This window comes from Lethenteron reissneri, chromosome 40 (genome assembly GCF_015708825.2).
Source record: "Lethenteron reissneri isolate LAM-NWPU_2019-01 chromosome 40, ASM1570882v1, whole genome shotgun sequence".
Taxonomy (NCBI): domain Eukaryota; kingdom Metazoa; phylum Chordata; class Hyperoartia; order Petromyzontiformes; family Petromyzontidae; genus Lethenteron; species Lethenteron reissneri.
This window is the reverse complement of record NC_083818.1, coordinates 6,914,845-7,058,303: the sequence shown is the minus strand read 5'-3', so window position 1 is coordinate 7,058,303 and position 143,459 is coordinate 6,914,845. Positions and strand designations below refer to the sequence as shown.

Here is a 143,459-nt window from a genome sequence, read left to right as displayed (position 1 = left end):
AGCCAGTGGTGGAAATGTCACATTCCTATGACCGAGACAGGTACATCCACAGGACAAGCATTGTTGGCTGTTTCCTCCCAAAACGGTGCTCGGTTTAAGCCAGTGGTTCTCAACCGGGGTTACCTGGACCCCCTTGGGGGTACGTGGCAATGTCCCAGAAGGTAACATGAGGTGATTTATAAATGCATTAAATTATATCATCATACCCGTCAACCCCTTATCAGTGCCTACCTTATTACAGACCAATTCAGACCTTGTTGGTCGCCCACTTGACATCGACCCTTCGAGCGAACTTCTCCTGGACACGAGGCTCGTTGACTTTTCTAAGCAAATGTGTCCGATTACATTGGTTTGCATCCGTTGTATTTTTAAAATTGATTTCTTTTTTTGTCTTTTTTTACAGGACACTCTGAAAAATCTTGAGCGACAAATCTACGCGTTTGAGGGGAGCTACCTGGAGGACACGCAGGTGTATGGCAACATCGTGAGAGGATGGGACCGCTACCTCTCCAACCAGAGGCAAGCTAAACTAAACTATTAAGCTAAAGTACTTTTTATGTTACCAGTCAAGGCCCACTGAGCTATGTAACTCGTTTTCAGAAGCGACCTGGCCACAAATGATAGCTCAACGAAGTGGCTGATCACGTGGAAATTTGTAGCGGCCAAATCACTCTAAACACGTTGATTCTAAATGTGGAGGGAAAAGCTGGAGGACCCGGAGGAAAATCCACGTGACCACGGGGAGAGAGACATGCAAACTCTAAATATACAGGCTTCCGGGTCGGAATCGAGCCCACAGGCTCCTGCATACCAGGTGAGATGGTTAACATCGCGTCACCCAACAGGCGATGGCAGATGTAGCAGAGCCTGCGAACAGATGAATTCCACCCGTCCTGGTTTCGGTGTGCTCTCGTAATAATCGTAATAAAGGTTTAGTTTGAGTTAGCATGTCGTCGTAGTCCATGCAGATTGCAACTGACATTGTCTGAGGAGGCATAGACATGGGCTGGAAGGCAGCAGCCAACCGTTGCCTTGCCCTATGAACACACAACTCAAACCAATCACGAGTGTCATCATGGAGAATATAAATAACAAAGAAGATAAGCAGACAGTGTCCCTTCACGTAAAAAACAAGTATTTATTATATAACGCAAAAGCAACATGGCCTTCTTGGAGTGCATATTTCTCTATTTTGTTTATATTCTCAATGACTTGGATGATTATGTTGAGTTGTCTACTATACAATTTTGCGTTGAACTGTATATGTGTGCGTATATATATATATATTTAATATTTGCGAAGAAAATGGGTGTGGATGTTATTCAAACAAACGCATGACGTATGTATGCATGTTGAACTTCTTTCGCAGCGTACATAGACAATCATGATGATCGGAGGTGTGGCGGGAAGGACAACAAACTAGACACAAAAAGCAGTTATCAAGAAATGACTTTTCAATCTAGATTTAAAAGTGGAAAGCTCCAATGGCTTCCTAACATTGGAAGGAAGAGTGTTCCAGACGGCCGCAGAAGTGCATCTGAAAGCGCGCAACGCAGTGTGACGGTCTTTGTTCGATGGCTAGCTAAAAGCCGTCGCTGCGAGGATGGATGACCGGAGTTTGCGTGATGGTTTATGCTCCTTGTGCCGTGTGTTTAAAGAGATTGGTGTGTGCGCGTGCTTCGTTGTTTTTGTTGTGCCCCTGGCTCGCCGCACAGGGGTGGCTCTGGACCCGTCGAGAGGAAGAGCCGGAGGTTTAAAGAGGCAGAGAGATTGTTCAGCAAATCCTCCGTCACATCCTCAGCCGTGAGTTGATGTTCACCGTGTCTCAAAAAACATTTTAAAGTTACAGATATTCAAGATGGAGGTGGCCAGAGGATGGCTCAGGGAATTGTACACTGAGCCACCACTGTTGATTTAATGAGTTTGAGTCTGGGTTTCAACCATCCATGATTCAACCGGGTTCTTATGTTTTGGAGCACTCACTCAAATTAGCACATATTAAAAGAAAAAAAATACATTTGTTTTTATTCAATTAATTTGTCTAAATTCCAGGTCTGAGAAATTATTGGGTTGACTTTCGTGCATTTCTCTCAAGTGGGAAAGTGGTGCCTCCTACCAGGTCACTTATCGGGATCTCAGCAGTATTTACGTAAAGTTCGCTACTGTGGGCTCTTCCCTAACACTCGGGGACATGCACTGTTCTGTGAGATTTCTGAATGGATTCATTTGCCCCATTAACTATCTGACCACCTCTAAACATGCCCATTCAAATGTCAAGACTTGAGAGACCAGGATAAGTTTTATTTGCAGGAGTGGCATGCGTCACCAAAATGACAAAATACAAAATAATAAAGTCAAAACAATGAAAACTGCATCACGATGAGGAATTACAAATATTGCAAACATATTTTGTTTTTTTCGGTAAAGTCACGTTGGTAAAACAATCAATAAAATCAAATAAATGAAAACTAAATTAAATCACGACTTTCGGAGGCAACGCAAGCTTCCTTCATCAGGTGTAAAAAAGGGCCCAGCAATGAACTGTAGCGAGAGTTATTTTTTACACCTGATGAAGGACGCTTGTGTTGCCTCCGAAACGTCATGATTTAATTTAGTTGTTTTCATTTATTTTATTTTATTGATTTTTTACCTACGTGACTTTACCGAAAAAATCACAGAGTATGAATTGTTGCAGTCACGAAAGCTTCAAATCTAGAATTGCAAACATAATTCCTTGCAGTGCACAATGTAGTGGGCAGATTACCTCCAGAATAAACAAAGCACAAATTACAAAGCCCAAGCTTCAAACATTAACATTAAACATAAATATGCTGACTAATAGCACTCGTATATGTCAACAAAGTCAATCAAGTTTTAAAACGTGTATCGCGTCTGCTTTTTTCTACAGGCTGTGGGTGTAGTTGTGAACCAAGATGGAGCAGAGGAAGATAAGAGTGAGTGTTCGTTGTTCCTTGATCAGATCTGAAGGGTTTATTTTAAACCAAAGTCCCACTGTGGGACAGAGGTCACAACCGGGTACCCGATACCCGTACCCTACCCGATACCCGGCTACCCGTACCCGGCCAGGTACGGGTACGGGTACCTGTTTGCGACCCTAGTGCGGCCGGGTACGGGTACGGGTAGGCCGTGAGTCACTGGTGAGTCATCGTTTGTCACTCATTTCGGGTAAGGTACGAGTACGGGTAAGGAACGGGTACCCGTACCCAGCCGGGTACGGGTACGGGTACCCATTTGCGTCCCTGGTGCGGCCGGGTACGGGTAAGGAATCAAAACCCGTTTGCGACCTCTGCTGTGGGACGTGTCGACACGGTGGGCAGCAGAGGGCAGCACAGCCAAATCCATTGCTGTGGAGCAGGAGTGGGGAACCTTTTCTCTGCCAAGGGCCATTTGGATATTTAGAACATCATTCGCGGGCCATACAAAATTATCAACTTAATAAAAGAAGAAATATTAAAAAATACTTTTTTTAAAAACACGCTTTAATGAAATGTACCGTACTCATAATGGCAGAACTCCACGACTCCAGGAAGTGGCCGCAAAGCTTGCCATAACGTAAGGAGCCGTGGTGATTTACAGCCAACGTCAGATGGCTGGAACTGCTTCTCTTCGGTGAGGCGTGTGATGTTAGCTGGTATTGATGATGTTGCTACTCGCAACTGCTTTTCCAGGTTTCCTCCTAGATTTATTGAATTTCGAGTCCCGCCTGCGGTTGCCTTGGCGGCGCAGCGCGCCTTGAATTGCTGAGCAATGGAAGCAAGCGCGCCACTCTAGATGCAAATCCTGACCCTCATTCTCCTTGCCGCGCGCTTCAGCACCGACACGATCGCTTTCGTCTCTGCCGCAGAAGAGAAGCTCGAGAAGGAAGAGCGCCGGGAGGAGAAGGTGAAGCCCGCGCCGGTGGAGGAGGAAGCGGTGGCGGCGCGGGAGTGCGAGCCGGAGCCCGGTGAAGCCGAGGCCGCCAGCGACTCGCCCGCCAAGCCCACGGACGGCGGAGGCGGCGATGGCGGCCAGCCAGAGCAGCTCGCTCCAGCAGCAGCGGCAGCAGCGGCAGCCACTGCCCCGCACGGCAGCCACAAGAAGAGGAAGCACAAAGCACGGCACCGGTACGCCACTGGTGTGTCCGGTCTGATGCCACCGCTGTGTGCGACTGCTGTGCTGGCGCGGTACAGCCCCCCGCGAGAGTCGCACGGACGGCGCGGTGGTCACGCAGGTTGGCAAAACAGTCACGCGTAGGGCAACCCTCGCTTGTGTGTGTGTGTGTGGAGGGGAACGTGATGGATGAGCAAGAGTCATCCACAAACACTAATCGCATTTTCCCCCTTCGATTAGCACGGTTGGCTACGTATGGTGCGAAAGAAGTTCAACATACATATAGCTACGGGGTGATTCGAGTCGCATAAGAAAAACTGGTAGGTTTTTCTTGCATGAGAAACGAACACGTGAGGACATTGAAGGGCTCTAACTTGTTGCTTTCGCATTGTGTTGCAGATTTGAGTGGAAAATCAACAAGAAACCCCGAAGTGTAAGTACTGCGTTGTAAATAGTGTTTATAAAATGCATACATTATCAAATTTCATCATCATCATCGTCAGCTACGATCATTCCGCTGCTGGGTGAAGGCCTCCCCAAGCTGTGGACATCGCTCGTGATCTCACGGTGGATCACTCCTTCCAGTTCCCGGACACGAGCTCATTTTGTCACTCCGTCTCCGTGATGGACGTGCTGTTGGGGTGCGTTCCTTTCTCTGGCTGCCACTCTTGTTTCAACTGCTGGCCGTCGTCCCTTGGAGCGATATCTTGCCCGAGCACTCTAGATTTTTCTGAGCAGCCAATATGGTGTCTGACTTGCAAGTTTTTTTTTTTAATAATTGGATCAATATTAAAGGTGAAAGCTACGCATATCAACAAATACTGCAATGTCAAAAGGGCAAACGGGACAGATGAGCAGATAGACAAAATACATTCCTAACAACAAATTCCAAAGACCAACTTGTCAGATCTCAGGCTAAGAATCATTGAGCCTTATTTAGACTTGAATTGAAAACTGCCTGGAAATACCAACCGTTGTAAATAAATAAATGTGTCTGTAAATCCATCTGTGGGGAGCTCTGAATATTCCCTTTAATTGCCTGGTGGGCTTTCTATGGGTACTCTGGTTTCCTTCCACAAGCCCAACGCTCGCGGAACAAGTGTCATCGTGACGGCCTGTGTTCCACCGTGCATTTAAATGTAACACTGCATCCGGTGATTGAAGTCACCTAAACACACACACACGGGGTGAGGCAGGCAAGGAGAAGTCGTCACCCTCGACGATACTTCGCGAGTCGTTGCTGAACAGAACCCCCGTGCAGAGTGTGGGTGGTGCGAGGTGAAGAGGGATCAGTGGAATCGTATAGAGTGGGAGAGCCTTGGACCTGCCCATGGGTAGATCACTTAAGACGATGATAATGATGATGTTCACACCTCTGATTACTACTGTTCGCTATGAACGTTGTGAAAGAAGTTCTACATGATGATGATGATGTTTCTTATGCTGTCTTCACAGTAAAATGAAGGATTTCCAGCGAGCTGGGTGAAGCCGTTGAAGTGATCTCCGCCTCTACCCTTCGTGAAAAAGAGTTTGAACATTTCCCCTGTAGCTTCTGTTAATGATAACTTTAAACGGGAAAAAACAAGGAGCTCTCCCATGTGTTTTCTGGTTGTGCGTTTTGGGAGCGTCAGGAAGTGAATTCAGTTAGGGCTCATCGTGCCGATCAATGTTGCGGTACGGCCAGAAAAAACACGGGAGAACCAGAAATTCAAGTGAGTTTGAATGCTTGGTGAACATAAAGTTATTCCGCTGCGTAGGTTTTTGGGATTTTGCTTCCGTAGAGCTCTTCAATGCGTTGTCGCGGTGCACCGCATCTTTTTTTGGTCCGATGTCCGACGTTTCGCTCCACGCGCTAGGACGTCATTGTGCAGAACAACGCGCGGCACAACCCCCAAACACATCGGAGAGCTGCACGGCGCAACCACAAAAAACTCACAGTGGTTACAAAACAAAAACCTTGGTAAAGTGATAATCGTGAATAAGATGCAGCGATGAACCTCTCTGCAGAACATGCGCAAAGTTGCAGTCATAGCAAGGACATTGATTCCGTGCTGTGACGTGCAGCTTGAAAGCACAAAGAAGGGGCCTTAGTGTCTTCCCAGCAATATCTTGTCTGCAAATGTTTCTCACCTGAGTAAGAGTCGCTGCAAGGGTACTGAATGCTCTCTGATTTGTGATTAGGATTGTGCGCGTGGCACGATCTGAAAACACATAAGGGAACCATGCGGCACAACCACGAAATCCTACGCAACGATCGTAGCAGTATACCGAATGCTATCAAGCAAAAAGAACAGTAGTAATTTTCAAAAAAATTTTATTCAACAGTGGTGACTGATTGTGTCTCAATGTTTATATTATAGTGGATACTCAGAGGCCTTCATCCAGTAGTGCGTTTGATCATGACCAGGGGTGGGAAACCACGATAACAAGTTGAGACCTTTTTTTCGAATTTGCTAAATGCATGTGTCCTTAATAAATAACGTCTCAAATTTCGATTTAAAGCTTTGGTGACTGCAGGGATTCATCTTCTTGGTTCTTTCGGTAAAGTCACGTAGAAGGGAAATAATAAAATAATAAAATACAACATAATAAAATTATTCTCACGACGTTTCGGCCACAACGCAAGCAGCCGTCCTCAGGTGAAGAACAGGTCTGTCAGACGCTGTCTTTCCGACAGACCTGTTCTTCACCTGTGGACGGCTGCTTGCGTTGTGGTCGAAACGTCGTGAGAATTATTTTATTATGTTTTATTATTTTATTATTTCCCTTCTATGTTACTTTACCGAAAGAACCAAGAAGAAAAATAACGTCTCGTGAAGTGTCCCTTAAAGAGCCGCATCCGACTCCGGAGCCGCAGGTTTCCGACCCCTGATCGTGACCGATGATGATGGCGGTGATGCCCTTAGGGTGGAGTTGTGATGCAGTGGATAGCGAGTTGCTACGAGTTTGATTCCGTCTAACGTCGGTTGGCGAGTGATACATGAGCTGGACCTGAGAAACCCTACTCCCACTCCTCCACCAACATTGTTTTGACTGGCGTGGTGAAGTATGGTCAGACAAACTGCCACGACCAATCCACGTGTGGGGAGGCGTTTATCCAACAGTCGAATGACAAGGGCTGTAAGTCATCAAAAAAATGTTCCTCAATCTTAGCTATAATTCCAAACTTTACCCTTGAATACCACGTAAAGAAATCAACTTTAGTTCGCATAATCGTTTTGCTTTACCAGTTATAAATGTAGCAGTCTTATTTACTTTTTTGCCGTTTGTTTTTTATCGCAGTGTCCGGCAACAGTTTGTAGAAAAAAATTTAATGACAAGTGTGTTTAGTGTCGAGCTTTGTGTGCTTTCAACCAACGTTACGATCACGTGTCCTGTCAGCGCTTGTGACATCTCCGTTACAGACATGGCCATGCATTAACAGCGTGTTGTGGAGTCTCATCGACACGACACCAGTTGGAGAAAAATGTTTTTAAAGCTACCGCATTAATTACACGCAATAGATCTTTAACAAAATAAACTATTTGGTCATAAAAAACATTTCTCGATTGTCCTTCATTGACATCTCAATAGGTGCCGTGCAAAACTTACACACTTTTCAATCTCGACTCGTGTTTTCCCCCTGAAATGCGTGGTTGGCTTCCTCAGTTTTCCTCCACCATCCGAAGGCAAAAAATCTATATAATTTTTTTATGTATATATACATAAAGGCTTTTACGAACAATATGATTAATAATTTATTTTGGTTCAGGTCTGTTGGTACAATGTTAGTTTTTAATTAACATGCATTTGGCGTATTTGCCCACGTGACAACTTGATTTGATTGGCGCTGTCAGGTTATGGAGGGTTATCGTTAGAAATCGACATGACTTCGACACGATCTGACCCGAAAGAAACCGATGACGATTCCTTAATGGGAATAGCCAATGCAGGACCCTCCTGAAAAAAAGTATAGAGGCTCAGGGAGGTTTTCATGGGGAAACTGACTAATAATTTTACCATATTAAGCAATACCGATATGTATATTATACCATACTGTAAAAACGTTCCTTTATACTGCACTACAAGGTGTAGATGCTGCCATAGTGCAATGGTTAAGTAGAATGGACTTGCAATCCAGAGATCGCAGGTTCGATCTCCCAACGGTAGTTAAAATCACGGGGCGAGTTTCTAAGACCCTCTCTACCTCTATTCACCCAGCAGTATGAACACAGCACAATTCTGTCGATCAGGATTGTGCGTGGTGGGTTAAAGTCGAGGTCCTGCATGTATGTTGAACTTCTTACGCACCGTATGCGGCCAACCGTGCTAATCGGAGCTGCAGCCTCATCCAACACGTGTGGCCTGCGTGTAAGATTTGGCCACATCGAGCAGCAGTGGCGTTAACAAGTGCTGCATTGGCCGGGACACACCCTTACCTTTTACAGCTTTACAGGAAATTGTGCTTCGTACTTAAAAATGCAGATTTGAAGTCTTTAATCCAACAAAGTTTAGTGGCCAAGTTTGGCATTTCACCAGCACGGTTGCATGTTATTATTTCACTTACATAACTACACTTTGGCAAAGTCACAATGCCGTGATTTGCTCCGTGGGCAAATAACCGCGTTCCCACATTGGCTAATTCTCTGTGCTGCGTAAGCGGATTAGTAAGCAGCTTTGGCATCTTGGTGACGGTGGCGAAGAGAAGGTCGTAATCCCGTGGAGGAATTCGCTTGCACATCACTTCCAAATACAATTGTGAAATTCGAGATAAAAAAAAGATACTTTTATAAAAATTCACAATTTGCCAATTTTTGTGCGAACACTTGAATACGATAAGTTTATGACATCCTTTGAAACATCCACGCATTTAATTGGTATTCAGATTTCGATTTAAAGCTTTCGTGACTGCAGTGATTCATCTTCTTGGTTCTTTTGGTAAAGTCACGTAGAAGGGAAATAATAAAAATGTAACAATAAAATACAATTCTCACGACGTTTTGGACACAACGCAAGCAGCCGCAAGCAGCAGTTTCGGCTGCTTGCGTTGTGGCCGAAACGTGAGAATTGTATTTTATTATGTTTTATTTTTATTACTTCCCTTCTACGTGACTTTACCGAAAGAACCAAGAAGATGGTATTCAGATTTCAATGTTCCGTTCCTTCGAGAGCAGTGGCGTAGCTACATTATCAGCTCAGGGTGTGCGGCAATCGATCAGGCGGGGCCCCAATATTTGATTTGTCTCGCACGGACGCGCCAAGGCTATTGTAGATCACGGCTCCTCTTGCCGGATCACATCGTCGTTACGCTCACGGTCTGGAACATTGTAACGCTGTATGGGCGCTCCGTCTTCGCATAATGCAGCCACGACAGCTCTGTCGTGTGGCGGTTGTCAAGAGGGCCCCCAATTCGTTGCTTTGGCCACGCTAGGGGCTCCACGGTGGCGAGATGTGAAATACCTCGCCTCGTATACAGGGAGTTGTGGCTTCGATCCTGACCTTGACGCTTGTATGCTTGGAGTTTTCACGTTCTCCCCGTGGTCTTGTGGGTTTTTCTCCGGGTCCTTCCGTTTTCCCCCCTCCGCATTTTTAGAAACATGCGTCGTTTCGAGTATTTGGTTGTAATACTTATCCACACAATAAGCCACTTCGTTGAGAAATCACTTGTTACCAGGTCGCTTCAGAGAAAGAGCTATATAGCTCAGTGGGATTTTACCTGGTAAAACAAGACAACTAGTTTTAATAGTTACTGTTTTCTAGCCTTCCTCGATCCCTCGAGGGTTGGCAATGAGATGGACTTTGCTCGGCCACAGGGCCCAGTTTGTCGCTGGTAGTTCTCCAAATATGCAGCAGCAGCAGGCGTCAGGGTCGGGATCGAACCCAAGAGCTTCCAGCATGCCAGGCGAGGTAGTTAACACCTCGCCTCCGCAGCGAATACTGTATGTACAACACACCATGCACTCATGTTATGGAGCCATGGCAAGTGGAGGAGAGGTGATGAGGTGGCTTTGCCTTCCTCAGCAGGACTTTTTAAATGTGACATTGGTGCCACCACCACAGGACCGTCTGTATCAGTGTTCACTCATTTTCAGAGGGGAAGCACCTTCGCCCATAAGACATAGTCAGTGTGAGGACCGCCACACATTTAAAACCATTGGGGTTTGACAGCGGCACGATGATGATGATGGGGGAGTGTTTTCACGTGTTGTGTATTGTCAGTGGCCTTCGATGTCTCACGGGCCTTGCAAAGAAGAACACTGATCTGGAGGATGTCTCATGTCATCGTTGTGGACAGGAGCTCATGTTTCCGTATTTGCATATGGTTCAGGGTCCCGTTACAGACATTGCTTAGTCATTTCACACCGCTTTGTCAATCCTCTGCTGGACGGGGGCCCGCCCACACCGTGTCGGTCGTGAGGGCTGTTTGACCATACCTCGCCACGCTGCTCAGTAGAGCGGGTTCTAGATTTGAAGCTTTCGTGACTCCAAGGATTCATACTCTTAGTTCTTTCGGTAAAGTCACGTAGGTAAAAAATTAAATTGAAATTAATAAAAATTAAAATAATAAATCACGAAGTTTTGGAGGCAACACAAGTCTCCGTCACCAGGTGGGACCGTCACAGCCAGATTTGCTGCATCACCACTTGATGCATCACCACTTGATGCAGCAAATCTGGCTGTGACGGTCCCACCTGATGACGGAGACTTGTGTTGCCTCCGAAACGTCGTGATTTTTATTGTTTTATTTTTATTAATTTTAATTTCATTTTTTACCTACGTGACTTTACCGAAAGAACTAAGAGTATAGTAGAGCGGGTGCCAAGCACATGTCCGGATATCGCTTGCCACTAATTGTTAACCGTAGCCTGGAAATCAGAGTTAGTTCACCACACTGTGCGCTAACCACTGCGCCATCGCCCCTCCCTATTCACACCGTCGAAAGGAAAACTTAATCCAAACCCAAAATGTAACAGAAACAACCAAGTCCATCGCACTTCGCAAAGTTCTCGATATTACGCGACCGTTTTGACTCCGTTTTCTCGATGTTCTTCTCTACGCTTTGCAATTAAGGGACCAACATTCAGGCCTTGTGGGCAGTGTGACATTCAGGGGCTTGGCCAGTGGAGGGGGACAACCAAAATAGGAGCATTTTTTTACGAATTCGGTAAACAAACAAACAAATAAACTCTCCCCCCCCCCCCCGTGAACATTTCAAGAGCCGCAATGCACGCGGTGAACACGAGACGGCGGTTCTTATTAAATCCTTTATATTAAGTTCGCTTGCTTGCTTACGACCGTGCAAATCTTTCGGTCGTTTTTTAACCCACTTCCCGTGATCCAATCGAGCTGACATTTTCCACACAGACTCGTTGTGCGTGACAATTAATGTTCGTGAAATTTTTTTCCAAAATTGTACACTTTTTAGGACAAAAATATTATATTTAATTACCAATTGCTTAATGGTGCAATGCAATCATCTGACCCATAGGTGGCAGCCATCTCAAGCCAGAGGACGAGAGGACTCTAGCCGCCACGCATATAAAGGATTTATAGTGAAAACTTTGTTTTTACGGGTTATACTTGTTTTTTTTTTAAAACCGGTCACGAAGCGGTTCACTAAAGAGAGCCGCATGTGCCTCCGGAGCCGCAGGTTTTCAGACCTCTTGCCCGGGGCTGTGGGGGTCGGGGGGGTGGGGGAGACGTTATCGGTGGGTGCTGCCCAAGGCCGTAGCCATGGAGTCAACATTGGGTGGGACCAAATCTTCCAGGGGGTCTGGGCCCCCTCCCTCAGAAAAAAAAAATCAAAATTTGATAACGAATTTCTGCCATTTCCTGCCTAAAATATAACAAAAATTTCACGGACTTTTTATTTATTTTTCACAATAATGTGTAATAGTGTATTGTATTATATTGCTTTGTTTTTTTTCTTTTTGACCTTTACTTGTTTCATTGCACGTAATGAGAGATATTACGAATTAATAAAGTATAACCACAATCATATAAACATAAATCTATGTTATAGCAATATATTGGGGGGGACATTTTGAGCATATTTGAATCTTGGGGGATGTGTCCCCCCCAATATATATTATAATTACGGCCTTGGTGCTGCCTAACAGTGAGAGTGATTATAATCGGCTCCGAGTGGCATTTCTGACACACGTGCGGAGCGCAGCGTAAAACGTTGCGTTCCGCGCTTCCGCCAGGCTTGAGCTGCTATGAAAGAGCCACTTTGTAACATAATTCTGGGTTTGTGGGATGGGCTGGGGGGCGTGCAAAACCACAGCAACACGTGCTGCTGCTGCTGCTGCTGAGGCTGCTGTTGCCTCGTGGTGCTGCTGGCGTTGTTGTTTATTTTGTGTCAACTTCGGCAAGTGGCACGTCTGGAAGTGACCCGCAGTCGGTGAGTGAGAATATTTGCGGCTTTTGCGAGATGCTGTCAAGCGCGCTGCGCTGACCCCTAGACCCGAGTTCGATTCCCGCTCACGGTTCAACATCGGTGACGAATATCCCCAGCGGTTCTAGGCCTCCATCTAGGTCGACTCAACCTCAAATTAGTATCTGGTGCCGTGTGTAGTAAATATCGCTACCGGAGAGACAAAGGCGGCCGGGCGTGATGTTGGCCACCCACACCCTTCGTGTGGGCGCGTTGGCCTTCATAGGTGTTCGCTAACAGCACTTGCCCCAACAGTTCGTTAAGCCTATATGGGGGATCTCTGTCTTTGTGTTTAGGTGTGCCTGTGTGTGTGTGTGTACGGATGGATGTGTGCCTATCTGTCTTGCCTTCATCGGTGCTACTCGCTAACAGGACTTGCCCCGACGGTCTCTTAAGCCTATACGGGGGATCTTTGTCTTTGGTGATGTTGGGTTTTATAATTAATTAGTGTATCACTGGCAGAAGATGTCGAGGAGAGGACCAACTCGTGCTTAACAAAGGTAAGTGAGAGAATATTTTCAGCATCCATGTATCGCGTGGTGACGGTGGATGTGGCAGTGAGTGAATGAGCTTGCGTGTTGTATCTTTCGCTCTGTCACTTCACGATACATCTCAGAGCTCAGAGACAGACCCCTGTTCGCAGCTGCCCCTGTGCGGCCCGAGGTGACTCGGCACCTTGCCCGGTGCCACTAGGAGGCAATGATTGCTACGTGAACAATGTGTGGGTAATTGTATTATTATTTTGTTGCAAATTTAAACCGAGATTGGCATAGTGGTGGTGGTGATGGGGAGTGGGATTGTAGCTGTTAGCACAGAACTACAACCTGAGGTCCCTTCAATTGATCTCATACCATGTGTATCTTTTCCAAAGCTGGGTGGTTTGGAACATCAATCATAACTTAATACTTTACCAATTACAGACATAGTGTACGGGTTTGTGAAGTTATTTTTTCTTTTTGAACACACTTGCTGAGCACAGGCCCAAGGTCACGAAACGTCGAGCAGTCATCAACAAACGGCACGATCCTGCAGTGTGGTGGGTGAGTGTCGTTGTGACCTCGGGGAGCGGTTGTGTAGCGGTCAGCGCGCTTCGCTACGAACCCGGCCATCGCTAACGGTCAACACCGGTGACGATTATCTGAAACGTTCCTGGGGCGCCCCTAGATCGACTCAGCCTCAAGCGAGTACCTTATGCGGTATGTAAATATCGCCACTGGGGAAACAAAGGCGTTCGGGCGTGTTGCTGGCCACCCACCCCCTCGTGTGCCGTGCTGGCTTTTGTAAGTGCTCGCTAACAGCACTTGCCCCTACATTATGTTAAGGCTATACGGGTGATCTTTGTCTTTGGTCGTGGTGGTGGTGGTGATGATAGTGCTGGTGGTGGTGAACACTTGACAGCAGACCCTCTCAGATGCACCGACTACGTCAGCGATGAATTTAACACTGATAAGCCGAAGACATTTCGTCATACATTTATTGCACGCTGCTTAATTTGATGGTGATAACGTTTAGCGCTTTGCAATGTGCTCGGTGGCTGGTGCCCGCGGAGAGAGCTCGAGACAGTCGTTGGAGCAGAAGAACCAGTGCAGACTGAAGACCAGCTCGTTCACCACTCACTCACTCAGTCATTCACCACTCACTCACTCAGTCACTCAGTCACTCACTCAGTCACTCACCCACTCAGTCACTCACTCAGTCACTCAGTCACTCACCACTCACTCACCATACAGGTTACTCACCACTCACTCACTCAGTCACTCATCACTCACTCATTCACTCAGTCACTCACTCACTCAGTCACTCACCACTCACTCACCATACAGGTTACTCACCACTCACTCAGTCACTCACTCACTCAGTCACTCACTCAGTCACTCACTCACTCACTCAGTCACTCACTCACTCAGTCACTCACTCACCCACTCACTCACCTACTCACCTACTCACTCACCCACTCACTCACCTACTAAGAGTACCAGCTCGCTAGCCCTGGGACTACTACCCTGACTCGCTGCTCTTGTAAGAGCCGAGCAGGGCAAGCCAGGGGCGACCTCAGAGCAGCGAGGTCTGTGTCCTTGTGAGGGCCAGGCTCGTGTGGCTGAGGGTCGCACCTGACCCGAAGCTGGGCCAGGTGAGTTAGCCTCCACTAGGATGGTCTGGGTTAGAGGAGTGTAGTAGGAGCTAACGGGGAACGGTTAGCCGAGGGACACTGCCTCGGATAGAACCGGGTGAAGGGGCCCGTTACCCCTTCCAGTGTTCGGGCGCGCTACGTACCGTATAGTACCCATTTGTTAATAAATACGTGTTGCCTCCGTCAAACGTCTCCTGCGCTACTTACGCCGCTACAACTGGACGCTGTGTAAATCTTCATTGTCATTTATTGACGTGGTATGGGTTGTTGATAAGCAAGGGAGAGGTTGCATGTGTCAGTTAAGTGAGTGACAGATCACAGGTGTCGTGTTATACGTGTGTGAGTGTGTAAGTTGGTGAGGAAATGCGTGTTCATATGTATGCGTCTATCCGTTGCCTTTTGCTACAATTCAATTATAATTCTGCCATTGGTGTCGTGTCTCGCGACAAGAAGTTGCGTCCGTTCGGGACTTTCAGAGTGAGCAGTGCATCACGCCGCGTGGTAAAAAACAAACACATTCCTTGCGGAAGGAGCTGGTAGGAACGTTGGGTTGCTCGGTCAATGGCCTGCAGGGTCAACGGCGGCGTGGTGCATTCCGCAAATATGCCCGACTGTGAGGGCGGGCACAAGCCGGCGTGAGTAGGTTAAACGTTGAGTTTTATAAGGGCACCACGGGGTGACCAGCCCCTCCCCACCCTCCCCTCCCACCCCCCACCCAGCCCCACCCTCCCCACCCTACCCACCCAGCCCTTCCCCACCCTCCCTCCTCACCCAGCCCCTCCCTCCCCACCCAGCCCCTCCCTGCACGACGGACGGACACAATAATACCCTGTTACCGACAATCTTGCCCCCCCCCCCCCCCCCACAGAGACACGTTTGTCGTATTCCGATCGAACCGACGTTTTGAATTCTCAAAGCTGCGATTTAGCCAAATTTAATTGTGATCGGAGTTTATTTGCACGCGGTCACTGGTGACCGGGCTTAGACCATCGAACTCACTTACGCTTGAAAACCCGGTCTCATTACGGGCGGCTAAACCCCGAATTCGAAGCTAAGATCTCAGCAAGGCACCCAGCCACCTGAGTAATGTTTTTTTGTTAATTAACATTCAGGTCTTTATTTTGCAGGACGCAGATCATGGGGAAGGGACGCTGGCTTGGAGAAAGCCCAGGTTCAGAGGATGCTAAACTGCCCCGGTATGCCAGCATTAAGGTGAGGTTCCCGTCTCGTGAACGGGAGCGAGATGGACCGCTGCCGCATCGCCGGGGCCGTGAGAGATGATGACGGCTTCCCCAGACTCTCGTCGAGCTAGGGATATAGATCATGGCCGGTCTCGCTGCGTGAATGTGCAGTTTGTGGACGAGAAGTGGCATTAGCGGTGAGCACGCTGTGCCGCCGATCTTGGTGAATTAAGTTGTCATCACATCTACCCCTCCTTTTAAGGAACGAAACGGGAGGATTTGTCCACAAATCCGGCTGTCGCCTGATGAAGCCAGTTGTAATTACTGGCGAGACGTCGTACTCAGATTGTAAATGTCGTGGCTTTGCTCTCCAACACACCGGTGTGCTGTACTAGTGACGAATTGGCACGTTCTGCTTACGTGACAAACCTTACTAGTTCGCTGTGTCTGGTGATGGTGGGTTTAACGACACATTTATATATTTACGCGATCTAACCCATCAAAAACCTGCATTATGGATGATATTGGTCGCGAAAGCCTACGTGTTAAACCAGGTAAAGCTCACTGAGCTATACAGCTCTTTTTTTCAGAAGCGACCTGGCCACAATTGATAGCTCAACCAAGTGGCTTATCGCGTAGAAATTTAGAGCAGCCAAATTATCTTAACATATCTGAACCAGACCTGGGCATATCCGACCGAGGTCAACTCAGCATTAAATGAGTACTTGGCGCAATGTAAAAACGTCCGCACCTCCGATTATCATGGTTGATGGCTACGTACGGTGCAAAAGAAGTTCAACATGCATATATCGCCACTGGGGAGACAAAGGCGACCGGGCGCAGTGCTTGCCACACAGCCTCCTCGTGCACCGTGCCGGCCTCCACGGACGCTCGCTAACAGCACTTGCCCCAACAGCCTGTGCAGGCTACACAGGGGTGGGGGGATCTTTGTCTTTGGCAGGCGTTCCTGGCCAGCCTGTCACTGCTGTACTTCTGCAAGGCGCTCACGGCTGCCTACATGAAGGGCGCCATCACCAGCATCGAGCGGCGCTTCTCCCTGCCCAGTTCTCTCGCAGGCACCATCGATGGCGGCTTCGAGATGGGTGGGCTCCACACCACAGCAATAACAACAGCAATGGCTCACCGTCGCTTTTCCTCCTCCTCCTCTTGTTAAGGAGCGCAGACTTTCAGCGGTGTATTGTATGGGTCCATAGTTTGAGTTGCGTGGCCACAATCTCAATGCTGCGGCTTGCCTTTAATGTATATCTATGTACATGTAGCTATCTCTACGAGTCTCTCTGTGTATCTCTGTGAGTCTCAATGGGTTTACTGCTTGATCCATAGTTGGGTTGTATGGCCACAATTGTATTCCATTCATTACACATTGATTACACCCCCTCACGCCTCCGATCAAAACATACATCTAGCTTCTCCCAGAGAATATTTTCACCAATCTAAAACTAATCCACTTTATGTCACTAGGTAAGGCCCACTGAACTATATAGCTATTTTTAAAAAGTGACCTTGCCACAAATGATAGCTCAATAATGTGGCTTATCATCACGTGGAAATGTATAGCAGCCAAATACTCTTATCACATGTTGATTCTAAATGTGGAGGGGAAAATCGGAGGACCCGGAAAAAAATCCACGCGACCACAGGGAGATAGAGGGAGACACGCACACTCCAAATATACAGCAGGCGTCAGGGTCGGCATCGAACCCACGAGCTCCTGCATACCAGGTGAAGTAGTTAGCATCTGTAGTAGTAGGTTTTTACCCTTTAAACTGGTACAAAACTGACACCTTTATACAAGGCATCATGTTTGCAATAACCGCAACACAAGCAGGTGTGGACCAATCAACTTCAAGGACAGTGCATATCATTACCATTATCAGAGTTGTTTCTTTTTGTTTGCATTTTGACTGCTTGTGTTGCGGTTATTGCAAACATGATGCCTTGTATAAAGGTGTCAGTTTTGTACCAGTTTAAAGGGTAAAAACCTACTATATTTTGCCACTGGTAAAGGAGATGTCTCATAGAGTAGTTAACGTCTCGCCAACCGTGGCGCCTCTGACAACCATCATCTCTGACATGCAGGCCACCTGCTTATTGCTGGTGGATCTGGCGTCCGGCTTCCTGGGTCTCTTCCCAGCCAACCGGGCTGAACGTGACCGTTGTGCCCCCCCACGTGTGCAGGCAATCTCCTCGTGGTTCTCGTGGTGAGCTACTTGGGCTCCCGGCTTCACCGTCCGCGGCTCATCGCCGTCGGCGCCACCGTGATGGCAGCGGGCACGTTCGTCATGGCGCTGCCGCACTTCTTCATGGAGCCGTGAGTGTGGAAAATGCGATGATAACGGAAGAAGAAGATGAAGAATCATAAATGATGAAAAAAATTAACCCGTAAAAACAAAGTTTTTCACTATAAATCCTTTATATGCGTGGCGGCTAGAGTCATCTCGTCCTCTGGCTTGAGATGGCTGCCACCTATGGGTCAGATGATTGCCTGCCACCATTAAGCAATTGGTAATTAAATATAAAAAAAAATTCAAAAAAAGTGTAAAGTTATGGAAAAAACATTTTCACGAAAATAAATTGTCACGCACAACGAGTCTGTGTGCAAAATGTCAGCTCGATTGGATCACGGGAAGTGGGTTAAAAAACGACCGAAAGATTTGCACGGTCGTAAGCGCGCAAGCAAGCAAGCAAGTGAACTTAATATAAAGGATTAAAAATAATAATGAATGACGATAGTGTCCGGCTAGAAAAGCGTGAGTTTAAAACGAGATGGAAAAATGTCATCAAGAGCAATAAAAAAAAACCCATCAGCAAGTTGCTGAATAACTGCAACGTGGCCCTCTTTGCCCTGGGTCACCGTCCAAAGTAAACTCGAGCAAATGTGACCGACTGGCAGCAGCAGCAGCAGCAGTGATGCTGTGTGATAGGCAACTCAACGCACTCGTCAACAACACCGCCTTAAAATAATAAACACAAACATATATATACAGGAACTTACGATGGAGATGCGTTACGACGACCCCATCGTAAGTCGAAGATATCATAAGTTGAAAATGGCCTCGCCTACCCAGGAGTCTTAAAGAATGGTGATATGTTAGCAAAACAGAGCAATTTACAGTACCGTACTGTATAAACTATATACTGTATGTATTTATTAATTACAATACTGTATTGCACAGTAAAATGTAAAGTAAAAAAAACAAGGTAAAATCTTAGCCTACCTATATGAACTGCAATTTAATATAAAGTTTTTTCAGGAAACAATCCTATCTGCTATAAAATATTTTAACATGCATTGAACGTATCGTATCGTGGTAACCCTAAAATGAAATCGCTAAAGCTACGTATCATAGCGTAGTGTATAGTGTAATGTAGTGTATAGTAATCATGTAGTGTATAGTGTAGTGTGTAGTGTATAGTAGTGTATAGTGTAGTGTATAGTAATCATGTAGTGTATAGTGTAGTGTGTAGTGTATAGTAGTGTATAGTGTAGTGTATAGTAATCATGTAGTGTATAGCGTAGTGTATAGTAGTGTATAGTGTAGTGTATAGTAATCATGTAGTGTATAGTGTAGTGTATAGTAGTGTATAGTGTAATGAATAGTAATCATGTAGTGTATAGTGTAGTGTATAGTGTAGTGTATACATGCATTGAACGTATCGTAACGTATCATATTGTGCTGTACTCACCAAGATTCTGTCCGTCGTTGTTGGTGGCAACATTAACTTAGTTGTCGGAAGAGAAGGATGACGATGATAAAGTTTCAGTATCGTACCTCGTACGCCGCTGTGTTTTCCTGCCGCGTGAAATGTAAAATATTTAACAATTTTGTCATATCGATATCGCCATCGTAAGATCGAAATATCGTAAGTCGGACCATCATAAGTCGGGGACTACCTGTAATTGGCGATGTTTCGGTAGTCATGAGTTACGGCCTCATCGAGGACAATAGACGATCAATCACCACGTGAACCCTTCGGTCATCCTCGCAGCAGCGGGTGTTGGGCTAACCATCCGGTCACACCGCATCATGTGCCTCTGGAGGCCGTCTGGAACGCTCTTTCTTCAAGATATTAGGAAGCCACAGGAGCTATGCACTTTTAAATCATCTAGATTGCTGGTTGTTGTGTTTAGTTTGATGTCCCCCCCCCCCCCCCGCAACTTCGATTAACGTGGTTGGCTTCGTGCGGTGCAACAGAAGTTCAACATCAGAATCAGAACATTTATACTGGAGGAGGAATCCGAAGAGCTATAAAGTTCTTTTTCACAGATGTCCAGTCAGGGCGGGTAACGACGTTACAACAACAACAATACAAAAACATGACAGTCGTGCAAAGTACATCAACATACATACGGTTACGCTGTGTTTTTTTATTAGACCCCCACGGGGCAATTTTGTCACTGCGTTTCCTCGCCATCGTCGGCCAACCACCATACAACCCAGTGCCGGATGATCCTAGTAGCACAAGTAGCTACATAAGTAGCTACGGGCCCCGCACTTTCAAGGGCCCCGCGCTAAATGCTTTCAAGCTATCAATTCCGGTTCAGTTATTCTGCACTTGCTCTATTACTATAGTACTATACCGCCTTCGACTTTTACGAATGACTGGGTGTTTAAGGTAAGCGATTTGTCGTATTATCTGGCTGTATAGCAAATTAAAAAAATACAATGACTTTACTGTGCAAGTAAAAAAGTGTGTGTTTTAATATTTACGTATTTATTTATTTAGGGCCCCTTTAAAACATATGCTACAGGCCCCGCACTGCAGCCACCACCACCACACGACCACCACCACCACCACTGTCGTTGGCTCTGCTCTCCCAGGTACAATGAGCACGAGGCTCAAGGCCACGCGCAGGCGAACGGGACGACCGGAGCTCTGCCCGCGCATTGCCTGTCCCGGTCAGCGGCGGCGGCCGAGACTGGAGCGCCTCCAGCGGGTACGGTGAGCGCGGTTTGGGCTACGTACGTACGGCGCGAAAGAAGTTCAACGTGCAAGTACATCAAACACATTCCTGCGGAGGGAGCTGGTAGGAAGGTTGGGTTGCACGGTCAATGGCCAGGGTCAACGGCGGCGTGGTGTATTCCGCAAATATACCCGACTGTGAGGGCGGGCACAAGCCGGCGTGAGCAGGTTAAACGTTGAGTTTTATAAGGGCACCACGGGGTGACCAGCCCCTCCCCACCCAGCCCCACCCCTCCCACCCCCCACCCAGCCCCACCCTCCCCACCCAGCCCCTCCCCACCCTCCCCACCCAGCCCCTCCCCACCCAGCCCCACCTTCTCCACCCAGCCCCTCCTCACCCTCCCCTCCCCACCCAGTCCCTCCCTCCCCACCCAGCCCCTCCCTGCACGACGGACACAATAATCCCCTGTGGGCTGGTGTAACCAGGAGGTTCCTACCAGTATAAACGTGTGCCAGACCAGGGACCGCAGCGACCTATTTCAACAGGGGGTATGCGAGATAAGACTGTGACACCCCCCCCGCCTCCTTTCTTACTGAAATAACTATGGATGTTTTTAACTCGTAAGCAATACTATGTCGGCTATAACTGTATATATAAATAACTCAAACTACAATGGATACCCATGGTCATTTATATGCATTCATTAATCCCCCCCCCCACTTCACGCAAGAAGAATACACAAGTGCGGTCACCACATCCTCGCCTCTATTTAAGGAACGAAACAGGTGGGCTTCTCCACAAATCTGGCTGTCGCCTGATGAAGCTAGTTGTATTTACTGGCGAAACGTCGTACTCACATTGTAAATGTTGTGGCTTGGCTCTCCAACACACCGGTGTGCTCTACTAGTATACTACACTAAACACTACACTACTATACACTACACTATACACTACACTATACACTACACTACTATACACTACACTATACACTACACACTAGTGCTGTAAGAGTGACGAATTGGCCACGTTCTGTTGACGTGACAACCCTTACTAGTTGGCTGTGTCGGGTGGTGGTGGGTTTAACGACACATATATATATATTTACGCAATCTAAACAAAAAAACAACTTTTACACTATGAGACCTCCTTTACCAGTGGCAAAATATAGTAATAGGTTTTTACCGTTTCAACTGGTATAAAAATTAACCCGTAAAAACAAAGTTTTTCACTCTAAATCCTTTATATGCGTGGCGGCTAGAGTCATCTCGTCCTCTGGCTTGAGATGGCTGCCACCTATGGGTCAGATGATTGTCTGCCAGCATTAAGCAATTGGTAATTAAATATTTTTAAAAATTCCCTAAACAGTGTAAAATTTTGGAAAAAAATTTTCACGAAAATTAATTCTCACGCACAACGAGTCTGTGTGGAAAATGTCAGCTCTATTGGATCACGGGAAGTGGGTTAAAAAACGACCGAAAGATTTGCACGGTCGTAAGCAAGCAAGCAAGCACGCAAGCACGCAAGCAAGCGAACTTAATATAAAGGATTAAAAAAACTGACACCTTTATACAAGGCATCATGTTTGCAATAACCACAACACAAGCAGTCAAAATTAAAAAAAAGAGACAACTCTGATAATGATAATGATGTGCACTGTCCTTGAAGTTGATTTGTCCACACCCGAGACAGCGTTTCTAGTCTCCATTGGTGTTGGACCAGATGACGCCAAAAGGCGTACAACTCAAAAACAGCGCACTACAGAGTATTGAGAGCTCGGGGTAAGCATTTACACTATGAGACCTCCTTTACCAGTGACTCTACTATGAACTAGCGGTGACGGTAACTGCGGGGGGGGGGGGGGGGGCACGGCTGGGACGCCCTCCCCCAGTTCGGGGAATGAAACAGAACCCAGCGGTGACCCCCACGCCAGGGGTCTTCGTGACCCCCTTTCAGCGACATCCAGAGGTCGCAAACGGGTTTTGATTCCTTACCCGTACCCGACCGCACCAGGGTCGCAAACGGGTACCCGTACCCTACCCGATACCCGGCTACCCGTACCCGGCCGGGTATCGGGTAAGGTACGGGTATCGGGTACCCGATTGCGACCTCTGGGATAAAGCTACGTTGCAGGCGCGGGTGGGTTGATTCTAGGAACTTGAATTGTGAGAAGAGACAAGACGTTGGGAAATGAGTGACAAACAGTTACTCACCAGTGACTCACGGGCTACCCGTACCCGGCCGCACCAGGGTCGCAAACGGATACCCGTACCCGACCGGGTAAGGGTAGCCGGGTATCGGGTAGGGTACGGGTATCGGGTACCCGGTTGTGACCTCTGGGATGAAGCCATGTTGCAGGCGCGGGTGGGTTGATTCTAGGAACTTGAATTGTGAAAAGAGACACAAGACGTTGGGAAATGAGTGACAAACGGTGACTCACCAGTGATTCACGGCCTACCCGTACCCGGCCGCACCAGGGTCGCACCGGGTACGGGTAGCCGGGTATCGGGTAGGGTACGGGTATCGGGTACCCGGTTGCGACCTCTGCCGACGGCTCTCCGTGGGCGCCGTGCTCGCCAGCAGGCTGCGCGCAAGGCTCGGGCAGCCGGCTCTGGGTGCTGCTTCTTGCGGGAAACATCCTCCGCGGGGTGGGTGAGACGCCCGTCACCCCGCTCGGAGTCTCCTACCTGGACGACTTCACCCGCCGCGAGGATTCCGCCTTCTACCTGGGTGAGACGCGCACGGGGCACGCGCGTTGCACGGGGGGGCTTGGGGGGCAGGTGGAGCGCGTCACGGTGGCTGGGAGATGTTAACTACCTTGACTGAACGGGCGGTGGGGTGGTGGGGTGGTTGTGCGGTGGGTGGTTATGCGGTGGGGTGGTTGTGCGGTGGGTGGTTGTGTGGTGGGTGGTTGTGTGGTGGGTGGTTATGCGGTGGGTGGTTGTGTGGTGGGCTAGTTGTGTGGTGGGTGGTTGTGTGGTGGATGGTTGTGTGGTGGGCTAGTTGTGTGGTGGGTGGTTGTGCGGTGGGTGGTTGTGTGGTGGGTGGTTGTGTGGTGGGTGGTTATGCGGTGGGGTGGTTGTGTGGTGGGTGGTTGTGTGGTGGGCTAGTTGTGTGGTGGGTGGTTGTGTGGTGGGTGGTTGTGTGGTGGGTGGTTGTGTGGTGGGTGGTTGTGCGGTGGGTGGTTGTGCGGTGGGTGGTTGTGCGGTGGGTGGTTGTGCGGTGGGTGGTTGTGCGGTGGGTGGTTTGTGCGGTGGTGGTTGTGCGGTGGGGCGGTTGTGCGGTGGGGCGGTTGTGTGTGGGTGTTGTGTGGTGGGGCGGTTGTGTGGTGGGGCTGTTGTGTGGTGGGTGGTTGTGTGGTGGGTGGTTGTGTGGTGGGTGGTTGTGCGGTGGGTGGTTGTGCGGTGGGTGGTTGTGCGGTGGGTGGTTGTGCGGTGGGTGGTTGTGCGGTGGGTGGTTGTGCGGTGGGTGGTTGTGCGGTGGGGCGGTTGTGCGGTGGGGCGGTTGTGTGGTGGGTGGTTGTGTGGTGGGGCGGTTGTGTGGTGGGGCTGTTGTGTGGTGGGTGGTTGTGTGGTGGGTGGTTGTGTGGTGGGTGGTTGTGTGGTGGGTGGTTGTGTGGTGGTTGTGTGGTGGGTGGTTGTGTGGTGGGTGGTTGTGTAGTGTTTGTGTGGTGGGTGGTTGTGTGGTGGGTGGTTGTGTGGTGGTTGTGTGGTGGGTGGTTGTGTGGTGGGGTGGTTGTGTGGTGGGTGGTTGTGTGGTGGTTGTGTGATGGGTGGTTGTGTGATGGGTGGTTGTGTGGTGGGTGGTTGTGTAGTGGTTGTGTGGTGGGTGGTTGTGTGGTGGTTGTGTGGTGGGGTGGTTGTGTGGTGGGTGGTTGTGTGGTGGGGTGGTTGTGTGGTGGGTGGGTGGGTGGTTGTGTGGTGGTTGTGTGGTGGTTGTGTGATGGGTGGTTGTGTGGTGGGTGGTTGTGTAGTGTTTGTGTGGTGGGTGGTTGTGTGGTGGTTGTGTGGTGGTTGTGTGGTGGGTGTTGTGGTGGGTGGTTGTGTGGGTGGTTGTGTGGTGGTGTGGGGGGTGGGGGGGGTTGTGTGGTGGGTGGTTGTGTGGTTGTTGTGGGTGGTTGTGTGTGGTTGTTGGTGTGTGATGGTGGTTGTGTGGTGGTGGTTGTGTAGTGTTTGGTGGTGGGGTGGTTGGTGGTGGGTTTGTGTGTGGTGGTTGGGGGTGTGTTGTGTGGGTGGTTGTGGGTGGGTGGTTGTGGTGGGTGGTTGTGTGGGGGTGGTTGTGTGGTGGTTGTGTGGTGGTGTGGGGTGGTTGTGTGGTGGGTGGTTGTGTGGTGGTTGTGTGGTGGGTGGTTGTGTGGTGGGTGGTTGTGTGGTGGGTGGTTGTGTAGTGGTTGTGTGGTGGGTGGTTGTGTGGTGGGTGGTTGTGTGGTGGTTGTGTGGTGGGTGGTTGTGTGGTGGTTGTGTGGTGGGTGGTTGTGTGGTGGTTGTGTGGTGGTTGTGGGGTGGTTGTGTGGTGGGTGGTTGTGTGGTGGTTGTGTGGTGTGGTGGTTGTGTGGTGGGTGGTTGTGTGGTGGGTGGTTGTGTGGTCGGTGGTTGTGTGGTGGTTGTGTGGTGGGGTGGTTGTGTGGTGGGTGGTTGTGCAGTGGGGCATGGTTGTGCGAGGGGGAGCGGTAGTGTAGTGGTTATCTCGCTGCGTTACGAACCTGGTGACCCGAGTTCGATTCCCGCTCACGGCCAACACCAGTGGCGATTAACTGAACCAGTCCGGGGCCTCCCTTAGGTAGACTCAGCCTCAAATAAGCACCTGGTGCGGTGTTTAAAAACATCGCCACTGGGGAGACAAAGGCGGCCACCCACCCCCTCGTGCGCCATGCCGGACTTCATAGGTGCTACTCGCTAACATCACTTGCCCCAGCAGTCTGTTAAGGCTACACGGGGGGGGGAGACCTTTGTCTTTGTGTGGTGGGTGGTTGGTGGCTGCCGCTTGCAGGTTGTGTGCACACGATGGGGCTCGTGGGGCCGGTGCTGGGATTCCTGCTGGGATCGCTGTGCTCCAGACTCTTCGTCAACTTCCCAGGTCTGAGCACGCCCCCACCCTAGCCCCCCTCCCGCATCGGCAGGCCCCCAATAAGGGGCCGTCCATAAATGACGTCACGCACCTAGGGGGGAGGGGGTCAGACATTTGTGACGATGTGTGACGAGGGGGGAGGGTTGCGAAATTTGATGTCACATCAAAATGCGCAACTTTAAATAACTTTAGACAACACGTTATACTTATTTAACCTGACGAAGGACACTTGTGTTGCGCCCAAAACGTCGTGATTTGTTTTAATTTATACCTACGTGACTTTATCGAAAGAACGAAATAGTATTAATTAAATAGACTTTTTAATAAATGTTTTCTCCAACAACATCAGAGTGCAGCGCCACATTAAATACGCACTACAATGACAATAGTTTAAAGCGATTTGAAGCATGGTTTATTTGGGAGGGGGGGGCAGAGCTTTGTGACGTCATATTTGAGGGGGGGGTCTGACTTTTTGTGACGCCGTGTGACGAAGGCGGGGGGGGGGGTCAAAAATCTTCCAAAATCGCGTGACGTCATTTATGGACGGCCCCTAAGCGCACCAACGTTAATCCAACGACAACCAACCTTGGCCCAACGTTGCATGTTTGGTGGGTCTTTATTTGATAATCGATTTTTTAAAAATATATATTTTTTACTTTAACGGATCGCGCTTTTTTCATTCCTTAAATGTTTCATCCGGCGATAAAATATTAAAACAAATTACGCGAGGGAGCGATACCCATGACATTTTGTAAATGAAGATAATTTGATTAACACGGATCATATATTGCACAGTATATTATCAAGGTACCGCCATGTCACAGCACTTTTATATTCAAGCTAATTGAAACTGAGCATCGCTAATTATGACGTAAGGCCACGGCACCGATCACAGCAGCAGCGTATGCGGCGGCGCTGGCGGCGGGAGATGATGATGATTTAAACCTGGAACGCGCTGCCACGGAGTATTCGCTCGCTCGCGTTGAGCGAGAGAGAGAACGCCTCAGAGGTGTGAGCAGTAACTCCTGATGACGACCGCTTGTGTTGCGATGAAAACATCGTGATATTTTTCATTCATTTTATTAGATTGTTATTATTTTGTCTATCTACGTGACTTTACCGAAAGAACCATAGAATATGAATTCCTGCAGTCACGAAAGTTTTAAGTCAAATTTTCACAAAGGGATAGGGAAGGTAGCCAGCACAACCCCCCCCCCCAAGCTCTGCGATCCTCTACACAGGAACGCGTTGATGGCCAATTAACGAGGGTTTGTACACGTGGGAGGAAAAACCGGAACACCCAGAGAAAACCCACGCGTGCGAGGGCCAACGCTCTATCCTATACAGCAGAGGTCCCAACCGGGTACCCGATACCCGTACCCTACCTGATACCCGGCTACCCGTACCCGGCCGGGTACGGGTACCCGTTTGCGACCCTGGTGCGGCCGGGTACGGGTAGGCCGTGAGTCACTGGTGAGTAACCGTTTGTCACTAATTTCCCAACGTCTTGTCTCTTCTCACAATTCAAGTTCGTAGAATCAACCCACCCGCGCCTGCAACATGGCTTCATCCCAGAGGTGGCAATCAGGTACCTGATACCCCTACCCTACCCTACCCGGCCGGGTACGGGTAGGGTAGGGTACGGCCGGGTACGGGTACACGTTTGCGACCCTGGTCCGGCCGGGTACGGGTACGAGTAGACCGTGAGTCACTGGTGAGTCACCGTTTGTCACTCATTTCCCAACGTCTTGTCTCTTCTCACATTTCAAGTTCCTAGAATCAACCCACCCGCGCCTGCAACATGGCTTCATCCCAGAGGTCGCAATCAGGTACCCGATACCCGGGTACGGGGAGGGTACGGGCACGGCCGGGTACGGGGGCACGGCCAGGTACGGGTACCCGTTTGCAACCCTGGTGCGGCCGGGTACGGGTAAGGAATCAAAACCCGTTTGCAACCTCTGCCATACAGATAGAACAGGCGGAGTCCCCAATTATTGCCGTACAGCGACCTAGGCTACAGCACCACCTCCTAGCGATCCGCCATCCCTCGCTGCTGCCTCCACAGCGCTGGTTTAAAGGCAGCCCACGTGCGCAGTGGCGGTAGCCGCCACGCCGTCTCAGCTGGACGTGAAGCTCACGCCGGCGGACGCCGTGTTGTGCCCGCCGCACGCCTTGGTGCTGTCAGACTGGGTGTCCATGCAAGTGCAGGACAAGCGCTGGGTGGGTGCCTGGTGGCTCGGTTTCCTCGTCGCCGGCGCTCTCAGCCTGCTCGCCTCGCTGCCCTTCTGGGCTTTTCCGCGCAACCTCCCTCGGTGAGGACAGATACTCTTGAATCAAGATCGAAAACTCGGTCTCTCTGGAACTGCTCTTTGTGTGTGTGTGCGTGCATCAAGTATTCGCATCGACTGCCCCCGGTTTGTGCGGATGCGGTTTAGGATGAACCATGAGCTCTCCAAATGAATACAAAATTTATACATATATGTTGTATTTAACACGTAGGCTGTCGCGACAGATATCCATAATGCAGGTTTTTTTGGGTTAGATCGCGTAAATATATAAATGTGTCGTTAAACCCGCCACCACCCGACACAGCCAATTACAGCCAATTATTAAGGTTTATCTTCTTGGTTCTTTCGGTAAAGTCACCTGAGGACGGCTGCTTGCGTTGTGGCCGAAACGTCGTGAGAATTATTTTATAGTTTTATTTTTATTATTTTATTATTTCCATTCTACGTGACTTTACCGAAAGAACCAAGAAGATGAATCCCTGCAGTCACGAAAGCTTTAAATCGAAATTTAGTAAGGTTTGTCAAGTAAACATAACGTGCCAAATCGTTACTAGTACAGCACACCGGTGTGTTGGAGAGCCAAGCCACAACATTTTAAAGGTGTATTATGGATATTTTGTATCGTCTCAACGGAATTGAATGTAGACACATGACTATGCTGCATTGAACGCGTTCACGTAACGGCGTCTGCGGTGCTATCCGTGTGTCAACTGCCCTGTCCGCCGTTGTTTCGCGCAGTGAAAAGGAGCCGAGACGATCGTCGGAGATGTACTCGATGCCTGTCAAGGACATTCTGCTCACGTCAGGTGACCTCACTTGGGAGACACGTTCACCGCTCACTTGGGATTGTGCCACTGTGATCACAACTTGTGCGGGGCGGGGGGCACGGAACGTTGGTGCAGTGTTTGACTGGCAGACTGAATGAAAAGTAAAAAAAAATATTTTTTCTTTTTAAAAAAACTTTATTTTTTATTTTTTAAAAAAACTTTATTTTTTATTTTACCAAGTAAGGCCCCAACTGAGCTATGTAGCTCTTTTTCCGAAATGGCTCGGCCAACGAAGTGCCTTATCGCGTGGGCATTTCTAGCAGGAAAGTACCATAAACGCATGTTGATTCTAAATGTGGAGGGATAAAACAGGAGGACCTGGAGAAAAATCCACGCGACCACAGGGAAAGAGAAATGCAAACTCCAAATATACAGCAGCAGGCGTCAGGGTCCGTATCAAACCCACGACCTCCTGTATACCAGGCGAGGTAGTTAACATCTTGCCACCCCAGCACCAACGCTTGCAGGGCTGTCTGTACAGAACGAGCGGGTTTAACCCCTCCCGCGATCATCATCATCATCATTGCCTCCGTGGTACAGGAGACAAGGACGATTGTGCCACGGACTTCCCCAGGAGAGGGTCGCACAGCTCGACGCTATCGACGTCTCCCACGTCGCTCATCAGAGGTGCGTATAGTGGACTTCTTTCGCACCGTACTTAGCCAACCGTGCTAATCAGAGGTGCGGGGGGAAGGACAACAAATTAAACAAAAAAAGCAGTTCTAAAGAAATGAGTTTTCAATCGAGATGGTGATTTAAAAGTGCACAGCTGCAGTAGTCCAGTGGCTTCCTAATATCGGAAGGAAGAGCATTCCAGACGGCCGCAGAAGCGCATCTTAAAGCGCGCGATGCAGTGTGAGCGGTCTTTGTTCAACGGTTGGCCCAAAAGCCGCTCCTGCGAGGATGACCGGATAGTTCACGTGGTGATAGTTTACGCTTCTTGACGAGACTGTGACTCGTTACTACTCACAAACTCTAACCAGCAGCAACACCGGCAAGGAGGTTAACGGTGATAAGCAGTTCTAAAGAAATTATTTTTCAATCTAGATGATGATTTAACAATGCACAGCTCCGGTGGTTTTCTAACATCACAAAGCAGAGCGTTCCAGACGGCTGCACATCTGAAAGCCTGCGATGCAGTGACCGTCTTTGTTCGATGGTTATCCAAAAGCTGCTGCGAGGATGACCGGAGTTTGTGTGATGGTTTTCTTCGTGTCCCGCATTTATAGCGGTATGCAGTGGGACTCACTTAAAGGTAAATTTTCTTTAAAAATCTCTCCTCCGAAGCTCAAAAAGCACAAATGGCGAGCAAAGCAACGCGGACTCGTCGGTTGCTGCGTCTCTACGCTGCACGAGCAATCCCACAATGCGCCACACTGCACAGTAACCTCCGTGGCATTGCGCGTTACTGAATTGGCCTGCGATTTTCGTGCGGGCCGTGGTGTGTTTACCTTTATTTTACATTGCTGTATAAAAAATTGTAAAATATATATTACACAAATATACAAGTAAATATGTTTTGCATGAGTTTGTCTCTGCACAGGGTGCTGTGTCCGCCACTGACTGACGCGGTGGTGTCTGTGTGCAGGGATTGCCGTGTCTCTGCACGGGGTGCTGTGTCCGCCACTGACTGACGCGGTGGTGTCTGTGTGCAGGGATTGCCGTGTCTCTGCACGGGGTGCTGTGTCCGCCACTGGCTAACGCGGTGGTGTCTGTGTGCAGGGATTGCCGTGTCTCTGCACGGGGTGCTGTGTCCGCCACTGACTAACGCGGTGGTGTCTGTGTGCAGGGATTGCCGTGTCTCTGCACATGGTGCTGTGTCCGCCACTGGCTAACGCGGTGGTGTCTGTGTGCAGGGATCGCCGTGTCTCTGCACGGGGTGCTGTGTCCGCCACTGACTAACGCGGTAGTGTCTGTGTGCAGGGATTGCCGTGTCTCTGCACGGGGTGCTTTGCCAACCGCTCGTTGTGGCTCTACTCGTTTCCCAAGTGCTCCAGGTCATGTCGCTGGTCGGGTTCGTGACGTTTAAGCCCAAGTTCATGGAGGAGCAGTTTGGCAAAACGGCGGCCGAGGCGAACATGTTCATGGGTACCTCTGATTCCCGCACCTCCTGTTAACACGGTTGGCTACGTACGGCGCGAAAGAAGTTAAATGTGCATACGTACATGGATGGGCACGCCAGCCTGCTGGGTGGCGACACGCACAGGCACGCGGCCGCTGGTGACACATGGAGTACGCCAACGGTCACACGGATAATGTAATAATGATAAATAATAAACTCGGTTTTCTCTATAGCCCTATTCGCACGGGCCTCAAAGCGCTTCACATAAAGCTGGAGAAAGCCTGTTGTAAAGACAGTTTAAAAAATTGTAACAGACACCGATGCCCTCGTGGACCGAGAGAAGGGCATTCAGCAATCGCGGTGCTTGGCTGTAAACAAAAATCTCCGTCTCTAATAGAACAAAGTCTCGTCTCTTGACAAGCACTAGCAACGATGGAAACGGGCAGCAGGGCTCGAGTCTTGTGAATGATGGCTGGGAGCCAGAGGTCACAACCGGGTACCCGATACCCGTACCCTACCCGATACCCGGCTACCCGTACCCGGCTGGGTAGCCGTTTGCGACCCTGGTGCGGCCGGGTACGGGTACGGGTAAGGAATCAAAACCCGTTTGCGACCTCTGCTTGGAGCCTTGTCTGGTAGAGGGACACAACCGGCAGGTTCACCAGAGTTTGGTGCTGAAGGCCAACCCCGTGTCAAAATGATAGAATGAAGAGGCGGATGAGAGCAGGACAGAGTTCTTTGGGAGAAGCGTCATGCCGAGAGAATGATAACGCTCTGTAATCGGTGTGTATTGCCAACCACGAAATGTACGTTGAAAAAGAAATCCCGTTTGCAAACAGGATACCATATTTGGAAGGATGTACAGATGTTATCCATCCTATTGATTTTTCCGAACTTTCACTCGGACAAGCGACCGCCTTTCTCAAATACCTGCGCAGGTTTTTGCGGCAGTGCCATAGACGGCTTTCGGCCTGTGCCGCGCACCGCTCGGCACTGCGTTCGGTGTTTTTGGCTTTGCTCGACAATTGGGAGCTTCCCCGGGAAGTGAAAGTGAACTTTTCCATAATACAGGTTTTTTTTGGGTTAGATCGCGTAAATAATATAAATGTGTCGTTAAACCCGCCACCACCCGACACAGCCAATTATTAAGGTTTCTCACGTAAACAGAACGTGCCAATTCGTCACGAGTACAGCACACCGGTGTGTTGGAGAGCCAATGCACAACATTTACCATCTGAGTACGACGTTTCGCCAGTAATTACAACCATCTTCATCAGGCGACAGCCAGATTTGTAGAGAAGTCCACCTGTTTCGTTCCTTATATAAAGGCGTAGATGTGGTGACCCCACTTGTGTGTTTTTCTTGCTCAAAGTGGGGGTGCGGGGGATTAACAAATCAACGTTCATAATGCGTGCCCATTGATCTTGTACTGTGCCCCCCCTCCCACTGCACAGGGGCGGTGAACGTACCCTCGGTGGCGCTGGGCATGTTCGGGGGTGGCCTGCTGATGCGCTGCCTGGCCCTGGGACCCCTGGGGGCCGCTCGCCTCTCCCTGGCGTCCGGCTCGGTGGCCTGGGCCCTCACGCTCGCCTTCTACGCGCTGCGCTGCGACGGCCCCAGCGTCGTCGGCCTGACCCACGCGTAGGCCCCCCCCCCCGCACGGACGGACGGCTTAGCGCCACGCGCACCCCTCGCGTGACGCGGCTGCGTGGGTATCAAGGAACGCGATGTGGATTTTTGGGAACGCCGTGTAGATATTACGGAACCGCCGCGTGGAAGTTACAGATTTCCGTGTGAAGATTCGGGAATGCCGTGTGGAGGTTACAGATCGCCGTGTGAAGATTCGGGAATGCCGTGTGGATATTGGGGAATGCCGTCGGGAGGGGCACCTACGTATCTCTGACTCCCGCAGGCCGCTGCTGGCTAGCCACGCGGGAGCGCGGGTCACCGGCTGCCCCGGCGCGTGCGAGTGCCGTGGGGACGCGTGGGAGCCCGTGTGCGGCTGGGACGGCCTCACCTACCTCTCGCCGTGCCTGGCCGGGTGTAACGCCACCGTCGGCGGCACCTCCACCCAGGGCGGAACGGCGCCGGTGAGCGCGTGCGTACGTGCAGTACGTCATGGTGGACACGCACGCACGCGTGCACGTGTGCGTATGTACAGTCTGTTCTCCTATAAGGCAGTAGTAGTCGTGTTCCTGAAGAACATATTCTTAGGTTTTTTCGGTAAAGTCACGTAGGTAAAAAAAATAATAATAAAAGTAAAATAAAATAATTTTTATTATTATTTAATTTTATTATATTACTTTATTTTCTTTTTCTTTTATTTTACTTTTATTAATTTTTTTTTTACCTACGTGACTTTACCGAAAAAACCTAAGAATATGAATCCTTGCAGTCACGAAAGCTTAAAATCTAGAATTCCTGAAGAACGTTGTGTTATGGAAAAATCGCGTTATAATAAATAAATGATATATAATATAGGGTAAAGCACAGTTCGTGATAACACCTGAGATGCGTACGCAGGCTGAACAAAGACTGAGGCGTGTAGGTAGCATCTGGAAGCATCCAGCAGCATCCCGCCTTTTGCGCTGCTGTGCCGAGGCAGCCGTACAACCGCTTATTCCTACTCACGCGATGTAGTTCTGTTCATTCGATCGCGTTGTATCATGCCTGTCAACCCATAGTGTTTACCCGTTTTATTGGACAGGGAAAGTGAGTTTTCAGGTCCATACGGCATACGGCCGTTTCAATACGGGCAAAAAAAAAATCATAATTTGTGTCTATTTGTTTGTGTTTCTCGATTCTGATGGGACTTTGTAGGATGAACGTTGAGATGTATAAGGGGCACGGGATGACCAATAAGGTCTGAATTGGTCTGTAACAAGGTAGGGCACTGATAAGGGGTTGACAGGTGTGGTTATACTCTTGGTTCTTTCGGTTAAGTCACATAGAAGGGAAATAATAAAATTAAAAATATATTTGTATTATTTCCCTCACGTAGAAGGGAAATAAAAAAATAAAATAAAATATTCTTTCCCTTCTACGTGACTTTACCGAAAGAACCAAGAATATGAATCCCTGCAGTCACGAAAGCTTTAAATCAGGTATGGTTCTATCCAGGTTGGATCCGCGTTATTAACAAATGTGTTTTCCCTAAATACATTCATCGCGTTGTGTCCAAGTCGTTTAATTTTTCTCAGAAGCAAACGAAAATACGTGCGGTCCATTCCAAATTTGCGTGATTCTCTTTTTTTTTCCACGTGAGTTGTGGCGAAACCTGTGGATCTGGAGGAAGGGAGCACTTCGTACATCCGAGTTGCGTGTACCCCGCTGGTAGGTATTCACGGACTGCGTGTGTGTTGGTGGCATCGGAGGACGGGCCACGCTTGGGCTGTGCGCTCGCACCGCCTCTTGCGACCGCAGCTTCCACCTGTTCCTGGGCGTCACGGTGGCGTCGTCGTTCATCTACGCTCTGGGCTCCACGCCGGCCTACTTCGTATTTCTCCGGTGCGGGATCCGTGCGGCACTTCTAGTGTAGCCGCGGGTTGTAGCCGGGCGGCGGCGGCGGTGGCGCACGCCTGGAATCCAGCACAGTGGAGGCAAGGGGTTGGTAGGACCGCCGCACAAACGTTGTGCGACTGCCTTCCCTGTGGGTGTCAAGGAGGAGGCGTACCCTGGCCTGCCAGGAGAAGGCGCTACAGCAGAAATGTAGACCCCCCCCCCCCCACGTGTTTCCATCTGTGTGGGATAGAGCGTTGCTCCCTCGCACGTGTGGGTTTTCTCCGGGTGCTCCAGATTCCATCCACATGTAAGCACTCATCAATTGGCCGATTATACGTCAATATCAGGATCTTTATTTAGATTGAAGGAATCCAATGAGCTATGAAGCTCTTTTTCACAGATGTCCAGTAATATATAGAGGACCGCAGAGCTTGGGCGGTGCCAGCTGATCGCCTGGCTTTCTTCCTGCGGTCCCTCATGGCTCCAAGTACTCTCTCGCTTCTTGAGTGAGCGAATACTGTGCGGCACATTATACGTTGAAATTATCATTTATTATTATTATTAAAGGGGGGAGCATACGGGGAGGGGGGGGAATAGGAATAGCAGGATTTCCATGATGAATTTCAGATTTGATATCCAGTCGAGTCAAGATCTTTGGGGGATGCGAACTGAATTTCAGAGGTGTTTTCTGTGGAATGAGTTCGGTAGATGGTCGTTCACTCAATGACCCGTTGTTTTAAGTTTGAATTCGCAGTGGATTATGATGATGAAGATTTTTTTATCTCGATTGATCGAAACGCGGCTTTGCGACTTTTATTGTAGACCACCTCGGAACGCCGCTGCATAAAAGCCACGTTGTGCCGTCTATCGTTTTCTCAGGAGCGTGAGTAGCGAGCTGAAGTCGTTTGCACTGGGGCTGCAGACCATGGTTACACGTACCTTGGGTGAGTGGCACCTTCACCATCGTCCTGCAACCACATCACACTGAAGTGACCCTCATCGGTATAGAAGCTGCATTATATCCCACGTGATAAGCCACTTCGTTGGGGTATTATTCGTGGCCAGGTCACTTCTGCGAAAGAAGCCGACGGCTCAGAGGGCTTTACCTGGTAAGATAAAAAAACAAGTTTTATTTGTTATTTTGTTGTGATTTGTTTACCTTTCCCATACCTCGCACGCCTATAGTGTTTTTGTATCGTTTGTTTGTGTCACGTTGTGACCCGGTGCCCCTACTGGGCATCTGTCAAAAAAGAGCTTTGAAGGTTATTGGATTCCTCCAGTATAAATAAATATCCACAATACAGATTTTTTGGGGTTAGATCAGGTAAATATATAAATGTGTCGTTAAACCCGCCACCACCCGACACAGCCAATTAGTAAGGTTTGTCACGTCAACAGAACGTGCCAATTCGTTACTAGTACAGCACATCCGTGTGTTGGAGAGCCAATGCACAATATTTACAATCTTGAGTACGACGTTTCGCCAGTAATTACAACCATCTTCATCAGGCGACAGCCAGATTTGTAGAGAAGTCCACCTGTTTCGTTCCTTATATAAAGGCGTAGATGTGGTGACCCCACTTGTGTGTTTTTCTTGCTCAAAGTGGGGGTGCGGGGGATTAACAAATCAACGTTCATAATGCGTGCCCATTGATCTTGTACTGTGCCCCCCCTCCCACTGCACAGGGGCGGTGAACGTACCCTCGGTGGCGCTGGGCATGTTCGGGGGTGGCCTGCTGATGCGCTGCCTGGCCCTGGGACCCCTGGGGGCCGCTCGCCTCTCCCTGGCGTCCGGCTCGGTGGCCTGGGCCCTCACGCTCGCCTTCTACGCGCTGCGCTGCGACGGCCCCAGCGTCGTCGGCCTGACCCACGCGTAGGCCCCCCCCCCCCGCACGGACGGACGGCTTAGCGCCACGCGCACCCCTCGCGTGACGCGGCTGCGTGGGTATCAAGGAACGCGATGTGGATTTTTGGGAACGCCGTGTAGATATTACGGAACCGCCGCGTGGAAGTTACAGATTTCCGTGTGAAGATTCGGGAATGCCGTGTGGAGGTTACAGATCGCCGTGTGAAGATTCGGGAATGCCGTGTGGATATTGGGGAATGCCGTCGGGAGGGGCACCTACGTATCTCTGACTCCCGCAGGCCGCTGCTGGCTAGCCACGCGGGAGCGCGGGTCACCGGCTGCCCCGGCGCGTGCGAGTGCCGTGGGGACGCGTGGGAGCCCGTGTGCGGCTGGGACGGCCTCACCTACCTCTCGCCGTGCCTGGCCGGGTGTAACGCCACCGTCGGCGGCACCTCCACCCAGGGCGGAACGGCGCCGGTGAGCGCGTGCGTACGTGCAGTACGTCATGGTGGACACGCACGCACGCGTGCACGTGTGCGTATGTACAGTCTGTTCTCCTATAAGGCAGTAGTAGTCGTGTTCCTGAAGAACATATTCTTAGGTTTTTTCGGTAAAGTCACGTAGGTAAAAAAAATAATAATAAAAGTAAAATAAAATAATTTTTATTATTATTTAATTTTATTATATTACTTTATTTTCTTTTTCTTTTATTTTACTTTTATTAATTTTTTTTTTACCTACGTGACTTTACCGAAAAAACCTAAGAATATGAATCCTTGCAGTCACGAAAGCTTAAAATCTAGAATTCCTGAAGAACGTTGTGTTATGGAAAAATCGCGTTATAATAAATAAATGATATATAATATAGGGTAAAGCACAGTTCGTGATAACACCTGAGATGCGTACGCAGGCTGAACAAAGACTGAGGCGTGTAGGTAGCATCTGGAAGCATCCAGCAGCATCCCGCCTTTTGCGCTGCTGTGCCGAGGCAGCCGTACAACCGCTTATTCCTACTCACGCGATGTAGTTCTGTTCATTCGATCGCGTTGTATCATGCCTGTCAACCCATAGTGTTTACCCGTTTTATTGGACAGGGAAAGTGAGTTTTCAGGTCCATACGGCATACGGCCGTTTCAATACGGGCAAAAAAAAAATCATAATTTGTGTCTATTTGTTTGTGTTTCTCGATTCTGATGGGACTTTGTAGGATGAACGTTGAGATGTATAAGGGGCACGGGATGACCAATAAGGTCTGAATTGGTCTGTAACAAGGTAGGGCACTGATAAGGGGTTGACAGGTGTGGTTATACTCTTGGTTCTTTCGGTTAAGTCACATAGAAGGGAAATAATAAAATAAAAAATATATTTGTATTATTTCCCTCACGTAGAAGGGAAATAAAAAAATAAAATAAAATATTCTTTCCCTTCTACGTGACTTTACCGAAAGAACCAAGAATATGAATCCCTGCAGTCACGAAAGCTTTAAATCAGGTATGGTTCTATCCAGGTTGGATCCGCGTTATTAACAAATGTGTTTTCCCTAAATACATTCATCGCGTTGTGTCCAAGTCGTTTAATTTTTCTCAGAAGCAAACGAAAATACGTGCGGTCCATTCCAAATTTGCGTGATTCTCTTTTTTTTTCCACGTGAGTTGTGGCGAAACCTGTGGATCTGGAGGAAGGGAGCACTTCGTACATCCGAGTTGCGTGTACCCCGCTGGTAGGTATTCACGGACTGCGTGTGTGTTGGTGGCATCGGAGGACGGGCCACGCTTGGGCTGTGCGCTCGCACCGCCTCTTGCGACCGCAGCTTCCACCTGTTCCTGGGCGTCACGGTGGCGTCGTCGTTCATCTACGCTCTGGGCTCCACGCCGGCCTACTTCGTATTTCTCCGGTGCGGGATCCGTGCGGCACTTCTAGTGTAGCCGCGGGTTGTAGCCGGGCGGCGGCGGCGGTGGCGCACGCCTGGAATCCAGCACAGTGGAGGCAAGGGGTTGGTAGGACCGCCGCACAAACGTTGTGCGACTGCCTTCCCTGTGGGTGTCAAGGAGGAGGCGTACCCTGGCCTGCCAGGAGAAGGCGCTACAGCAGAAATGTAGACCCCCCCCCCCCCCACGTGTTTCCATCTGTGTGGGATAGAGCGTTGCTCCCTCGCACGTGTGGGTTTTCTCCGGGTGCTCCAGATTCCATCCACATGTAAGCACTCATCAATTGGCCGATTATACGTCAATATCAGGATCTTTATTTAGATTGAAGGAATCCAATGAGCTATGAAGCTCTTTTTCACAGATGTCCAGTAATATATAGAGGACCGCAGAGCTTGGGCGGTGCCAGCTGATCGCCTGGCTTTCTTCCTGCGGTCCCTCATGGCTCCAAGTACTCTCTCGCTTCTTGAGTGAGCGAATACTGTGCGGCACATTATACGTTGAAATTATCATTTATTATTATTATTAAAGGGGGGAGCATACGGGGAGGGGGGGGAATAGGAATAGCAGGATTTCCATGATGAATTTCAGATTTGATATCCAGTCGAGTCAAGATCTTTGGGGGATGCGAACTGAATTTCAGAGGTGTTTTCTGTGGAATGAGTTCGGTAGATGGTCGTTCACTCAATGACCCGTTGTTTTAAGTTTGAATTCGCAGTGGATTATGATGATGAAGATTTTTTTATCTCGATTGATCGAAACGCGGCTTTGCGACTTTTATTGTAGACCACCTCGGAACGCCGCTGCATAAAAGCCACGTTGTGCCGTCTATCGTTTTCTCAGGAGCGTGAGTAGCGAGCTGAAGTCGTTTGCACTGGGGCTGCAGACCATGGTTACACGTACCTTGGGTGAGTGGCACCTTCACCATCGTCCTGCAACCACATCACACTGAAGTGACCCTCATCGGTATAGAAGCTGCATTATATCCCACGTGATAAGCCACTTCGTTGGGGTATTATTCGTGGCCAGGTCACTTCTGCGAAAGAAGCCGACGGCTCAGAGGGCTTTACCTGGTAAGATAAAAAAACAAGTTTTATTTGTTATTTTGTTGTGATTTGTTTACCTTTCCCATACCTCGCACGCCTATAGTGTTTTTGTATCGTTTGTTTGTGTCACGTTGTGACCCGGTGCCCCTACTGGGCATCTGTCAAAAAAGAGCTTTGAAGGTTATTGGATTCCTCCAGTATAAATAAATATCCACAATACAGATTTTTTGGGGTTAGATCAGGTAAATATATAAATGTGTCGTTAAACCCGCCACCACCCGACACAGCCAATTAGTAAGGTTTGTCACGTCAACAGAACGTGCCAATTCGTTACTAGTACAGCACATCCGTGTGTTGGAGAGCCAATGCACAATATTTACAATCTTGAGTACGACGTTTCGCCAGTAATTGCAACTAGCTTCATCAGGCGACAGCCAGATTTGTGGAGTCATGTTTCGTTCCATAAATAGAGGAGTAGATGTGATGACAACACTTGTGTGTTCTTCTTGCGCGAAGTGGGGAGGGGGGGGGGATAACGTCGTACTCAGATTGTAATCGTTGTGGCTTGGCTCTCCAACACACCGGTGTGCTGTACTCGTGACGAATTGGCCACGTTCTGTTTACGTGACAAACCTTACTAGTTGGCTGTGTCGGGTGATGGCGGGTTTAACGACACATTTCTATATTTACGCGACCTAACCCAAAAAAAACACCCGTATTACGGATGATATTGGTTGCAAAAGCCTACGAGTTAAATAAATAAACAACCTATATTATGATTACCCTCGTCCTGCAGCCACATCACCCTGAATGCCCCCTAATCTACATCGAAGCTCAGGAGCTTAAGAGGCTTTCAGGCTGGTCAGCACTTCGATTGGAGGTCATCTGATGGTAGACCACCAGTGGTTGCCAAGCGTTGGAGGCATGAGCCCACGAGGTTGTGGCCAGGAGATGATCTCTGCTGAGCAGAGGTCGCAACCGGGTACCCGATACCCGTACCCTACCCGATACCCGGCTACTCGTACCCGGCCGGGTACGGGTAGCCATTTGCGACCCTGGTGCGGCCGGGTACGGGTACGGGTAGACCGTGAGTCACTGGTGAGTAACTGTTTGTCACTCATTTCCCAACGTCTTGTCTCTTCTCACAATTCAAGTTCCTAGAATCAACTCACCCGCGCCTGCAACATGGCTTCATCCCAGAGGTCGCAATCAGGTACCCGATACCCGTACCTTACTCGTACCCGGCCGGGTACGGGTAGGGTACGGGTACGGCCGGGTACGGGTACCCGTTTGCGACCCTGGTGCGGCCGGGTACGGGTACGGGTAAGGAATCAAACCCCGTTTGCGACCTCTGCTGCTGAGTCGTCACCCCCTCGTGTGCGTGGTGGGTTTTAGAAAGGTTCTCAGCTTTCCGCCCACAACGAAGCCAAATTCTCGTTAACGGTATTCACGGTCAAACATCCCAATATAGCAGGACCTTTCTGAAAATGTTGAGACTCAGTGAGGCTTTCCTGGCTAAATCTCATTATTTTTAACAGTGAGTTTGACACACGCGATTTGTCGACTCACCTGGGATCGGGGGAATGGTGATGAATCATTGTATCGCTATTGACAAAACATCGATTTCCTACCCACACTATGTATGTATGTTGAACTTCTTTCGCACCGTACGTAGCCAACCGTACTAATCGGAGGCACTTTGCAAAGCATGCGACGTTAAGAATCCTTATAGTTGACAAATCACTGGGGATGTTTACGCCGCTAACCGCTGCGTGCGTGCGTGCGACCTTTGGCGTTTGGCTTCTCTCCGATGCTGCTCAGCCGGAATCCCCGCGCCGATCCTCTACGGGGTCGCCATCGACTCCTCGTGCACCAAGTGGGGGCTCGGCACGTGTGGTTCCAGCGGCGTGTGCCAGTTCTACGACACGGACGCCTTCCGGTGAGGAAGCCCCGCACGCTGCCAGCAACTCGGGAGAAAGCAGCAGCGGTAGCAGTAGTTAGCGTGCAGCAGAGGTCGCAACCGGGTACCCGATACCCGTACCCTACCCGATACCCGGCTACCCGTACCGGTACGGGTACCCGTTTGCGACCCTGGTGCGGCCGGGTACGGGTACGGGTACGGCCGGGTACAGGTATGGGTACCCGTTTGCGACCCTGGTGCGGCCGGGTACGGGTAAGGAATCAAAACCCGTTTGCGACCTCTGGCGTGCCGTGTTATGAACCTCTCAATCTGGGTTCAGGTCCCCGGCTAAGGTCTTGAGTATTATCTTGATTGCTTAGATTTAGATTAATTTGCTGCTGTACATTTCCACATGATAAGCCACTTCGTTGAGCTATCATTTGTGGCCAGGTCGCTTCTAAAAGAGAAGCTAATAGCTCAATGGGCTTTATCTGGTAAGATAAAAAATCTTTAGTTAAATTTGCATATTTTTTAAAGTCATTTATTTATACTTTGCACACCTATCTGTTTTTCGAATTGTTTGTTGTTTTAACGTTATGACCGCCCCTACTGGACATCTGTAAAAAAGGGATTTATAGCTCATCGGATTCCTCCAATATAAATAATCTGATTCCGATTATCTCTTGATTGAGACAAATGAGTCTATCTCGGTCTCCTGATTGAACAAAATAAACATTTCAAATCAAACTAAACTTAAAGAAACATTATACTCCAGTATTATACACTAGTTTATTTTCATGCTATACTTATGTTACTAAAATAATGATATATTACTATTTTATGCTATTTTTGCAATGTTAACATTTGTACAAATAAAGCGTTTATTTACTTTTTTTTTTTACTCTGGCACGGGAAATTATGTTCGATGTGCTGGTGGTGGTGATGTTGTGATTGCGACGGATGATGATGATGATGATGCCGGCGATTTTGATAACGACGATGGCGTTTTTGTGTCTTAGGTGGATTTACCTGACTCTCACGTGCGTACTGCGTGCCGTGTCCCTTGCTCTGTTCGCTGTTGGATGCGGCCTCCTACAGCAGCAGCCCAACCGATGGAGCCTGCCCTAAGGAGCACCCAGATCTACAACACAAAGCCAGACTCGCTCACGCCATGGTTACTATTCCCCCGTGAACTTCACGCGTTGAATCCGTAACCCATGGTTGAGGACTCGGTCTACTGACTGTTTTGTCCCATGCGATTGTGTTCAAACATCACGCTGCAGGTCACAACAACACACACAACCATTCACCATACTGCAGGTCACAACAACACACTCACAACCACTCACTACACAGCAGGGCACAACAACACACACAACCACTCACCATACTGCAGGTCACAACAACACTCACCACACACAACCACTCACCACACCACAGGACTCAACAGCACACGCACTCACTCACCACACTGCAGGTCACAACAACACACACACAACCACTCACCACACAGCAGATCACAACAACACACACACAACAACTCACCACACTGCAGGTCACAACAACACTCACCACACACAACCACTCACCACACAGCAGGTCACAACAACACACACTCACCACACTGCTGGTCACAACAACACCCCCACTCACTCATCACACTGCAGGTCACAACAACAAAGTAAAAACAAAGATCCCCCGTATAGCCTTAATAGACTGTTGGGGCAAGTGTTGTGAGCGAGCGCCTATGAAGGCTGGCATTGTGGCACACGAGGGGGTCGGTGGCCAGCACCACGCCCGGCCGCCTTTGTCTCCCCAGTGGCGATGCTTACACACCGCACCGGGCACTGATTTGAAGCTGAGTCGACCTAGGGGATAATCGTCACCGGTGTCGACCGTTAGCGAGAATCGAACCAGCGAGCTGACCGCTACACTACCGCTCCCTGAGGTCACAACGACACTCACCCACCACACTGCAGGTCACGTTCGTATAACTTTGGCTCAAATCAATAGACATGTTAACTCTTACACTATCACAACTTTGTATCGTGCCGTTTGTTGATGACTGCTCGATGTTTCGTGACCTTGGGCCTGTGCTCAGTAAGTGTGTTCAAAAATAAAAAAACCACAGACCCATACGCTATGTCTGTTATTGGTAAAGTATTAAGTTATGATTGATGTTCCAAACCACTCAGCTCTGGAGGAGAGACACATGGTATGAGGTCAATTGAAGGGACCCCAGGTTGTAGTTCTGTGATATCCGCTTCCGCGGGCTGTTGATTCAAATACTCTATTGTTATAAATCACGCGAAAATGAATATTGAGTGTATGGGAACGTATTACTGGACATTGCTAGGAGCATACACATCATTTGAAAGGTATTGCCAAATCAGTGGAGTATTGACAGTATTACTACGACTGCAGGACAGTAATTATAATGTGGCAAACGGGGCAATTGTGAAACAAATGAGACTGAAAGAGAGATGCAATGTGTAATTTAGTAAAAATTTGTGATTCCCAATTTTTTTTTCGTGTTTAGTGGAGTCTGGGTCAGTGGAACTGCGAGAAAAGTAACCATGGCAACCGCCATGCACGCATGTCAATCAAATAATCGATACAATGCCATAGCTGTTAACCCATACGGTTTACCCCGTATTATTGTACAGGAAAATTTAGTTTTCAGGTCCATACCAAGAAGGTCTGAATTGGTCTGTAATAAGGTAGGGCACTGATAAGGGGTTGACAGGTATGATTAATTATAGACAGAGACCCATCGAGATCCATAGAGATGGATAGAGACCTATAGATACATAGATACCCACAGAGACCCACATAGATACAGAGACCCATAGATAGAGCAAAGCTGTCAACCCATACGATTTATCCCGTATTCTTGTACAGGAAAATTGAGTTGTTCACGTTCATACTGCGTACAGCCGTTTCAATACGGGTAACAATAACAACAACATTGTCTATTTGTGTTTCTCCCTTGTAATGGGACTTTGTAGTTTGGTTTAGCCATGTTTGTTTGTTGTAGTACGGAGTAAGACTGATGGCCTTAATCTAAGTTGTCTTATGGTTGTTGTTGTTTGACTTGCATCCCACTGGTATTATTGCACACAGCGTTGTTGTACGGTGTTTTTTTCTGCAATATTTTGCTGTCTTTTCTTGGATTTTCTGTTTGCACTTAGTCACATATTCACTTTAAGATGTTTTTTTGTTCATGTTTTTGTTTTTTTGTTTGTTGCGGTTGCACCCGATTCAAGAGCCGAATGGCTCACAGGGCTATACCTAATACATGAACTTGAACTTAAAGGATGAACGTTGAGATGTATAAGGGCACGGGGTGATGATAGGCAGCACTGATAATGGGTTGACAGGTATGCGATCGGTATCACCTATCGATTAAAATCGATGTTTCCACGCACTCACGATTGTCGCTAACAAATCGTGCGTGCGCCAGTATTTTATTCACAACTGATGCAAGTTCTACACACGCGCGTTTAAATATGAGCATTTTTTATTCAAGGGGAGAAAAAATTAATTGATTCGGAGCATATAGGGGAATACAACATAGACACGTACCGAATCGAATTATTGGATCTGTAAATACCGAACTAGATTTGAATAGGCAGGACAGAACCGATTAATGTTTAAGGTGATTATTTATTGCGAGACGTAGTAACGTGGCAAGTAACCACCAGGGTAGTTAACGAGCCCTTAAACAATCGTGAAGTTTTAAAGTAATAATCTCTTAACAACGACAATGACGCTGACGATTCACTTACATCGATTATAGTAATCGATTACTAGCATGCGATACAGTCGACAACTCTACGTGCCAATTCCATGCTAACGTCACACACGGGCAAATGGAATGAAACCCAAAATAAAAATCTAAAATAGCACGAACTAGACAGGAATCGTTTAAAATAAAAAATTATCGATTCATATATTTAAAAAAATTACGGTGAATCGCATCGCGTGGCTGGATCGATCCACGATTAACCAGGAATCGGAATCGGTCATCAGCTGGTCTTGGTACAGTGCCGAGGGTGCTGCTTTTCATGTCCTCTCCCGCTCCTCTCTCTCCTTTCCTCTCCTTCTCTTCGCCATCACAGAGAAGAGTCTTCCCACCATCATCATCACCACCTCCTCCTACTACGCAGACGGTGATCCACGCAGCTGTTATCAATCGAGGGCGTTCGGCAATTTGCGGGAGATTCTGCGCGGCCCTCCCGGGTGACACGGAGGCCCGGGAGTAAATCTGTGGGTTGTGGCACAAATCAAGAGGCAAAGATCCCCCGGGTAGCCTTCGAGGAACTGTTGGGGCAAGTGCTGTTAGAGGGTAGGTGTCTGCGAAGGTCGGCACGGCACACGAGAGGGTCGGGGTGGGTAACCACAATCACGCCCGGCCCCAACTTTGTCTCGCTCGTGGGGATGTTTACGCGTCGCGCCAGATACTCAATTGAGGCCGAGTCTACCTAGGGGCGGAGGAGCGGTTTATAGGATCGTCAGCGGTGTTGGCCGTGAGCGAGAATCGAACTCGGGGTCCGTCAGGTTCGTAGCGTAGCGAGCGCGCTAACCGTTGCGCCACCGCTCCCAATAGAGAGGACATCGTGATTATTGATTTAAAGTTTTCGTGACTGCAGGGATTCATCTTCTTGGTTCTTTCGGTAAAGTCACGTATAAGGGAAATAATAAAATAATAAAAATTTAACATTAAAATACAATTCGTATGTTTAATTAAAATAATAAAATAAATATAATAAAACAATAAAATCCAATTCTTATTATGTTTATTTTTTATTATTGCCCTTCTACGTGAATTTACCGAAAGAACCAAAGATTACGGATCCCGTGAGTCCAGACAGACGTCTGACCTGCGTTTGCATCATTTTAGTGGCTCCAATTTATTTGTGGGCAATAATAGTGAATTACGTGATGTTTTATTTTATACCAACGTGACTTTACCGAAAGAACCAAAGAGTACGTGATAACCGTTTGAAATGTGTGTGCGTTATCAAGTAATTTACCCTTTTGAGTTAAAGCTTTCGTGACTGCAGGGACTCATATAGAAGGGAAATAATAAAACATATAAAACAATACAATTCTCACGACCTTTAGACTGCAACACAAGCAATCATCATGAGGTGTGAAATCCACAGCAAGAAAATTTGAAGGAAAAAAACGCCACTTTAAAAAAAATTTCTTGCTGTGGATTTCACACCGGATGATGATTGCTTGTGTTGCAGTCGAAACGTCGTGAGCATTTTATTGTTTTTTATGTCTTATTATTTCCCTTCTACGCGACTTTACCGAAAGAACCAAGAATATTATATAATTTACCCTTATTAGCTATATAAATAAGTCTGTATAACTGTAACTTTTCGAGGTTACGTGGTGTCAATGTCTGCTCTGGCCAATGGACTAAGGCGGAGATAGACAGACGTAGAGGCATGGGCACACAAGCAGAAACAAAGACGTGGAAACATCAAAGACACCGAGACAATATTAGGAAGACACGTACGCATGGAAAGATGTTGACATATAGACAGATACAGATACAATTCAGATACATTCATGAAGCCTTTCACAGCAACACGGAGAGTATACATACACAGTGACACAAAGAGAGATTGCCTTGAGAGAGACGTGGAGAAATAAAATATTTCCCCAAACTACGGTACGCCACGGTGTTTCTTTAACCTATAATTGAAATTGGGCCATCGATACCAAGACGAATGAAAAGCTTGTTTCATTTTTTTTAAACATTTACTTTAAAATATTTGACACTTAATCACTTCTGTCGAACCAACGTTGCATTTTGTGGGACTATTTGCAGTTGTCTCTTTCGTGCTTGTTACTTTCTAAATCTTCTTGGTTCTTTCGGTAAAGTCACGTAGAAGGGAAATAATAAAATGATAAAAATAAAATATAATAAAATAAAAATTCTCACGACGTTTCGGCCACAACACAAGCAGCCGTCCTCAGGTGAAGAAACAGATCTGTCGGAAAGACAGCGTCCCAATGAACATCGCCAAACTTGGCAGCGTATATTTAAGCTGGGTCGGGGGAGGAGAGCGCCTTGACAAAGGAGTTTACATATCAACACCGGAATTAAGCATATTGATGGAAAATGCAGATATGGGATTAGTCACTCCTTGTGGAATGTGTAGGTGGTGGGGGGGTCTCAAAGTCATATTATGCTAGTGTATTATGTAGGATGAGCAGTGATAAAGGGAGGAAGTAGGATTAGCAGTAATAAAGGGGGGGACATTTTAATCGTAAGGAGCTGCAGCAGCCAAACCACCGCGTATCAAGTTCGTGCATTGTGTGGGCAACAGAAAAGGAGAAGTTTGTCTTAAAACGTGCAATTTTTTGGTTAAATGTTGCCTCTCCTTTTTATGACAGGCGAATAAAGACAAACCCAGGTGACCTTGCAGAACATCACAAGGGCTACAGATCGATTCCTTCCACCCAACCGGCGCAGCATCTTGAACAATCCTCTCTTCCTCAGCTACCATTTACCACCGTGACAATGGCCACCATCGGTGAGCTGTTGGCCCCAAACGTCCCGGAGCTGAGCCTCTTTGAGCGACTGCTGAACCACGGCCTCTTCCTGGGCGCCGTGTTCCAGCTGCTGTGCATTCTGGCCGTCGTAATGCTGCCTGATAAGGCGGCGGCGGCGACGGCGGAGCAGGGACATGCCCCGCCGGGCTCCTCAACTCCTGCTGAGGCTGAGCCACCTCGCGCGAGCCGCCACCTCCAGGGCAAGAAGCTGAAGAAGGAGAGCAAAAAAAAGAAGTAGTCAAGCCGGACTGTGCCGAAAGATGCCGTCGTCACATAGTTCTGACGCAATTAGATTTTTGGTAACTCGCACAAGCGTCCTAGTGCAGGGGTCGGCAAACAGCAACGGGAGGAGATGTTTTTGTTTGTTTCGAATTCGGTAATAAAAACTCAACGTGTCAAACTCTTAGGTTTTTTCGGTAAAGTCGCGTGACTTTACCGAAAAAACCTAAGAGTATGAATCCTTGCAGTCACAAAAGCTTCAAATCTAGAATGAATATGTCAAGTCCCGCAATGCACGAGACTACGAGACGCGGTCCTTAATAAATAACGTCATGAAGCGATCCTTAAAGAGAGCCGCATGCGGCTGCAGAGCGACGGGTTGCCGGTCCCTGTCCTAGTGCAAGTTTGTCATGAAAGCACCCGTAACATTAGGATGTACATTTCGTATTTGCACCTGTCCTATAGTACAAGGTTGTCACGAGGTGCTATGTTTCTTAAAATAGGAGTCTGCAGAGTGGGGAAGGTGTGATTGTGCGATGTTGCATTACCCATTCGTAGATAATTTCCGAGTTATTTTCGAATTTGTCAAATTTGGAACGTGACACCAGTGTACATGGCCTCCTGTTTCCAAAAATGTCACGGAATCCTTGAATTCCACTGTAAAGCGTGCAGTGCGTATATTTGTTTTAACGCTCCCGCAGTATGAACCGGGGTTGTCGCTGGGCTCTTACCGTGAACCCCTGCAACAGGTGGGAAAGGTGCTATCAATTCTAGATTTGAAGTTTTCGTGACTGCAAGGGTCCATACTCTTTGGTTTTTTCGGTAAAGTCACGTAGGTAAAAAATTAAATAAAAATAAATAAAATCACTTGATACAGTAATTTTGCTGTGACGGTGCCACCTGAAGACGGAAGCTTGTGTTGCCTCCGAAACGTGATTTAATTTATTATATTTTTACCTACGTGACTTTACCGAAAAAAAAAAGAGTATGTGCTATCAATTATTCAAGCAATCGATTTATCTGCAGATTATCGGTGGGAGTACTCGACTAATTGGACAACGCAAAAATAGTTGTCTGGGAAAATAAGTCTCATTTCTGCTGCCATGTGCTGCTGAATGGGAGGTAATGAACAGGGCTTGGCATCGGCACTGTCCAGCTTGGTGGTGGCTTGTGGTGGGGGGGGGGGGGTTCCCTCCTTCGGGAGGCAGAGACTCCCAAAACCCCTCTACGCTGAGATGGGTAGCCAGGAAATGGAATTACAGCAAGTGGGTTCATGAACGTTTCTGTGTGCAGCTTTGAGTGTTATCCCCTTCTACGTGTGCATTTTTCATTACATATACTGCATCACATTTAAAGATTATCATTAATTAGTTTATTATTTGTATGTCTTAGTTTATTTGCCGACGGTTTTATGCTTTTGCAAATGTTAATTTCTAAACCATTTTTGGTTAATTTCAATAGTTTTGTATTGCACTCTTTTGTATTGCTGTGCTTGCCTGCATGACGACGGTCTCCCTTGATAAGGATACTGTTTGTCTAACTGGGTTCTTGCCTGGTTATAATTATTTTCCTACTACAGTGAATTATTACACTACATAGCTCTCCGATGTGTCATTGGGTTGTATGGCGTGTTGTTAAGCATGACGTCTGACGTTTAATTCCATGTGCTGGGATCTTCAGGAATTATCGAGTTCCTGAGGAGCAAATTAGAAAGCTATACGGCACAATGAAAAAAACCTACTGCACCCTTGTGAAAAGGGTTGTTTTGTGATCACCCAAACTCCACAAGCGATCCGTATAAAAAGCCTCCTTTGAATTCATCGGTGCAGTTTGGTTTGTGGCGATTGATTCATCATCATGCTTAGCCATGATCTAACCACTGCTGGATGGATGAAGGCTTCCTCGTGGTCTTGCGGTGTGACAGTCCCCAGCTAGCTCTTACACACGAGCTAATTTCATCTCCAGTGCGGAGGACGTTTTCTTGGGTGTGTTCACTCTATTGGCTGCCACTTGTGTTAGCCACCAGTGTTGTTAGCCTTGACCAACAGCAATCATCCCGTCCGGCAACGCGTCCTGTTCAAGCAGGTTATTTAGTAACATTTTTTTAATAAGTGCTGTGGTATTCATTTGAAAATAAACGGTACTGCGTATTGCATGATCTTTAACCAGGATGCTTCCATAACAGACTTGTTTAGGAGGGTTTCTAATATTATTCTTAGGAGTAGAATAAAATATACAATGACAGATCTGTTTGGGCTGGCCCTTGTCATGGAATAGATGCACGTGTCAGTAGGTATACAACACTGCATTGGTTAATATCCATTCTTCCACTCATGATACAAGCATAGACATGTGTGTTAAAGAACTGATGTTTTATACGAAGTATATGTAAGAATACTTAAAAATTTGCCTAATGAAGCCAGCTAAATTTTACTAACAAAACAGGAGAAAATAAAAGTGAGATTAAAACCTGAACACGATTATCATTGATGGCTGAAATTATTCTCAACTTGAATCATGGCAAGTCCATCAGATCACTGGAGATGGTTTGTTTTATTTCCTAATTGGTCGAGGATATCCATTTCAAGATGGTGCAAATACAGTGTGCACTTATGGGACTCTTTAAGATTTTTTTAAATTAATTTCAAATTTTCACAAGACGCAAGCCTTTTCGTTTCAAATGCCCACGTAGTCTTCTCCGTGTTGCAAGGCTCGTTGGAAGCTGACATTATGTCCTCAACCGCCCCCAAAAAAAAACAATTGTCATGATGTCTCGTTGAACGGCTTCTCGCATTGGCAAGAATCTAACTTACGGAGTAGGATTTTCAGGGTCATGAATACACCAGTTGTGACTGTCAGCCAGCGCTACGCTTGAAAACGTGCCAGATACTGAGCCCTTTGTGTAGGGAAAGCTGCTGATGTGTTTAAAGCAAACGCAAGCAGAGAGAAGACCTCTCAATGAGTTGGATAGGAGTTAATAAAATTGACAACGGGGTGTCTGAAAAAACTATCTTCCGTGATTAAATAATAAAGTTTTACAGCTGTTTGAACTGCATGGTTGAAATGTTGGCAACATATTGCTTTTAGTTATAACAATATAACTGTAACAGAACAGTCCATGGAAACATGCTTACATGAAAATGCCGAGTGCAATGTACTGTACGTTGAATATTTAATTTTACTGTACACTTAACTTTGTGTTTCTTCCACTAGGTGTCAGACGAGTACCCTGCCAACAAAAATTGGGTCCTTAAGAGAGATAGCAAAATGTGTAATTTTTGGATGTGGACTTTGAAAGTATTATCCGTGTAAAATGAGAATTACAGAGATTGGTGAAACCGCTCCCAGGGTCATAGGTCCATTTTTCGCAGATATCGTAGTTTTGAGAATACTGCATGCATCGATATGGCGTGACATTGGCAGGCCGGGCGTGTCTGCCAACGTCAAGTTGGGGCGCCATGGCGAGATGTTAACTACCTCGCCTGGTATACAGGAGGTCGTGGGTCCGATCCCGACCCTGACGCCTGCTGCTGTATATTTTGACTTTGCATGTTCTCTCCGTGGTCGTGTGGATTTATCTCCTGGTCCTCCGGTCTTTTCCTCCACATTTAGAAACATGGATTTAGAATATTCGGCTGCTATACATTTCCACATGCTAAGCCACTTTATTGGACTATCATTTGTGGCCAAGTTGCTTCTGAAAAAGAGCTATATAGCTCAGCGGGCCTTACCTGGTACCGAAAGAACTAAGAATATAAAGTTAAAGTAGTTTATAAAATAGTTTATAGTCTGGAAAAATTAACAACTTGTCGAGGCACCTTTGTAGTTCAGCCCACTGATCTATATGGCCTAATGAGCTATATGGTCCAATGAGCTATATGGCCCAATGAGCTATATCACTATATGGCCCACTGATCTATATGGCCCAATGAGCTATATGGCCTACTGAACTATATGGCTATTTTCGTCATGCGCATCTCACAATGCGTACGTATCGTGTGCGACGAGCGTAGCCACTTGGAGGAGTGTGTATCGAGTGCCACTAAGGTTATGCGTTGAGACCCGTTTCACGCAAGACATAAACGTGTGTAAAAACTGCACAGCCTTTGTCAAGGCGCTCTTCTTGCACCTCCAACCCAGTTTATATATACGCTCCAAGCTTGGCAGTGTTTCATTCTTCACCTGAAGACGGCTGCTTGCGTTGTAGCCGAAACGTCGTGAGAGAATTATTTTATGTTTTACTTTTAGTATTTTATTACTTCCCTTCTACGTGACTTTACCGAAAGAACCAAGAAGATACACAGCCATTGTTCTATAGGCAGAAAAAACCCATACAGCATTTCCTGCAAAAGTGCGCTGTGCTCCTGTTGTCTGAGGTCACCAACAACATAAATGTGAGCACACGTGACCCACTGAGCAAATGCTGATGAGTCATAATTATGACAACACCCGCTCCAACGTGTATTACTGCATAACTGCTCATGTTACTTTGTGACATTTGTTCAAATGATGGTGACCTAAGACAAGATGACCACTGTATTTTTTTTTATAATTAGAACTGCTGATGCTTGTATATATAATGCACAAGGGCTGCGTGCTTATTACACATTTTTGCGTCTAATTTTAAACTCGTGGTTTTCCAGCGGGCACAATTATTCTATTACTACGGTTTTTTTTAAATCATTTACAAATTTGTTGTGGACGTTGAGATACACAACAGCAGAAGACGATGCTTTTCCATAGCGACTCGTATTTACAAACGAAGAAACATGTTACGTTGGTCAGCTAGTAAAGTTACAAACTGCATTATGAAGGCTATTGAAACTCCTCGTGTGAGCATTGATCGCAAGTGTAGCAGTCTTCAGAAATTTATTGACCTAGCAGAAGCCATTGTGATATACAGCTCTTTTTTTCAAGGGCGTCTGAAAGTCCACGTGTGAGTCAGAGGGTAATGCACTGCAAAGTGTACGCACCTTCAGTCGTGCTACTATCCCATTGGGAACCCTCAGCAAAATATATTTTTTGGAGACCCCCCCCAATTTCGTTCTATAAATCCCCGTGTGAGATGATGGAAGAGATGTAGGCAAGAGATGTAGTGAAATGGTAGATATATAGACAAAAGGTCGAGGTGTAGTGAGTGGAGAGAGTAGATAACCATGGGACATTCTTGATTTGAAGCTTGCGCGACTGCAGGAATCCATACTCTTTGGTTCTTTCGGTAAAGTCACGTAGGTAGAAAATAAAATAAATCACGACGTTTCGGGCGCAACACAAGCGTCCGTCATCAGGTGGGATAGCTTTTTTTAATATCTACGTGACTTCACATGGGACATGTCATGAAATAAGAACTGTAGAAAAGAGGCAAATAGTTTAGAGGTACGATGCAAACAAGATAGGAATTATACTCTACCGAAAGAACCAAAGAATATGGATCCTTGCAGTCACGAAAACTTCAAATCTAGAAGATAGAAATTAATCATTGTAATTTTTGTAAAATATTTTTTTCCCCACTTTATTTGGATCTTAACTCTACCTGATATTTAATGCACCCACGTTTTTTTCACGAATCCAGGGCCGGCCCCTGCATTAGACTCATCTGGCTGCGAGACGGCGATCCACCGAACTGATCATTTGCCCAGTATTAACATGCAACGCTCCTCGGCCAACGTTGGCATGTGGTTGGAACCGTTGGACCAACATTGGCCCAACTTTGACCCAACGTTCCATGCTTACTGGGTGGCTGTTAGTGTATCAGGTGTCTCGCAATGGGACCTTCCATGACAATTATGTTTCCAAGGTGGAATATAGCCACCACAGAATTCACCTGAGCTGACACCGATTGACTACTCTGTATTATTGATTCTTTTGGTAAAGTCACGTAGGAGGGAAATAATAAAAATAAAACAATACAATTCTCACGATGTTTCGATTGCAACACAAGCAATCATCATCAGGTGTGAAAACCACAGCAAGAAAAACGTCGTGAGAATTTTATTGTTTTATTTTTATTATTTTATAATTTCCCTTCTACGTTACTTTACCGAAAGAACCAAGAATATGAATCCCTGCAGTCACGAAAGCTTTAAAACGAAATTTGACTACTTTGTGTCGATGCGGAAGCTCGTAAACACTTTACAATTAACGCTGAAACCTTTTGTACATTAGCGGTGACCCTAACAGGTGGAGGGTGAGATGGGGACATAACAACTATTGTAAAGATGACCTAGTCTGGTCAAAATAATAAAAAGTTGTGTCACTTTTAGGGATTTTCCCTCGTGAAGACCAGCAATATTAACTCAAAACTGGAGGCAAAACGGACAACTGTATTTGCAAATATGCAAATTCAGTTTGCACTGATATCTACCCCACACACAGACAAATTGATGTGAAAAAGCGTCGGGTAATCCAGGCGTATGAATTATTTTTCTAAACATGTTTTTTGTAAGAAATCCCTGCAGAAATAACTTATCTGGTAGCTCTCCCCATGAACATCCCTTAACGCCGCTAGTGGCAGAACAAGAGTCATGACCCTGTAGTAATAGGTTTTTACCCTTTCAACTGGTACAAAAACTGACACCTTTATACAAGGCATCATGTTTGCAATAACCACAACACAAGCAGTCAAAATGCAAACAAAAAGAAACAACTCTGATGATGATAATGATATGCACTGTCCTTGAAGTTGATTGGTCCACACCCGAGACAGCTTTTCTTAGAGCCTAGTCTCACATGGGTTGGACCAGTGCGCCTTTTGGCGTCATCTGGTCCAACCCATGTGAGACTAGGCTCTAAGGAAAGCTGTCTCGGGTGTGGACCAATCAACTTCAAGGACAGTGCACATTATCAGAGTTATGTTTTTTGTTTGCATTATGACTGCAGGTATTGTGGTCTATGCAAACATGACTCCTTGTAAAAAGGTGTCAGTTTTGTTGCCAGATAGAAGGGTAAAAAACCAATTAACCTATTACTATATTTTGCCACTGGTAAAGGAGGTCTCATAGTGTATAAGTCATGACCCTATTTTGTACGAATGCATTCCAACCTAACCTAAAAATGCTGCTGGTAATGCACACCGCTAACATATCTTGCTGTGCTAAACACAACGTGTCCCTTCGATTCCAACACGAGGGACACACACACACGTGTTGTGTTCAGAGGTGAGGCTATTGTGGCTCGTGCGAGGGCGACAGCGCAATTACGTGCCAACGTTGGCCCAATATTGGCACTTTTTCCTGGCATGGCTAACTGGGGTCGCGGCAGCACTGGCCTGCACAGAGGTCTCCTGCTCTTCTTCTTCACGTAGAAGGGAAATAATAAAATAATAAAACATAAAATAACATTCTCACGAAGTTTCGGCCACAATACAAGCGCTCCATTGGAGCGCTGTCTTTCCGACAGACCTGTTTCTTCACCTGAGGACGGCTGCTTGCGTTGTGGACGAAACGTCGTGAGAATTGTATTTTATTCTTATTATTTTATTATTTCCCTTCTACGTGACTTTACCGAAAGAACCAAGAAGATGAATCCCTGCAGTCACGAAAGTTTTAAATCGAAATTTACAGGCATGCTGTTGGAGGCAGTGTTATTTTAGCTCCACAATACAGCTGGGATGTGCAATCATTTAAGTAATTGTTTAGTCTACAATTATCGGTTTGATCACGGTATTCGACTTATCGACCACAGGGAAATAGTTGGAGGGGGGGAAGTCCCACTTCTGTCCACACGTGTGCCGCTGGACGGGAGGCTAAAGGCGACGATCGATGATGCCATCTGCATCGTCAGACACGTCACAAGGTAAACTCTACCCCTTCTTTGCAACTCTTTTTTTCAACGACGGTGGCCTTACAATCATACATACAGTGTTTGTGATCTCGAAATAAATTGCTCCACGAAAATCATTGTTAGCATCTGACACCCCCACCCATTCACCACCTGGCTGGTACCGATAATCCATTTTTAGGCCAATGGTAGTCGGGTTACGGCTGTCCCCTTGTTCTATACTCGGACTAAGCCAAGGGCCGTCCATAAATGACGTCACGCACCGGGGGGGGGGTCAGACATTTGTGACGAGGGGGGGGGGGGTGAGAAATGTGACGTCACATCAGAATGCGTAAATTTTAATAACACGTTCTACTTAATTAAATCGACTTTTTAATAAATGTTTTCTCCTACAACATCAGAGTGCAGCGCCACATTAAATACGCACTACAATGACAATAGTTTAAAGCGATATGAAGCATGTTTTATTTTCAAAATGGAAATATGGTTTTGGGGGGGGGGCAGAGCTTTGTGACGTCATATTTGAGGGGGGGGGTCTGACTTTTTGTGACGTCGTGTCAGAGCCGGCCCAGCCACTAAGCGACCCTTGCAATTGCAAAGGGCCCCGTGGCCAGCAGAGGGCCCCCTAGAGTCACTGCTAGTTAGTGGGTGAAAAAAATCATACATCAAAGGGGCCTCCAACCAAATTTTGCTTAGGGCCCCCAAAGGTCTAGGGCCGGTTCTGCCGTGTGACAAAGGGGGGGGGGGGGGGGGGGGGAGTCAAAAATCGTCCAAAATCGCGTGACGTCATTTATGGACGGCCCCTAAGCGGACATGAAGTCTCTTTCATATATCTGCCCCTCCACGTAAAAAAAAATCAAATACAAGTATTTCTTTGGCAACCAATCGTCCACACAAACTTCTGGGAGTGCTGAAATCCAGGGGCATTGATTCAGTACAAGCAAACCCCTGGACCAGTTTCAACATGCAAGTTCTCGTCAGCAGAGTACGGCTTTTGCTTGAATCGGTACGATTGAACCTGCCAGACGTTATAGGCAAGAACTCTTCATCTCGATATCCGTCTGCCCAGTAAACGTAGACTGTCGGTGCAGCCAACGTTGGTCCAACGTTTCCAGCCACGTCTTCTTGGTTCTTTCGGTAAAGTCACGTAGAAGGGAGATAATAAAATAATATAAATAAAACATAATTAAATAATTCTCACGACGTTTCGGCCACAACGCAAGCAGCAGTCCTCATGTGAAGAGGACGGCTGCTTGCGTTGTGGCCGAAACGTCGTGAGAATTATTTTATTATGTTTTATTTTTATTATTTTATTATCTCCCTTCTACGTGACTTTACCGAAAGAACCAAGAAGATGAATCCCTGCAGTCACGAAAGCTTTAAATCGAAATTCCAACCACGTGTCAATGTTTGGCCGAACATTGGGCATAATCACCGGGGTACTTAACCGTTCAAAGTTGGTCGTACTTTATAGTCTATTACTGGTAGGAACCTCCTGGTTACACCAGCCCACAGGGGATTATTGTGTCCGTCCGTCCGTCGTGAATCCAAAAATGGGAGGGGTGGGGCTGGGTGGGGAGGGGAGGGGCTGGGTGGGGATGGGGCTGGTCACCCCGTGGTGCCCTTATAAAACTCAACGTTTAACCTACTCACGCCGGCTTGTGCCCGCCCTCACAGTCGGGCATATTTGCGGAATACACCACGCCGCCGTTGACCCTGGCCATTGACCGAGCAACCCAACGTTCCTACCAGCTCCCTCCGCAGGAATGTGTTAAGGTGTCTACACTTCCCGTGTATTTTGTTGCGGTAGCAAAGCGCATTGTGATCATTTGAAAACTTGGCCACGTAAAGTTGGGCCCCGTTGTGTAGGAGGGGGTCTCTTTGTGCGCTGAGCAAAGGCAAACATTTTTTTTTTGCAACAACTAGCGAATTGCATCACGCGCGTTTATGGGTAACGTGTGGAAATTGGCCTTTGGGCACAGTCCAACGCTGAGCTTTCACATTTAACACTGCGGTGAAGCTTCCTTTGTGCCTCCCAAACGAGCCGAAGCGGTCAGCCCGATCAACTTCTCCTTATAGCCACCCGCTAAGGACGTGGCCACGGTAAGCTGATCGTCGCACGCTTTCTATAACCGATTAGCACGGGGTTGGCTACGTACGGTGCGAAAGAAGTTAAACGCATTGTACATACAATCGCATACCTGTCAACCCGTGTTCTTGTACGGGGAAATTGAGTTTTCAGGTCCAAATATATTTGTGTTTGTTTGTGTTTCTCCCTTGTGATGGGACTTCTGGTTAGGATGAACGTTGAGTTTAATAAGGGACACGGGATGACCAATAAGATCTGAATTAGTCTGTAATAAGGTAGGGCACTGATAAGGGGTTGACAGGCATGTAGTGGTGAGTGTACTAGTGGTGAGTGTAGTGGTGAGTGTACTAATGAGTGTACTAGTGAGTGTACTAGTGGTAAGTGTAGTGGTGAGTGTACTAGTGATGAGTGTACTAGTGGTGAGTGTAGTGGTGAGTGTACTCGTGGTGAGTGTACTAGTAGTGAGTGTACTAGTGGTGAGTGTACAAGTGGTGAGTGTAGTGGTGAGTGTACTAGTGGTGAGTGTACTCGTGGGGAGTGTCTATTTGTGTGTTTCTCCCTTGTGATGGGACTTTGTAGGATGAACGTTGAGATGTATAAGGGACACGGGGTGACCAATAAGGTCTGAATTGGTCTGTAATAAGAGAGGCAGCACTGACAAGGGGTTGACAGGTATGACATCGGCCCTTCATTTCAGCCCGAACAATCTGCAGTAACATTGCTCGGCAACGCCACATCCGTCTCCTCGCCTTATTTTGTCCAGCATGATGAAGTCCTTACGCTGTTCTCATTCATGCAAAGAGATATACAGTATCCCGAATACAATATAATATTAGGGATAGGTGTACCATGTAATCTAGTGGTAGTGCCTTATGCCGGTAATCCCAACGGGTTCCGGAAAATATCGAGTGAGAAATTATAATATTCATCATTACCGTTATCAACAATACATTATCTTGTTATATATCCAGCACTACGCAATGACGTCGTGTTTGTAATCACCATAATGATGGCCAGCTAACGTGGCATCATCACAACCAGCACCACCAACCAATACGTGATCTTTATCATAATGTATTCCTATACCCACCATAAACATCATCCTCATTATGAGTCTTATATCATTACCTCATCTATAACCAATACATCTTTAACACAATCGCCGTCACGATTGCTGTACGTCCATCGGCATCATCATAGTAATCGAATCTTGACTTAAAGCTTTCGTGACTGCAGGAATTCATATTCTTTGGGTCTTTCGGTAAAGTCACGTAGATAGGTTCAAATGAATGATTTTGTATCCTATCTTAATCAAGGCCGTAGCCATGGAGTCAACATTGGGGGGGGGGGGACCAAATCTTCCAGGGTGTCTGGGGGTCCCAACCCAGAAAAATATCTACATTTGAAAACTAATTTCCTGCCTAAAACATAAAAAAATTCACTAACACATGGGATGGACTTTTTCTTTATTTTTTACAATGATGTCTAATAGTGTATTGTATTACATTGCTCTGTTTTTACTTTTAAGTTTTTCTTGTTTCGTTCTATGTAATGGCAGTGATTAGGGTTTAATAAAGTACAACCATAACCACAATCATATAACCAGAAATCTATGCATTGATTTATATGAAGACAAGTCCAGATATTGTGGCCAAAGTTTAGCAAAATGTAGTTTTTATTTACATAGCAATTATTTTTTATAGCAATATATTGGGTGGGGACATTTTGAGCATGTCCCCCCCAATATATATTATAATTACGGCCTTGATGTAATTAATAATTTGAACCTATCTACGTGATTTTACCGAAAGACCCAAAGAACATCATAGTAATCGATTCAATGCCACTCATTACAGTAATGCAAATTGGCCAAACATCTCAATGTAGGACTCCTCAAATGTGTTCTTTATTTGGTGTTGCGTGTCTTCCCTTGCTTGTCCGGATCTTTATTCTCTGTATATATGTTGAAGTTCAACATATATTCGACCCAGGGTGGTGGGAGGCCCTCATCCAGCAGTGGATTGAGCAGGGGCTCCACCTGGTACACAAGTTGTTCTGGTCTGCTCTTGTAAGGCGCTTCCAAATCCAATTCATGTTTAAACGCCGTATAAATGTTGAACTTCTTTCACGCCGTACGTAACCAACCAGCAAGTGCAGTCTTGTTCAAATACCGATGGTGATGCTACTCTTGCTTGCACGAAGTTACGTCAAATTACTCCCCACTACAATATAAATGATCAGAAACTCATACGTTTATTCCCCCCCCCCCCCCAATTTACTCTTAAAGTAGATCCTAAATATTCTTAGGTTTTTTCGGTAAAGTCACCTACGTGACTTTACCGAAAAAACCTAAGAATATACTGGTTATATACAAGGACTGTTTTCTTGGAATTTCTCTCACTTGATACAGCTATCGTGCTGTGACGGTTCCACCTGAAGATTGAAGCTTGTGTTGCCTCTGAAACGTCGTGATTTTTATTTTACTTTTATTTTATTTTACTTTTATTAATTGTCATTTTTTACCTACGTGACTTTACCGAAAAAACCTAAGAATATGAATCCTTGCAGTCACGAAAGCTTCAAATCTAGATCCTAAATGCCCAATTGTTTAAATGTATCCCGTCCTAGGGCTTCTGTCCGAACCGTCACACTTCCCCGCAGTGGCCGTGGGTACGCGGTCGGGCACATGGCCTCAAAGTGCACCTAGCCTGGCACAGGCACTGTGATACCGTCACTGCCTCCTCTGTGAACAAGTGCAGTCTTGTTCAATTGACGAGGGTGATGCCTCTTCTTGGTTCTTTCGGTAAAGTCACGTAGAAGGGAAATAATAAAATAATAAAAATAAAACATAATAAAATAATTCTCACGACGTTTCGGCCACAACGCAAGCAGCCGTCCTCAGGTGAAGACCAGGTCTGTCGGGGAGACAGCGTCTGAATGAAACACCACCACGCTTGGAGCGTATATTTAAGCTGAGTTGGAAGGGGGGAAGGGCGCCTTGACAAAATAATTTGCATATCAATAGGAATTTAGCATATTTATGGGAAATACAGATATGTGATTAGTACTACTTGTGAAATGCGTAGGAGGTGTGCGGGGGGTTTCAAAGTCATATTATGCCCGTGCATTATGCAGGATTAGCAGCATCAAAGGGAGGGTGATGCCATTCTCGCTTGCATGAAGTGTGCATTAAATCATTTCCACACACAGTATATACATTATCTGAAACTCAGATTACACTTTCATCCTTTCCCCTAAATTATTCTTGAAAATCCCAATTGTTTTTTACACGCGTTTATTGGTGTTGTCAAATCTTGTAACTCAATTTTAACCCACTTCCCAATGTGGTATCGACTGCAAACTTGGTATACTTATGTCATACTGATGACAATACTATATTCTATCAAAAAATAAACAAAAAAACATTTAAACGATCTTTTTACACACTTTCTATTAACTCATTCTGTCTGTTGTTGTCATATCCTCAAATCTTGCAACTCAATTTTAACCCACTTCCCAATGTGATATCGACTGCAAACTTGGTATACTTGTGTCATACTGATGACAATACTATATTCCATCACAAAAAGTAAACAAAAAACATTTAAACGATATTTTAACACGCTTTCTATGAACTCACTATGTCTGTTGTTGTATCCTCAAATCTTGTAACTAAATTTTAACCCACTCCCCAATGTGTTATAGACTGCAAACTTGGTATACTTATGTCATGCTGATGACAATACCATATTCTATCATAAAAAAAATATTTTTAAACAATCTTTTTACACGCTATTAACTCACTCTGTTGTTGTTGTCATATCCTCAAATCTTGCAACTCAATTTTAACCCACTTCCCAATGCGTTATCGACTGCAAACCTGGTATACTTATGTCATGCTGATGACAATACCATATTCTATCATAAAAAATAAAATAAAGTATTTTTAAACCATCATTTTTACATGTCATGTTCCGGCTTGGCTCTAATTGTCCACGCTCAACTGACGTTGGCTGTAGTTCACCGCGGCCCCTTACTTCGCGGCGACCTGCGGGGCCACTTCCTGGAGTACCACCATTACTCACTCGCTACATTTCATTGAAGCGTGGTTTACATTTGTCTTTTTTTATATTATTTATAAACACATGAGGCTGCTTGCTGTGGCCATTTGGGCCGGCTCTCTTCCCCGCAGTGGCCGTGGGTACGCGGCAGGGGTCACAGTCCCCGTACTATAGCAGCAGCAGCGGTAGCATTGGTGCCATTCGCGCGCGAACTGCGCCCTGCGTCGTCACTCCGCCTCACGACGACAACAAAACTCGCAGCGTCTCCTCTTGTCACACACACACAAAGTCGCGCAGACACCGGTTTTCCCTCAGAAACATCACCCTCCCCCCAACAGATGGCGGAGAGAGACGGCGGCGAGGGCTCGGCGAGGCGAGCGGGCGAGGCGCGGCGCGGCCTGAGGGAACGCGCCGAGTCGCAGTGCGAGGCCGGGACGCCCAGTCCAGCCGCGTCCAGACACGTCCCCGCGGCGTGGTGAGCACACACACGCACACACGTGTGTCTCAGTGTCTGTGTCTCTGTGTGTCTCAGTGTGTCTCAGTGTGTGTCTGTGTGTGTGTGTCTCTGTGTGTGAGTGTGCCTGTGAGTGTCTGCGTGGCGTCCAGACACGTCCCCGCGGCGTGGTGAGCACACACACGCACACACACGTGTGTCTCAGTGTCTGTGTCTCTGTGTGTCTCAGTGTGTCTCAGTGTGTGTCTGTGTGTGTGTGTCTCTGTGTGTGAGTGTGCCTGTGAGTGTCTGCGTGGCGTCCAGACACGTCCCCGCGGCGTGGTGAGCACACACACGCACACACGTGTGTCTCAGTGTCTGTGTCTCTGTGTGTCTCAGTGTGTGTCTGTGTGTGTGTGTCTCTGTGTGTGAGTGTGCCTGTGAGTGTCTGCGTGGCGTCCAGACACGTCCCCGCGGCGTGGTGAGCACACACACGCACACACACGTGTGTCTCAGTGTCTGTGTCTCTGTGTGTCTCAGTGTGTGTCTGTGTGTGTGTGTCTCTGTGTGTGAGTGTGCCTGTGAGTGTCTGCGTGGCGTCCAGACACGTCCCCGCGGCGTGGTGAGCACACACACGCACACACGTGTGTCTCAGTGTCTGTGTCTCTGTGTGTCTCAGTGTGTGTCTGTGTGTGTGTGTCTCTGTGTGTGAGTGTGCCTGTGAGTGTCTGCGTGGCGTCCAGACACGTCCCCGCGGCGTGGTGAGCACACACACGCACACACACGTGTGTCTCAGTGTCTGTGTCTCTGTGTGTCTCTGTGTGTCTCAGTGTGTCTCAGTGTGTGTCTGTGTGTGTGTCTCTGTGTGTGAGTGTGCCTGTGAGTGTCTGCGTGGCGTCCAGACACGTCCCCGCGGCGTGGTGAGCACACACACACACACACGTGTGTCTCTGTGTGTGTCTCTGTCTGTCTGTCTCAGTGTGTGTCTCAGTGTGTGTGTCTCAGTGTTGGTGTGTCTGTGTGTGTCTCAGTGTGTGTGTCTGTGTGTGTCTATCTCAGTGTGTCTGTGTGGCGTCCAGGCACATCCCCGCGGCGTGGTGAGCACACACAACACACACACACGTGTGTCTCGGTGTGTGTGTCTGTGTGTCTCAGTGTGTCTCTGTGAGTGTGTCTGTGTGTCTCAGTGTGTCTCAGTGTGTGTGTGTCTGTGTGTGTCTCAGTGTGTCTGTGTCTGCGTGGCGTCCAGACACGTACCCGCGGCGTGGTGAGCACACACACGCACACACACGTGTGTCTCAGTGTCTGTGTCTCTGTGTGTCTCAGTGTGTGTCTGTGTGTGTGTGTCTCTGTGTGTGAGTGTGCCTGTGAGTGTCTGCGTGGCGTCCAGACACGTCCCCGCGGCGTGGTGAGCACACACACACGCACACACGTGTGTCTCAGTGTCTGTGTCTCTGTGTGTCTCAGTGTGTCTCAGTGTGTGTCTGTGTGTGTGTGTCTCTGTGTGTGAGTGTGCCTGTGAGTGTCTGCGTGGCGTCCAGACACGTCCCCGCGGCGTGGTGAGCACACACACGCACACACACGTGTGTCTCAGTGTCTGTGTCTCTGTGTGTCTCTGTGTGTCTCAGTGTGTCTCAGTGTGTGTCTGTGTGTGTGTCTCTGTGTGTGAGTGTGCCTGTGAGTGTCTGCGTGGCGTCCAGACACGTCCCCGCGGCGTGGTGAGCACACACACACACACACGTGTGTCTCTGTGTGTGTCTCTGTCTGTCTGTCTCAGTGTGTGTCTCAGTGTGTGTGTCTCAGTGTGTGTGTCTGTGTGTGTCTCAGTGTGTGTGTCTGTGTGTGTCTATCTCAGTGTGTCTGTGTGGCGTCCAGGCACATCCCCGCGGCGTGGTGAGCACACACAACACACACACACGTGTGTCTCGGTGTGTGTGTCTGTGTGTCTCAGTGTGTCTCTGTGAGTGTGTCTGTGTGTCTCAGTGTGTCTCAGTGTGTGTGTGTCTGTGTGTGTCTCAGTGTGTCTGTGTCTGCGTGGCGTCCAGACACGTACCCGCGGCGTGGTGAGCACACACAACACACACACACGTGTGTCTCAGTGTGTGTGTCTGTGTGTCTCAGTGTGTCTCTGTGAGTGTGTCTGTGTGTGTCTGTGTGTGTCTGTCTCAGTGTGTCTGTGTGGCGTACAGACACGTCCCCGCGGCGTGGTGAGCACACACAACACACACACGTGTGTCTCAGTGTGTGTGTGTCTGTGTGTGTCTCTGTGTGTGTGTGTCTCTGTGTGTGTGTGTCTGTGTGGCGTACAGACACGTCCCCGCGGCGTGGTGAGCACACACAACACACACACGTGTGTCTCAGTGAGTGTCTCTGTGTGTCTCAGTGTGTGTCTCAGTGAGTGTCTGTGTGTGTCTCAGTGTGTGTCTGTCTCTGTCTGTCTCAGTGTGTGTGTCTCTGTGTGTGTGTCTGTGTGGCGTACAGACACGTCCCCGCGGCGTGGTGAGCACACACACACACACGTGTGTCTCAGTGTGTGTGTCTGTGTGTCTCAGTGTGTCTGTGTGTGTCTCAGTGTGTGTGTGTCTGTGAGTGTCTGTGTGGCGTACAGACACGTCCCCGCGGCGTGGTGAGCACACACACACACACGTGTGTCTGTGTGTCTCAGTGTGTCTCTGTGAGTGTGTGTGTCTCAGTGTGTCTGTGAGTGCGTGGCGTCCAGACATCCCCGCGGCGTGGTGAGCACACACAACACACACACGTGTCTCTGTGTGTCTCAGTGTGTGTCTGTCTGTCTCAGTGTGTGTGTGTGTCTCAGTGTGTGTGTCTCAGTGTGTCTGTGTCTGCGTGGCGTCCAGGCACATCCCCGCGGCGTGGTGAGCACACACAACACACACACGTGTGTCTCAGTGTGTCTGTCTGTGTGTGTGTCTCAGTGTGTCTGTGTGTGTCTCTGTCTCAGTGTGTCTCAGTGTCTGTGTGTGTGTCTCAGTGTGTGTGAGTGTGTCTGTGAGTGTCTGCGTGGCGTCCAGGCACATCCCCGCGGCGTGGTGAGCACACACACACACACACGTGTGTCTCAGTGTCTGTCTCAGTGTGTCTGTCTCTGTGTGTGTCTCAGTGTGTGTGTCTGTGTGTGTCTATCTCAGTGTGTCTGCGTGGCGTCCAGGCACATCCCCGCGGCGTGGTGAGCACACACACACACACGTGTGTCTCAGTGTCTGTCCCAGTGTGTCTGTCTCTGTGTGTGTCTCAGTGTGTGTGTCTGTGTGTGTCTATCTCAGTGTGTCTGTGGCGTCCAGACACGTACCCGCGCGTGGTGAGCACACACACACGTGTGTCTGTATCTCTGTGTGTCTCAGTGTGTGTGTCTCAGTGTGTCTATCTCAGTGTGTCTGTCTGTGTGTGTCTCTGTGAGTGTGTCTGTGTGTGTCTATCTCAGTGTGTCTGTGTGGCGTCCAGACACATCCCCGCGGCGTGGTGAGCACACACACACACGTGTCTCAGTGTGTGTCTCTGTGTGTTTGTGTGTGTCGCAGTGTGTCTGTCTGTGTGTGTGTCAGTGTGTCTGAGTGTGTCTCAGTGTGTGTCTCAGTGTGTCTGTGTGTGTCTCAGTGTGTCTGTCTCAGTGTGTCTCAGTGTGTGTGTGTGTGTGTCTCAGTGTGTCTCTGTGTGTCTCAGTGTCTCTGAGTGTCTGTGTCTGTCTGAGTGTCTCTGTGTCTGTCTGTCTCTGTGTGTCTGTCTCTGAGTGTCTGCGTGGCGTCCAGGAACATCTCTGCAGCGTGGTGAGTGCGCGTGTCTGTGTGTGTCTGTGTGTGTCTCCGTGTGTGTCTGTCTCAGTGTGTCTCCGTGTGTCTCAGTGTGTCTGAGTGTCTGTGTGTGTCTATCTCTGAGTGTCTGCGTGGCATCAGACACATCTCCGCAGCGTGGTGAGCACACGCACGTGTCTGTGTGTCTGTGTCTGTCTCAGTGTGTCTGCGTGTTTGAGTGTGTCTGTGTGTCTGTCTCAGTGTGTCTGTCCCTCTGAGTGCCTCCGAGTGTGTCTGTGTGTGTCTGTGTGTGTCTGTCTCTGAGTGTCTGTGTGTCTGTCTCTCTGGGCGTCTTTGTCTGCTAGGCACCATACACATCCCTGCGGCGTGGTGAATACTGTACACACGTGTCTGTGTGTCTGTCTCTGTGTGTCTACGTATTTGTGTCTCTTTGTGTCTGTGTGGCACCAGACACATTCCCGAGGCGTGGCGAATACACGCCTGTGTGTGTGTATCTGTATGTTTATGTCTGTGATTGTGTCCTTGTGTCTGCCAGTCATCTCAGTCAACCCATAGCACCTGGGCCCTGTCCCTTGACCTGACAGCAGCAGCGAGCCTTTGACACGCCACATCGCCTCAAAGTGCACCTAGCCTGGCACGGCACTGTAATGTGATGACGGCTTTTTAGTTGTTGTGTTTGTGAGTGTTTGTTTACGTGTGTCCTTGTGCCTGGGTGCTTGTCTATCTGCATCTTTGTGTCTGTCTTTGTATTCCCTGTGTTTTTGTGACTGTGTCACACAACGTTTAGCACGCTGCGCTACGATCCCGACGAACAGAGTTCAATTCCAGCTCACGGTGACGATTATTTGAACCGATCCTTGGCCTTCCCTAGGTCGACTCAGTCTCAAATGAGTACCAGGTGCGGAGTGTAGTAAACATCGCCACTGGGGACAAAGGCGGCCGAGCGTGGTGTTGGCCACCCACCCCCTCGTGTGCCACGCCGGCCTTCATAGGTGCTCGCTAACAGCACTTGTCCCAAGTCTCTGAAGACTTTATAGGGGATCTGTGTTTGTGTGTCTGTATATGTGCATCGCTGTATCTGTGTGTCTGCTGAGCGGTCAGACAGAGCCGCGTGTTGAATCTACACACGCGTCTACCTAGTTATTGGTATCTGTGGATATTTATTTTCCGGGTTGCGTGAATGCCCGTGTCATATTAGAACATTACCTATACATTACCTATACCTGTCAACCCCTTATCAGTGCTGCCTATCTTATTACAGACCAATTCAGACCGTATTGGTCACCCCGTGCCCCTTATCAATCTCAACGTCATCTTACAAAGTCCCACAATTTTTTTGCCGGTATTGAAACGGCTGTACGCAGTATGGACCTGAACAACTCAATTTCCCTGTACAAGAATACGGGTAGACCGTATGGGTTGACGGGTACGCATTACCTATTCATGCCTGTGTGCGTGTGGTCTATGGGGAGCTGTAGTGTAGTGGTTAGCGGACTTTCCCTACGAACGCAGTGACTCTATTCCCGCTCGCAGCCAACATCGGTGACGAATATCTCTGGTCCTGGGCCTCTCCTACCTTGACTCGGCCTTTTGCGGTGTGTGAACATTATGAATGGGAAGAGAAAGGCGGTCAGGCGTGGTACAGGCCACACCACCCCCTAGTGCACCCTATCCGTCTTAATTAGCTATTCCACTAACAGCACTTGGCCCAACAATCTTTATGACTACACAGGGGATCTTTGTGTGTGCATACCTGTCAACCCCTTATCAGTGCCCTACCTTATTACAGACCAATTCAGACTTTATTGGTCACCACGTGCACTTATAAATCTCCACGTTCATCTCAGATAGTCCCAACACAAGGGAGAAGCACAAACAAATAAACAAAATAAATGTTGCCCGTATTGAAACGGCTATAAGCCATATGGACCTAAAAACAAAATGTATTTGTACAAGAATACGGTGCAAACCGTATTAGGTTGACATATGTGTGTGTGAATCTGTATGTATATCTGCATATTTTTGTTGCTTGTGTGTGTGTACAATGTTTGTCGTTGCTTTGAGGACTTGCCACAACAGTCTGTGTGAATAATCTGTGGATCTATGTTTGTCCTTGTGATTGTTATGTTGCAGTCTTTGATACTCTGTGACACAGATAACTTATTTGTAATCGTCCTGTTTACTTTCCAACCATGTGGTTGGTTGATACCCCTCCCCCCAACTCACATTGTTGCAAGAATGTGTAGAATTTGACGTAGAAGTGCAGCTAATTCAAGATTAGATCGTTTAAGCCAGCATAAAGTATGTTGGATGCTTGGATTTTTTGGCTCACTGCGCCATGAACCCAGTGACCTAAGTTCGATTCCTGGTCACGGCTAACATTGGGGGTGAGTGATAGCCAAACTGAACCTGGGTCACCATCTTCACTGACCCGCGTTGACCAACATGGTGAAGTATGGTCAAACATCCCCGGGTGGTGGTGCACCCCTATAATCCAGCACTGTGGAGGTGGATCAGGCAAATGTTGGGAAACGTCCTTCCCGTAGGTATTGAGGTGTTATACCCTTGTTTGCTAGGGGATGACAGTACAGCAAGTGTGGACTAATCTCCATCTGTATTGTCTTTCACATGCATTGGTTTTCTCCAAGTGCTCCATTTTCTTCCCACCTGTATAAAAACTCGTTCATTGGATGAACGTGTAGTAGGTTCAACTGAGTCGTAGATGTACTCTTGGAGGCAACACATTTATTTAACACCAACACACGGAGTAACTGCCCCTTAACAGAATAACAACCTGTGGTGGTGACCACCAGGCTAACTACACTAATTACAACGTCACTAGCTACAACGGACCGGACCACAGCTTGGGTCCAGGTCCACGTGTTGGAGACTCTGTAGGACGCAGACGAAGGTTTCTTCAAGATGAACAACAGCGCCAGTCCCTCTGGGGGACCCGGCTTATATCGTCTGCGGCGTGGCTGGCTCCGCCCTTAGCCACGACCACCTTCCAGAATCCTCGAGCAGGATCTGGCCCCCGACCACGTGACCACCCCTAGCCCCTTTGTAGACTTAACCGGTCACGTGTCCTCTCGGGTCAACCGGAGTGCCATGGCCTTTAGTAACCCCGTTTCTTTGGCCGATACTCCCACACCCTATCCTGTAGGGGCCGGCACTGCACGCCGAGCGTGGTGCCATCCAGCGCTGTCAATCAGCGCCCACCGAGCCCCTCTAGAGCCAGCATTACACAGTTACATCCCGCGATGTTACTACAAAAGCATCTGAATATATAGAGGACCACTGAGTGTGGGAAATCGTTTGTACCGGCCTTTGAGTAATTATCTTCCAGAGCGAGTGATAACTCGCGTTCTAAGTAGGTAATGTTATATACCATTCTACAGTATATGATAACCATCATGTTGTGGGCAGTCCTTTTTGTCTGACCCCCGGAGCTATATAGCTGGGTTTTTCCAAAGAGGAAGGATAAATAAGATTATTCAAATTGCTTTATTTTTATTTATAAATATTGAGCAATGCACCATTAAAAAAAAAGTTCCCCCTCTTCAACAGCCACTTTCTGTGTTGTGTTCTGTGATGTATGCGTTTTGATTGTATGGAGTCTGTCACGTTTAGCTTATTTCACGGTAACATGCCAATTGTAACTTGTTACCAGATGGAATTTGTCACCTGTAGCTTATTTAATCATGGAACGTATTCGCCGTGTATGAAATGCATTTAATCAACAAAATATGAAAAGACGTAGAAGTTTGTTTTTTACAGTTCACGAGTAGAATAATTTATTTTACGAACCAATATTTTTTTAATTTGTCCTATCAATATCCAAACTTAATTATTATTCAAAATTAACGGCACTTATTCGGATAAAAAAACGAGTGGACTGGATACCCAGTATACTGTTTCGAGGCGTAATTGCGAGCAGGTTACGTTTTTTGGGAGAGTGGAGCGTGACTCGGAGGCACCGTCTCTCCTGGTTGCACGGGGATTGGGAGCTCATGTTGGATGGCTTAGGTGATATAACCCACTTACCCACGCAGGATGCGCACATCTTGTTCCGTAGGGAGTCAGATGGATTCACATTTGGGAATCGGGGTGTGTCCTGAAAAAGAAAAATTCTGGCTAACCCACACACACATTTTTTAAGATAACATGCTAGATCCGTTGCAACACGTTACACTCCACCTTTTTTATTGTTTCCTCTTCACACAGATGGCTGCACAATAACATGTCCACTTAATTTGCCTACTGAACAAAACCCTGCTCTGTCAGCAATGAGCTTTGAACTATTGTGGGATTTACCATTTCTCAGGATACCTCTCAATTGAGCTAGTAATTTGTAACCTGTTTAAACTGACTTCGCAAATATGGCCGTGAGAATAATACTTGTAGTTTACAGCTCTTTGTAAATCTACTGGCTGGTGAAGGCCTCCCTGAGCCAAACGAGTTGTGGGTGTCGTTTGATGATTATTTGTCATGCTCCGGTCAATGCGGGTTTTTTAAGTGGCAGGGAGCTTCCCATGACCACTTTAGATGACACTCATGACCCATGTCGGACATAGTTGGGAATTGTGCTATGTACCCAGGTCGCTGGGGACATAGGACAGTGCGCTAACCTCTTTGCCACTTCTTAACCTGAGTGCTATGCATATTTTTATTCGTGAGGGAGGAGTGTAGGATTATCGTTATTAGACTTTCGTTCAACTTTATGGCCTTTGTATCTTTCCCATCTCACCACGGTGGCGAGTTGTTAACTACCTCGCCTGGTATACAGGATGTCGTGGGTTCAATCCCAACCCTGACGCCTGTATATTTGGAGTTTGCGTGTCTCTCTCTCCCCGTGGGCATGTAGATTTTTCTCCAGGTACTTTGCTTTTTCCTTCCGCATTTAGAGTATTTGGCTGTAATACATTTCCACGTGATAAGCCACTTCATTGAGCTATCATTTGTGGCCAGGTCGCCTCTGGAAAGAGCTTTGTAGCTCAGTGGGCCTTACCTGGTAAAATAAGTTTTAAAAATAATTTTAGCCGACGAGTTTTAGCTGACTGCTACGATCAGAGCTTCTGGGTGCGTCAGCTAAGTCCCATTGTTGTGTCAGGGCAAGAATGAAGCTGATTGTAATTATCAGCGAAACGTCGTACTACTCAAATTTTAAAATGCTGTTGATTCTGTCTTCAGCACACCGGTGGGCTAAAGAAGTCAATTAATTTGTCCTTTGAAAACGTGACCCATTTTTACTGTTTGGCCGTGTCGCGTGGTGGAGGGTTACGACACATTTATAAATAACGCGATCTGACCCAAAAACCTATATTATGAATAATATTGGTCGCGAAAGCCTACGTGTTAAATTGAACAACAGTCATTTTGAGATCTTTGTCAGTCCACTGCTTGGTGAAGGCCTGGCCACGTGGCAGTGTTGTTTGTGAGAGTTGTGTGACCACACTCTTACTTCACAACGCTTTGTCGGTGCGGCTTGCTGAAGAAGCTGACGCCCAGGACTGCTTCAAGTCTCCCTTGCCGCTGATGTTAGCCGTGACCAGGAATCTAACTCGGGGTTTCCTCGTTCAAAGTTCAGCATGCTCATCATTGCATGACCGCTCCCACCATTTATTCCCTTATTAAAGGTTTTTTTATTGTAGCATAGCTGTGCTTGATTGTGCAATTGGGTGTTCGTTTCAGGTGTATAAAACTGGGTGATTTGAATGCATTTGTGTGCTTACTATTTGTAATATATTTCTACTTTTTTCCCTTTGCTCCTACCCCATCTATTGGATGTGTTTGTGGCAGTGTGTCCAGGTAAGCCACCCTCCCCATTCACAGTTTGGTGAAGCGACGCCTCGTCTTTAGTGACACCTCGCATTGTCCAAAGAGAGTCGTTTTGCCGAACAAGACTCCTAGGCCATTGAACGTAAAATGTCATTATGTGAGAAGCAGACTTCCAGTCTGTTAATTAGAACATTCTAAACACACTTCCAGTAAAGTGTGTATTCAAAGCGACCCTCCTATTCGTCCATTGTGCATTTCATACGTACTCCCATTGTGTTTATTATTGTATATTTGTTTCTCTCCATTATACTTGCTTCTTCTCTTCGCTAGATGGTAGGGGCATGCATAAAATAGATTTCCATGCTTCCCTGATAAATACCTTAGAATATTTTGTCACGTTATTCTTAATCTCACGATAAGTGCATGGAAAATAACGTGCAAAATAATGTTTTGTACATGTCTGTAATGGATTCAACGTCACCCCTGCAGCCGCTAGAGATGCTACCGTTCACAATAACAAAAGGGAGGATTGAATCATGCGACAAGAGTGCACAAAGCAAACTTGCTGCTCTGCTGACAGGCTGGCAAGTACTGTATTTAAATATCAGATGAAGTGGTATTCGCTGTGCTGCCCCATGCGCCGTGTGCTTTGCTGGATGGCATGACAACAGCAGTGGTTTCTCGATGTGGTTGTGACAAAAATGGTCCCGGTAATTGTCCTGCACATTCAGTAGCGCATAGTTATCACATCTGTCGTGGCAACGATTGGCACTGTCTATTAAAAAGTTTTGCTTTTATTTGATGAATATTTTTAGGATTTGCAAGTAGGTGCACGTTAACACCGTGGTGTTTGACCTGTTAGCTTTCCTGCAGTAATGCAATTTTCGTATGAGTGTGATTCCACAGCAAAACATATTGGTCCGATTATCCTATCCAAGCGCAGTAGCACGGATATCAGGAGAGGATTAATTTCCATGGGTAACTAAGGATAATAACGGTATGTAACACAATTTTTGTTCCTGGGTAGTAAGTGTTATTTCGTAATTGCTTATGCCTAAAAGGTATAGAAAATGGCTATTATTCATCACAAACTTTGCTTTTGTAACCAGGACAGTGATATTTAGAAATTTACCTATTTTTAATGAGAAAACGGGCAAATTTGTGTATTTTCGTTCAGATAAAGTCAGAAAGAAACAATATATGAATCAAAATCAACATGTATTTATACTAAAGTAATACAAAAATTACTTCAAAAGATTTAGAAGTGAGTAGTTTTTCGAGATTTACGATTATAATGTAAATCACTTTCATGAATCAGCCCCCAAATGTAGTCTCCTATCATGTTCTCGTTATACTGTCCTTGGTAGCGGCGTTCAAAGTCCAGTATATCCTGGTGGACGCGCTCGCCTTGCTCCTCCAAGTACGCTCCCATGTTTTTGAATTTATCAAGTTGAGCATCAAGGATACGGATTTTGAGGGACATCCTACAGCCTATTGTGCCATAGTTTTTCACCAGAGTCTCAACCAGCTCCACATAGTTTTAGACCTTGTGATTTCCCAGAAAGCCACGAACCACTGGGACAAAGCTGTTGTAAGCCGCTTTCTCCTTACTCGTGAGCTTCTTGGGGAATTCATTGCACTCCAGGTTCTTCTTTATCTGTGGTCTGACAAAGACACCGGCTTTGACCTTTGCCTCAGACAGCTTAGGGAAGAAGTCTTGAAGGTAATTGAAGGCTGCCAACTCCTTATCTACAGCTCTGACAAATTGTTTCATAAGGCCCAATTTGAGGTGCAGTGGTGGCATCAGCACCTTCCGGGGGTCCACCAGTGGCTCCCACTTGACGTTGTTTCTCCCCACAGAGAACTCAGTCCGATGTGGCCAGTCCCACCTGTGGTAGTGCGCCTTGGTGTCTAAATCTTTTGTAGTCATTTTTGTGTTACTTTAGTATAAATACATGTTAATATTGATTCATATGTTTTTTTCTGACTTTATGTGAACGAAAACACACAAATTCGCCCGTTTTCTCATTGAAAATAGGTACATTTCAAAATATCATTGTCCTGGTCACAAAAACAAAGTTTGTGGGGAATAATAGCCATTTTCTGTACTTATGAGGCATAAGCAATTAGGAAATAACACTTACTACCCAGGAGGAATAAGTAAATAAATATAATCTTTGCTTCTTTTGGTAATGGCACGTAGAAAAATAATAATAATAATTTAAAAAGTGAATAAAAATAAATTAAAATAATAATAAAAACACTCATGTAGACTGTAGCCTGGTTCTTAATCGGAGTGAGTGTACTGGCAGTCTATAATGTAGACTGTAGCCTGGTTATTAAGCTGGTGAGTGTACTGGCAGTCTAAAATGTAGACTGTAGCAATGGTTAAGCTGGGTGAGTGTACTGGCAGTCTATAATGTAGACTGTAGCCTGGTTCTTAAGCTGGTGAGTGTACTGGCAGTCTATAATGTATACTTATTGGTTCTTTCGGTAATAAAAATATAAAAATAGAGTCTACATTAGTGTTTTTTAGTTTATGATTATTTTTATTCACTTTATTTTTTATTATAATTTTTCAATCTACGTGACTTTACCGAAAGAACCAAATAATATGAATTCCTGCAGTCACGAAAGTTTTAAGTAAAGAAATAAACATTTGTTACACAGTGTAAGATGCGGCAATAGTCCCCCCCTCACCCCTGCCTACAATGCCATAGGCAACAGGAATTCCACTGAGTTGCACAATAAATGGTAAGCGTTCTTTACATAGCTCACGCGGAAGTAATCATCGTTGCTTTTCGGCAAAGGTGGGGAACCTTCCTGAGAAGCAAATAGTAAAAGTAATATAATTATTTAAAGCTGACATTTACAGGGGACTGAATGTCCTGACAGAAAAACAGTGTTGTTTCCAGGACAAAAATATGCCTCTCTGGTACCCGATTAGTGCAGCTAAGATGCTTGCAGTGACCGATAATTGTCATTTTGCGTGCTGTTTTGCAACGTTAGGCTTCACGCGAAGTGAAGTCTCGGGCCGTGTAGAGTGGAGTCGCGGGCCTTGTAAAATTAAGTCTGCTTGAAGTTTGAAAGAGCTTGTGTTTGTTCTCCCTTCAGGCGCTCTCGTTCGCTGCACGGACCCTGCCCTGCCACACGCTTTGGCCCCAAGGCGTGCATGATGAAAAACCCCACTGCCATTATGTGAGTGTCCTGGACAGCTCCAAACACACACACACACATACAAGACAAACAAGACAAAGATCTCCCATATCGCCTTAACAGAACATTAGGGCAAATGCTGTTAGCGAGCACCTATGAGGGCTGGCACGGCACACAAGGGGGTGGGTGACCGGCACCACTCCCATACGCCTTGATTTTCCTGGTGTGGTGATGTTTACACACCACACCAGGTACTCATTTGAGGCTGAGTCGACCTAGGGGAGTCCTCGGACCGGTTAAAAAATTCACCACTGTTTTTGGTAGTGAGCGGGAATCGAACTCGGGTGCTGGGTTCGTAGTGCAGTGCGTTAACCGCTACACTCTCGCTCCCCACAAACATACAAAGACACACACCATTCTCCTATGCCACAACTAGAGCACACTGCATGGGATGGGTTTGTTACAAATGAATATAGGTCAGTCTGTTATGCATTATGACAGAAACCCACGATGCCCAACACTTTTCTTGTTTGTTTTTGTTTTTGCCTGATTTTCAGCCATAAGTCACGATAACTCTCATAAAGATGTTCCGATACGAATTCACTTGTAGTGTAAAGCTGTTTTGCCATTAGGGACCTACCTGACAGAAAACCAGCCAAATGTATCAAAAGGTTTTCCCAAAAGTAGCAGACACATCCAAGAGAAAAAAAGACTGTTTGCAAATATACAATCGCATTTTGCCCTGACAGCTACCGGTTGGCTTCCAGAATGCCAGTTAAATACTTTTTTGTACAAACGCATGTTAGGAAGCTTTATATAAAACATGCATGTGCATGATTTTTCTGAACTTACTTTAATTTTGTGGTAATTAAATGGGAACCGTACACGGCGTTTTATGCTTCTAATGGGTCTTCGCTGTAGTATTGCCTGATACATTATTGATAGAGCAGGGAACATTTAAATTAGTAAATGATAACTGAAAAACTCCTGACGTTTTCTCACGTTTATAAGATCAGCCTTCCTCCTCATTCTCCACTCATTCCTGTCCTGGGTCATCTCCACATCCACTCAGCAGTCCTTAATATCCTGGTTCACTACTTTGAATCGCCTCTCCCTCTGGGCCTGTCTTGTCGGTCTCCACCCTGGTACTTCGATGTCCGTCACCTTCCTTCTGTTGTTGTGGTTTCCATCTCTTCTCATCAAGTGTCCTAGCCATCCGAGTCAACTTTTCTTGCGTCAGGTGAAGCCAATGGGCACCACGAATGCTGCTCGGGCAATAAATCCCCGCTGTTGTGTTACTACGTGAGTTGCCTCCTGGTGGAATCGTACCTGATTGGGATCATTTGCATATGACTTTGTGGTTGTGAACATTATTGGGCTGTGAGAAAAGCCTCTTATTGCGATATGAAATGCTCCATTTCACTCTGTAGTGCGGGCTAATATCCCGTGACCGTTTGTTGAAGTGCGCCGTGAGTGGGCAGGGCTGCGATACAACACAATACAATGTTGATTTATGTAACGTCTAAATGCGACTGCATCTCGAGATGCTGCACAGAAATGGTGTCCATATTTTTTTCATAGTGAGCGGGAGAGAGAGAGAGGCAGTCATACGCAGAGGTCAACGGGAAGTCCTTGAGCCTGGGTTTGAACTGCGGTAGGGAGTTGACAGCACAGGAGGCTGGGGGAACAGGCGTTACAAACCATGGTGGGTGGGGGGGGGCAATGGAGGAGAATGCGCGACCTATGAATGTTGTGTCGTGCAAGTGTTTTGCTTTGACACAACATGGCTTTTGACAGTTTTGTCAATAAGCAACAGAACAATTTTTTAAAATGTATTTTCATAGAATGTACAGTTCTTTGTCAATCTGCTGCTCGATGTGAAGGCCTCCCACATGCAGCGTTGGTCATGGTGGCTTTGTGACTCAACTTGGTTCAGATGTCACTTGCCGCTGATGTTAACTTGGTCTGCTGAGTAGTCGACTGTGATCAAAAAAATAAATTCATTGATTCGGCACTAATCCTGACACACGGAATTAGATGCGTGTTTCATGACCTCAGAATCAATAGTGGTAATAGACGTGATGCCTCCTTATCTCCCATAGTATTCAAAGGGCTCAAAGACCAAGCATCGAGGATTCCTGCAGTTGAATGTTATAACTCCAGAAGCTTATAGAACAAGAATAAGGTTTCTATAGGATTACTAAGGATTTATGGTGTTAATGTGCATGGCCTTATTTCCTTAGCTTCCCTACTCATCTTCTTGGTTCTTTCGGTAAAGCCTTCTCGACAGACCTGTTCTCCACCTGAAGACGCTGCTTGCGTTGTGGCCGAAATGTCGTGAGAATTATTTTATTATGTTTTATTTTTATTAGTTTCCTTCTACGTGACTTTACCGAAAGAACCAAGACGATGAATACCTGCAGTCACGAAAGCTTTAAATCGAAATTTCCCTACTCATATTGACTCTGTTTTAGCTCTGATGAAAAAAAGGTCGGTGTGAGCCAATTTGATTCTTTCAAGTAAATCCGCAGAATGCTCTTCCACACACAAACATTAGGCAATGCTTCTCTTTCGTTGTCTCGGCTTCGACGGCTGTGTAAAAAAGACAAAGATCCCCCGTATAGCCTTAACAGACTGTTGGGGCAAGTGCTGTTCACGAGCACCTATGAAGGCCGGCACGGCATGCGAGGGGGTGGGTGGCCAACACCACGCCCGGCCGCCTTTGTCTCCTCAGTGACGACGTTTACACACCGCACCAGGTACTCTTTTGAGTCTGAGTCGACCTAGGAGAGGCCCAGGACCGGTTTAGATAATCGTCACTGGTGTTGGTCATGAGCGGGAATCGAACCCAGGTTGCCAGGTTCGTAGCGCAGCGCGTTAATCGCACACACATACACACCACCATTCTAGGGACACACACACCACCATTCTAGGGAATGGTGGTGTGTGTAACTCCCATTCGTCGATGCTGTCGACTCCATGCCCAGTGTTCAAGTCCAGGCTCAAGATCTTCTTCTTTTCCTCTGCCTATGACTGACTGCCTCTTTCTCTGTACAAAATCAAAAATGTCCACTATTTCCACACGGTGTCTTGACATGTGTTGTCGCATGTGGAGGCTATATAATACTCTTTGTTTTTTTCGGTAAAGTCACGTAGGTAAAAAAATAAAATAAATGAAAACAACTAAATTAAATCACGACGTTTCGGGCGCAACACAAGCGTCCTTCTTCAGGTGGGGACAACGTAGCGAAAGCACAACCGCTTAAGTGTGTCTGTATATAAATCTATATTGTATCGGAAACTTAGATATGTACTCGAGTGTGGTGCTAGCCTTATGCTGGCAGTGCTAATCAGATAAAGTGTGAGCTGGTGATTACAACGCCACCTTAAGTAAGGTGACGTTTGCGTCCATGTAACTTCACAAATAAATGTTTGCTTAAGCCCATGGAGGCCACGGTTTGCATGATGTAAGAGTTGCTTTAGGTTAACCTGTCATAGATAATTGTAAGAGTGTGACAGAACACTGTGGTCGTGGCAGCACCTCCTGTGTAAAGTGACATCACAGCTATCCAAAGCACTGGGTTATTTTGATGATGCCAGAGAGCAGTGGGACAGCAGCGCTGTGTAATAATGCAGCGTGTGGTGTCGAATTGACTGACATTGACAGGAGGGTCTGCTGGGTGCAATGTGTTGGGCAGAAGTTGGTGTGAGTAGCTTGTGATGTTTACAAATAGATCGGAGTTTGTAAACATTCATAAGGATGTTGAAGGGCAGATGTCCTGAATCGGCTGCATACCTGCCACAACACCGATAGAACAGACGCGTACGTGTAGCAGGGTCAGTTTCTCTCCCTTCACTTTACTTTCAAATGTTATACAAAAACAACCTTAAACCACCCTTGACAGCTCGCACAGTTTGTACAGTGGACAGTTCACGATTTAAATGAACAAATTTGCTTTTGTGTGCAGTCCTCGAGAGTATTATATTACATTATAACTTCTAAACTTGTAAATCCTAAATACCGCAAATGACTTCTTTCAATTATCAATTAAGCGAAAGCTCAATTCGGGACCCTGCGAGATTTCATTCTGGTAAACATGCCACACACTGTTGCAAGGGAGACATGGTGAGGTGTCGCCACTCTAAGAGTTCTGCGTTCAATTTGAAACTGCAACAATGTGGGGTGGTACCATCTATTTCTGCGCTCACCCCACAAACTCCCAAACATGTTTGTGCCGAATTTTAACGATTTTGTTGCCAAACACCGCTTTACCCAGTGGTATCGCTTCAGCACTGGGAGATGCCTGTTAGCCATTAGGGATCTGATGATTCATGTGACTCTGTGAATGGTCTCGATTCCGCGATTTGATTCGAGGATCTGTTATTTTCTGTTGTGTGAATTTGACCCTCTCGTTTGCGTGCGTCTCATTTGTGTTGTCCGTCTTATTGGTACTTGGTGTATTGTCTGCATGTACGTATGTATGTTGAACTTCTTTCGTACGGTACTTAGCCAACCGTGCTAATTGGAGGTGCAGGGGAAGGACAAACTAACATACAAAAAGCAGTTTTAAAGAAATAAGTTATCTCTTTAAATAAATTCGTTCTCTCTTTTCGACATTTCTTTTTGCCCCATCAGTAGTTCGATGCATGCATCATAATAAGCCTCAAGAATCAATACAAACAAAAAGGAATGGGAGAGAATAAAAAAAACAGTCCAAATGGAACAAAAGACAATATAAATGATGGAATACAATCGCAACCCTGAATCGTTACTTCATCAAATAGTAGGCTGCAAGGCGGTGGGGGAAGGGAGGGACTACAGATGATCACTTTTAACAAACCTAACTGTCATACAGTTGATGTAATGAGACATACTTTGCATGCGTGTAGGATAGCAACTTATTTACTCTTAAGGAAGTGGCCTTAGTGTCAACTCATCAACAATAAAAACGGTTGAAAGATTCACAGCCTATGACCTAATCGCCCACCCTGAATGCTCCCACTCTCATCGGTTCTCAGATGCTTGAGCGGCGTTAAGCCTCCTTTTCATTACTCTGATCGGAGACTGTTTGGGGATGCCATGTGTTGTAGGTTTGGGTTGTGAAATGGTCAGGAGATGCCAGTGTAGCTATTGAGCCCTAAATTAATCTGTGCAGAACTTTTGAGTGCTACGTCCTTGTATGCCTGGTAGGGTTTCTCCGGGAGATTTTGAGGGCCACTGTGTGAATAAAAATAGATAGTAATGCCAATTGTTTATTCAAGAAAAAGCCTCACTGAGTCTCAAATGTAGATTAAAAACGAATTACTTCAGAACTGTTGTCCTTCCCCCGCATCTCCGATTAGCATGGTTAGCTACGTATGGTGTGAAATAAGTTCAACATACATACATTCTTCATCAGATGGGTACTGCAATTTGGTGTTTGGCTTAGTATGAGAGTGAACCGGTGAACGCAGAGAAAACTCACAACCAGTGGGGCTTTGAAATAATCGACCTGGCCACCCATGCTACATTTTGCAGCTTACTTTGAGGAAGCCAGAGAGAAACGTGGAGAAAACGCTCAACACATACCCAGGAGATGACACTCAAAACTCTGCACAGCTGGATTAAAACATCTATTGCTTCTGTTTTACATTTCCTGGCCCACGCTTACAACATCCATCAATCCCAGGCAGTCCCCATCTAAGTACTAACCAGGCTCAAACCTGCTTTAGCTCCCGAGATTGACATGAGGTCAGGCACGCGTTCAGGGTGACTTGTTTGGAGGTAAGATGCGGCTTGTTTGTAGGTAAGATGTGGCCAGGCAGTTGTGTTTGAATGGGGCCTGTTGAGTGTAATGAGTCAAGCTCCCAGAGGTGGTCGTAATTTAAGTTCTGTATGTAGGGCTATTCCTCCTGACCCATAGAGTGACCATGGAAATGATGGACCGATATTCGAGGGAGGGGAAGTAAACTGCTGTGATTGATTCCTTACTGACCAAGAGTTGGTCTGGCTGTAGTTCACTGTGAGTTCCTAGTGTTTAAACAGGTGGAAACCCATGCGTAGAATTATGTGCGTGTGCGATAATCATGCATTTTCGTATGCAAACGATAAACTGTCGCGTTTAGTGTCGCGGAGCAAACAAAACTGAAACCAAGACCGAGCAAACCGACAATGTCTGGAACCCGAGTTGTGATGCCGAGTCTTGGGGGTTGACAATCGATATTGGGGGAATCGTGATGGTGAATCATTTTGTGCACCCGTTCCGTTTGTTCCAGTGTCAGCTGTAACAGTGGAGAGACGCTGTACGTGGGGATGTGGGTTAAAAAAAATAGATCTGAGTCATCTGAGCCAGGGTTTTGAACGGGTGAGTTTTACATATTACTCATCTGCCTCGCGTCCTTTCCCCTCGGCTACAGCTCCGCCGCACAGTCAAACTAGGTCACCGGTTAGCACGGTTGGCAACATACATACATACATAGAAACCTCATATCCTATACCCTCGGATACAGCTCCTCCACACCGTGAAACTAAGCCTCTTCGTGTCCTATCCACTCGGCCTAAATATTTGATGTTTTGGAAGAATTTGAAATCCTCACCTTATTTTAATCTAATGTATGAGTCACCAGTCCACACGTCCTGTGACAGCATTAGCTCACTGTTTTGATGATGTCATAGCGCACTACGCTATGGAACTTGGTGACCTGCGTTCAATACCCATCCACAGCTAAATGGTAGCAAGTGATAGCTTCACAGGACCTGGGCTCACCACTTAACCATCCCGCACTGATCCGCGTGGTGAAGTATGGTCAAATGACCACCACGACTGACATGGCATGGGGAAGCCTTCATCCAGTTGCGAGTTTTTAAAGGGCTGTAAATTAACGACTAAATGATCAATTATTGCATGTGGCTTTGTGTGTAGCAACTCATAAGTCCATGTCCAGGTCTGAAAGCCAGACCACAGCCTCAGGGGAGGCTGAATGGATGATGTCTCCAACACCACCACGACTGACATGGCATGGGGAATGGATGATGTCTCCAATGCCGCCGCCGAATTTAGCCGAGGTTCACAACTGATTCACAATGTGGTTCACAGTCTGACCGTGATTTCCAGCCGCATACCACTGGGCTTCCTCTTATTTCTCCACTTGAATAGGAAATTTGGCCGGCCACATCTGGCAGTAATCACCAGCACCATCAGCCATGTTCGGTCCGCTGCTGGTCAAAGGCCTCTGCCATCTCTCACAAATCCTGTGGTATGGTAAACCACCTCGCGCCTGCACGTAAACTGATTTCATCACTCCTTCTCCTGAGGGGGACATCCTCACATTTCTTGAATGCCCCTCCGCTATTATCCTTGACCCGAGTTCGGCGACCTGCGACTCCACACCGCATGCGGCGGCTCTTTGGCTTCCCCCTTGCGGCTCTTTTGCTGCCCCCCCTTTGCGGACAGACGTTTTTTTCTTTAACAAACGTACATCTTCAACATAATTTAGCGTGAAGATAATTGATTAAATATGGCAATGAATGGGCCACTGTGGAATGTCCCGGTGACCACAAAATGTGCAAAAATTTAATAAATGCAGTTTATTCATCACCAATTTCGTTTACGTCAGAATTTGCCATTTGCTGTATACCTACTGCTGTGTTTGTGTACAAGTCGCTCTGTGTGTGATGCGGCTCTAGAACTATTTTGGTCAAAGACAACAACAAATGGCTTTTGGTTTGAAAGATTGCCGATCCCTGTCTTTGGCCATGTGACATGATTGTAATGATCATATTCAAAGAGGTAAATTCGCGAGATATATGTTGATCTGACGGCACCATTGTAACGGATTCGGATTTAAGAGCTTACAGTTTTTGGGGGTTTTTTTTGCTTGGGAATTTAGCACGATTTGCTCACGTGGGTTTTTCCCTCTTTGTGCCCTGTGTTAGCCAATGTATTTGCTCAGTAGCTTTAGCAGAAGGCGGGGTATTGACTTTTTGGGGGGTGTTTGGACATTTTACACTGTTTATTGTGGCTTGAAGTAGTCGGAATAATTTGCATAAATGAAGTTATTTTGAGTTTAATTCACGATGTAACACGATTTTTGTTCCTGGGTAGTCAGTGTTGTTTCCTAATTGCTTATGCCTCAAACGTACAGAAAATGTCTATTATTCCCCACACACTTTGCTTTTGTGACCAGGACTTTATGTGAAGGAAGGACACAAATGCACACCACGTTTTCTCATTGAAAATAGGTACATTTAAAAATATCACTGTCATTGAAAATAGGTCACAGGAGCAAAGTTTGTGGGGAATAATAGCCATTTTCTGTACTTTTGAGGCATAAGCAATTAGGAAACAACACTTACTACCCAGAAATTTTTTTTGTTACACAGTGATATATTAAGAGTAGTTTAAAGCCCTTTGTCAATGCACTGCTGGATGAAGGCCCTCCCACATGCTCACTGTAGGTCATGTGATTTGTTTGTCATTATGTTACCACACACTGATTAGAGCGTGCTGATGAAGGAGGTTGACTGTATAAGCTTCATGCTCTGACTGCTGAGCCACCGAGCCTCCTCTAAATACGTGGTCTCAATACACGACCTGACTTAATTACAGGTCTGTGTCTCCTGACCTCACACAAATGTGGGTCAGTTCTTGGTCAGTCGCCCTAAGGTGGTGCTAGAAACTCCACATTCCTATGTGGCGCCACGGTGGCGAACTGTTGACTACTTTTCTTACCTCCGATTAGCACGGGCGGCTATGTACGGTCTGAAAGATATGCAGCATACATACACAAGTATACGGGAGGTCGTGGGTTTGATCTCGGCTCTTGACACCTGTATATTTGGAGTTTGCATGTTCTCCCCGTGGGTTGCGTGGATTTTTCTCTGGGTTCTCCGGTTTTTTCCTTCGCGTTTGGCGAGTTTTATGTGAACTGGTCTTGGGCTCCCCACTTCGGGGAAAAAACGCGTCCTGACCAGCTTGGTGAAGTGTGGTCGAATAACGTCCACGGCCAACATGGCATGGGGAGATCTTCAGCCGGAGTTGGATTGACTCCGAACAGTTTGGCCATATTCACGACACTGGTCATGAGTATGGGCAGTCCTCAGGACCAGTTTATGTATCACTTACTACTGATCTTAGCCGTGGCTGGCAACTAAACTGGTTCTTGGAGCAGTATTACTAACCGCTATGACGTTTTAAAAGATCTTGAGACAACAAAAAGCGGTATACAGCACAGTGCCTGCATTCACTATTCTGGATAACACCCCTCTCCCCGCCCTCTGCTGCTATCAGTGTTGGGAGGGCACGCTGACATGTGTGTGTAGTAGCAGTAGGTGGTGCGATGGTTACTGCATTGTGCACTAAACCCAGCGACCCGAGTTCAATTCCCGGCCATAGCTACCGTCAGCGAAAAGTGATATATGGGCCCTATCTTGGACTCTCCATGGATAGAAGGTGAAGAGTGTACACCTTAGCACACTGAGAGGCAAAGGTAGCCTGGCGTGAAGCTGGCCACACCATCCCTCGTGTGCCACGCCAGCCTTAATTGGTGCTTTTTAACACCACTTTCCCCAAGAGTCTTTTAAAGGCTATATACAAAGAGGTAGGGGAGGACGGTTGTCTTTGCATTTGAGTGTGTATTGTTAAACCGTGCCATTATGTTTATTTTAATTAGATTACCGAAAGACAGTACAATTCCAGATCAGCTGATCTGCTCTCAGCCACTCACATTGGGACTTTGCACCCAGTCATGCAAATGAAAAGTGGGTTGTTACCAAAGGTGGCCAGCCAGTTGCGACCTGGTGTCCGATTGGCTGCCTGTGTGCTATAAGCAATGTGGTTTCGCAAGCAGAGTCAACAGAGTTGGACTGGCATGAGACTGGCTGCAGGGCTGATATGAGTTTTGTAGGGCTGGCGTGATAGTGATTAGAGATGCAGACTTGGTGTGAGTGCAGTCCTTGCTCAGTCAGTTATGTAATTTTTTGGTGCGGTTAATATGTTTTACTGTATGATGCTGTCAGTTTGAAGATTTTTTGTTTGTTAAATAGTTCAACCTAAAACATCACCCATGTTGTGCTTGGGTTACGACCGGCAAATGTAGCCCTCGGCATGAATATCTTAAGAGAATTTTGAATTTGGAGGCAACGCACAAGCCAGCGCAATAGTTTCTGTAAATTGACGGCTGTGTAGTTGTCGCGGTGAAGTTCAATTGACGGAACCTTGTGGTGGCCTTTGGTTCACTGTGCCAGAAAAAGTATAAGGTATGTTGATGAGGAAGCGGAGCAGCGTGGGTGTCCGTGTGGGTGGGACGTGAGCCGGCGTTACGATCACCTGGAGCCGGCAATCTTCATGAGTGCCTTCACCTCGCCGTCGTGAGATGCCGCCCACATCACTTCGCTGAGGAAGCACCGACTCACACCTGGAAGCTCTTTGGAACTCTCTCGCCTTGGTTCTTCGGACGCTGCAGTAGTTTTTCTAGAGCCACCGTCATGAAGGTGACCGTCTCCTGCCGGGCAGCCATGGACAGCATGATCGCGCAGTGGAGAAGGTATCCAGCCCCTGACACACACACACACCTCATTGTATGTGTGTGTGTGTGTGGGGAGCGGTAGTGCAATGGTGAGCGCGCTGCGCTACACTGCGCTACGAATCCGGCGAGCTGAATTCGATTCCTGCTTATGCCCAATATTGGTGACAAATATCTGAACTGATCCTGGGCCTCCCCCAGGTTGACTCAGCCTGAAATGAGTACCTGATGTGGTGTGTAAAGACATCGCCATTGAGGAGACAAAGGTGATCAGGTGTGGTGCTGGCCACCCACCCCTTCGTCTATTGTGCCAGTCTTCATAGGTGCTCTCTAACAGCACATGCCCCAACAGTCTGTGAAGGGTATAGTGGGGGATCTTTGTTTTTGAATATGCTGTAGGAAGTGTAGTGGTAGGCGCACTGGGCAGCTAACCTGGTAACCCCAATTCGATTTCTGCTCATGGCCAATATTGGTGACGAATATCTGAACTGGTCCTGGGCCTCCCCTCGGTTGACTCGGCCTTAAATGATTCCCTCCAGCAGTGTGTAACGATAGCACTAATGAGACGAAGGTGGCCGGGCGTGGTGCTGGCCGCTCATCCCCTCGTGGCGCCGTCTTGGCCTTAATTGGTGTCTCGCTCACAGCACTTGCCCCAACAGTCTGTTAAGGCTATATGGGGGGATCTTTGTCTTTGTGAGTATCAGTTATGGGCAGCGGTGGTAGGGTTGTGATAAGTGTATTGCACTGTGAACCGAGGCGAGGTGATCTTGATTCCGAACCATGGCTAACAACAGTGGTGTATATTAAAGCTGGTCCTTGGCCTCCCGTAGGTTGACTCAGCCTTAAATGAGTACCTGGTGCAATGTGTGAATCGTCGTCACTGAAAAATCAATGCGGCCGGGCATGGTGCCAGCTCCACCACCCCCCTAGTACTCCCGGCTAGATTTAATAGTTTCTCGCTTTCGAAACGTAACAAGAGTACAATAAAAGTAATTTGGATTAGATCACGTAAATATAAATGTGTTGTTAACCCACCACCACCCAACACAGACAAATTAGTAAGGTTTGTCACGTAAACAAAACATTCCAATTCGTGAGTACTTCAGCACACCGGTGTGGTGGAGAGTAAACCCGTAACATTTACAATTTGAGTACGACGTTCAGGTGGTAATTTTCAACCAGCTTCTTAGGGTGATTGTGCAGGAATTGTGAGAAAAATCCTCCAGTTTCCGATCTTAATTAGAGCGAGCATTTGACACAATGGGAGCCAAAGTGGTGGTGAAGGGTTGAGGCGCTCCCAAACCTTCGAGCGATGTGCAATGGCACGGTGGACCCGCGGAGGATTGGAGGAAGACTTGTATGATACATTGATACATTCTACCCACGAGCAAATGTGTGCGTGTGTGATTTTATGGACCTATTCCAACTTGTGGTCTCATCATAATTATTGAATAGTGGAGGATGCTTTGTATGGGCAATCTGTAGGCTGACGTTTCAGGAATTTTGCCTTCAGATTAGAGAGGAGCAAGAAGGACCAAATTTCCCAAAACTTCATCCTTTTCTATATTTATTTTCTGTTATTAGAGAAACGTGAATGAAAGGGTGGCGGCTGATGTGGCTTGGGGTTGTGCCTGTGTACCTCTGGCAAACGGCAGTGCCTTAATTGTTCATCATACAAAACCCACGACGACTCCCCGCCCCCTCCCCCCTGTGTTCGTTCATATCTCCCGTCATAAATAGATAATGAATACTCGTGAATAGATAATGGTCACTGTCAGGTGGACTTCGAGGAAAAGACGCCGCATTAACGTATTCACCGCATTACCGAGTCACATTTCTTTTGTGCGCATCACGCTTGCTTACCCCGGGAGGCCTCGTGGAGTCTCAAGGCTCTCTTTTTTTCAGGAGGGTCCTACCGCATCTTGACGGTCACGAGCGATGTTGCCACTGGAGCGTGCAATCCCAACGGAGTAATTTGTAGCTATTTTTTTTCAGCGTTCCGATGTTTTGGCCAATATCAGTTGCATTGTATATTTATTGTAGCTGTGGGAGGAAACCAAGGAGCCTGGAGGCAACCCATGCAGAACAGGGGGAGAACTTGCAAACTCCACACAGAAAAGGTTCCCGAGTTGGGAATCAAACCTAAGTCCTTCTTGCTGTCAGGCACAGGTGTTACCCAAGAAGTGCCACCCTGACACGTAATATATAGCCATTGTGTGTGAGTGATGTACGTGATCATGATGTTCTAGAATGATTAGAAAGTTAAACTTTGGTACAAATATAGGCGAGTATATTTTATAGTCAGAAATTTGGGCTTGCAAAAATGATGGCCCAGATATTTATTGATTGGTCTAACCCATAGTGTCCTATTTTGAATCTTGACACAACATATTTAAATGAATTGTATGAGGCGTTGACTTTTTTGCCTGTTCTGTTAACTGGCATTCATCTACAGGTGAAACGGACAAAATGTGGAAAATGAACAGAGGTTTTCGTCTTTTTTGAAAGCAGGTTAAAGCCCAATTTGTTTTAGAAAGGGACACAGATTAATTATGTTACTTATGGCCGGATTATTGTTTTTTCTTGTTGTTGTACTTACTCAGTAGTTTATGGATGTTTTTAATGTGAGTTGAAATAGCGCATGTGGGCACGAGCGAGTTAGCGCACAGTTACCATCTGCCCACGTGGGAATGTGTGGCGTGCATTTAAACCTTTTGGCCATGCCCTTTAAAACCTCTGCTGATCAACAACAAAAACAAATGATAAGTGGTGACGCAACATTTCACAAGGAAGACCCAGTTTAGGGCATATTAAGTACAGATATCCCTTGATTTACGAAAGGGATGCGTTCTTCAAAAAAACACTGAAAACAAACATTTGATAAATAAGAATGACTTCATTTAATACAACAAAATTTGGAATGTGTTACAGTTATTCGAACAATATTCCTAACCTAAAAATTTCCACATATTACTTTTCACGAAAAAAAACCCAATTGAATAATAATTTATTTAAAACAGATATAATTGACCTTTTCAGGGAGGTCACCGAAAGATGTGCACGTTGGAATGAGTTGAAAGGTGATGTGGAGGCGTTCCTGCTGCACTGTAGGGATACCTTGATCCTGTCACGGATGGATGATGACTCAGCCTCCCAGGTGCTTCTCGTTTGATCTCGTGGCGCGTGGCCGTAGTGAAATTTACATAATTTGTCAATTGCATGGACACAAAATTTAGTGAACTGAAATGTTCGTAAATCGAGGAATACCTGTATGTAATGATGCATCGATTCCAATTGATTCTTACGCTGCCGATACACGCATCAAATTGTGCTTGTGATCACGGATGATTTCCGATTCTTGCAAACGATACGGAAATGATACGTTGTATTGAGGCTTCCAGGACCTCCGATTAGCATGTTTGGCTGCGTACGGTGCGAGATAAGTTCCAACACACATACATACAACGGCCAATTTTCCTCATCTTCACCATAACAAGTGGCGTTTACCGCTAAGTGATGGTGATGTCACCATGGCTTTAGCGCCACTTACAGGCCACGCCTGTCGCTCGCATGTAGGCAAGCCGCGCGCTTGTTCACAAACACCTACGTGACTTTACCGGAAGAACTAAGAGTATGAATCCTTGCAGTCACGAAAGCTTCAAATCTAACATGCACCTCTATACCATCGCACGGTGCACGCAGACCCGTAACAACAATTCAATCAAACAATCTACACAGTGCCATATTAGAGCTTGTAAAAAGACACGGTACCGAATGTCCCAATAAGATCACTTAGAGCAATGTTGCTACGTAACTGCTTCATCTTAAAAAAAAAAAGTGCCAAGAAAAGTTTTGGCTTCTTGTATAGAGCCAAGTTGTTCTCCGTGGCGGAGCGGAAGTGGTGGTGGTTAGCTTACTGCGCTATGAACCCGCTGACCTGAGTTTGATCCCCAGCCACAACTAACATCAGTGGCGAGTGATATCTGAACCGGTCCTGCCCCCCCCACCCCTCGTACAAAAAACCACGCTAACCAGGATGGTGAAATAAGGTAAAACAAAGGTTTTGACATATCCTGGGGGAGGTATTCATCCAGCAGTAGCTTGACACAGTGCTGAAATTGTACTCTTGTGGGTTGGTGAAGGGGGTGAAACCCACGAACGGTTCAGATAACACTCGCCACTGATGATAGCCGAGAACAGGGATTGAACGCTGCTCATTTCAGAGTGCAGTTGCTTGATCCGCTGCGACACCGCTTCACCCCGTGTGATGTTATAGCACGCAGTGTCGTTACGGCCGCGTTGTGTGAACGTCAGAGCGTTCGAGCGGACATTGAGAACGCTGCCTCCCCTCGACTTTCTTGCACGCACGCTGTGGTCGTGGCACCATACAGATTCTCGCTGTGGTGGCACCATACAGTGACGCGGCACCGCGTCAACCCCGTGTCAACCCCGTGTCATGCTAGCACGCGGCGTTGTTACGGCCTGAGTTGTGTAAACGTGGGAGCGTACGAGCAAACACTGAGAACGCTGCCCTCCCCTCGACTCTCTTGCACGCACGCTGTGATCGTGGCACCACACAGATGCACGGGTGAGGCATCCGTACAGCCTCAACACTGAATCAGAATGCACCCCAGCACGTGGAGGGGAATGTGGAAGCTTCTAACTGCCTTTCAACTGGGAGCTGAGAGGTTAATTAGCAGCTTGTTAACGCTTTCTATCAATGGCTGAAAGCTTTCGCTCTCTGTATTCATCTGTCCGTAACGGGGTGTTTCAATAACTCTCTTTTGTTTATGAAATGTAGGCAGAGGCAAAGGCTAAAACCTGCATTACGAATTAAACTTTAGTATAAAGTTGTGTTATTATGTACTTACCCAATGGAAACACTGGTCAAAAAAGGAGTGCACAAAGCTTGGCAAGACGGTTGCCCAAATATTTGGCAAGAAAAATGGCTAAAATAATTTATCTTGCCCGCCAAGGCGATGATTTTACACGTTTTAGCTTTTGCCTCCCGTGTGACGTCATCTCATGTGCTATCACGTGCTTCGTGATGTCATCTTGTGAGGGTTTTTGACCTTTCGTTATTACCCCTAATTACATACCACCGAGGACTATTGGATATTGGAAAAACAGAATGCATATTTAATCATTATATTTCTCCTTTTTTTAATAATTGACAAGAATATTTAAAATGCTACCTTGCCATGCATTTTTTTTATTTTGACCAATAAAAAGCGGCACCCATTGTTTTTTCGAAAGACTGCAGCTGCCTTTAAGAATGCATTATCCCCGAATGGTGACATTTCAACATCTCGCTGAGTGGTGGGATAGGCGGGGGGGGGGGAAATTATTTTAAGCCTACTTGCGATGCGATATGAATATTGGGAACTTTGATTGTTTTTTGCCTATCGAATTAAAATGATGAGCTCTTTGCAGGAGATCACCAGTTGTCAGGAATTTACACCATTGGCTCAAGGCCATCTGTGCTTATAGTATGGGCCCATGTTTGTTTCAACAGAGGCATTTTCACGTTTGGCTTTCAACCCAAATTTGTGCACCAACATATCACTGCCAATGTTGTTTCACTGCATGCCAGAAATAGCAGAAATTCAGACGGAGGCCACGCGATGTGTCACAATGAGCAGGGTTCACACAGCAAGCAATTGCTCTCGACGTATGACATTACAATTACTAAGTTTTTTTAATATAGCGTCCTCAAGGTGTCGTGCGGAAGCAGTGGTCATGTTCATCTTCTAGAGATGAACCAGTCATAGGCAGAGGGTTAGAGGTGCTTCACTTTGCTCTGCACACTTAAGAGTAATGTGTTTGTGTCGTCGCAAGTTTGGAAATGGTTTTAATTAAACGTGGCACCAAATAAAGAGAGGGTCCTTGCCAATGAAATCTGGCAGTTCACCAGCATTGATTCCATCAAGCCTGACTACTGATGATGAGACACTGTGTGCCAAAACCAGTCCAGAGGTTTCCACTGAACCATTGCTGCTGAAATTATGCACTCCCAGAAGGCTGATGTTTTGTTATAAAAAAAAAAGTAGACAGAGACACGGGCTTAAACAAACCTGCGTCGCAGTCACCCGAGTGTCCAGTTCCTGATTAAGCATGCAGGTGGGGCTTCAGGACGAGCTTCTTGGGTGGACGATGCTACAAAACAACGTTGTTGTTGCCTTACAGTAAACCGGAGGTTATTTTAAGACATTTATAATTACAGAGTAGGCACGTAATTTTCTTCCCCATGACAATTTGATGAATTAGTCACGATTTGGGGTTGCGATTCGGTTTAAGAATAGATTTTTTCATTCTTGTTTTTAGCGTCTAGTTTATGTCTCTTGTATATTGTGCCTGCCTTTGCTCTGTCCACACATTAGCTTAAATGTAACATTACCATATCACTTACATACACATTTTATATATGCCTCACGCGTGATTTTACGCATGTATCACAAGCATATGATTCAGTTCTAGATTGTAATCGAATCAATACTTCGCTGCTCGAAATGAGTGACAAACGGTTACTCACCAGTGACTCACGGCCTACTCGTACCCGTACCCGGCCGCACCAGGGTCGCAAACGGGTACCCGTACCCGGCCGGGTACGGGTAGCTGGGTATCAGGTAGGGTACGGGTATCAGGTACCCGGTTGCAACCTCTGCCAGCTCAGGCGCTCTCACCTCCGGGCCACCTCCCACGTAATTCTGTAATTAAAACAAATCCCGATCAGCTGACCGGTGTCACTTTTTTTTTGCCGAGCAATGGGTTCTTCAATCTATCTGTGCGGAACTTTTGAGTGCTATCCCCCCCCTCCCCTCGCATGGTGACATATTTTATTTTCGCGAATGGAAATACGTGTCCGAACATATCACGTCATGGGCTCGCACACTTTAATATTTGATCAAATAATTAATCATTGCGTTGCTCAAAGTATTCACAATTTATGTACACTTTTCTCCTGTAGGGCTACTGTGGGTTGGAATGGAGATTTAAAATATATATATAACAGGAAGAATTTATTAACCTGTTGAAAATTTAATTTTAGTTGGAATGATAGCTTAGCTGCCATGGTGCATTAACAGTGTTTTGAAAATGTAACGCTTTGGGAATTTCGAAGCCAATATTATGATGTATAATTGTTTTTTGGGTAGGACCATGTAAACTCAATAAAACATTTTTTTCCATAAAACGTTACATCAAAAGAAAATTACAGTGACAAGTTTACTCGGTGTACCCACAGATAAAATAAATTACTACAGTTCAATAATTAGCCAAGTTTTTAACCTACGAAGAGTTGAACAACAACAGAAATATTCCTTTTATATTGTTAACGAAATATTTGTATCATGTATCACAACATAAAGTAAATATATTTTTTATGTTTTGCTACATAAAGCACGTGACCTGTTTGTAGATGTGGTTTCCTGCTGTAATATTAATGTGAATACTCAGTAGCACACTCGTGTGTGTGTACCAGTGCAATGGGGAGTGATGGCGCAGTGGTTAGCGCACTGCGCTAAGAACCCGGTGACCCAAGTTCGATTTCTGTTCATGGCCATTATCAGTGATGCATATTTTAACTGGTTATGGGCCTCCCCTAGGTCGAATCAGCCTTAAATTGGTACATAGCACCGGGGAGACAAAGGTGGCCGGGCATGGCATTCACCCTTCTCTGCCATGCCAGCCTTCATAAGTGCCCGCTAACAGCACTTACCCCAACAGTCTGTTAAAGTCTGTATGGAGAATCAGTACGATGGCAGTTACATTGTGATCCCAGTAACCTGGCCGTGAGGGTTTGCTTCCTTTCTGTGCATGCCACTTCTTTATTTCTATTTTTAAAAAATGTTCCGCCGGCGGTGACCAGGTGGCTCAGAGGTCGGAACGCTGAGCTGTCACCACTGAGATCCTGGGTACAAATTCAGACAGTCGCCTGTGATTCAAGTGTCGTAGTCAGCTGATGCGCCACGGTGATGAGATGTTATCTCTCTCGCCTGGTACACAGGAGGTCGTGGGTTCGATCTCGATCCTGACGCCTATATTTTGAATTTATCTGTTTCTCTCCCCATGGTCGCGTGGATTTTTCTTCTTTTCCTCCGGTTTTTCCCTCCGCATTTAGAAACGTGCTTTTGGAGTATTTGGCTGGTTATATAAATTTCCACGGGATAAGCCACTTCATTGAGCTATCGTTTGTGGCCAGGTCACTTCTGAAAAATAAGCTAATAGCTTAGTGGGCCTTACCTGGTTAATAACTTCATCGTTTCGTTTTAGTTTATGGCTTCTCTAACTTGGGGTGATGCACAATTATACGAGAGATCTGAAGAGCTTCTTTCACCTCCTGACATGACACCGATAGCACAATTGGGATAACGTTGGGAAAAACGATGTCATTTTCGATTAAATAACCTTCAACGACTATATTTTTATTGTGCCCGTCGGCAACTGGCAGGCAGCTGCCGGGGTAGTTTTAAAATGTAATGTTTTTTTGGTTTATGTCTCCAACTTTTGAGCAAGCCTTTGATCAATTTAGCCAGTTTTGAGCAGGGTAGGTCTATAATAGCAGCGCAACTTCACACTAAAGTTCAATGGATAATGTTTACGAGTGTTATCGTGACCCCCCCCCTCCCTCCTCGTTACAGATGGACAGGGCTAATACGTGAATGCGTTTAACCTTAGTTGTAAAGCAAGCATTCAATGTCATGACGGACGTTGCTATGCATTCACGCCGACCCGGTGTGCAGGCACATCCAGGACCCAGCGAGCCAGCGTCTGACGTGGAGCAAGCCGCCACTCAGCGTGCTGGTGATCAAGAAGATTGGCGACGCCAAGCTGTTGGACTTCTTCCGTGAGCTCTGTGGCTTCCTCATGGAGGTACCTACCTCGAAGATTCATCATCATCGTCGTCGTCATGTTCATATCAGTTTAACACGGAGGCTTTCGCGATCAATACTAGATCGCGTAAATATAAACTTGCCGTTAAACCTGCCACCACCCGACACAGCCAATTAATAAGGGTTTTCACGTAAACAAAACATGCCAATTCGTTACTAGTTCAGCACGCCGGTGTGTTGGAGATAAAAAAATAACCTCAATCCTGTTCATATCGTTGGCATCACTCCTTGATGCCACTCTCAATCATTGTGGACCAATCGCAAACAGTAAAGCTGATCTCCTATTTGAAGTGAGAAGCCACAAAGGGAGGATTTTATTACCGTTATTTACCTCTGCTCTTTACTTCTTCTGTCCGAGCGAGCGATAAAGTGCGTACGATAGCATGCATTTTAAAACACGGCTGGGTCGCTTCCTCTTATCCGCGCTACGGCTCGTATGTATGTATGTACCGTATGTTGAACTTCTTTCGCACCGTACTTAGCCAATCATGCTACTCGGAGGTGCGGAGGAAATACAACTAACTAACCACAAAAAGCATTTCTATCTAAATTAGTTTTCAATTTAAAAGGCTGTTTCAGTTAAAAAATAGGATGAATTTTCTAACACTTCCCGGCCACGAGACCTTATCCACTCAATTGCTGATATAAAGGGTGACTATCCTGCACCATTAGGTGGTCATAGGGCTGCAGAGCTATGTGATGGACAGCATAGGGCAGTGCAAAAAAATCCATTCTTGTGTTGTCCTATGTTCCAATATCTATGCTTCAACCCACAATGACCAGTGTGAAATATGGTGAAATAACCTCCATGGCCCACACGGTGCGAGGAGGCCCTCATTCAGCAGTAGATTGCGCAAAAAGACTGTAGGTGCGCATGCATGTTGATGGGATTGGCCAAACGTCGCGATGCAGGACCTTTCCAAAAAAGTGTCCTGAGACTCATTGAGGCTTAAATATTGACTTAAAACTTTCGTGACTGCAGGAATTCATATTCTTTGGTTCTTTCGGTAAAGTTACGTAGAAAGAAAAAAGAAAGTGAATAAAAATGTAAAATAATAAACAACAAAAAACCACCATTGGAACCTCCTTTGCCAGTAGCAAAATATGATAATTGTTTTTTTACCCTTTTATCTGACACCTTTTTTTACAAAGAGTCATATTTGCATTGACCACAATACCTGCGGTCGGAACGCAAAAAAAAAACTTTGTGTTTTTTTGTATGCATTGTGTTTTTTGTTTGTGTTCCGACCGCAGGTATTGTGGTCAATGCAAACATGACTCCTTGTAAAAAGGTGTCAGTTTTGTTGCCAGATAAAAGGGTAAACAAACAATGAACATCAAAAAACCACCGATGTAGACTGGAGCGTGGTTCTTAATCGGAGTGAGTGTACTGGCAGTGGGTCATAACTTGATTTGTGGGTATGTGGAGGAGTGAGGTGCAAATGATTGCCTGCCGGCCCTTTGATTGGTGTAGACCCACTGCGTTGGCATTGCTTTCTCCTACATTAACATTAGCTGCCCCGCCCATGCTGCTGACACACTTGGGCTACGCCCATCTCTAAACCTTTGGCAACAGTTTTCCTTTAGAGGCTAACCCCCTTTTTCCTCGTGACGACCGCTTGTGTTGCGATAAAAACGTCATGGTTTTTGTTTTCATTAATTTTTTTATTATATTTAAATTACTGAAAAACCAAGAATAAGTCAACATTACAGACTGCCAGTATGCTCACTCAGTTTAATGACCATTGCTATAGTCTACATCATAGACTGCCAATATGCTCACCAGCTTAAAAGCCAGGCTACAGTCTACATTATAAACTGCCAGTACACTCACCGAGGTTAAGAACCAGGCTACAGTCTACAATATAAACGGCCAGTACACTCACCCAGCTTAACCATTGCTACAGTCTACATTATAGACTGCCAGTACACTCACCAAACTTAATAACCAGGCTACAGTCTACATTATAGACTGCCAGTACACTCACCCAGCTTAACCATTGCTACAGTCTACATTATAGACTGCCAGTAGACTCCGATTAAGAACCAGGCTACAGTCTACATTAGTGGTTATTTGTTGTTTATTCTTTTTATTCACTTTAAAAAATATATATGTTTCTATCTACGTGACTTTACCGAAAGAACCAAATAATCATTGAGGCTTTCTTGGGAAAATAATTGGCATTATCATTATTGCTACGCTTTGCCATCTGCGCGTTCCGCGGTTGTCTGCGTCGACAGCTGTCCACATTATTTCGCCCGGGAGATGCTCGGGGACCGCCTAGGTCAAGTAGACGTGCAATCTCTCATGTGCTTAATTAGAGAGACTTAACCTCTTAGGGGCAGCTTTGTCTTAGGAAAATATTTAAATGGCTTGCAGGGAGGTGCTTTTGAAATTATTTCTGCACCGGCAGGTTCTCTCGTAGCTAAGGGCAACGATAATAACGTCGTCCTCCGAAGAGCAGGAGTGATGAGGATGACTTTGTGTGCAAGGAGCCGGATTGGATTGTGGCATCGCAGCACAATGAGATATGGTGACAGCTTTGGGGAAGGCCGTCATTCAGCAATGGATAGATAATGACCACTACAGATGATTATGATTTGTACAAGGAAGCCACGCTGAGCCTCAAGACTCTTTTTTTTGCAGGAGGGTCCTGCATTGTGATGTTTGGCCAATTTTATTCATGAGAGTTTGGTTTCACGTGGGAGGAAAACGGAGTAGTGTACCTGGAGAAAACCCACACATACTGTGTGATAACCAAGTGAGAGTCAAGTATTTATCAAGGGAGGCCTGGGTTTACAAACGTTAAAAGAGAGCAGATACAGTAAAAAAAACACAGCAGGTACAGTAAAAAGACCACAGTACAACATTTGCAAAATTTAAAAATATTAAATGCTAAAAAATGACATTGAAAGTAAACGTGATGTCTGAATCGGTATCAGAATATTTATTTATACTGGACGAATCCGATGAGCTATAAAGCTCTTTGTCACGGATGTCCAGTAGGGGCGGGTTAGAACGTTACAGCAACAAACAATACACAACAACACGATAGGAGTGCAAAGTATAGGAAAGGTAAACCAATCACTTGAAAATATATCCGAACAAAACGTAGCTATTTTTTTATCTTACCAGGTAAAGCCCACTCAGCAAGTAACTTATTTATCAGAAGCGATCTGGCCACATATTATAGCTCAAAGAAGTAGCTTATTGCGTGGACATTTATAGCAGCAAAATAATTTAAATGAGAGCGAGAGTTTGGAGTGTTACCGTACAAGGGGGTGGCAATCGTAGTTCCACGCACAGGGGAAGTTTAAGATGGCTCATACGATGGTCACCGACACGCTCCAACTAGGATGTGCCTGGCACAGGATGGTGTTCGATGGTAACCAGTCAGAGTGCCGTGACCACCCATGACAACCAGGTTGAGTGTAAGCACTTAAAATTTCGTGTTGATTGCTGCCCAGCAATCTTCCAGCCACCTTGCGGCCCAGGCCTGCAACACCTGGTGTATTTGTTGGCCGTTGCCTATCCAAGTACTAACCAGGCTCAACTCTGCTTATTTTCCAATATCCTGTGAGATCGGGCACGTTCAGAGTGATTTATGTCATCGGCAAAACATCAAGCGCGGCTAACCTCAACGTACATGTGTCTCGCCATGAAACTTTATGATTTTTGACAGTTTCCGCGTATGTATCCCATTCGTGCTATCAACATTTAATGAGACAAAAAAATCCTAGAATCTCTCTAAGAAGAGTAAATGCTTTTGTGCTAGACAATGGCCCACGGAAGCAGACACTACAGAGCTACCACTGAGATCCCTTCAGAAGCCCCCTCTGGACCCATTGTGTTTGATAGACAGGTAAAGTTGCAGATCCTCTGAAGTCACTGTCCACTGACTGTGTGTTCCCTTCACGCAGGAGAAACACATGATTGTTTACATTGAGAAGAAAGTGCTGGAGGACCCTCTGTTGGAGGGGTTGGAGAGCTTCGTCCCAATTCGGAGGAAGCTGTGCACATTCCGAGAAGGTGACACCTGCCGCACAGGCGTACACCGTTACACACACTCGCACAACAGCCTCATTCAGTTTAACACGAAGTAGTAGGGATTTCGCAACCAATATTATCCATAATCGAGTTTTTTTTTGTTTGGGGTTAGATCGTGTAAATAGGAATGTGTCGTTAAACCGGCCACCACCCGGCAATCGTAAGGTTTGTTACATAAACAAAATGTGTCAATTAGTTACTCGTTCACAACATTTACAATTAGAGTACAACATTTTGCCATAGTGCCATTCGTCGCTAAGGGACGGTGATGTCACCACAGCGACTGTGCTCAGCTGAATCGTGGGGTCGAAGCCTCTAAAACTCTTCCAAACTGTCTTACACAGTAACCAGACGAGAAGTTACGAATGCCTACTGTGTGGCTAGGGCAACCGAATCTTGCGAAATCTGGCAGTGGGCGTCTTCAAGTCTCCGCTTGCTTCAGTCGAACAACCGTAGGGTCCAAATCGTCACGCTGTGTGTTGAGCAAGCAGCATTTGTTCATTATTGATTAGCACCTCAGGGCAGGAAAATATGCACGAGGTGTTAAAGCAAGTTTGTTGAGCAGTTATGTAATAAGAAGGGTATGGATAATGTTTCATGAGCCAGCGTGAGACAACACTTTTCTTACTTGGTTCGCTTCAAGCCACAACAAACACTGCAACATTTCTCACGCCCGTAAATCATTTATTGTTCTTGATTTAGAATAATAATTTTACTCCCGTACTTCGCTAGCGCTCAACGGTATGTGCGTGTGTGTGTGCCTTACCCACAATCCCACCCACCACTGCGTAGGCTACGACGACATCTCAGACCGCATCGACTTGATCATCTGTCTGGGCGGGGATGGTACCCTCCTCTACGCCTCGTCCCTGTTTCAGGTAAAGCACGCAGCACATCTGCTCACTCACTGCAGCCTACTTGCCTTCACCAACCTGCACTGACCAGCGTGGTGAAGTCTAGTCACGTAACGTCCACGACTCACATGGTGGTTTGGGGAGGCTCTTATCCGGCAGTGGATTGTATGTACTGTATGTATGTTGAACTATCTTCACATGATACGTAGCCAACTGTGATAACTGGAGGTGCGGGGGAAGGACAACAAACTAAACACAAAAGGCAGTTCTTAAGAAACAAGTTTTCGATCTAGATTTAAAAGTGCATAGCTCCAGTGGCTTCCTAATATCGGAAGAAAGAGCGTTCCAGATGGCCGTAGAAGCGCATCTGAAAGCGCATGATGCAGTGACCATCTTTGTTTGCTGGCTAGCCAAAAGCCGCTGCGAGGATAACCAGAGTTCGCGTGATGGTTTAAGCTCGTCGACGAAATCAGAAAGGTATTGCGGTTTATTTGTTGCAAGCACTTTGTGTTTTATGAGTGTGACCTAATTTTTTCATTCGGCAACCGAAAGCCAATGCAGTTGTATCATGTACATGTACTCCCTGCGACTATCCAAGTGTATCCCGCCTCACTTTCATATCCTGCCTTACCCCGCACCGGCTGTGAGTGCGGGCGAACGTCGAGTCAACGGATCCTCTGCTTTTGCCCACAGGAGAGCGTTCCACCCGTCATGGCCTTCCACCTCGGCTCGCTGGGCTTCCTGACACCCTTCAAGTTCGAGACGTTCAGACCCAGCGTCAGCCAGGTCATCGAAGGTACGGCCGACACGCGCGCACATATGCGCGCCCCCCTACCAGGAATCTTACACGCGTGCGCTTCTAAACTAAACTACATTTTTTACCAGCTAAGGTCGACTGAGCTGTGTGGCTCTTTTTCAGAAGCGACCTGGCCACAAATGATAGCTCAACGAAGTGGCTTATCACGTGGAAATTTATATGAGCAACCAAATACTCTAAAGCATGTTTCTAAATGTGGAGAGAATAACGGGAGAACCCGGAAAGAAAATCCACACGACGATGGGGAGAGAGACGTGAAAACTCCAAATATGCAGCAGGCGTAAGGCTTGGGATTGAATGCACGACCTCCTGCATATTCCAGGCGAAGTAGTTAACATCTCGCCACCGTTGCAAAAAGCGCGTACCACGAGCTGACCAATCGCAGGGCTCACGTGACCGCTGCCTGTCACTTGCGCTGGCGTGCAGGGAACGCCGCCTTGGTGCTGCGCTCGCGCCTGCGCGTGCGTGTGATGAAGGATCGGCCAGCGAGCGCAAGGGACGCCCGTGACGGCGGGGTCACGGCGGTGCCGCGCGAGGGTAACGGGCCTCTCACCGGGAAGCATCTGGACACCGACTCAGGCAAGACCCTCGTTCAGCTCCAGGTGAGGCCAACTACTAACAGCCGCATGTTGAACTTATTTCGTGCCGTACGTAGCCAACCGTGCCAATCGGAGCTGTGGGGCAGGGACAACAAACTAAACACAAAAAGCAGTTCTAAAGAATCGAGTTTTCGATATTGATTTAAAAGTGCACAGCTCCAGTGGCTTCCTAATATCTGAAGGAAGAGCGTTCCCGACGGCTGCAAATGTGCATCTTAAAGCGTGCAATGCAGTCACCGTCATTGTTTGATGGCTAGCCAAAAGCCGCTGCTGTTGCTGCTGTGGAATTTAAAATACATCGGTGATTCAGCTCTCGAGCTCTTCTATAACATTAGAATTTACATCAATCGCGTAGCTGCTTTATTAACAGTTACATCAGTTAATCAGCTGTCTCGCCATCATAGAACAAGGATAATTAGAATTACATGATATTCTCGAAGGATGGGTGGTGCAGGGATTAGAGCGGTGAGCTGGTTGTAGGTAGGTATGTTGAACTTTTTTAGCACCGTATGTAGCCAACCGAAGCTGATCAGAGTTGCGAAAGTGTCACAGTAGATTGACAATATTTCATTTAAGTGATTTAATGGATGCTCAGGATGCGTTCAAATAAAAACTATAATTGGTGTGTTTCGAGGTGGGTGGCTTAGTGGCTCAGGGTCATAGCGCTGAGTCAGCATTGTTGACGTTCTGGATATGAATTCAGTTTTCAGCCACGTGTTGAAATCAGGTTCTCAAGTGTAGCGAGTTAAATGTCTCAGCCCGGTCACCGACGACTTCACACAAAACAAAAACGCACTGCTTTGTGTTTTGCATAGGGTGGTATTATTAGAGCTCTGTGAATTAAAGCAATACTTGTGTAATGAGAGAGCGCCACCTAGGGGGTAACAAGGGGTATTTGCATGGCCACTGCTGGGTAATCGGTATCCAATCCGAAACGGGGATTCCTTCTAGGCCAAAGGTAACGGGCGGAGCTAGAGAGTAGAGGTCGCAAACGGGTTTTGATTCCTTACCCGTACCCGTACCCGGCCGCACCAGGGTCGCAAATGGGTACCCGTACCCTTCCGGGTAGGGGTACCCGTTCCCGACCCGTACCCGTACCCTACGCGGAATGAGTGACAAACGGTTACTCACCAGTGACTCGCGGTCTACCCGTACCCGGCCGCACCAGGGTCGCAAACGGGTACCCGTACCCGGCCGGGTACGGGTAGCCGGGTATCGGGTAGGGTACGGGTATCGGGTACCCGGTTGCGACCTCTGCTCGAGAGAATGTACCGGAACCATCAAGAGGGTTCCACGAGGGAGCGTGGCTGGAGGCGGAGCAAAGCGAATATCAGCGGAGGCAGGAGGGGTCGGTGTGGGAAGCCTCGGGGTCCGGACTGCATCGTCGCTCAAGCTCTCCTCGCCGACGAGCACATGGCAGACTCCCAGCGAAGCAGCCTCTTCTCCCGGCGCGCCGCAGCCAGCGGCGGGATCAGAGAGAGAGAGAGAGACGTGCCACGACAGTGGCCAGAGAACGGCTTCGTCAACGGCAGTAGAGAGAGAGAGAGGGAAGTTACCCGGAGAGAGTGAGAGAGAGAGCGGAGCGGTGCAGAGGTTGTATTAATAAAAAGACGCCAGTCAACAGTCGTCGTGGAAGTCGTTTATTACGCCTGATTTGACTGCCATGTGAAGAAAATTGCTCTGTGGCAGGACCCTGATGGAAAGTGTTGACACTAGTGTGTTGATAAGAGATCGTTTGAAGGGATTCCAGAAGTCGTGTGATATCTCGTTCCCCGTAGGCCATTCTCTAACACGCATGGTGATTCACTGAAGGCAGTGAGTAGGAATTGACGTACGTGGAGGAGCTATTTATCACAAGGCAACCTTATGAGTCTATGCAGTGAATCTCACCTGCCTAAGCCTCCTGTGCGCCCATTATATTTAACACGCATTTATTGATATTGTGACAAAACCAGGAGGCTATTGTGCGCACGCTGCACACAGATGTCTCTGTAGAATTAATCATTTGAAAGTATAAAGCGGCTGACTCGGACCACATCTCCAGATGCTGTTTCGGCTCCATTCAAAGGCACACAACATTTGTCACAGACACCTGATGGACCTGTACGTATGTACGTATGCCCTGTATGTATGTTTCGTATGTATCTTAAAGAGTGTCGCCTGCCCACATGGTGGTGGTGATGATGAGCTAGAGATCTTTGACAAGCGCCGCGTACGCACGATCCACAGTCCCCCCTCTCCCCTCTGCTGTGCTTTTCTTACGTCAATATTCAATCATAATTATGCTCATTTAAAGCCCTCGGTCAATCCACTGCTGGATGAAGGCATCCGGATGGCGTGGGGGTTGTTTGGACCACGCTTTGATGTCGTCTGCGGGCTGAGTCGCCCTTGATAAAGGACTCCTTAGCTCGATGGGCTTTACTCGGTAGGAAATCAACTTTGGATTATTTTGATTCTGAACGTCGCCATGCCGGGTTTGTGTGGGTTGGCAAATCAGGAGGGGACGCTCAAGACCAGTTGAGATAAAACGTGCGACTGATGTTGGCCATGGCCAGGAACTCCTAATGCGTTGTGCCAGCCCACTGCACCATCGTGCTTTTTTGTGTTTAGTTTGCATACCTGTCAACCCCTTATCAGTGCTGCCTACCTTATTACTGACCAATTCAGACCTTATTTGTCACCCCGTGCCATTATAAATCTCTACGTTCATCCCATCACAAGGGAGAAACACAAACAAATAGACAAAAAACGTTTTTTTCTGCCTGTATTGAAACGGCTGTACGCCATATGGACCTGAAAACTCAATTTCCCCCTACAAGAATACGGGATAAACTGTGTGGGTTTTCGGCAATGAGTTTGTTGTCCTTCCCCTTGCACCTCGGATTAGCACAGTTGGCTATGTACGGTGCGAAATAAGGTCAACATACGTACAAAACATGCCATCCTGTGCCTGAATAACAAATATTTCATTTAGACCACGGGTCGGCAACCCGCGGCTCCAGGGCCATGGCGTTATTGATTAAGGAGCACCGTCTTGCATTCATCACATGTGTAGTGAGTCCAACTGAGTCGCAGACGTTGTCTTGGGAGCAACACTATTTATTAAGCAACTTTAACACAACATCACACAATCTACACTCGGGTATCGAATGCCCATCTAACCACGCTACGGCAGAACTAGACACGGTTAGCTGTCCCGGCCCGGACCACAAGCTGGGTCCCGGACCGCGTGGCTAGAGGCTTCTTTTCCCCGACATGTATCTTCGTGACACCAGCAACACGAAGAACCCCGAGCTCCTCACGGGGACCCCGTTATATCCCCCTGGGCTGGGGCTGGCTCCGCCCTTCGCCCCGCCCACCTTCTAGATCTCTCTCGAGCTCTTTCTTGAAGGCTCCCGAGAGCTCTTTTAGACCACGTGACCGCCCAGTGGCCCCCCCTCCAATATCATCCGGTCACGTGTCGGCAGGTCAACCAGCGTATCATGCCCCAACGTAACCCTGGCTGGCTGATGCTCCCTCTCGCTCCGTCACCGGGAGCCCGCACCGCACACTGCTCGCGGTGCCTCCGCGCTGACCAGCGCTCACCCAAGCCCCGCTAGGGCTGGTACTATGCCCAGTAAGCGGTCTACACATAATGTCGGCACATTATCTGCCGTGGCTTCGTAAGCCCGGCACCACACAGTGACAATCACAGTCGCTAGAAAAACATGGAGGCTCTTGAAATATAGATTTTTTTTTCCGAATTCGAAAAAAATTGTTTATTCTTTCGATTTAAAGCTTTCGTGACTGCAGGGATTTATCTTCTTGGTTTTTTCGGTAAGAACCAAGAAGTTGTTTTTTCTTGTTATTTTGGTTGCCGACCCCCTTGTGTAGAATGATGCAACAACAATAACTGTGCAGTGTCCCGTTAATCAAGCACAACACGGCCGTGGAAACACGCAGCGCTCGTTTTTTCCCCTTTCAGAAGAACGCCTTGTACATCCACGGTCTCTCTGTACGTGCGTGTATGCTCACCCTCGCAGGTGCTCAACGAGGTGGTGATTGACCGAGGGCCCTCATCGTACCTATCCAACGTGGACCTCTACCTGGATAACCGGCTCATCACTACCGTGCAAGGCGATGGTAAAACCTGACACACACACACCACGCGTGCACATAGCACGTGTACAGTCTGTCCTCTTATAAAGTAGTACAGTAAAACCTTGGATTGCGAGTAACTTGGTCTGCGAGTGTTTTGCAAGACGAGCAAATTTTTTAAATTAATATTCATTTGATAAACGAGCGATGTCTTGCAATACGAGTAGTACGTGTATACGCTTTGTCTGCCGAGCGTCACGTGATCACAACTGATATACGAGTGCTTTGGATTACAAACACGTTTCCGGAACGAATTATGCTCGCAATCCAAAGTTTTACTGTAGTTGCGTTCCTGAAGAACACCGCGTTATGAAAAAATCGGGTTATAATAAATAATATATAATACAGGAGGGTGAAGCACTGCCGGCAATAACACGTGAGCGTGAGATGCGTATGCGGGCTGAACAAAGACTGAGGCACGTGGGTAGCATCTAGAAGCATCCAGCAGCATCCCGCCTTGTGTGGCACTCCGCTGAGGCAGCCATATGACCGCTTATTCCTAGTCGCGCGATATAGTTCTGTTCACTCAATCGCGTTATATCCAATTCGCATTATGGAAACATGCAGCGTTACGGAAAAACGGACTGTACTCACTCCGCCAAGGATGTATTTCACAATGTGTTATTGTGCAAGACCAGGACGTGGCAGTGTTGAGTGTTACTACATGTGCATGGATTTTCTCTTTGTACGCTGGCTTCTCAACACATGAAGCCACACAGTCAACAATGGAATTGGCCAAGCATCCCAATGCAAGGACATCCTGAAAAAGAGTCTTGAAATGTGGTCATTCTATCTGCCGTAAATAATTGATAGAATCTCGATTGTGAAGGGAGTACTCATCCTGTGTTCTTGGAATCTGTGCAATCGGGGTGATTTCATGAGCTGCAGAATCTGTTTGTAAATCTCGCAGAGCAATGCATCACTCTGTGTTTGAGAATGGCCTGTGGAAGGTGATATCACATAACTACTTCTGAGATTCCTTGAAGTTACCTCTTATCCACACTCGGCGCTTTGCACTTTCCGACATACTTTGCTATGCATACGTTCGTTGCACGGCAGTGTGACTGTTTTTATTAATTCTCAGAGCCGGATTGTTTTCCAAATTAACTATAAAACACATTTTATATGATTTTATATGATAACATATATTTGTTGTGCAGTCATTGGTGATCTGGCTGACACCATCAACTCGCCACACTTAATAACCCGATTTAATCACGGGTGGCTGAAATCTGGACTCGAACCCAGATTCACAGTTGTGCAGTGCTATGACTCCTTAGCCACCTCCACAATTTGTTTACTTACCACCAAGGTGAAAGAACTATCTAAGGCAAACACTTCAGGTCCCTTTATCTGACATTTCAGAATCCCTACTCTGCGATGAACCAAAATGAATGTCATAAACTGTGGGACAATGCCCTTTCTGCAGGGAGAGTGGTGGTTCCATAAATGCCCGGAGTTTGTTCGACCTCCATTCGCTTGTTGTTGACACAGCAATCCCGCAGGAACTGCTGACTCGGCAGACAGGGTGCAGTTCACTGATAACAGGGATAAATGACCACGTGTATGGATTATTGAGAAATTCATATATTTATAACTGCCACATGGCAATAAATGCCGTAAATATTACGTGAAGAATTACAAATCTTCTATGTGAAACATGTTCATTGTCTTCTTGTTTCTTTCGGTAAAGTCACGTAAAAGGGAAGTAATAAAATAATAAAAATAAAACATAATAAAACAATTCTCACGACGTTTCGGCTACAACGCAAGCAGCCGTCTTCAGGTGAAGAATGAGACACTACCAAACTAGGAGCTTATATATAAGCTGCATTGGGGGTTGAAGAGCGCCTTAACAAAAAGAATGTGCATGTGAAGAGGAATTTAGCATATTCATGGAAAATGCGTAGGCGTTGGGCGGGGGGGTGTCAAAGTCATATTATGCCCATGCATTATGCAGGATCAGCAGCAACCAAGGGGGGTGCAGGGATTAGCAGTAACAAAGGAAAGGAATGTTAATGATATGTAGCTGCAGTTACTCAACAACCACGTAGAAAACTAAAGTATAAACTACATAAAAAACTAAAGTATAAACTGCATCGCACCATCAGTATACTTACTATACTCTATAATAAGCTGAGTTACTAACAGCAAGTAATACATTACAATTCTACCTCGTAAAAATTCTATAATATGCTTCCATCTAAACCTTATTCTCTTATATCACACGAGCATATACCGTACTATATACTGCCATAGATAAACCCAACATTAAATTATATACTGTATTGCTGTAAACCAACCTATATCTTATACATTTAATATAACACTATGTATTATTCTACACACCCTAATGTGTATCGAAATGGTTTATTACGTCCTTCCAATGATTGCTGAGCCAGAATCCATCTTCTCGGTTAAAATTGTCTCTGTGTTTGTATATGTGGATCGCCTCATGAACGAAGAGAACCTCTGTCTCCAAGACAGAGGTTCTCTGCAAGCCATCTGGCTATCATGAGAGATTCGTTCATGAGGCGATCCACATATACAAACACAGAGACAATTTTAACCGAGAAGATGGATTCTGGCTCAGCAATCATTGGAAGGACGTAATAAACCATTTCGATACACATTAGGGTGTGTAGAATAATACATAGTGTTATATTAAATGTATAAGATATAGGTTGGTTTACAGCAATACAGTATATAATTTAATGTTGGGTTTATCTATGGCAGTATATAGTACGGTATATGCTCGTGTGATATAAGAGAATAAGGTTTAGATGGAAGCATATTATAGAATTTTTACGAGGTAGAATTGTAATGTATTACTTGCTGTTAGTAACTCAGCTTATTATAGAGTATAGTAAGTATACTGATGGTGCGATGCAGTTTATACTTTAGTTTTTTATGTAGTTTATACTTTAGTTTTCTACGTGGTTGTTGAGTAACTGCAGCTACATATCATTAACATTCCTTTCCTTTGTTACTGCTAATCCCTGCACCCCCCTTGGTTGCTGCTGATCCTGCATAATGCATGGGCATAATATGACTTTGACACCCCCCCGCCCAACGCCTACGCATTTTCCATGAATATGCTAAATTCCTCTTCACATGCACATTCTTTTTGTTAAGGCGCTCTTCAACCCCCAATGCAGCTTATATATAAGCTCCTAGTTTGGTAGTGTCTCATTCTTCACCTGAAGACGGCTGCTTGCGTTGTAGCCGAAACGTCGTGAGAATTGTTTTATTATGTTTTATTTTTATTATTTTATTACTTCCCTTTTACGTGACTTTACCGAAAGAAACAAGAAGATGAATCCCTGCAGTCACGAAAGCTTTAAATCGAAAAATGTTCATTGTCGTATAGTAGATCTCACATATATGCATGTAGCCTGGGGGCAGAGGGGATGGGAGTGGTGGTGAAGTAGTTAGCTCACGGAGCTTATGAACCTGGTGATCGATTCCTGGGCACGGCTAACATCAGTGGCAAGTCACATCAGAGCCACCCCTCCTTTCATCAACTCACACTGATCAACGTGGTAAAGTACGGCCAAACATTCCCTACGATCAACATGGCACGGCGAGGCCGCGTCTATTGTGGACTCGCAAAGTTCTATCGTCTGAACGGTGGCGTGGATCTGTGTAGGTCGGAGCTCACGTGTTAAGGTCAGATTATTTTTCAGTCGTTTAACGTTTTCATTGCTGGGGGGTGGGCGCGGCTTTGTTGGCGGTTCCAGGCCTGATCGTGTCGACGCCTACCGGTAGCACGGCCTACTCTGCGGCAGCGGGGGCCTCCATGATCCACCCCAACGTCCCGGCCATCCTCATCACCCCCATCTGCCCCCACTCGCTCTCCTTTCGCCCCATCGTTGTGCCGGCCGGTGTGGAGCTCACGGTGAGTGCTCCCCCCCCCCCCCCCCCGCCGCCCCCCCCCCCCCCCGCCGCCCACCCCCTCCCCGCAACGCTCCTCCGGCCCCACCGTCCCCACCGCGTTTTCGCTGAGCACAGCTTTTCAGTCTGGCCCCCTCCTCCGCAGCGATGAGCTACGCTGCAGCGTCCACGACATACCGGGATAAACCCGGTGCATCTGAGTTTGTAACGGAATCCCATTGTTCGGTTGACAGTGACAGTCACCGACATGCTCTGATTGCAACACATGTCACCCCCGCCCGGGGAGGGGGAGAGGGGGGTGCCCCCACCCCAACCATGTGACCCATGTGCCATCTTAGCTCAGTGATTTACATCTGTATTCTCAATGATACCCAATGATTCCCATGAAGACCAAATTTGTATTCCCTTTATATTAACGTACCCCATAGAGGGGCTTTTTTATTGAGCCCTCTCTAGAGGAGGCCCTGCTGCCAGCAGTGGCATGAGCTAGGTTAAAAAACAAACGTCACTGACATCACTGAAACTCTCAAGCCAATTCCAGAACGTGCACTATAATGTACGCACGTATGTTGAACCTCTTTCGCACCGTACGTAGCCAACCATGCTAACAATGCTTCCGTAGTTGCTGTGCAATGCAGCATTGATCTGGGGCTGCACTACCACTTGAAATTTCTGCAAAGCGTGGACACTTGAGCCACTGGGCCACCTCCGTGTGGTTCACGGTTTTAATGCCGCGCGTGACGTTGCCGTGCGCGAACAGATCATGCTGTCACCGGACGCGCGCAACACGGCGTGGGTGTCGTTCGACGGGCGCCGCCGCCAGGAGATCCAGCACGGAGACAGGTTTGTGGGGGGGTGGGGGGCTCGGTGTGATTTCTCACGTCGGGGGGGGGGTGTGTGAGGTAAGGAAAACATTACCCCCTCACGCAAAACTTGGCAGATTGGGAGGGAACAACAACATCCTTTAAGCTCTATGTATACGGGGGTTAGAACTCATTTGACTCAATTACGTATCACCGTTAACGCGTACTTCCCCGAGTGCGTAGGTTTTCGTGGTTTGTTCTGTACAGCTCTCCAATGCATTTTCAGGTCGGACCAAATCGAGCCCCTCACCGATTGCAGCGTTGCCCGCTCGATTCGATTCCCGGTGAACGCGTCGGTGGGCAATCGCAGCTCCCCGTTTCGGTTCTAGTTAACGGTGGCAACGGTAATGACACCGCTTCTCATTTTCTGTTCTCTTTTTTTTTTTCCCCGCCCGTCCGGCGCCGCAGCATCAAGATCACGACGTCGTGCTTCCCGGTGCCGTCGGTGTGCTGCGAGGACCCCGTGCAGGACTGGTTCGAGAGCCTCGCCGAGTGCCTGCACTGGAACGTGCGCAAGCGGCAGTGCCACCTGGCCGACGGCTTCGGTGACGACGAATACCACAATGGGGACGGCAGCGTTGGGGCCGGCGGCGGCGGTGGTGGCAGCGGTGGCAGTGGTGGCGACGAGGACGATGACAATAAGCAGGGCTGACGCCCAGGCTGGTTTTCTCTCCCATCCGGATTTGTCTGTCACTTCGTCCTTCTCTCCCAACTCTTCTTCTTGGTTCTTTCGGTAAAGCAGCCGTCCTCAGGTGAAGAACAGGTCTGTCGAGAAGACAGATTTCAGACTCTGTCTTCTCGACAGACCTGTTCTTCACCTGAGGACGGCTGCTTGCGTTGTGGCCGAAACGTCGTGAGAATTATTTTATTATGTTTTATTTTTATTATTTTATTATTTCCATTCTACGTGACTTTACCGAAAGAACCAAGAAGATGAATCCCTGCAGTCACGAAAGCTTTAAATCTCCCAACTCTCCCATAGGCTGGAATGTCCTTCCCTCAGCTCTTCGTGCTGTCAGCTCCCCGCTTCTGTTGAGGTCCAGGCTTCAATGTAACTGCCTTGACCCGTAGCCTGAAACGGACTTCCCCCAGGCAATCATGCTGTCAACCTCCTACCCCTGTTCAAGGTCCTGGCTTCAATGTCTGTCTCAACACCTCCACAGTCTGGAACGAGCTTGCCCCCCAGGCATCCGTGCTATTGGCTCCCTGCCCCTGTTCAAATCCTGGCTCAGGCCCTTCTCATGTGCTCTGTCTAGGACCACCGGATTCTCTCTCTCTCTATATAAAGGAAATAATCCAGATGTCACATTCAGACATTACATAAATCCACATTGTATGTTTATTGTATGCAGAAGCTTTGGTCAAATGACATTCATTTTGAAAAAAAACAAGTGCTGTCTTAATGATGGTCACTGGGAAACGTTATGATTACATTTTCCAGGGACACATCGATAAAATCTCGAATTCTCAGCCTAAGGTTCTTAGTTCACGTCTCCTCCATTCTCACGGATCTTGCACCCTCCTTCTAATTTTGGCAGCATACAGACCTCCGCTTTATACCACGTTCTTTATTTGAAAAGCAGATGAGAGCTCGGTGAGAATAGGTGGCTCTTTTTCTCAAGAGTTAGGTTGGCTACAAAAGCAAGTAAGTGCACGTGTGAAAAGTGTAAAGGTGCAGTCCCAGCAATTTCTTGATCACGCCACTGCTGCTGATGGAAGGCCGCCCTCCCCTCGACGGAGCAGTCGGCCTCCTCTTCTCCCGCTGACCCACACTCTACCCCACCACACGCGACCTGCAACACACGCTAACAAAGGTCAAAACACGGCTTCATTATACAGGGTCTGAATGTCAAGCAAATGAAATAGAAACGTACGTATAAAGCATTAAGTAGCAGTTTACAATTTAAAGTATAGAGGTTTCAAAACGTATTTTTTTCAGAAGTCGATGAGATGCGTTTAAAATGACGTCAAGGCACTTCGACGCATATCGACCAAGCGGTTTTGAAATGTAAGCGTAGGCACAGTGTTGTTCCTCGATCTAGCAGCCTTGTTACAGAAATAGCGGTTCCCAAAAATTTCACTGTTTACTCTTGGCACGTAGCAACGCAGCAACGTGTCTTAAATTGCAAGCATTTAAATGTGGGATGAACAAAAAAACCCACTTAGACTTTGCGGTAATGTCTTGGTCAGAACGCCTTAAAGACAAACGTGCGCTCGTTGTTGTGCATTTCACCATATTGGCAGCGGAAGGCAGACGCATGCACGCACGGGCGCATGCGTGCGCACTCACGCGTGGTCCCGTTACGAAGATCACCACGGTGTCGGCCTGATGCTCGCGGAGAGTCAATCACTGCCACCAGCATCGTCCGCATTTGCTCGCCTCGTGTTCGTAACGGTTTAGTTTGTTGACGGCTGCATCTGCGCTTGTGTTCTGGCCGACTGATGAAAACCCTTAAACGTAATGTTCATATCTGGGGATTCAATTACAACTAAAATCGTATCATTCGTACTGAATTGCAATGTCAATGTATTTGCAAGTTCAGCAAACAATGCTGTTTTAAGTGTCATTATTACTCATCTTGGGTTATGTCGGTGCTTCTTATGCTTCCCCCATCTTCTGGTTCCTCTGGTCTGTATTTTTATTTGTCGCAGTCCCTTTCCAACCCCTGTAATGGATTTTATTCCACACACTCTCACCTCCTGTCTCCTTAATCTTTCCTCCTTTCTGTGCATTTACTGATTTTCTTCCATCCTTCATTAACCTTCATACGTCCGTCTTCTTACCATCGCAATCGTTATTTATTCCTCTCTCGTTTCTCTGAGTTGTTAGGCCGGTGGTAACGATTCGCCCCAGCCTACGGTGGCAACTCGGTACGAGAATCAGAGCTCTGTTGTCTCGTTTTTTTATAACCGTCTTCAGTTGTATTATTTATCTTTGATCTCTTTCGGTTGTTCAGTTTTCTTCTATCGATTAAGCTAAATCTATCACTATGGAATATAATTTGCATAAATCACGCACGATTCGATGCGTGTAACGTAAGCGTACATGGATCGGTAAAAATCCACGTGGTTTTTTTACATCGCTTGGACCCGACTGTGTCATCCTGCCAGCCGTGTCTCAGGGCGTACGAATCTGCCTCTCCATTGCTGGCCTCCACCACACACACACTCTCCCCCATATCCATCACTTCCATCACTACCATCGCTCTCCCACTCTCCTCGCTCTCACACTCTTCCTTTCTGTCTCTCTCACACTCTCCCAATGTGGTTCTCTCCACTCTCCCCCATTCTCCCTCGGGCATGGGACCAAACCTCGTTTACCCGTCACCTAAAAATATATTTACAAGATTTCTTTTGGGTGAAGGGAAATGTGTTTTTTTAGACAACAAGTTATTCCGGAAGGAATAGCCTAACCCCCCCCCCCCCCACTTCCCACAATTCGATGAATTGTCACAGTTTGAAGTTATGATTCAATTCAAGAATCTTTTTTTTTTGGGGTCTCAATTTTTTTTATCGTTTTTATTTTTTTTCTGCCTTGTATAATCGTATTCGCCACGTTATGTTAAATGTAATATGAAGCTTATAAATTTGCATATTATTTGTCAGTCTTAAATAATCGATTATCACGTGGGCGCTGTTTGTTCGACTCGCGCATGGAATTCGATTTTAATCGGTGAACGTCTGCATCGTTCCATGCCTTTCAATCGCCCTCGACCTTTTGTGCAATTCTCTGCCCGACAAATATGTAGCTGTCACCCTACTCAGTCACCTTACACAAGGGGTTAGGGAGAGCGAGGCTCGATGAGGTAGTGCTGTAACTGACGGTTAGGGAAAGCAAGGGGAGAGGAGTAAACTATTGATGATTTTTTTTGTAATCAATTACTCGGCAGCCGTTTCGAAATTGCAAACGCCGCCGAGAGGCGCCTCAAAAAACGCAGCACTCTCTTCCCACAGTGCATGCCCAGCGTGTTGATTGTTAATGTACGCAAATGATATGCGACTCTGTATGCTGGTTTTTTGTTAACAGTGATTAATCGATTAATCAAAGCAATAATACATGGATTAATCGATTACGTCACGAGTACGATAGTTGGGAGTCGCAGCGTTCGGCCACGCTGCGTGGTGGGTGTTTGCGGAGCGGTTTCTGGGTGGGCGTTTTGGAGCGCTTCGCATGGACTCCTTTGTCCCCCCCCTTCTCTGCCTGGACGTGGAGATTCACGCGGAGACATCCGGCCATCACAAATGAAGTTGGCTTATCACGTGTAAATGCATAGCAGCCAAATACTCTTGAACGCGTGTTGATTCGAAACGTGGAAGGGAAAAACCGGACGGCCTGGAGAAAAATCCACGCAAACCACGGGGAGAGAGAACGGGAGAGACATGCAAACTCCCAAATATACAGCAGCAGGCGTCCGGGTGTCGGGCTCGAACCCATGCCCTCCTGGAACTCGCGTTGGCCGACACAACGTGAAAAACCTGCGGCGGGGGGGGGGTAGTTTAATTGTCCTCATTGGCTCACGGAAGGTTTCCACACAGTTGCTACACTCCGCTGTAGGAGAATAGAAATCTGTTCCCTCTCGTGTCAACCAATATTTGGGTATATTTCTTCCCCATGCAATTATTTATAAATGTGTTTTTTTTTAAACAATGTTATCTATCTTTGCATACAAGTCTAAAGCCATGCACTTTCAAATTAAATATTAACAAAAAAATTGGACTTCTGAACTATTTTGTGAACCAGTTGCTCCGTTTGCTTTTAGAATAGTACACCCAATATTTTGCTAATCAATGAATGTAGTTTGAACTAACCCGAACCCCCGTAATCGAAACTAGGAGTGTCCCAATGGACTAGAAATACGAACCAAATATTTGTTCCTGGGGGAATGAAAACGCGTGTGGGTGGAGGTGGGATATCCATTGACAACACCGACATTGAAGTTGGTTTAAAGTTTTGTGCGTTCACTAGCGGGCGAAGATATTCCTCCCCCCCCCTCTTGTATTTTATTCCCCATCGAGTCGAGTACCATGCGAGGGTTTAATTCGTTTCGTGAGCTTTTGTTTTTCGTTGTTGTTTGATCCGCATGCCGTTTTCGATTCAAAATCGCTAAACAAAAATCTACTGCCATTAAAAACTTAATTTCTGGCTTCCTGAGATGTACATATTCGCCCGGAGATCGTTTTCATATTGATGTCTGACGAGAAATAAAGTGTCATTCTACCTTGTTAATTTTGATTTCGCTTGTTGCAGTTATTTTCATTTCTTTCGTGTAATAGAGCATCGGTGGTGGTGGTGATGATGATGTCGATACTAGGCTGCTACTGCTGCCTGTGAAGCAGAAAATTTGAGAAATGTACAATTACAGTTTTCACTTACATGAGCATCTCAATGCAAACACATCTTGTGGTAGCAACGCGGAAGAATCCTGATGGGTACAAGACGGCGACTCACCACGTCCCACGCTCCCTTCTAGAACATTCATCGCTGGCTTCACGGTCCGATTCTCGGCGTCACTCGACAGCTCCACAAACCACCACCGCCGTCGGAATCTTGCTACGACCACCTCAGGATGCGCTGTCGGTGACATTTGGTCAAACAAGCCCCATGACTCAATTGGCGTGGGGAAGACTCTTCATTCATATTCTGGCAAATCACCCGATGATTCTGGATGTAATTACAAGCGAAACGTCGTACTCACATTGTAAAAGTCGTGGATTTAACTCTTCAACACACCGGTGGGCTGAAGTAACTATTTGGCGTTTTGTTTACGTGTCAAATCCCTTACAAATTGGCTGTATCAGGTGGTGGTAGGTTTAACGACACATTTATATTTACGCGATCTAAGCACAAAAAAAACCCCCTCTTATGGGTTAATATTGCTTGCGAAAGCCTACCACGTGTTAGACCATTCGGGTATGTTGTGTGGGTTCGGGCAGGGCACGTCACAGTTGGAAGGGACGACGAGCAATGGAGGTCGAGACACGGGGATGGTGTAACGGCGACGACGACTTCCACGAGGTGCTTCCGCCACAGCGATGGAGCGGTGAGATCGGTCCCGCGAAGAAGGCACGGACGGTCCGTCCAGGGGCGGGCGACGTGCTGGGTGGATTGTGCCGTCGCGGGCACCGCCGGGAGAGGTGGTGACGGATTGGGGAGAGGCCTTCGTCCGGGTCGTGGGTTGATCGCGGCCGCTGATGATGATGATGACACGTCATCCATCCAACTTTTGGCTTGGCCATCAGACAAAGACGGGGCGTCACCGCGTCGCGCGCTTTCAGATGCGCTTCTGCGGCCGTCTGGAACGCTCTTCCTTCCGAGATTAGGAGCTATGCACTTTTACATAATCTCTATTAAAAACTAATTTCTTCAGAATTGCTTTTTGTGTTTAGTTTGTTGTCCATCCCCCACACCTCCGATTAGCGCGGTTGGCTGCGTACGGCGCAAAATAAGTTCAACATACATGACGTACAGAATAAAATAAATACATATGAAAACGTCGTGAAACAAAGCCTTTCCTTGTTAGAGTGCCATGAAATCAGATTGGCGTGATGCATTAAATGCCCCTTGAAAATCTGAAGGACGTATCGTTTCTGCGGCTCAGTCACAAGACGCTGCATGTGAGAATGATTATTTATAACCGTCTCCTGAAGCATTTATTGAACAAGGGGAACAAAACTGCACATGGCCCTAAATAAAAAAAAAAACACAAATAATAAAATACGTGAATTTTTTATTTGCACAGTAAAGTAATTGTATTTTCTCATTTTGCTATACAGTCAGATAATACGACAAATCGCTAACCCTAAATACCCAGTCGTTCATAAAAGTCGAAGGCAGTATAGTACTATAGTAATAGAGCAAGTGCAGATTCACTGAACTGGAATTGATAGCTATGCTTGTATTGAATTTATTATTTTATCTTTATACGTGACTTTACCGAAAGAACCATAGAGTAATTACTGCAGTCACGAAAGCTCCAAATTAAGTTCGGAATTTATAGCTTGAAAGCATTTAGAGCGGGGCCCATCATTCCGAAACGGTGTCTTAGATACCGATCGTCCGAAGCTCCGTGTATCTCTGCCTAGTTTTCAGATGATTTTTTTCAGGTTAATTAAAAAATCTGGAACCCCCCCAGAACTCTGACCCACAATGCCTTCACCGTTGCTCTTCGCTTTTGGGCGCTTCAGTGTTGTGTGCGCTCATTAATTGTTACTTCAAAAAAGGACACACTTTGGACACGAACAATTCAAAGCATTTACGCATTGCCACGAACGGCGCGCCGCGGAAAAGGGGAGAGACAAGCGCACAGCGACACGGTGGTCTTGACTGCGACACCTCACAAGCACGCCGCTGGCATGCTGATGTCCGGGTAGAACAGCCACTTCGTGGGGTTGCAATGCAAAGAGCCGGCCGGGCCACTCTGAGGGTTGCCGCGTTTGTCGTCGGCGGCGGCGGCGTTGAAATCGGGCACCTTCGAGCAATCGACCGGCAAAAAATCTTTCGTCCAGCACACGTGAATCTCCGACAGCATCTGCGCGTCCTGAAAGCGCGGCATGTCGAGGCACATGAGCTTGGGCGTGACCCCGAACGCGGCGCTGATGGCCGCGAGCACGTGCTTGAACTTGTAGCCCTTCCCGTGCGAAGGGTAGATGCCCGCGTCGCCCAGCGCCCCGGCCACGTCGATCATCTGGTAGAGCTCGATAGCTTTGGCGAAGTACTTGTGCTGGGAGCCGAGCGCCGACAGCTGAGCCGCGCACGTGCCGTGGCGCGACCACTCACGCGACCAGAAGAATGTGGAGTTGGACGCTTTCAGAGCCGGCCAATACTCGTTCATGTAGGGCACCAGATCCTGGATGTTGGCGATTTGGAACGGCCACAGGTCGTTGCAGCTCTCCCTGTGGTAGGTCCAGAGGCCGTGGATCGTCCAGCTTTTTTTCACCGAGTCGGGGACGTAGCACTTGAGGTGCTCCGACTGCAGCTTCTTGCAGACGCTCTGCGGCCACGACTGCGCGAGAACGAGGTGGCTCCAGCCTTCTCGCGGCTCCTTATCCTCCTTCTCGTGGCGGGAGGTGACCCCGGCGGTCACCCCGGCGGTGACCCCGGCGACGACGATCAGGAAGGTCAGCAGCTGCACGTGAGCCGGCATGGTGCGCGTGAAATCGGCTGGGTAGAAAGAAAAACGAAATTGAATTTTGAAATCGATTCGTCGAAAGAAGTTTGGGGAGTTATTGTGCACGGTGGGGATTTTGATGCAACCCAATGTTAGGTTTCACCCCCCCCCCCACTCAGATTATATTATATTATTATATTATTTTATTATGTTTTATTTTTATTATTGTATTACTTCCCTTCTACGTGACTTTACCGAAAGAACCAAGAAGATCTTACAAACTAGGCGAGGATTTCTTGGAAAAGTAAAAAAAGGCATTTTTACTTGCGAGAGAATGAGTCCGGAAGATGATGTCACAGAACTGCTTCTGAAGTCACCTCGATGGGGCCTCATCGACCACACCAGGGGGGCAAATCTTCTACGTCTCGGCTCGAAGAGTCGTCGTCGTCGCATGTACACCAAGCGTTAGCGCTAGAATTGTTTTAAAATGAATTTTTTACATGCCGGGGTTTTCGCGACAGCCTTTGCGCTTTAGGAATCGCGTGGATACCAAATGTACTCATTATGATTACTCTCGAATTATTCGTGGTTGCGAACAGCATTTCACCTACGGCTCAGCTTCTGTATTGTTCAGTACCAACCTTGTGATGAGTGACTCACAGGGGCCTTAACATGTTTACAGTGAAGCAGAGTACACGTGTGTGTGTGTGAGATATCGCACTGCGTCGGCATTGATGCACGAGCATGGATAGCAAAGCCCCAACCAACGCATTCGTCCACAGCACACGACCCTTAAAGAGGAAACGCACGTAGCAGGCGACGTCTCGAGCAATTGCCCCATAATTCGTATCGAAGCAGCAGAGAGTGGTCAGAGAAATGTGTCGTTAAACCCGCCACCACCCGACACAGCCAATTAGTAAGGTTTGTCACGTAAACAGAACGTGCCAATTCGTGACTGGTACAGCACACCGGTGTGTTGAAGAGCAAACTGGGCCTGTAGCATATGCTATAAAGGGCCCTAAATTACAAAAAAAATACAAATAATAAAACACAAATGTTTTACTTGCATAATAAATTTAATTTTTTCATTTGCTATACAGACAGATAATACGACAAATCGCTAACTTTAAACACCCAGTCGTTCGTAAAATTTGAAGGCAGTATAGCACTATAGTAATATAGCAAGTGTAGAATCACTGAACCGGAATTGATAGCTTGAAAGGATTTAGCGCGGGGCCCTTGAAAGTGCGAGGCCCGTAGCTACTTATGCAGCTACTTGTGCTGCTACGATAATTCAGTGTAACAAAACAAAATTGTTCCTGGGTAGTAAGTGTTATTTTCCAATTGCTTATGCCTCAAAAGTACAGAAAATTGCTATTATTCCCCACAAACTTTGCTTATGTGACCAGGACAGTGATATTTAGAAATGTCCCTATTTTCAATGAGAAAACGTGGTGTGCATTTGTGTCATTCCTTCCCGTAAAGTCCTGGTCACAAAAGCAAAGTTTATCGGGAAAAATTAACCCTTAAAAACAAAGTTTTTCACTATAAATCCTTTATATGCGTGGCGGCTAGAGTCCTCTCGTCATCTGGCTTGAGATGGCTGCCACCTATGGGTCAGATGATTGCCTGCCACCATTAAGCAATTGGTAATTAAATATAATTTATTTTTTCCTAAAAAGTGTAACATTTTGGAAAACATTTTCACGAAAATAAATTGTCACGCACAACGAGTCTGTGTGCAAAATGTCAGCTCGATTTGATCACGGGAAGTGGGTTAAAAAAACGACCGAAATATTTGCACGGTCGTAAGCGCGCAAGCAAGCAAACAAGTGAACTTAATATAAAGGATTTAAAATAGACATGATCTATACTTTTGAGGCATAAGCAATTAGAAAATAACACTTACTACCCAGGAACAAAAATCGTGTTATATAGTAAATAAATATTTAATCCGGCACTGATTACAGCGCGGGGGGGGGGGCGGTGGGAGGGTTACAGGGCACTCACATTCACACCGACACCCACCGTGATCGGAGTCGTACAAGCCCTGCGTTTGTCAGAGAGTGGTGCCCCTTTATATCAGCCCGAGCCAGCGTCTGTCACCGTCTCCGCCTACCACCTCCTCCTTCGATGAGCCACTCTCCGCCTCCCCCCACCACCTCTCCCACCCCTCAATAAAAAAAAATTCCCCCGGCCCATCGCTCCCCACGAGTTTCCATCTTCGATGCCTCCACATCCGTGTCGAGGGGCTTGGTTTCTCATGCTGACCGCGATTTCAAATAATTGCGGCTCCATCCTGCCAATCTCCGACTTCCTCTTGTCCGCCACCATCCTATACGCCGCTAGCCACCTCGATTATCCATGCCTCCGAATCGATCAGCGTTATGACACGGGCATTTGTTGTTGTTGCTGCTGCTATGCTTGTCCACCCAGGGAATTCTCACCGAGCTTCAAGTTTATCTATCGGGTTTTCTCAGCAGGGTGGCGATGCTGCTGCTGCTATGATTGTCCACCCAGGGAATTCTCACCGAGCTTCAAGTTTCTCTATCAGGTTTTCTCAGCAGGGTGACGATGCTGCTGCTGCTATGATTGTCCACCCAGGGAATTCTCACCGAGTCTCAAGTTTCTCTATCGGGGTTTCTCAGCAGGGTGGCGATGCTGCTGCTGCTGCTTCTATGCGCGATCCCAAATTGTGTGTCCCTGAAAGAAGTGACAAAAACATCCCATCTGCACCTACCCACAGATAAGACGTATGACGTTGTGCTGTTAGGAAAATTCCTCTTCTCTGAAGGCACTGCAATAGTCAACTCCATGCACGCCAATTCGAATACAATTCTGATTCAATTGCGATTCGGTTTTTTTTGCGTGTGGTTATTGGCGCTTGGGAACCTGGTATCAATCATGGTTCAGTCTTTACTTCAGCGAATACATTTTTCCCCGCACCTCTGATTAGCACGGTTGGCTTTATACGGTGCGAAAGAAGTTCAAACGTACATGCATACATTGGAGTCTGCGAGTCTCCATGTGAGTCTTCGAATTCTTTCTGTATACGTCTCATTGGCCTCTGTGTTAAGTCAATGGTGACAGCGTTGAGAACCCATCAACTCACGTAGAAGGGAAATAATAAAATAAAAAATATATAAAACAATAAAAAATGTTTGTTTATAAACAATAAAAAGAATATTGTTTATAAAAAAGAAAAAAAGATTTTTTTATTGTTAAAACAATAATTTTTTATTGTTTTATATATTTTTTCTTTTATTATTTCCCTTCTACGTGCCTTTACCTAAAGAACTAAGAATATGAATCCCTGCAGTCACGAAAGCTTTAAATCAAAATTTAAGCAGGTGACGGTCGGAATCGAGCCGAAGGACCCGAGTGGTCCTGGCTCAAAGTGTCTCGGGGAAACCTGAGACACCCGGTCACCTCAACGATGACCAATTGTTGTTGTTGTTATTGTGATTTTCTTTTTCAACTCATCTCGGGCGCAGAAGTGGGGGGCAGAAATTCCACAAACAAAAGTCCGTGATCTGCACGGCCGGACTTGAAGAGGGATAGATTGGGCCCTAAACGTAAAAAAATATATACTTTTTTCATTTTAACAGGTAAGGTCCACTAAGCAACATGGCTCTTTTCCAGAAGCGACCTGGTTATCACAAATGATAGCTCAACGAAGTGGCTTATCGTGAAATGTATAGCAGCCAAACACTCTCAACGCGTGATGTTGTTGATTCTAAATGTGGAGGGGAAAACCGGAGGGCGCGGAGAAAAATCCACGCGACAACGGGGGGAGAGAGAGACACGCAAACTCCAAATATACAGCAGGAGGCGTTAAGGTCAGGATCGAACCCACGACCTCCTGTAGACCAGGCGAGGCAGTTAACATCTCCTAGCCACCGTGATGATGATGAGAGAGACACGCACACTCCAAATATCCAGCAGCAGGTGTCAATGTCAGGATCAAACCCACGACCCTCCTGTAGACCAGGCGAGGTAGTTAACATCTCCTAGCCACCGTGATGATGATGAGAGAGACACGCATCAACAAGGTAACTAGCATCAACAAGGTAACTAACATCAACAAGATAACTAATCATCAACAATATAACTATCATCAAGAGGAAGAAGGGGGACGCGAGAGAAGTGGGAGAGGGACATGTGTAGGGATGTTGGAGAGAGGGCCGTTATGCATGGCAGCCTATGGGAAAGAAACACAGTGGGCGGGGCTACGTGTGTGCACAGGGAGATGCCCTCTGCGACGTCCGAGCCAGACACCCTGGGGGGGGGCTGGTTCGGCGTTACGATCCCCCGGGGCCCCACCCCTCAAGGAGGGTTGGGTATAAAAAGGGGTCGTTATATGGGCTTAGTCAGTTATGTTATAGTTAAGCTAAGAAGTCGGAAGACGTCGTAGCTAGAGCCCTGGACTCCCCCTGATCGCCGCCCTTATCAGGGCCCCACGGGATCAGGCTCGAGCCAGTGGCGTGGTCCCGTGAACCAGAGCCAGTGCTCTGGGACTCCGGGTACCGAGCCCGATTACCAGTGTCGGGCCAGACAGCCTCCCCTAGCTCTTAGTGGAGGACTCAGGGGATAGGCTATGGATAGCTAGGGGTATTCCCTGAGTTATACGGGTGAGGGGGCCGCTACCCCCTCTAGTGCTGTCCTGTACTGGCAACTTGTTAAATAAATATACGTGTGCCTCAACTCCGTTGTCAAGCGTCCTCGACGGGTACTTCATCTGGCGTCAGAAGTGGTAAAAATGGAAACGCGCCATACAGCTCGGACCAGGGTACCACAAGAGGAGGACGCCGCGGAGATCGCCGAGCCCGAGACAGAGCAACAAGATGGGGTGCAGCCGGAGCCTGGCGCCTTCTCACCGGGACGTCAGCATGGAGAGGGGCCGCAGCCAGATGCACTACGACTGGCTCACGAACGGCTGGCGGAGCTACTTTATGCCGCTGCCGCCACACTGGAAGGCATTACGCGGTTGGGGGTTGGTGGTCCACCGCAGGGCGAGGAGAACCGGCGGCCGGAGCACTTTCCCGCCATTTCAGCGACTTCAAAATTTGAATTTCCCGCCATGGACGCCGCGGCTGTTCGGGGCGTGGCCAGCTTAGACATCGGCTCCGACATCGCCGTCGCCGGGGCTGCAGCGTCATCGCAGCCGAAGGATGCGTCATCGCTGCCGCGACAGGCGATGCCATCGGCCAGTCGCGCCGAGGCACCGCCAAAGGGAGGTGAAAGCAACCTGCGGGAGTCCACATCGACCGCTGCGCTTCACCAAAGACTGCCCCCGCTGAAGGAATTCATCGGTGCGGAGGGTGACTGGGGCGGCTTCCGGCGACGCTTCCTCGCCCATCAGGAGATGGCGCGGTGGTCCGACGAGGAGGCCCTTTGCGCGCTGCCGGCGCTCCTCGATGGGGACGCGCTCGCCGCACTCACGTCGGCGCCAAAAGAGAAGCGGGCTACACTACCAATGGCGCTACAGCTGCTGGCCGGGGTCTATGGACCTTCAGCCGAATGCCGTCAGCAGTTCTACGATCGCAGGCGGGGTGAAAAAGAGTCGCCTCTGGCTTTCCGGACAAGTCTTCTGGCGCTGGCAAAAACAGCCTTTCCCCGCATGGACGACGACGGCGTGGACGCAATGGTCGCGGAGAAGATCCTCCTCTTGGCGGACGACCTCGACATCGTCGTCATCGCACAAGGGGATGCAGAAATGACCTCCCTCCAGGCTGCGCGACTCCTCCACGCCAACCTTCTGCAGCAGCGGCGAAAGGCAAACAGGGCATCGGCTGGGCGTGCGGTGGCTGCAGCCACCCTTCCGTCAGAAGAACTTTATGCCGTCGACCATCGACGGCAACAGACGACGGGGGCGCGGCCGGGTCGGGACGGCCCGAGGCGTTTCGACCGTCCATCGTCTCCATCGGCGCTCCCGCGGTGCTTCAACTGCGGCATCCGGGGCCATGTCGCCTCGGGGTGCCGTTCTCCTCGACAGCGGGGGACGACGCCTCGACAGGACGCCGGCCCTCCTCTTCCTCCTCCCAAGCTCCAGCACCATGATCCGGCGAGTCGCGGCACCTCACATGTTTGGCCAACGCACCCACCTGTCGCACACTCTCGCACCGTAACGAACGGGGGGCCGGTGGGGCGCTGCGATGGACCGACGCGGATCACTGCGGGGACTCAAATCGAGCCCGAGCGGTGGTCCGTGTTGGCCCATCGCGTGGTGGCCGCGGCGTCGGGATCGTCGGCCGTGGTCGGTTACATTGATGGGGTGGAGGTACGCATCATAGTCGATACAGGGGCATCGGCGACAATTATTTCGGAACTAATTTACAATATTCTACCGGTGCAGAGCCGTCCTTTGCTACCGGTTAATGTCCCTTTCTATGCCGCGAACGGGGGCTCTCTCGGCATCGTGGGACAGATTCGAGCGCAAATTTCTATCGGGGACATCAAATTGTCGGGGCCGATTTTTGTCTCCTCCTCACTGGCAGTTCCGTGCCTGCTGGGGACGGACTTCTTGGGCAGGATGCCAATTCGTATTTTGATCGACCAAGGATGCATTGAGCTTCCGTCGGGGCGACGTATGGCGTTCCTGCCTTCCCCTGTAGCGACTCGGACGGCGTTCGCGACGGTACCGGCGTTCGTCGTAAAAACAGTGCGTGTGCCGCCGGGGGCACAAATGCTGGTACCTCTTAAACTTCGTAGGCCCTTCGCTAAGGGTGTTGGGGATCAGGGTGTTGTGCTGGGGCCGTCTAGGGCCGGGGTTAATGGGCCTCATTTAATTCCGGCCCAGACCATCGTAAGGGGGGACGAGGACCCCTTCATCGCGGTCCTCAATGTCGGGTCGCAGACAGTAGTGGTTCCCCAAGGGACTGTGCTCGCTCACGCGACGCCGGTGCCCTGCGAGGAACCTGCCGTGAACCACATTGACACTGCTGCTCGGACGCACCCGCATTCGGACGGCGATGAAGGGTGGCTCGACGCGCTTTGTGCGGGATCGACGAACCTGTCCAATTTAGAGCGCCAACGGCTTAGATCACTGCTAAAGGAATTTTCCGACGTTTTCAGTCGGAATAAATACGATTTGGGTTGTACTCACCTGCTGCGTCACCATATTGACACGGGTGACAGCGCGCCTATTCGCCAAAATCCTTTTCGGTTGAGTCCCGCCGAAAAGGACCATGTCAAATCGGCTGTCGATGACATGTTAGCCGCCGACATTATCTCTCCCTCTACCAGCCCTTGGGGAGCACCGATTGTCCTGGTTAAGAAACAGGATGGCTCGTTGCGGTTTTGCGTAGATTTCCGTCGCCTTAATAAGGTTTCGGTTGCCGACGCATACCCGCTCCCACGGATGGACGAATCGCTGGACGCCTTGGCGGGAGCGCGATTCTTCTCCACACTAGATTTACTTTCGGGATTCTGGCAGCTTCCTCTGGACGATGATTCGAAGCCTAAAACCGCTTTCCGTACACCGCACGGCCTGTTCCAATTCAACCGGTTACCGATGGGCTTACACTCAGCGCCGGCAACCTTCCAGCGGTTGATGGAATTGGTTTTGGCTGGATTGCAATGGGAATCGTGCCTGATTTATTTGGATGACGTAATTGTTTTTGGAAGAACCTTTGACGAACATCTCCAGAGGCTGCGGGCGGTTTTCCAAAGGATGCGGGCTGCTAATTTGAAATTTAAGCCCCAAAAATGCTATTTGTTTCGCGAGTCAGTGCGTTATTTGGGGCACATCGTAGGGCGCTCGGGTATTGCTACCGATCCCGCCAAAACGCAGTGTGTCAGCTCCTGGCCAATTCCGACCTCGGTGGGGGAGGTGAGGAGTTTTATTGGCTTCGCTTCATATTACCGACGGTTCGTCGCTAATTTTGCTACAATTGCCAAACCCCTACATGCTTTGACATCAAAAGGGGTTCGGTTCCACTGGGGTCGGGATGAGGAAGTAGCTTTCTGCTCCCTTCGGGATGCATTGGTGAAGGCTCCTCCTTTGACTTACCCCGATTTTTCGAGGCCGTTTTTGCTCGACACCGACGCGAGCAACACAGGTATCGGAGGCGTGCTTTCCCAGGTGGTTGATGGCGTGGAACGGGTGGTTGCGTACGGCAGTCGGGTGTTGTCTCCAGCGGAGCAAAAATATTGTGTCACCCGTAGAGAACTGTTGGCAATTGTTTTCTTCATCCAACAGTACCGCCCATATCTGTACGGTCAGCATTTCACTGTCCGTACGGATCATGCGGCACTGCAGTACGCCCTGAAGGTTCAACAGCCATCGGGACAATTGTCCCGATGGCTGGAGGTCCTCCAGGATTTCGATTTTGACACCACCTATCGTAAGGGCATTCGCCACACAAATGCGGACGCTCTGTCGCGCATGCCAACCACCTCCGAATGCGCATGCCTCCTGGGGTCGGGGCGTTGCAAGCCAGCTGGGGACATGACGGTTCCAGTCCTGGCGGCCGCCGCCGATGTTGACACATCGCTCCCCGATGAGATCGGGAAACAGGGAAGGGATTCCCTGCTTGGGTTGCCTGTGATTGAGTGGGGACGCCTCCAGATGGAGGACGCCTCCCTCCTCGCGCTGCGTCGTCGCGCCAGGGAGAGGGGGTGTGGGACGGGTGATGCCGACAATTGGGAAATACACGCGGGCTTGCTCATGCATTGGGACGGTAAATCCCACCGTCACCGGCTGGTAGTTCCTGCGGGGTTACGGGGTAAGGTGGTGTGGGCTGCTCATGAGCGCCTCCTCCACCTGGGTACCCAAAAGACCCTCGCCTCGCTCCAGCTGGATTTTTTTTGGCCGGGCATGACACGGGATGTCACGGATCTGCTGGCAGCATGCCCCCGGTGTGCGCAACGCAAACCACCAGCTCGGGAGTCGAACCCGCCGTTGCAGTCCATCACAGTCTCCAGGGTGAACGAACTCGTAGCGTTGGATATCCTGGGGCCGTTTCCCGCCACCCCTAGGGGCAATAGATATTTGCTAACAGGGGTCGAATACTTCACACGCTGGCCTATGGCCTGGCCCCTGGCAAATCAGTCGGCAGCAGCCATCGTGGACGCCTTTGTCCAAGGCTACGTCATGGACAAAGGTGCTCCGGAGCGGCTGCTGACCGACCAGGGTAAAAATTTTTCCGGGAACCTCCTCAAACAAGTCTGTGATCTCCTAGGTACAAAGAAGATTCGTACCTCTCCCTATCACCCACAAACTGACGGGATGGTCGAGCGTCTGCATCGTACCATCACGTCTATGTTGTCGCACCTGGTTTCGGAGTCACAGACCAATTGGGACTTGCAAATTCAAGGGGTCCTGGCAGCATATCGATTGGCCCCCCATGCTGCCACGGGATTTTCACCCTTCTTTCTCATGTATGGTCGCGAACATGACCCACCTGTTCGGGCACAGCTGCAGATCCCCGCGCCTCTAGGTAAAATTAAATTGGACGAGCACGTTAAATTTAACCTTCAAAAGCTAACTGAGGCGCGGGACGCTGCCATGCTCAATTCCCGCATGCGCCAAAAGGCGAATGAGCGCCTCAGACTCGCGCGCGCGCACGTGCTGCAGTGGAAGCCAGGGGACAGGGCATGGCTGCACTGTCCCCAGGTACCGCTTGCGACCTCCTCGAAACTGGTACGGCCATGGCGGGGCCCCGTCGAGGTGGTCGAGGTTTTGCGACCGCAGTGCGTTCGTATCAAGTGGGGGAGGCGCCGGTGGTTCGTTCACCCCTCTAGACTAAAACCCTTCGTTGCGGTGCGGGACTCTGCTCCACACGCGCAGGGCCAAGCATGTGAGGGGTCGACCGACCCGGAGGGTCCGCCTCTGTTGATCTCACCTGACGTCTTGCCGGTTGCCCCGCCCCCAGGTTCTCCCGGAATGACGGGCTCGCGCACATCCCTCACGGGGGATGCCGAGGGTCCCGCCACTCCAATTGCGGACTCGCCTCGGATGGGACAGCGGCCACCGAATGGTCCGCCATCTGAGGTTGGCCCTTGTGACGGGCCTGCGGCAAGGACGCGCGCTAAAATGCGCAGACTCTTATAAAAACACTGGAACGCGAACAAGAAGTGAAAACGAAACGAAAATAAGAAGAAAATTTTTTTTTATTTTTTTTGCGTTTTCTGGTACACTTTCGTGTGCTATTGTTACTGGACGCTGCGTTCGTGTGGCGCTCTTGGCGCGTTGTTGTATTATGGCTGTGTGTGTGTGTGCGTCTTGTGTGCGTGTTGTGCGTGCGCTGAGGGTTCCGGGAAATGTACATATCTTGCCTCTACGGATTTCGTATTTATTCGGGGGGGGGGGGCGCGTCGGTTTGTTCTCCCTTTAGGGGCATTGTTAGTGTTGTTGTTCAATTCTCGTTCTGTTAAATGAAAAAAATGGGGCACACACGGGGGGAGTCAAGGGGTAAAGATTCATTTGTTGAAATTGTTGCAGCCGGAACGGCTGCGAGCTATGTGGGGGGGAGTGATGTAGGGATGTTGGAGAGAGGGCCGTTATGCATGGCAGCCTATGGGAAAGAAACACAGTGGGCGGGGCTACGTGTGTGCACAGGGAGATGCCCTCTGCGACGTCCGAGCCAGACACCCTGGGGGGGGGCTGGTTCGGCGTTACGATCCCCCGGGGCCCCACCCCTCAAGGAGGGTTGGGTATAAAAAGGGGTCGTTATATGGGCTTAGTCAGTTATGTTATAGTTAAGCTAAGAAGTCGGAAGACGTCGTAGCTAGAGCCCTGGACTCCCCCTGATCGCCGCCCTTATCAGGGCCCCACGGGATCAGGCTCGAGCCAGTGGCGTGGTCCCGTGAACCAGAGCCAGTGCTCTGGGACTCCGGGTACCGAGCCCGATTACCAGTGTCGGGCCAGACAGCCTCCCCTAGCTCTTAGTGGAGGACTCAGGGGATAGGCTATGGATAGCTAGGGGTATTCCCTGAGTTATACGGGTGAGGGGGCCGCTACCCCCTCTAGTGCTGTCCTGTACTGGCAACTTGTTAAATAAATATACGTGTGCCTCAACTCCGTTGTCAAGCGTCCTCGACGGGTACTTCACATGTACTATTTGACTACCGAGATGACTGCCAGACGCACCGCTGCTGTTAGCCACTGTGCCCACTTGCTGTGTTTTATCGCCCGGTGCTCTGCTGCTCGTTGTTGTGAGGTGCTCTGCTCATTGCGATCGTCGCTCGTCCGCCCTCCTGTTTTGTTTAGGTTTTTGTTTCTAGATTTGAAGCTTTCGTGACTGCAAGGATTCATATGCTTAGGTTTTTCGGTAAAGTCACGTAGGTAAAAAAATTAATGCAGCAGTCGTACTGATGGTTCCACATGAAGACGGAAACTTGTGTTGCCTCCGAAACGTCGTGATTTTTATTTTATTTTACTTTTATTAATTTTCATTTTTTACTTACGTGACTTTACCGAAAAAAACCTAAGAATAGGTTGTTGTTGTTGCTGGAGGGCGACTGCCAGCTGAGTGAGAAACAGGACAATGGTGCACTTGGTGACATTGCATGGCAAGTTCACCAACTACACCCGTGTCATTTGAACATGAGAACAAGAGCTTCCCTGCTTGGCTGCCTCTTTCAAATGCTCGGCAGCAAATCATGCATTTGCGTTAATAATAGCCGGCATTATTTATCACGGCTTAATCACATTCACTGCTTCATTATTAACGCTACTATCAATACGTCTAAAATCGCTCACAAGTACAGCTCTTTCGCTACGGTGACATGAATTTAACCATATTCCACTTGTTCCGATTGGGCATTTTCCATCATGCCAATGAATCATACTCGTCGCCCTTGTTCGTCATCAGGCTGTCAACTCCAATCGACGCCTCCGCCAACAGGGACTAGTTGAGTCCCCCATTTGAAAATACGCGAACACCACACCGGCGTTGTGCTTTCAGCAGACAACAGGGGAGCTGCATTTGGTCACACGGCCGTCAAACGGTGCGAGCGAACCGAACGCTTAAAACTAATTTAAGCCCAAACGATGCAGAACCGTTCCAGCCACCACGGTTAACTTGTGTGTAGGCTGCCGAAATTGCCACTTACTGTATAAATAATTTCACCCATTCCACCAGTAAAAGCTTCTATCCGATGATCACATTGGGATGTTTGACCACCGCTATGAATGGGCCGTCGGCTTCATGTGCAACTAAGCCGGAGAACCCGGAGAAAACCCACCATGGATTGACACGGGGGGAGGGGGGAAACACTCAGCAAGGAAATCTGCTGGCCACACCTCGCTAGCCCTGGTAGTGAGCACCCATCAAAGCTATAACCAGGCTCGACACGGCTGAGCTTGCAAAATCTGACTAGTTTTTGGTGAATTCTGGGCGACGTGTTGATAAAATAATGATCACTCCTGACACCCACCCTCCCCGACTACACCCCATGGGCGACAATTACCAACCACCAGATGTGGAAACTGCTGTGCCTTCATTTGCACAGAAAGATTGGTGACAGAGGTGGGCCGAGAAACTTCCCAAGGCGCGGAGGGGGGGGGGGAAGCAGTCCCACAATTCAAAGTTTTTATTTGAAACAGGGCCCAACATTTGTAAACAAAAAAGCACATGAACGTATGATGGACGTACTTTGAACTGATTTCGCACCGTACCAAGCCAACCGGCGTGTCAAAGGGGAGGTGGTGGGGGATACACGGCCCTCTTCGATCTGCCACCGTTTGGTAATCAACAATCGGTCTGCCGGGGGTCACAATGACTTGGTGGTTGGGGAAACGCTGCTGCTCCAGAAATCGCCCGTTGCGCCACGTTTAACAGGATGGAGACAGCGTCGTGTCCGCTTTGGTGACCTCAGCCGCAGAGGCGAGACCCACAAAGTTCCCTTTAGCCCGAGCAGCCGCCCGCTGTCCCCCCTCTCTTGGTGAGTGGCCTTGGCCGGCCCGCCGACGTTGATGCTGCGCCGTGCCGTGATGATGCCTCAGCTACAGGGAAGAGTTGCATAGAGAACGAGCGCCTCGAAAGATCGCGCGGCCGTCGATGTTGCAAATGATGCACGACCGTGGCGGCGGTGATGACCGTGCAAACAACACATTTAAATACTGTTCAGCGGTTTTTGTTGTTCGTTTACGATTTTCACTCGCGTGTGTGCCGTTCTCTCATTTACGTAAACGAGAGGGGTGTGTTTCTGGGGCCAACGATCACCTGCAGCAGCTCATTGTCCGGGGGGGGGGGGGGGGAGTAGAATGATGACGTGCGTTAAACTTCTTTCGCGCCGTACATAGCCAACCGCGCGCATTTTTTGGTTGTTGCATTAGGCGGATTAGTTAAGTGAACGAGACCTGTGAATTATTACGGTGGTCGTGCAGTCACCGGTGCGGGGAAATGATAAAAAAACCCACAAACTTCACGTGCAAGGAAATCGAAGCCGGAAGAAACCCACGTCATGCGAACGAGCGAGCGAGCGACGCTCGAAACTTTCACCAACTTCTTCCCCCTCCCGCTACGCAGCTCAGGGGGTTGTTCCACCGACACTTGGCAAAGTCTCCGTGACCCACCCGTCCCAATTGCCAGCCTTTCACCCTTCAGCAAGCTTGGCCAAGCGCCTCGAGTGAAGACCCTCGACAGAATTCGATTAAAACGCATGTAATCCGGCACGACGGGGGTGAGGGTAGGTGGCTTACAAAAAAGTTGTGAAACTCCCCCCCCCCCCCTTTTCCGTGGGCGTCGAGGTGGTCTCGTATTTTGGCTTGCAAACGCGCGCTCCACCTGTTCCATCTGCGTGGGGATAGAGTGTTGTCCCCTCGCGTGTGTGGGTTTACTCCGAGTGCTCCAGTTTCCTCCCACATGCAAACACTCGTGAATTGGACCGATAACACCTTCATATGTAGAGGACTGCAGACCATTGAGAGAGGGCGGGGGGGGGATTAGCACATGATCAGTTCCGGCTACTTTTCCCCGCTCATCTGGAATTCCTCGTGCGCCTCAAGAGTCATTCATCCTTGCGCACTTCGAGAGCGAATACTACTGTGCGGAGGTGCATTCCAAGTTGACAAAACTGTTGTTATAATTATTAACCAGGCGAAAATCCCAGATAGCTTCTGAGAACGAGCACATTTCTGACGATTTGGTCGCAGGCGAGTGGAATGCCAATTAAACACTCCCAGAGCAGTGCTTCTCAACTCCAGTTCTCACGAACCACCACGCGACAGCTCCTCCCCCCACCGATTTCCAATCATCAGGTGCGTGCAGTGCCTTAATTTGCATACAAATTGAAAAAACTGGTTATCACAAAGAGGCGGACTGTGGGCAGGCAAGGGGCGGGCACACGCAGACTGAAGTTGAAAAACACCGTTGCTCATTAACCCGTATAACATATACACCTTTATGGATTTTAAAGAGACACATTTTGCTCCATTATTTGTATATAACAGTCAAACGATGCATTAGAAAATAATTTTAAATTATGAAGCCGATCCCAGATGCAGCAATTGCGCGGCGCTTACACTAAAACAAGGAGTGCTGCGTCGAAATGAAACATCACTTCCTGTTCTGTATTTCAAACATTTACAGACTCAAGTCAAGCGGTAGCAACAATTTGTTCACGCGCGCGAACTCTGGGACCGGTTTCGCCCTTCTAGGGCTCATCAGCAGAGTCGGGCTTGCTGAACAAATCCTGCTGTACCGGATGTTATTGGCAAGTGCTCTCCCCTCCGCAATGGGCCGTCAGCGCAACAACAACAAAAACTTCCGTATTAAACTTCACCAAGAGCGGTAACAGAGATTTCTGGGCGATGCAAAATTGTCAAGTCAGCCGCTGGGAAGGTTTTCGCGGTTTGGACATCCTGTGAAAAAAAAAAGCTTCATAGCTCATCGGATTTCTCCAGGATAAATGTTCCGATTCTGGTTTAGCTGCCGTACAGCTCTCCGATGCGTTCTCGGGTCGACCCACGTGTTGCTGCATGTACGTTGAACTTCTTTCGCACCGTACATAGCCAACCGTGCTAATTGTTCGGCACGACGTCCGACGTTTCGCTCCACGTGCTTCTTCAGGAGCTTGGCTAAATACGTCGCCTATTGTGCTGCGCTTCGCGAAGAATGCTCAAGAGCGGCTGCACTCAACGATGATTCGTTACAAAGTGCCCTGTGCACTTCAGATGTTGTAACTGTAAAGTTACACAGCATATGCTATACATGGCGTCTGTAAAAGTATCATCCATGATTAAAGCATAATGGCGTTGTGGGTAACATCGTCATCGAATACTATTCCGACCCTCCACTGCGGTCCATCACATTCCTGGCCACGGCTAACGCCAGCAGCGCGTGATATATCAACCGGTCCTGGGTCACACTCTCACTTCACCAAACCACATGGACCAGTGTGGTGAAATACGCTGAAACAATCCCCTAAGACCGACACGGCGTACAGACGACTTTATCCAGCAGTGGACTAACAAAGAACTGTAGCAGTGGACTAATATATAACTGTAAACATATTCTTGGTTCTTTCGGTAAAGTCACGTAGAAGGGAAGAAAAAAATTTTGGTTTCATATTATAATTATTTTATTATTTCCCTTCTACGTGACTTTACCGAAAGAACCAAGAATATCAATCCCTGCAGTCACAAAAGCTTTAAATCAAAACTGTAAACATACGAGAGCAGTGTGAGCTCGTTTTGACGAAACCATAAATGGACACACACACTTGGTCTTGTGAAGATTCTACCATGCGAGTCTCATCCCTCTGAGCCTCCGCGTGTCCGCCGCGGTGTTGGAGCATCCTCCCAGGTGTTCAGCATCTCGGCTGTGATTGTTTTGAACGCTTCTGTTTAGTGCCATTGAGAGATCGCTCAAGATATTTGGGTGTTTTTGTTTTGTTTTGCCAAACGCATCTCTCGCATAACCCCCAAACAATCAACCTCGTTCGCAGCTGTCTAAACGAGAGAGGCCGAGAAAACTCGCGATGTGAGAAAACAGTGGAGTGAAAAATGACCTCGTCGGACGAGAGTCGAGGCGAGGAGAGAACTGTGGCTCTGTTAAAGTTACGCGGGCGAGCCCGGGGACAGGGTCCCCCATCACTCGGTGATGCGACACAAAGATTGGAACAAGGAGGAGTGGGGGAAGTGAAGACGGTAAAAAAATCAAGGGTGGACAGATGCAGGGGTAAAAACAAATCGAGAAGAAAAAGAATCGAGATTGGACGTATGCAGCGATACTGAATCTAGAGAGAATCACCCCGGAAATTGGTTCGCCTCCACCATCACCGATGAGTTGGGGGAACGGAGAGACGACGACGATGATGAGGAATAATAAATAATTAAACGCTATGGACACCCTAGAAGCGATAAAAGCAAGCTCCAAGAATACCTGTTGCGAGCCACCACACGTAGCCAGCGCCACAGGCCCATTTTCACCAGTCCTCTTTTTAAAACCATAACCTCAAATGTGCGCTCGCACGCCGCGTGCTAATTCCGTCTTTGTCTTTTTTTCCTTTGCCAATCGTCGGTCGCTTAGATGGTTGTCCTTTGCTCGCAATTTCCTGCTTCGCAGACGCACGTTTGTTCCTTTGTGCAAGTGGGAGGACGAGGATGAGCAGGAGGAGGGAGAGGAGTACGGTCAGAAAAAGGCCGGAGCAAAATTGTGCGATTCAACAGGTTGGGGGGAAGGGAGGGGGGCGAGGCGAGAGGAAACAAAAACGAGAGCTAGAGTTCTACTCGAAAGCCGTCGATGAACGGAAGCCGAGTGGGCACGTTCGTCTTGTAATCCATGTACTGCTCCCCGAAGAAGTTGAGCAGCGTGAGCTCCTCGTCCTCGATCCGCTCCCGGAAGAACCGCCACGAAGCGACGGTGTAGCCGACCAAGCACAGCGGGTTGCACAGGATGATCTGACGGGGGGCAGAGCGAGAGCAGTGGCAGTGGCAGTAGCGGCGGCGGGAGCAGCAGCAGTGGTAGTGGCGGCGGCAGCGGCGGCGGCAGCAGCAGCAGCGTCTCGTGAAAATTCGCCAAAGCAAACAAGGGGCGTGCCTCTACGACGTGTTGTCGAGGAGTTGCACCGCGCTCTTGTTTCAACGCGATTTTTACGACACGTTTGTGTTTGGGGAACCGCTTTAGATATACGCTGGGGAGAGGTAGCGGTGAGTGCCAAACGCTTGCCACTACCCCTTCTTCCCCAGCACGCCGACGGGACGCACCTGCGTGCCGATGCTCCAGTAGAACCAGCCCACGTAGGAGGGGTGCCGCGAGAAGGCGTAGACGCCGCGCGTGACCAGCTGGTGGCTCTCGGAGCGCTCGCTCTGCACGATGTGGCTGAAGTTGGAGCCGGCCGTCAACATGGCGGCCTTGCGCAGCGCCTCGCCTCCCACGACCATGGCCAGCCCCGCCACGCTCAGCCACCGCACGTCTTTCAGGCCTGGTGAGCGCCGGCCCCAATGCAAACCCGCCAGCCAGCCGCGGAACACCCAGAATTGCGTGAGAAATTCATTACTTGCTACTGAAGAACGTTATAGGCAAAATTGCTAGATGTTGACACCGCAAACTCCCAATATATAGCAGGCATCAGGGTCGGGATTGAACCCACGACCTCTTGTAGGCACCCTTGGGTGCGTGGTGGTCGCGTGGTGGTCGCGTGGTGGACACGCACCGGGGAAAAGGAGCATCTCCAGGGTGAACTCCACCCAAGAGGCGACGGCGGCCAGCTTGTACTCCAGGCTATGGTTGAGCAGGAACGAGTCGAGGTTGAGGCTCCGCGGGTTGATGAGCGCCGTCACCAGGTACTCCGAGTAGTGGAAGAAGCTCAGCGAACACACGTACCTGGGCACGCGGGATACAGGGTCGCGCGCACGGGGCGACGGACCGGAACACGACACGCACCTGTAACGTGCACCGGTGTCTACTTTATCGAGGGCGATATTGGCACGTAAAATAAACACTGATCGATTGATACCTGCTTAAACAGGGAACAGAGCACGCATACCTACTTGCACACAACTGGGGATGCACTGGGTTTACACTTAGCAACAAACGTGGATGAGCGAATGTATAAAAATTAACCCGTAAAAACAAAGTTTTTTACTATAAATCCTTTATATGCGTGGCATCGGAGCGGCTAGAGTCCTCTCGTCCTCTGGCTTGAGATGGCTGCCACCTATGGGTCAGATGATTGTCTGGCAGCATTAAACAATTGGCAATTAAATATTTAAAACAAATTCCCTAAACAGTGTAAAATTTTGGAAAAAATTTTCACGAAAATGCATTGTCATGCACAACGAGTCTGTGTGCAAAATGTCAGCTCGATTGAATCACGGGAAGTGGGTTAAAAAACGACCGAAAGATTTGCTCGGTCCTAAGCAAGCAAGCGAACTTAATATAAAGGATTTAAAAAGTAGAAACACACCGCGCACCGACTATCCATAAAGGTAGAGTACGTGGGGGCATGGGCAGGACACATTACAAGGAGGGACGATGGACGGTGGCCAAAACGAATGGCAGCCAAAAAAGGAAACGCACCCGAGATGACGTTCGCTGCAGAGATGGAGCAATGAAATGTGCCCGCGTGCAGACGCCGGAAAGATTTGTTGCTTCGCAGGGCCGTGAAAGATGGCGACGGCTTTTGGGAGGCCTTCAGTGGCTAAACCATGGCTGATGATGAATGGGATTCGCCCATAAACCCCTCTGTATCAGCATGGATCAGCGAAGTCTCACTGTATTAAGCCTGCCTCATCCGGCACCCTCAAGGGGTAACGTGGGAGGCCATTTACTAGATGGGCAGCATTGATTGCATCTGATTACAAATGTGTTGCAGTGTAAATATTTGTTATATTTGTTCGATTTAGATGGTTGTGTTGCATGTGTTGAGAACAAGATGAAATTAAAAGGGCCTCGATGGAGAAGCATCTCTGGTGCCGGGCAGGAGTAAGGAGAGACCAGGGGTGGGATTGGGGGAGGGTGCAGTGGAACGAGAAACGAGGGCAGTGGAAGTGACTTTGAGAAGAGGTGCAGAAAAGAGGTTCCACGGAGGGAGATAATCCGAGCGACCTGACCCCCACGCAATAATGGGACTTCTGGCGTCGAAGAGGAACGTGAAATGTCCGTGTTTTATTTTGCAGGCAAAGCGTTGTCAATACCAGCCAAAATGCTTCCAAGATGTGTTGCTCAAACTGAGAATCAAACCGCAGCCAAACGCGAAGCCCAGGAAACATGCTCTGACTGCCACCTGTGAGGCACACACACACACAGCACACACACACAGCACACACACACAGCACACACACACATACACAGCACACACACACAGCACACACACACAGCACACACACACAGCACACACACACACAGCACACACACAGCACACACACAGCACACACACAGCACACACACACAGCACACACAAGTTCAACACCAAGTGGGCATCTCTTCCGTGCCTGTTTCCCTTTGTCCCGTGTGTGTGTGTGTCTATGCCAACCCCTCTCATCTCCTGTCTCTCTTTCACAGTGACCCCCCGCCCAATGCTGCCATGCCTACTTATCGGCCCGCACCTCCGATTGGTACGGTTGGCTACGTTAGGGTGTGAAAGAAGTTCAACATACATACTGTACAAAGATACAATTATTTCAGAATCAGAGTATTTATTTATACTGGAGGAATTCGATGAGTTATAAAGCTATTTCTCATAGATGTCCAATAGGGGCGGATAAGAACGCGTTAACAATACAAAAACACGATAGTAGTAAAAAGTACAAAAAAGGTAAACAAATCACTTAAAAATAAACAAATACTATTATTTTATATTACCAGATAAAAGTTCACCGAGGTATTAGCTTATTTGTCAGAACCTCACCAAAAGGCAAAAAGAGTGAGATGTGGGCTGAGTGATGAAAACATATATTTGTACCGGCTAAGACCCAATGAGATAGAAAGATATTTAATTTTCAGAAGCGACCTGGCCACAAACGAGAGCTCAAGAAAGTGGCTGCTCATCGCGTGGAGATTTACAGCGGCAAGAACACATTCCTGTGGAGGGAGCTGGTAGGAACGTTGGGTTGCTCGGTCAATGGCCAGGGTCAACGACGGCGTGGTGTATTCCGCAAATATGCCCGATTGTGAGGGCGGGCACAAGACGGCGTGAGTAGGTTAAACGTTGAGTTTTACAAGGGCACCCCGGGGTGACCAGCCCCTCCTCACCCAGCCCCACCCCCCACCCTTCCCACCCAGCCCCTCCCCACCCAGCCTTTCCCCACCCAGCCCCTCCCTGCACGACGGACACAATAATCCCCTGTGGGCTGGTGTAACCAGGAGGTTCCTACCAGTATGATACAAACTACCAGTATGACACAAGCCGGCGTGAGTAGGTTAAACGCTGAGTTTTATAAGGGCACCAAGGGGTGACCAGCCCCTCCCCACCCAGCCCCACCCTCCCCACCCAGCCCCTCCCCTCTCCACCCAGCCCCACCCCTCCCATTTTTGGATGCACAACGGACGGACGGACACAATAATCCCCTGTGGGCTGGTGGAACCAGGTGGTTCCTACCAGTATCATCCAAATGATCTCAATGCACAGCCTCTTCCCAAGCCCGAACTGGGCCTCTTAGGCGGCTGTCCTCCTGTCCCACCAACCCCCGAGCCACGTGGCCACGTTTCTCGCCCCACGGCCTCACGCCCATCCCGGGAGGTCAGTCCGGGTCAACTTAAGACTCGCAAATGATGACACCCTTCCGGCTGGTGGGGCCATCATCACAAGGACAAAGATCCCCCGTGTAGCCTTGACAGACTGTTGGGGCAAGTGCTGTTAGCGAGACACCTATGAAGGCCGGAACTGTGCACGAAAGGGGGTGGCCAGCGCCAAAAACCGGCCGCCTTTGTCTCCCCAGTGGCGATGTTTTTACACACCGCACCACGTACCCATTTGAAGCTGAGTGGACCTAGAGGGAGGCCTATGTACCGGTACAAGATAATTGTCACCGATGTTGGCCGTGAGCGGCAAATCGAACTCGGGTCGCCGGGTTCGTGGCGCGCTAACCACTCCACCACCGCTCCCCATCATCATCAACACATCGGCACGCACAGTCAATGAAGGCACTGCCTGACAGCGACAGAACTTAGCAGGTTAACATTACAAGTGTTCACCAGCTCCAACTCCGACGGGATGTCACCCGATGAGTGGGGGGGATTTAAAAGATCGACTTTGACGGCTGCCGCTACGAAGCGAGACCCCCCGAACGCCCGAAGCGAAACGAATAAGCCGGGCCGCGTTCAGCCCACGGGCAGTAGTTTCACCCCCCCCGCCACCACCACCACCACAACCACCACCACCACCAGCAGCGGCGGTGTTTCCCTGCTCGCTAGCCGCAGGTTCCGCCAGGAAAGAAAGGTGTATCGGGGCCTGTCTCCGCACTTGGTAGAGGTCGTGTCGGCCGCGGTAGGTGACCAGCAGCCCCGCGTTCACCAGCGCCAGGTAGACGACCGAGGCGACGCGGCCTCCGAGGCCCGACCAGGCCGCGTCGAAGGCCAGGGGAAGGGCCACCACGCAGAGGCCCAGCGCGAAACATTTGGCGCTCACGAGGCCCTCGCGACCCGGTGCCATGGCGTTGCTGCTGGCTGGGCTAGGTTGGGCTGGGCCGGGCTGGGGTGTGCTGGGCTGGGCCGATTCCTCCGCTGGATTTGTTTTAGCTTCTCCCTCCGCTATCTCTTCCGGCTTGCGAGCTGTGCAACGTGAAAGTTGCGACTGCCAACAAACGCGCCACGAAACAACAACAGCAGCAGCAGCGCCGCCACGTGGAGGTGGAGGTGGTTGGTGGCGGCGGAGCTTTCGCAGAGTGTACCCCAAAACCCGGAACTAGATCTCGGTGGTGGTGGGTGGGTGGGTGGATTGGAGGAGAGCGGGATTGCAAAGTGTACCCCAAAACCCGGAACTAGATCTCGGCGGTGGTGGGTGGGTGGATTGGAGGAGAGCGGGATTGCAAAGTGTACCCCAAAACCCGGAACTAGATCTCGGCGGTGGTGGGTGGGTGGGTGGATTGGAGGAGAGCGGGATTGCAAAGTGTACCCCAAAACCCGGAACTAGATCTCGGTGGTGGTGGGTGGGTGGGTGGATTGGAGGAGAGCGGGATTGCAAAGTGTACCCCAAAACCCGGAACTAGATCTCGGTGGTGGTGGGTGGGTGGGTGGATTGGAGGAGAGCGGGATTGCAAAGTGTACCCCAAAACCCGGAACTATATCTCGGCGGTGGTGGGTGGGTGGGTGGATTGGAGGAGAGCGGGATTGCAAAGTGTACCCCAAAACAGCTGCCAGTGTGGGAAGTTTCATAATAGGATTATTTATTTGTAATTGAGGCATCCGATGAGACGTAAATCCATAATCGCGTCGATTACCCCGCGTGTTTTGTACAGGGAAATTGAGTTTTCAGGTCCATACGGCGTACAGTCGTTTCAATACGGGCAAAAACATGTTTTTGTCTATTTGTGTGTGTTTCTCCCTTGTGATGGGACTTTGTCGGATGCACGTTAAGATTTATAATGGCACGGGGTGACCAATAAGGTTTGAATTGGTCTGTAATAAGGTAAGCAATTGATAAGGGGTTGACAGATATGGCAAAGCTCTTTTTTCACAGATGTCAAGTAGAGGCCGGTCAGAACGTTACAACAATAAAACAATATGAGTGCAAAATATAGGAAATGTAAACAAATCACTTACAAAACTACATACAAATAAAACTAAACTTTTTAAAATATTCTATGGGTCTTTCGTTAAAGCCACGTAGATAGAAAAATAATACAAATATCACGACGTTTCGATCGCAACACAAGCAATCGTCTTCAGGTGAGAGAGAGAAAAAGCTGCTGAGATAGGTGCATCAAGGTAGGTGGGTGGAGCTAGAGATGGTTCAACCACAGAGGTTAGCCTGTAGAGTGCCACCAAAGCTGTGGAGGTGGCCACTGTATTGTGTGTAGCCCAAGGGTAAGTGGGCGGGGCTAGAGATGGTATTTGCATGTAAATGTAAGATCGGAGGGCGCCCTGAGGCTGTGGAGGTGGCCATTTTATTGTGAGAGATTAGCATGTCAATGTAAGAGAAACACCGCAACGGTGAATGTGTAGTGAGACATCCAGCCTGGCAATGCAACTCAGAGAGTCGGAAATAACAGCTAACATCGGCAGGTCAGATGGAAACATAGCCAGTTATGACTTAAACTGGTTAATTACGTCCTTCCAATAATTGCTCAGTTTGTACCCATCTTCTCGGTTGAAATTGTGTTTGTGTTTATATAACTGGATGGCTTCGTGAACGAATCTTTGTTGATAGCCAGTAGGCTTGCAGAGTACCTTCGTCTTGGAAAATCAATTTCGTGTGTGCCCACAGCATTAAATCAATGATCAGCCACGGCCAAGGCATTGGTCCTACCGTGTTTCAGATCTGCCTTATGTTCACGAACACGGTCCAAGACATGCCGCTTAGTTTCCCCAATGTCACTACTGCTGCAGCCACAGCTTATTTTGTAGACACATGGTGAATTTAATGGCTGGGTGTATGGAATTGATGTGGTTGAATAATTGGCGCAGTGCTGGTAGGCCATGTGGCCAGATGACGAACGTGTCATCTACGTATCTCTTCCACAAGGAAGGACGTAGGATGGATGCCTGGATGGCATCTGTCTCAAATTTTTCCGTGAAAATATTGGCTACAACTGGAGATAAGGGAGAACCCATTGGGGTACCTTCAACTTGTTTGTAGAATGTTCCATTCCAGGTGAAGTAAGTGTTGGTGAGGCAGTGTCTAACCAGGGCAGGTACATCAGCATTCAGTCCTCGTTGGACCAAATCTTCAATTATTGCAATGGTGTCAGGCACAGGAACTTTGGTAAACAAAGATAGCACATCTAAACTGACAAGCAAGTCACCTGAAGATAGTGGGCCTCGTGTGGAGTGGCGTCACGCGGGGTGGGCCTCGTGTGGAGTGACGTCACGCGGGGGGGGGGGGGGGCCTCGTGTGGAGTGACGTCACGCGCGGGACGGACAGACATTTCTGGGTGATTGTAGTCGGTAATAACCGGCCTGGTGGCTTACTCAGCAGTCGAGCGCTCGCATCGCAGTTCACATCCTGGTTTGGGGTTCATTTGGGCCATCATCCCTCGAGGGTCAATTAAACAAAAAGTTTTTTGGTTTGGCCATGTTTGTTTGTTGTAGTACGGAGTAAGACTGATGGCCTTAATCTAAGTTGTCTTGTGGTTGTTGTTGTTGTTGTTTGACTTGCATCCCACTGGGATTTTTGCACACAGCGTGGGTGTACGGTGCTTTTTCTGCAATGTTTTGCTGTCTTTTCTTGGATTTTCTGTTTGCACTTATCACATTAACTTTAAGATGTTTTCTTGTTCATATTTTTTGTTTGTTGCGGTTGCACCCGATTCAAGAGCCGAATGGCTCACAGGGCTATACCTAATAAATGAACTTGAAACGAATATCGATTTGTGGTTGCCATGTGGATAAACTCCCCCGCCATAGGAAGATGGAATTTCCATCACTGGCTCAGAGCCGTAATCGCGAGATGAGCACACACAGCCTCAATGTTCATTTGAACAAGAAAGATATATGGATACTTATCTTTCGTTATAAAAAGGTAAGAGTTTACAAAGTCCACCCCAACAGTGTCAGCCACGGGACGGAGGAAATGGCTATGTGGGTGGTGCGGATGGGAGAGAAACTTTAGATAGTGTACCCCAATAGGGTAATAAAAATACTGTGCTGGTGGCGGAGCACATTTGCAAAGTGCACCCTAATACTGCAACACCACCTGGGCGAGCAGCCTTACAGAGTTGTGCCCCAATGCAGCAATAACATCAGGGTGGGCGAATGCATAATTTTACAAAGTGTACCCTAACTACACACTTTTTGGCGTCATCTGGTCCAACACCAATGGAGACTAGGCTCTAAGAAAAGCTGTCTCGGGTGTGGACCAATCAACTTCAAGGACAGTTCATATCATTACCATCATCAGAGTTGTTTCTTTTTGTTTGCATTTTGACTGCTTGTGTTGTGGTTATTGCAAACATGATGCCTTGTATAAAGGTGTCAGTTTTTGTATCAATTGAAAGGGTAAAAACCTATTACTATTACTATAATGTACCCTAACTGACACGAGCACATCCGGGTGGTGGAGCAACTTTATGAAGTGGACACAAACAGCAATGCTGCACGGTGTCGGGGAGAAGAACCCACTTCCCCCAAGTGCAGTAGGAGTAGGGTATTGATGGTAAGCTATGTTTACGACCCTACTCTTTGGTTCTTACGGTGAAGTCACGTAGGTGAACAAATAAAAAAATAATAAATAATAATAAATCAAAGTACATTTAATGACATGGGGCAATTTGTTTTTCACCTACGTGACTTTACCGAAAGAAACAAAGAGTATGGATCCTTGCAATTAATAAAATTAATAAAAGTAAAATAAAAAATAAAATAAAAATCACGACGTTCTGGAGGCAACACAAGCTTCCGTCTTTAGTTGGAACCGTCACAGCACGATAGCTGTATCAAGTGAATAATTAAAAAATTTTACCTACGTGACTTTACCGAAAAAACCCTAAGAATATGAATCTAGAACATATCCACGACCTTGGAAGCGGAAGGGCCTCTGCGGCCACTTTGAAACTGAGTGAGTGATCGTTTCCCGCCATGCGAATGGTTCTCGAGATGTGTGGTGGTGCCACCTGGCG

General features: G+C 47.7%; 5 protein-coding genes across 9 annotated transcripts in view; 3 read left to right on the top strand and 2 right to left on the bottom strand.

Moving 5' to 3' along the window:
• Positions 1-5,695, top strand: part of MEAF6 (MYST/Esa1 associated factor 6) — a 10,255-nt gene extending 4,560 nt beyond the window's left edge. Inside the window, exons 2-7 of the mRNA XM_061568026.1 lie at positions 404-519; positions 1,716-1,803; positions 2,909-2,954; positions 3,866-4,124; positions 4,510-4,543; positions 5,566-5,695. Of these exons, the coding sequence (XP_061424010.1) occupies positions 404-519; positions 1,716-1,803; positions 2,909-2,954; positions 3,866-4,124; positions 4,510-4,543; positions 5,566-5,568 (546 nt within the window). The 3' untranslated portion in view covers positions 5,569-5,695. The remainder of the gene's footprint in view (positions 1-403; positions 520-1,715; positions 1,804-2,908; positions 2,955-3,865; positions 4,125-4,509; positions 4,544-5,565) is intronic.
• A 6,742-nt stretch (positions 5,696-12,437) lies between these two features.
• LOC133352378 (solute carrier organic anion transporter family member 1C1-like) lies at positions 12,438-43,571 on the top strand. 2 transcript variants are annotated; one of them, XM_061567976.1, is made up of 17 exons: positions 14,637-14,657; positions 15,785-15,869; positions 16,800-16,941; positions 18,038-18,170; positions 20,683-20,798; positions 23,346-23,492; positions 25,752-25,838; positions 28,015-28,141; positions 28,856-28,923; positions 29,485-29,571; positions 30,868-31,032; positions 32,461-32,647; positions 32,919-33,096; positions 34,344-34,513; positions 35,387-35,451; positions 41,146-41,263; positions 42,244-43,571. In XM_061567976.1, exons 2-17 carry the CDS (start codon positions 15,795-15,797, stop codon positions 42,350-42,352), a joined length of 1,974 nt encoding a protein of 657 aa, XP_061423960.1. In that variant the 5' UTR covers positions 14,637-14,657; positions 15,785-15,794; the 3' UTR covers positions 42,353-43,571. The 2 variants fall into 2 exon arrangements, with proteins under 2 accessions (XP_061423959.1, XP_061423960.1); XM_061567975.1 differs by lacking the exons at positions 14,637-14,657; positions 41,146-41,263; positions 42,244-43,571 and adding an exon at positions 12,438-12,493 and having other exon boundaries at positions 35,387-35,515.
• A 14,213-nt stretch (positions 43,572-57,784) lies between these two features.
• NADK (NAD kinase) lies at positions 57,785-114,918 on the top strand. 3 transcript variants are annotated; one of them, XM_061567898.1, is made up of 12 exons: positions 57,785-57,898; positions 62,284-62,420; positions 75,038-75,121; positions 94,324-94,453; positions 98,395-98,503; positions 99,314-99,399; positions 100,069-100,171; positions 100,619-100,794; positions 104,814-104,913; positions 108,669-108,826; positions 109,583-109,665; positions 110,094-114,918. In XM_061567898.1, the coding sequence occupies exons 2-12, from the start codon at positions 62,284-62,286 to the stop codon at positions 110,335-110,337; spliced, it is 1,410 nt and encodes a 469-aa protein (XP_061423882.1). In that variant the 5' UTR covers positions 57,785-57,898; the 3' UTR covers positions 110,338-114,918. The 3 variants fall into 3 exon arrangements, with proteins under 3 accessions (XP_061423882.1, XP_061423884.1, XP_061423883.1); XM_061567900.1 differs by lacking the exons at positions 57,785-57,898; positions 62,284-62,420 and adding an exon at positions 64,990-65,004; XM_061567899.1 differs by lacking the exons at positions 57,785-57,898; positions 62,284-62,420; positions 75,038-75,121 and adding an exon at positions 84,929-85,603.
• Positions 114,919-116,502: 1,584 nt separating this feature from the next.
• Positions 116,503-119,831, bottom strand: LOC133352410 (ribonuclease T2-like). The gene is made up of 2 exons (XM_061568032.1): positions 119,822-119,831; positions 116,503-117,846 (listed from the first exon to the last, which is right to left on the bottom strand). Exon 2 carries the CDS (start codon positions 117,827-117,829, stop codon positions 117,020-117,022), a length of 810 nt encoding a protein of 269 aa, XP_061424016.1. The 5' UTR covers positions 117,830-117,846; positions 119,822-119,831; the 3' UTR covers positions 116,503-117,019.
• A 9,020-nt stretch (positions 119,832-128,851) lies between these two features.
• On the bottom strand, positions 128,852-139,533 carry ICMT (isoprenylcysteine carboxyl methyltransferase). Of its 2 annotated transcripts, XM_061568000.1 has the most exons (5): positions 139,148-139,533; positions 136,881-136,969; positions 135,398-135,567; positions 134,949-135,166; positions 128,852-134,642 (listed from the first exon to the last, which is right to left on the bottom strand). In XM_061568000.1, exons 1-5 carry the CDS (start codon positions 139,334-139,336, stop codon positions 134,460-134,462), a joined length of 849 nt encoding a protein of 282 aa, XP_061423984.1. In that variant the 5' UTR covers positions 139,337-139,533; the 3' UTR covers positions 128,852-134,459. The 2 variants fall into 2 exon arrangements, with proteins under 2 accessions (XP_061423984.1, XP_061423983.1); XM_061567999.1 differs by lacking the exon at positions 139,148-139,533 and having other exon boundaries at positions 136,881-137,945.
• Between the last annotated feature and the right edge of the window lie 3,926 nt (positions 139,534-143,459).

What these genes read in the sequence shown, in the direction of transcription:
- LOC133352410 (XM_061568032.1), bottom strand. Translation starts at nt 117,829, where the DNA reads ATGCCGGCTCACGTGCAGCTGCTGACCTTCCTGATCGTCGTCGCCGGG.
- ICMT (XM_061567999.1), bottom strand. Translation starts at nt 137,344, where the DNA reads ATGTATGTTGAACTTCTTTCACACCCTAACGTAGCCAACCGTACCAAT. An exon ending in GGAGATGCTCCTTTTCCCCG is followed by an intron (nt 135,167 to 135,397) that starts GTGCGTGTCCAC and finishes GGCGCTCACCAG; the next exon opens with GCCTGAAAGACGTGCGGTGG. An exon ending in ACTGGAGCATCGGCACGCAG is followed by an intron (nt 134,643 to 134,948) that starts GTGCGTCCCGTC and finishes GCCCCCCGTCAG; the next exon opens with ATCATCCTGTGCAACCCGCT.
- NADK (XM_061567898.1), top strand. Translation starts at nt 62,284, where the DNA reads ATGGCGGAGAGAGACGGCGGCGAGGGCTCGGCGAGGCGAGCGGGCGAG. An exon ending in TCTGTGGCTTCCTCATGGAG is followed by an intron (nt 94,454 to 98,394) that starts GTACCTACCTCG and finishes CCCTTCACGCAG; the next exon opens with GAGAAACACATGATTGTTTA. An exon ending in CACTACCGTGCAAGGCGATG is followed by an intron (nt 104,914 to 108,668) that starts GTAAAACCTGAC and finishes TGGCGGTTCCAG; the next exon opens with GCCTGATCGTGTCGACGCCT.
- LOC133352378 (XM_061567976.1), top strand. Translation starts at nt 15,795, where the DNA reads ATGGGGAAGGGACGCTGGCTTGGAGAAAGCCCAGGTTCAGAGGATGCT. An exon ending in CCCGGTATGCCAGCATTAAG is followed by an intron (nt 15,870 to 16,799) that starts GTGAGGTTCCCG and finishes TGTCTTTGGCAG; the next exon opens with GCGTTCCTGGCCAGCCTGTC. An exon ending in ACTCTTCGTCAACTTCCCAG is followed by an intron (nt 25,839 to 28,014) that starts GTCTGAGCACGC and finishes TGGTGCTGTCAG; the next exon opens with ACTGGGTGTCCATGCAAGTG.